Source organism: Rhea pennata, chromosome 6 (genome assembly GCF_028389875.1).
Source record: "Rhea pennata isolate bPtePen1 chromosome 6, bPtePen1.pri, whole genome shotgun sequence".
NCBI classification, from domain to species: domain Eukaryota; kingdom Metazoa; phylum Chordata; class Aves; order Rheiformes; family Rheidae; genus Rhea; species Rhea pennata.
The window spans coordinates 23,535,405-23,679,583 of record NC_084668.1 but is presented as its reverse complement, the minus strand read 5'-3'; the positions used below and the strand labels follow the sequence as shown (position 1 = coordinate 23,679,583).

At 43.3% G+C, this 144,179-nt stretch overlaps 2 protein-coding genes and 1 long non-coding RNA gene across 11 annotated transcripts; 1 reads left to right on the top strand and 2 right to left on the bottom strand.

The window, feature by feature from the left end:
- Nucleotides 1-20,776: 20,776 nt before the first annotated feature.
- LOC134142172 (uncharacterized) lies at nucleotides 20,777-33,089 on the top strand. Its single transcript, XR_009958793.1, has 6 exons — nucleotides 20,777-20,901; nucleotides 21,295-21,479; nucleotides 27,705-27,816; nucleotides 29,456-29,555; nucleotides 30,881-30,911; nucleotides 32,893-33,089. It is a non-coding gene; the product is annotated as an uncharacterized LOC134142172 (long non-coding RNA).
- Nucleotides 33,090-34,354: 1,265 nt separating this feature from the next.
- CDCA7 (cell division cycle associated 7) lies at nucleotides 34,355-44,348 on the bottom strand. 2 transcript variants are annotated; one of them, XM_062578467.1, is made up of 10 exons: nucleotides 44,275-44,348; nucleotides 42,432-42,554; nucleotides 41,942-42,052; nucleotides 40,188-40,439; nucleotides 39,707-39,784; nucleotides 38,796-38,990; nucleotides 38,206-38,346; nucleotides 37,585-37,734; nucleotides 36,872-37,008; nucleotides 34,355-36,548 (listed from the first exon to the last, which is right to left on the bottom strand). In XM_062578467.1, exons 1-10 carry the CDS (start codon nucleotides 44,293-44,295, stop codon nucleotides 36,518-36,520), a joined length of 1,239 nt encoding a protein of 412 aa, XP_062434451.1. In that variant the 5' UTR covers nucleotides 44,296-44,348; the 3' UTR covers nucleotides 34,355-36,517. The 2 variants fall into 2 exon arrangements, with proteins under 2 accessions (XP_062434451.1, XP_062434452.1); XM_062578468.1 differs by lacking the exon at nucleotides 44,275-44,348 and adding an exon at nucleotides 43,079-43,286.
- A 5,868-nt stretch (nucleotides 44,349-50,216) lies between these two features.
- On the bottom strand, nucleotides 50,217-143,182 carry MAP3K20 (mitogen-activated protein kinase kinase kinase 20). Of its 8 annotated transcripts, none has more exons than XM_062578236.1 (20): nucleotides 143,002-143,182; nucleotides 135,475-135,664; nucleotides 111,266-111,353; nucleotides 108,352-108,453; nucleotides 107,530-107,595; nucleotides 104,278-104,306; nucleotides 104,024-104,161; nucleotides 97,905-97,991; nucleotides 94,265-94,339; nucleotides 89,166-89,272; nucleotides 83,617-83,752; nucleotides 72,259-72,303; nucleotides 71,533-71,563; nucleotides 71,270-71,409; nucleotides 70,057-70,119; nucleotides 69,062-69,154; nucleotides 58,511-58,627; nucleotides 56,872-56,946; nucleotides 55,649-55,799; nucleotides 50,217-51,227 (listed from the first exon to the last, which is right to left on the bottom strand). In XM_062578236.1, exons 2-20 carry the CDS (start codon nucleotides 135,631-135,633, stop codon nucleotides 50,542-50,544), a joined length of 2,388 nt encoding a protein of 795 aa, XP_062434220.1. In that variant the 5' UTR covers nucleotides 135,634-135,664; nucleotides 143,002-143,182; the 3' UTR covers nucleotides 50,217-50,541. The 8 variants fall into 8 exon arrangements, with proteins under 8 accessions (XP_062434220.1, XP_062434224.1, XP_062434226.1 ...); XM_062578240.1 differs by lacking the exon at nucleotides 143,002-143,182 and adding an exon at nucleotides 142,361-142,394; XM_062578242.1 differs by lacking the exon at nucleotides 143,002-143,182 and adding an exon at nucleotides 142,022-142,104.
- Between the last annotated feature and the right edge of the window lie 997 nt (nucleotides 143,183-144,179).

Below are 144,179 nucleotides of genomic sequence, written 5' to 3'. Positions count from 1 at the left end.
AAACTGGAGGGATAAGCATAATGCTGGAGGAAAGGGAAAAAATTGTGTAACAATTTTAACTCTAATTTTAATGAGACTTTCCTGTATTAATTAAGTAGTTTGGAGTATTAGAATATTAAAAACATTAGCTGGACTAACAATAAGTAAATAAAACCTAGCTCCATATATAAAGCATGTTCCCTTTTGCCAATAATAAGACTTCAAGGGTAATACCAGGTCTTAACATCTCCAGTGTATTTCAGGTCTTGGAAGCCCAGTGAACACAGTAAAGAGCACCAAAACCTGTGAGCATTTTTAACTGGCTGCAGTCCACGCTGCCCTGCTCTGTTTTCTCTCGGACGAGCTGAGTAAGATCAGTCCGGTGTTACCGGCTCTCGCTCAAGGTGACTATGCGCGCAGTGGTCGCTGTGTCTGCACGCGGCGGTTTTAAGCCGGTGCTACCGTCAGGGCCGGCGTTTCGTGCACACCCGTCGCCGGCTGCTAACGCCGCAGTGCAGCCGGCCGGGCGGCGAGCCGAGCTCTCCCGCGCGAGGGCGCGGGCCGGGAGCCGGCCGGGATGGGAGCCGGGCTCTCCCGCGCGAGGGCGCGGGCCGGGAGCCGGCGGGGCGGCGAGCCGGGCTCTCCCGCGCAAGGGCGCGGGCCGGGAGCCGGCGGGGCGGCAAGCCGAGCTCTCCCGCGCGAGGGCGCGGGCCGGGAGCCGGCCGGGATGGGAGCCGAGCTCTCCCGCGCGAGGGCGCGGGCCGGGAGCCGGCCGGGATGGGAGCCGGGCTCTCCCGCGCGAGGGCGCGGGCCGGGAGCCGGCCGGGATGGGAGCCGAGCTCTCCCGCGCGAGGGCGCGGGCCGGGAGCCGGCCGGGCGGCGAGCCGGGCTCTCCCGTGCGAGGGCGCGGGCCGGGAGCCGGCCGGGATGGGAGCCGAGCTCTCCCGCGCGAGGGCGCGGGCCGGGAGCCGGCCGGGATGGGAGCCGAGCTCTCCCGCGCGAGGGCGCGGGCCGGGAGCCAGCCGGGCGGCGAGCCGGGCTCTCCCGCGCGAGGGCGCGGGCCGGGAGCCGGCCGGGCGGCGAGCCGGGCTCTCCCGCGCGAGGGCGCGGGCCGGGAGCCGGCCGGGCGGCGAGCCGGGCTCTCCCGCGCGAGGGCGCGGGCCGGGAGCCGGCCGGGATGGGAGCCGAGCTCTCCCGTGCGAGGGCGCGGGCCGGGAGCCGGCCGGGATGGGAGCCGAGCTCTCCCGCGCGAGGGCGCGGGCCGGGAGCCGGCCGGGATGGGAGCCGAGCTCTCCCGCGCGAGGGCGCGGGCCGGGAGCCGGCCGGGCGGCGAGCCGGGCTCTCCCGCGCGAGGGCGCGGGCCGGGAGCCGGCCGGGATGGGAGCCGGGCTCTCCCGCGCGAGGGCGCGGGCCGGGAGCCGGCCGGGATGGGAGCCGGGCTCTCCCGCGCGAGGGCGCGGGCCGGGAGCCGGCCGGGATGGGAGCCGAGCTCTCCCGCGCGAGGGCGCGGGCCGGGAGCCGGCCGGGCGGCGAGCCGAGCTCTCCCGCGCGAGGGCGCGGGCCGGGAGCCGGCCGGGCGGCGAGCCGGGCTCTCCCGCGCGAGAGCGCGGGCCGGGAGCCGGCCGGGATGGGAGCCGAGCTCTCCCGCGCGAGGGCGCGGGCCGGGAGCCGGCCGGGCGGCGAGCCGGGCTCTCCAGCGCAAGGGCGCGGGCCGGGAGCCGGCCGGGATGGGAGCCGGGCTCTCCCGCGCGAGGGCGCGGGCCGGGAGCCGGCCGGGATGGGAGCCGAGCTCTCCCGCGCGAGGGTGCGGGCCGGGAGCCGGCCGGGATGGGAGCCGAGCTCTCCCGCGCGAGGGCGCGGGCCGGGAGCCGGCCGGGATGGGAGCCGAGCTCTCCCGCGCGAGGGCGCGGGCCGGGAGCCGGCCGGGCGGCGAGCCGAGCTCTCCCGCGCGAGGGCGCGGGCCGGGAGCCGGCCGGGATGGGAGCCGAGCTCTCCCGCGCGAGGGCGCGGGCCGGGAGCCGGCCGGGATGGGAGCCGGGCTCTCCCGCGTGAGGGCGCGGGCCGGGAGCCGGCCGGGATGGGAGCCGAGCTCTCCCGCGCGAGGGTGCGGGCCGGGAGCCGGCCGGGATGGGAGCCGAGCTCTCCCGCGCGAGGGCGCGGGCCGGGAGCCGGCCGGGCGGCGAGCCGAGCTCTCCCGCGCGAGGGCGCGGGCCGGGAGCCGGCCGGGATGGGAGCCGAGCTCTCCCGCGCGAGGGCGCGGGCCGGGAGCCGGCCGGGCGGCGAGCCGAGCTCTCCCGCGCGAGGGCGCGGGCCGGGAGCCGGCCGGGATGGGAGCCGGGCTCTCCCGCGCGAGGGCGCGGGCCGGGAGCCGGCCGGGATGGGAGCCGAGCTCTCCCGCGCGAGGGCGCGGGCCGGGAGCCGGCCGGGCGGCGAGCCGGGCTCTCCAGCGCAAGGGCGCGGGCCGGGAGCCGGCCGGGATGGGAGCCGGGCTCTCCCGCGCGAGGGCGCGGGCCGGGAGCCGGCCGGGATGGGAGCCGAGCTCTCCCGCGCGAGGGTGCGGGCCGGGAGCCGGCCGGGATGGGAGCCGAGCTCTCCCGCGCGAGGGCGCGGGCCGGGAGCCGGCCGGGATGGGAGCCGAGCTCTCCCGCGCGAGGGTGCGGGCCGGGAGCCGGCCGGGATGGGAGCCGAGCTCTCCCGCGCGAGGGCGCGGGCCGGGAGCCGGCCGGGATGGGAGCCGGGCTCTCCCGCGTGAGGGCGCGGGCCGGGAGCCGGCCGGGATGGGAGCCGAGCTCTCCCGCGCGAGGGTGCGGGCCGGGAGCCGGCCGGGATGGGAGCCGAGCTCTCCCGCGCGAGGGCGCGGGCCGGGAGCCGGCCGGGCGGCGAGCCGAGCTCTCCCGCGCGAGGGCGCGGGCCGGGAGCCGGCCGGGATGGGAGCCGAGCTCTCCCGCGCGAGGGCGCGGGCCGGGAGCCGGCCGGGCGGCGAGCCGAGCTCTCCCGCGCGAGGGCGCGGGCCGGGAGCCGGCCGGGATGGGAGCCGGGCTCTCCCGCGCGAGGGCGCGGGCCGGGAGCCGGCCGGGATGGGAGCCGAGCTCTCCCGCGCAAGGGCGCGGGCCGGGAGCCGGCCGGGATGGGAGCCGGGCTCCCCCGCGCGAGGGCGCGGGCCGGGAGCCGGCCGGGATGGGAGCCGAGCTCTCCCGCGCGAGGGCGCGGGCCGGGAGCCGGCCGGGATGGGAGCCGAGCTCTCCCGCGCGAGGGCGCGGGCCGGGAGCCGGCCGGGCGGCGAGCCGAGCTCTCCCGCGCGAGGGCGCGGGCCGGGAGCCGGCCGGGATGGGAGCCGGGCTCTCCCGCGCGAGGGCGCGGGCCGGGAGCCGGCCGGGATGGGAGCCGAGCTCTCCCGCGCGAGGGCGCGGGCCGGGAGCCGGCCGGGATGGGAGCCGGGCTCTCCCGCGCGAGGGCGCGGGCCGGGAGCCGGCCGGGATGGGAGCCGAGCTCTCCCGCGCGAGGGCGCGGGCCGGGAGCCGGCCGGGATGGGAGCCGAGCTCTCCCGCGCGAGGGCGCGGGCCGGGAGCCGGCCGGGATGGGAGCCGGGCTCTCCCGCGCGAGGGCGCGGGCCGGGAGCCGGCCGGGATGGGAGCCGAGCTCTCCCGCGCGAGGGCGCGGGCCGGGAGCCGGCCGGGCGGCGAGCCGAGCTCTCCCGCGCGAGGGCGCGGGCCGGGAGCCGGCCGGGATGGGAGCCGGGCTCTCCCGTGCGAGGGCGCGGGCCGGGAGCCGGCCGGGATGGGAGCCAGGCTCTCCCGCGCGAGGGCGCGGGCCGGGAGCCGGCCGGGATGGGAGCCGGGCTCTCCCGCGCGAGGGCGCGGGCCTGGAGCCGGCCGGGATGGGAGCCGAGCTCTCCCGCGCGAGGGCGCGGGCCGGGAGCCGGCCGGGATGGGAGCCGGGCTCTCCCGTGCGAGGGCGCGGGCCGGGAGCCGGCCGGGATGGGAGCCAGGCTCTCCCGCGCGAGGGCGCGGGCCGGGAGCCGGCCGGGATGGGAGCCGGGCTCTCCCGCGCGAGGGCGCGGGCCGGGAGCCGGCCGGGATGGGAGCCGAGCTCTCCCGCGCGAGGGCGCGGGCCGGGAGCCGGCCGGGATGGGAGCCGAGCTCTCCCGCGCGAGGGCGCGGGCCGGGAGCCGGCCGGGATGGGAGCCGAGCTCTCCCGCGCGAGGGCGCGGGCCGGGAGCCGGCCGGGCGGCGAGCCGGGCTCTCCCGCGCGAGGGCGCGGGCCGGGAGCCGGCCGGGATGGGAGCCGAGCTCTCCCGCGCGAGGGCGCGGGCCGGGAGCCGGCCGGGCGGCGAGCCGGGCTCTCCCGCGCGAGGGCGCGGGCCGGGAGCCGGCCGGGCGGCGAGCCGGGCTCTCCCGCGCGAGGGCGCGGGCCGGGAGCCGGCCGGGCGGCGAGCCGGGCTCTTCCGCGCGAGGGCGCGGGCCGGGAGCCGGCCGGGATGGGAGCCGAGCTCTCCCGCGCGAGGGCGCGGGCCGGGAGCCGGCCGGGATGGGAGCCGGGCTCTCCCGCGCGAGGGCGCGGGCCGGGAGCCGGCCGGGCAGCACCGCAGCTCCCGTTTGCCTTTTGACGGAGACGAGCCTGCTTTCCCAGCCCAGTTAACTCTGCAGGCGGAGTACGGACCTCGCGCAAGCTCCTGCTCGGGGATGTGTGCGCGTGTACGTACGTACACGTGGCCACGCGGTCCGCGGTCCGCAGCCTTCCCTAACGGCTGTGCAGGCCTCGCTTCAGCGAGGGAGCAGAGCCGTGCCTCGCGGCCTCGCCTCCCATGGCGGCGGGGAACAGGGGCAGGTTCGTACACGTCTGTCCGGGGCTCCGTGCTGCAGCTCGAGCTGCTCGTGGGCTCTGCCGGGCCTCTGGAAACTTCCTTCCTCTTCAGGCAATGCCTGGCGGTCTGAAATGCTTCCTACACGCTGAGTTTGCTCTCAGCCACTCTGAGCTGCTTTCCTGTTTCACACACAAAAGGCTGGTTTCACAGAAGCCGCTGTCACTGGGGGCATCTCTGTAAAGACAGCTCGTTTCCTCACTCTCCACCGTCCAGCCTCACCTCAAACACTGCATCTGCTTTCACAGCAGCTCTTCACATCATCTGTGCTGCCGCTGCATGTACATATTCTTCCCAGGATGAGCTGAATGAGAAGAGTATTGTATAATGATCTCTGATGTGGCTTAAAGTGCCGTCTTTCCCTTCCCTGCCTTTTGTCTGCGAGAAGTGTGCTGCGTCTGGTGCAGCCGTGCTCGCGCTCTGCATCGGCACAGTCCTCCTGTGGGGTTTGCACCCGTACCAACAGTTCCCTTCTTCCCTCTGAAAAGAGCGATCAACAGGTACAGAGCAGAGCAGCCCAAAGCCTGCAGAAATGTGAATCAGGAATGGAGAAAAATAATAACCTGATAAAAGATGCTCCTTTGACTTCCAGTGCACGTGCTGTGAGCTGGAAAGTGAAATCGCAAGTGGAGACGGGAAAGGAAAGGCAAAGAAGTTCATGGTCAGACGTCGACCCCCCTTGCATTCACAGCAGAGTATCTCCTGTGTCAAATCCCGGATCAGCCACCCCCATGAATTCTCACCCCGTCTCCTCGAGGCCCATTGGAAATCACCTACTAGGACACGCATGATGATCTGGCTCCAGGGAGGTGCCAAACACCTTCTGCTCGTGTTAAGATTCAGATGTTCAGAATGGTCACCACAATGTATATCTATCTGGGCTCTGCCTTTATTCAGTATATTTCTAACTGAACTGTGTAAACAAAACACGGCCCTGAGTTGGAAAAAAAACATGCTGCATTTATTATCTAAAAATAAACTAGGGTTAAACCAAATTTCATTGTCAGTCATACCAACCTTTAGAACTGATCTAGCATTAAATTGTGGATGTCTATAGGGAGTTCCCTTGGATCATTTGATCAAATTATGCTCTTAAAAATATGCTTCAAAAATGTCATCCTGGTGTAGGAGGAAAAGAAAGAAAATAAGGCAATGAAATTAATGGAAATTTGGAGAAATGAAATGTTGTCTCATATATTTTGACAATGTAGACATAAGTAGGTTTGCCAGACAGATAAGCTTCACATTTCAGATACAGCTTAAGCAATGTCTGACTTGCGCAGAATAATCTAGTCTGAAGCACAACCTACTTGCTGGCCATTTTCTTGGCTTAAACCATTTTACAAGTTTATTTGTTTACAGCAGTTCTGGCTGTGCATCTCCCATGCTTCCAGGTCCTTCCTCAGTCCTTGTGAAGCAAGCAGGGATCTGACAACATGGGCAAGTTCTGGTCATATAAGAAGTGTTTTAGGTAAGAAGTTAGGCAGGCAACAGCAGAAAAGGGCAAAATGATGAGAAGATGCATGAAGAAATATGATCAGGAGTGGAGATCAAGAGGGAAGAGCACTGGTGACTGAAGGGCTGGGACAGAGAAATCCCACTGCTCCTGTTGGTTAATCACCACCTTGCTTTGCAAACATCACATTGTAGGCTCTTCTCCTTCACTGACATCTGCTACTGCAGCCAACTACTTTCAACAATAAAGTGCAAGACATGACTGAGGGATCTGCACAGTCTTCAGCACCAGCAGTGAGTCAAGAAGGAAGGAAGCTCTCATTAGTCTTTTGGATTTCAAACTGTTTGCTGCACTGGAAGGTGTCTCGGGGTTTTAGTGTTGCTGCGCTTTTTTTAACATGAAAAATAGTGAATTTGACTATGAAGCATAAAAAACATTTTTCCGTTTTTTTAAAAACAAGCTCATGCCTTAATACTGACTGCCTAGCTGCACAGCATTCACTATGCCTTGATATTGCATTGTTACAGCAGTGTATTACAGCACCAAGTAATAGAGATTGCTTACTGAATTCAGGTTAGAGTACCTATGCTTCCTCTCGTTTGATTTTCCTAAATCTTTTTCTGTCCCAAGTATGTTATATCCTTAATCTAGTCATGTTCCACACCTTGGCCATATGGTCCTCTACCAGGGAACAGAATAATTTTGGGCAATTAAAGCGCTTGTTTGTATCCATTTTATCTGTAAATCTTTGGAGGTGCAAACAAAATACATCGGATAGGGAAGACTGCAAATGCTGATAGCGCTTTAGATCACTTGATAATCTTTTTCCTGTGTTAGTTATTCCTGAATGGAAATCAAACGCATGCATGTTGGGGCTAAGAACAGATGGCACTTCTGTTCTGTGAGGAAGAAATAGGGGCAAAGGGGCAGCAAAGTTGAACCTCCCCCCTTCCCTGTCTTACCAGGATTCATTGTGTTGCCCTCCTGTTACAGTTGGCTGTGACTCTTTATTGTCATAAAGAGATGTCAGAAGTTAGAGAGAGACAGGCGATAACCTTAAATCCTTTACTGCATTTTACTGGGGTTCTTAAAAACATATATAAAAAAATAAAACCCAGCTGAGGGAGCTGGAAAATGTCAGTGAGGCATTACACAAAGACCTGATACATTTGTTGACCTTTCTTCTTCCTCCACCCTTCTCCTCTAAGGTGGAGTTAGTAGTAGTGGTCGCTTTAGTGCTATGAGTGCTTTCTTAAAAATAATTTAGATGCTATTGTCTGTCTGCCACTTGGAAAACCTAGCTGTTTCAGTGAGCCCCTGCTGAAACTGCAGAAGAGGTTTTATTGAAATGTCTCCAAAAATGCACAAAAAATTCATTCGTTTTTCTTGTCGGATGAACTGCATCTTGTTCGTGCCTTTACAATCTTTTGTTTTATTTTTTAATTGTATTTTTGTATTCAGGGCCTTTTCATTCTTATCCCCTATTTTACGAATGGCATGTGTGGCATTAAGAGCTGCAGGCAGAGATGAGAGGAGAGGTGTTTTGAACTGACTAATTTGCAGGCAAGAAATAAAGCTCTTGTAAGGTGGTCCCAGGGGTATCTTCGCCATGAACACGATTTGAAATGACATGTAATCTGGTACATTTCAAAGGCAAAACATTTCCTATTCTAAAGTATCTTCGTGAGCCAGGGTTGGTTTACCTGTTTCCAGAGAATAATAAACTCCACAAGGGAAAAGGAAACTCCTTCCCTCCCCTCTCAAAATCCCTGTTCTTTTTCAAAGGGGCAATAGCCGTCAACATTTTATTTTTGTTCTATTTTTTGCTGCTCTGGAGGCTTATAACTCAGTGGTGGCTACTAATACGTAGCTGAATGCATTTCTGGAGTAAACACCAAATAAACAAATAACAGTATACAAAATGTTCCTGTACAGCACAATAAATAATGGCGTGGGGCTCCTTTTTTTTTTTTTTTTTTTTTTGCAGCAGCAGCAGTTGCTACAGATGACCGTATGTTACTCTTTAAAAAGTAAAGATCTGACTTTTATAAACATCTAAAATTTTAAGTAATTCATCAGCTATCTATAATCTGGCAATTTCTCAGTGTGTTCTAGAGATACCTGAGTTTCACTGAGCTTGAATGTCATACTAATACTTCCTCAACGTAATGGCTATTACAATTCAGTGTGTCTAGCCATACTGAAAGGCTCACACAAACCAGGTTCACATTTCACTTGAAACCTTAGCTGTTTCAGACAGGCCCTTGGTTTAGAATTTGTCCGTATTTTGCTGAAGGTTCAGCTGATCTTGCAAACCAATGTAGTTAATCACCACTTGTGAACTGATTCAGGTACTGAGGCATGTTTCTATATGCGTATAATTTAGGCTTATGATAGCCATGCTCTGTATGTTTTAAAAAGCTTTAAAAATGTTCTGAAAGGGAAATCTGGCCATAAATAAAATTCAAAGCTGTATCAGAGATAAATAGCAACAGTCATTACAAATCTATTGTATTAATTTCATGGTAGTTTTGTCCTGAAGCTTTTAGTTATGAAAAAGAAACTGATGCTTTGTGAAGTCTGTGAGTTAATACTGACCGCTGTTGCAACAGTTACCTGATTTTATCTCTAACTCTGCTTGGAGAAATTAAGGTACAGTATGTATCTAGTCACCGAGGTATGATTATGATAAAGATTCAATACATTTTTTAAAAAAATCAAGATCTTTTTAGTTATATTGATTTTCAAAATCCAAATGCCTGTGTTCAAACATAGTGGCTCTACATGCTGTTTTCTTCAGGTGTGGACAATGATATTTATGAATAAATTCTGTGACTTGGATAGAGGCACTGAAGGCACCTCCGAAGGATGAGAAAAAGCGATGGAGTTGGACTGTCTGGAAAGGAGAAGTCTCTCAAAGTCTGAAAAGTGGAAAGCTCTCTCCTGAAGCTGATGATGATGTGAGACAGGAGAGCAGCCGGGGTGACTTGTGCTGTCAGTCTGCATTACTAGCCTCAGCCCTTGGAAGGACAGATTTTGCACTGTGAGTGACCCTAATGTGTGTTGTACTTGGATCGCTACCAAATATAAGTCACGATAAAATATTATGCCTTATAGATGGGTCTTTCACCTGAACTGCTGGTTCCGTGAGGCTCTGTCAACTGTAATTCTTAATTTACGGGAACTCTGACCAGCTGTGACTTGGAGCAAGTACGTGCGGAGGCGTAAGGCAGTGATCACAAAATCTTTCAAAGATGGTAGTCCTGTTCCCCAGTCGTGTTCATCTCCTGCACTGGATACCTTAATGATTTTGAACCGTTAGATTAGTCTACACTAGACACTATTGCTAACAATCAGAAAACCCACTGTATGTAAATAACTCCTGAACAAGAGAGAAACTCCTACCAAATTAGCTAGTCGCACCACTAGTCTTTATCCTAACTATCACAACCGGAAAAATAAATGAGGCCTTTCTAATCCTGTTGCGTCCCATATTGATGCCCAGGGAGGATTACATCTGCAGCTGGCACTACCAAGGTCACTCACAGCGCCGGGCTCAGCGAGCTGCCTGGTGAGTGCTGGCTGCTTCCTGGGGAAGTAAGAGCTAGCTGACTGCTCTGCTCCATTTTACTAGTACAAGTCAACAACCTTGCGTAAGTACACATGCATGGAAGATTTGACCCTATTACAGAGATAAGCTGAAAACTTGCTAATTCTTCTGTTACCAAACTACCTCCTAGTTTCAGTGTAAGGATTTCTGACCCCTTGTACTGCCTGCATGTACTGTTACCTTCAGTCAGGCATTAATTTCATTTTTTCTTTTTCCTTAGATGAAGTAGCTGTACGTTCCCAGCACATCCATTTTTGTGCACATCGACATATTTATATAGGCAATGGGTAGGGAGACCATTAGCAATCCCCTTCTGGGTTGCTTTCCAGACATACCAATATTTTGCTAACGTAGGAATATCCAGCCAGGAAGCAAGACAATGTACTAGTTTAGCTGGTACAGCTGGTTTATTGAAACTATTTCTGAGGGTTGTTGCCCACTTCAGTGACTCGTGCAACGTGTGGCATTTAAACACGGTGTGTCGGACACATGCTTGTTTCTACACTTCTTTATTTGGCTCCAAGTAATACTGTATATTGTTCTGTTTAGGGAACAAGTTTGGATTTACCATTGACTCAGGAGAACTTCACAATGTATCTTTGGGTCAAGGACAGGAAGCTGTAGCAGAAATAGCTATGGAAAAAGCATCAAAAGAAGGCCACTGGGTTATACTTCAAGTAAGTCAAAGCTCTTCATTACATCAGTGCTGCATTGCAGTGTTAAAAACTGAAGCTTTTCAAAGTAACGTATGCCTAGATAAAAGAGTACTAAATAGTGATTTAAAACTTCCTTTGTCTTTTCCACAAGGAAAGCATGTAACTTCCCAATGTGGTCTGTATATGCAAGTATCCCTGAACATCACGTAAAATATGAAATATCACTATCTTCTGTGGGGGGAGTTGACAAACGTGTTTTCCCATGCACATGATCTCTGATTTACTAATTTATTATCCATTAAAAAAAATCCTTTAGTAAATAAATGTGTAGCAGAAAGAATTGTTACGCTGTATAATCAGATAAATAGATACAAACAGGGAAGATTGCTGTCATTATGCAGTATATTGTGCTAAACAGATGCACATGATTTTTTTCAAATATTGTGCAGTATCAAACTGCTTCCGTAAGTCTGCATTTTGCTTGTATCAATAAAATGTTTCATATAGCAAATCAATAGCTCACTGGGAAGCCTATTTTTTCCTCCTTTCTCCCCCCTCCCCAATACCCCTCCTCCCCATGCCTGATTCTTTTTCTTTTTTTTCAGTAGCAAAGTGGCTTGACACATTAGAGAAATTACTGAAGAAACCCAGTGAACAAGTCACTCAGGCTATTGGGTTTTGAGGAGTGGGAACCTGCCCCTTCTCCTAAAGAACATCTCATTCCAGAGGGGATTTGGAAAGCTCCTATTAAAGTAACTGATAAGCCACCACCTGAAACGCTGTCTGATCTTCACGCTGCACTGGATAATTTTGACCAGGCAAGTAAAGCATCATAGAAATAAAACTTTAAAAATGTGATTATTAAACTGCTCATTTTAAAGCCACTTGAAATGCTGAAGTCACTAACAGCCTTTTCAGACAACGAAATAATAAAGCAGAATACATTTCATTTCTTAAAGATTGGTTCACATATCCTAGAGTGAAATAACTGCACATCAATCACAAAAAATCAAACAAGAAATTAGTTCTTTTCGTTCTGAAGCATCAAATTCAGCTTCTGCTTAAAAACATGCCTGTGTGCATGGGAAACAAAGAATTTGCAGTCATTACGGATAATTACTGTAGTATAGCATACGAATTTATTTTGGTTGGTTTAGCTTAGTTTGATTTTTCTTGAAATGCGAGACCATGGATTTTTTTGTGTCTCTAGCATATCTTTTACATATTCTGAATATGCTGGGCACTGGAATTAGACCTTCAGCTGAGGAAAATCTGTGAGGTTCATTATGCCAATTCGTATTGCTCAGGTTTCAGTCCAAAACGTTCGGATCACGCGTAAGAGGAAAGGCTGCTTTGGCTGCTAGGTCGTTTTATTTTTCTCTGTGCTTTGTAATCTTTGTTTTGGAAGGCTTTTAATAACAGTATTTTTTTGTTACTAATTCTTGAAAGATACATATAAACATAGGTGCATTTAAGTACTAATGATGAGCCAGGTTACACAAATATGGTCGGAGAAACGAAGCTCCTCTTTAGAATATTTATCTGTACTAAGGAAAGAGCGCTAATCTGAATTTTAAGAAATTCGCCAATAAGAAAACCTTCTTTTCGACTGGCATTTAAGCAAAACGTTCGGGAAGCCTCGGTGAGCGGTACCAAGCTTTTCCTCCCCGTTTCCAGCAATCTTCCCCGGCAACAGAAAGGCGGCGGCGCCCGGCCCCGGCCCGACACAGCCGGCGGCCACGGGCGCGCCCGCCCGCCGGGCTCCGCGCCGCCGCGGGTCCCCGCGCGGCTCCGCCGCCGCCGCCGCCGCGCTCCCCCGCGCAGCGCAGCGCAGCGCAGCGCAGCGCAGCGCAGCGGCAGTCCCGCCGGCGCGGGCCCCCGGGCCGGTGCCGCCCGCCGCCGCCGCGCCCGTCCCCCCGGGGCCGGCCGGGACCCGCGGCGGCGGGGCCGCGCCGCACCGCGCCGCTCCGCACCGCTCCGCACCGCGCCGGGGGCAGGGGCCGCGGCGGCGGCGGCGGCGCGTTCCCGGAGCCGCAGCGCCCCCTGCGGGCGGGCGCGGGCGGCGGCGGCGGCGGGCGCGGTGCCCGGGCCCTCGGCGCGGCCCGCAGCGGCACCCGGCGGGGCCGGCGCCGCCCGGCTTTAACGCGGGCGCGGGCGCTGCGGCGCCCGCTCGTCTCCTTAGGCGGTGCCGCTTTCTCTATGGCTTCGCTGCGGCTCGGCGCAGGGCGTGCGAGTGTCACCTCTCAGGTCGCCCCAGCCAGCACCGCCACAGCCCTGCACCCGGGTGCTCCGAGGGAAGCGTCAGCAACTGCCACGGTGATGGATAATCTCCCCCTTACCCAAACGCCTCCTGACCAGGCATTGGTTTAAGCCCTGGTTATTACTAATGTCTAAGGAATGAAGCTTTTTTGGTGCGATGTCAGCAAAACCAAAGAACATACTGCATCTTCTTCTATACCATTTTCATTCAAAAGCCATGAGTACGACATGAGCAGCAACCAGCCCCAGAGAGGTGACAGGTCTGCGGAGCTGGAGGAGAGAGCTTGCAGGCTGCACGATAACCCACATCTCTCCATTAACGTTAAGTTTTGTGGCTATGGAAGGTAGATGCAGACATTAAGCAGCAGACTTTCTTATTCATTTAAATGGCCTCAAGTACAGTGCTCTTTTCTAGGAATTACAGCTTAAATGGATTTAGCTATTTAATACATCAGTCCCTGATCCCCTACAGCAATGACCTCTGATCTCTCTTCAAAGCATTGAGATTTCTTGTAATGCTATGCCAGCAAGGTTGCACCCAAGCTGTGATACTTATGAAGTGTCCATGGGCAATAAAACTATTTTGGTAAGAGTGAGGTAAAAAGCCCTCTTCCTTCCTGCTGTGCAGGGCAATTCATGATTATCATTGCCACTAGAGGTGGCAGTGCCCAGGTGCCAGGAGGAACCGTCACTGAAATCAGAGCTTTGTCTGATGGAAGTGGAAGGCAGGGTCAGGTAGCTGCTACATCTCTGCTTTCCAGGCTTCAGGCAGCTCAGCTGAGAGGGTGGACCCCAGCCTCTCCTACAAGCCCCCACTCTCGCCATCAGTGGACACGTTTGCCATTTCACCTCTTTCTTTACTTTCATTCGTCCTCTCAGGCCCAAGCAAAGCAGGCACAGAAAGCTACAAGCTCCATGCACTTTGCACCCTGTCCTGTACCTGGGAAAGAGGTGATCCAAGGTGGGTGGCAGGAGGGCAGCAGGCCCCATACCTACACAGCAGCACACCAAGGCAGCAGCCTGTTGGCTCCCATCTCCTGCTTTGGGGCCACTAGTGCCCCCAGCCAACAGCAACTCACCTGCTGAGCCCCAGGGATGTGTCTTGACGGAAGTGTCTCACCGAGCCCAAGGGATGTCCTCGCCAGGTCCAGCTGCAACAGCCTCTCACTGGGAGGAGCAGAATCCTCTCAGGAGGGAAGGGGAACAAAAGAGCAAGATCAGAAAAAGGAATAAAAGAAGAAAATGCAGTGAATAATAAAAACAAGAGGAGGACTTTTTCCTGGAGGGGGGCAGGAGGAAGAAGGAAGTGATATTGTAAGAGCTTCCCCCCACCCCATTTCTGTAGAAAGTCTGACAATACACGTGCTCCTTTTCCTTCTCCCATCCCACACAAACCTGTTGTTATTTTACTTTCATTATTTCATTTTGTGGCATCAGAAATGCTGATTCATAAAACAAGGGTTAGTGAAAATGCTATTTATCTTACAGAAATGACCCCCACATTATTTTAAAGATTACCTCCACTACTGGTGTTGTTATCATCATCATCATCATCATGTATCTTGGCAGGTAGAAAGCTATCTTAGAACAGTAAGAATTCAGCAGTAATTTAACATCCCACAGCAGTACTTTAAAAGCATCAAATAACATTCTGAATTTTAAGTCAGTACAAGTGTAAATAAATGATGTACTCCCACGTCTGTTGTTTTTAAACTTGTGATGATCCTAAAATATTTGCTTAACAGCTTTGAGTTGCAACAGAATTTGAGCTCATATGTACATATACTGTATATGATACTGAATTAAACCATTTGTCATTCTTCTCCTTAAAAGACCCAATCTGGCTCTTAGCAAACCACCTAAAATAGAAGTTATGATGATACCACAGCTCCATTTTATTTTATGGTAGTGTATTGATTGTCAAATAGACAATACATTTATTTTTGTAATGGTCTAAAAGAAGATATTTTGCTTTTTTATTTTACAGTCCTTATGCCATTACTCACTTTCATTTCAATAAAGGATAGCATTTTCCAGAGATGCTGCCATAAATTGCTTCATTTAATAAATTGCTACACAGAATAATAATGTTACACCAGAGAGCAGCACTTTGCAATTTGGGAGAAATAACGTTTTTCTTTTAAAACATTTCTGTCTCTTTATTTTTAATTTAAAATTATCTCTCTCCTGTTTTCTAACTGAAGAATAACCTGATTATTAGAAAATTCTTTTTTTTTCTTGCGAGCATCCAAGCTTGGGTGTGTCATAAAGAGGCTCTAATTAAAATGGGGAACAAATTAGATTATTTTCCACTGATATAAAAAAGTGTTATAAAAGTCTTGCTCTCAACAGTGACTCCTCATCAGGACAATTTGATTTATGCCTAAGCAGGTTCCTTACTCTGTCTAGCGAGTATTGCCACGACTGTCTGGATGACAGGGGTTTTATTATTTCTTTGACAGTTTGATCAGAAGTCAGCGCTTGCTCTTGGGTTTGCAGTCTCATCAAACCGGGATTAGGAAGGTTACCCCAAAAATATGCATCAGAAGCTACCCCCAAAAGCCCCATTCGTTATGGCCTGCACCCCGAAGTGGAGATTGCCTTTGTGACAATAACTGCAGTCAACCTGCTCCCCGGGCTATCAGAACTGCAATTCGACTGCTCGGTCACCGGGGAAGGAGCCTCCCAAGCTGTGGAAGACAAGGTCAGTCAAAACAGAGCAAGCTGCACATTTGTCACAAGATGGTGTGACCCCTCTGATTTTCTGTTTTGATTTTGTTTTTTTCTTTCCTGTGGTCACCAATTTCAATAAAAATAGATGATCTCTAGTATATGTGAGATGTAAATTAGATATAAATTTATGCACTATTTTGCATTGCACAGAAAAAAAAGCCTTGGAGGTGTGTTATGATACATTAATAGGGCTGGGCCATTTAAGATCCTTCAGCAGGTTGCAAAACACCATCATTTGCAAACTACAAGGCCAAATTTGTTCTCTTCATAACAGCATGAAATGCTGTTGCTGAGCTCTTCTACTCCTTCTCCAGGTCTCAAGACAAATCCTCCAAACCCTGTGGGATCCCAGGGATCTGGGATGGATTCAGAAGAGGCCCACTGCATCGGTGCAGAGGCACCTTCTCACCCAGCTGCATGCTTCCTGCTCCTCTTGGTGGCAGCTTCCCTGGAGACACGTGTTTCAGGAGGGCACCCTTCAGCTGGCAGAGCTGTACAGAAGGAGCACCAGCGTGTCTGCCAGAGGTGCAAAGAGCACTGGCACTGCTTCCTGGCAGGGTTGGTTTGTTGTTGGTTTTTTGTTTTTTTTTTGTTTTTTTTTTTTTTTTCCTACTTGCCAGTCACTAAACAAACCAAGTGCTTTCTTAATCCTGAGACACAGAGGGAAATGGTGCTATAGGAGCAACTTCGCTTTGTCAGCCTGCATGCCAACACAGCACCGGGGCAGCCTGTGCAGTGCAGATCAGTCTGAGACTAATACAGCAGATGATTTGAGGCTGCTGTCTTTAACGTGCACTGCATTTCTGCTGCTTCCTGTTCCCTTGGTAGGCAGTACATCCATAGCTTTAGACATTGTAGTTGGACAGCTTTCCAAAAGATCAATGTGCCCATCCATTTGCATATTTAGAAATCTTACGGAGTGCTAAGAAAAAAAAATAATGTAACTTGTCAGCTATTCATGTTGCAGCTCTCCTTCCAGTGCTCTTCCAGCTGATTCAGAAAATGTAGCTGTCTATAACTAAAGCAGTGAGCTTTAAGGTGAGCTTGAATGACCTGACTATAGTAAGACATGAAGGCAGCAGAACTACTTACACTGCATAAAGCTAAGATGCACAAAGTTTATCATTTCCTTTATTACAGCACCTTGGAATCAGATACACAAGACACTTGCCTCATCTCTTGAAGATGAAAGCAGACATAGATGTCATACAGAAAAAAACTTTCAGAAGAAACATCAGCTATTGTGTAAAAGAAATAATCATGCAAGTGCTGAGGAGATAGAAATCCCCTGTTTCTCCAGAAATTAGAAAACAAAATGCAAGGCCTCTGATTATTGCTTTATTACTGTGTTTCAGAGCAGACCAGGAGGTGAGATAGGGACATTCTTCATTTCTGCCACTGCAGCCCTGTGGCTGCTCCGTTACAGCTGCTAAGAGGGATGGTTGCTGTGGTGTTTGTCCGTGCATGTTAAGCAATCCACAGGACAGAAGGAAGGCAGCTGTTCGGTACCTCCGAGACTCTGATGAAGAAAGTGAGCTCATCCAGCTCTACGTTATATAGATGCCCGCTGGAGAAGATAGATGGTTAAGAGCATCGTAAACAATCAGCATGCTCAGAGATATCAACGTGTGGCATGTGACTATCACCATGAGACAGTCAGCAACTGTGACTAAAGGTGCAGTAACAGTAGCATCCATGTCCTTATCTTCCTGTGCATGTAGAAAGTACTCCAGAAACAGTGAAACTAGGTAAAAAAGGCATGAATAACTCATCATCAATCTTTGCTCTTTTTAAAAGATAATATCTGCTCTTTGAAAGCCCACGAAGTGCTGAATAACAATATGTAATGATCTCAAACATGCAGGTCCAAATTTTGATAATATCTAGCAATCTCAAACAGCGATTTACCTGCTGCACTAAAATTCAATGTATGTTCAAATCAGGGAATTGGACAACCAAGGAGCTTCTTAGGCATCGCTAGCAATTTACACAATCATGGCATATGCATGCACAGTTGTAGTTAATGTATATGAGGCTAACTACTGAAAATCTGATTCATGGGGCTAGTTTTTAAAGGGACCGCCTCTTTTGCCACCTAGAATTACCTACCTTCGTATCTTTAATTCAGGGTAACAAAACATGAGCACTCAAATAGCCATTAGTGCAAGCAAGCCAGCAGAATGGTAGCTTGATTGCGTGTACAATTTTCTGTGGGATATCTGAAAGCAAGTTAGTAATTTGGCCCTTTATCATTTTTTCTCCCTGCACATGTGTGTAGGTGTGCACATCTGTGTATATGTATATGAATTACTTAATTATATAATTACTTAATGTAATTAGAGTGAATTTAAGAAATACCAAAAACCCAAAACCTACACTCTTGTTTTTCTGACTGTTTCCTATTTTTAAAAATAAATGACTCACCCCAGTTGCAAGAGCCAAGATATTCTTTACATTTGACAATTTAGCTACCTTATGTGTTTTTACTGGGGAAAAAAAAGCCCTCTATCATTTATCATGTCATCTTATCACAGTTGCTTTGTGAGACGCAAATAGCACACTAATGTTTTCTTTTGTTAGGGTGAGTTGGCAATCTCCTCGGAGATGGAGCAACTACAGACAGCTCTTTTTTTTTTTTTTTTTTTTTTTTTGATAATCTTCGTGACACTTGGATGAGACTGACTTATCCATCAACATACAGTTGCTCAGTGGTAAGTCGCATGCCAACAGTCAATCAGTATGGATAGCGCTTCTTGTCCATCATAAAAGATAGAATAGGAACTAAAGATTTTTTTTGGCAAATACCTTCTTGTGTAATTCAGAATAGCTTTTTAATCATAAACTGATATTACCGGTGCTATGAAAAGCAAAAAGAGCTTTGCATTTATCTTGCCAATGACTGCAGACTTTGAAGGATTTCTCTAATATTTGAATTTCCAGTTCTTGCTTGTTTGCTTGCTTGCTTGTTCTCAAGCTGTGTGTGCTGATGAAGTTGGTTTGGCAAGTGCTGTAGCACACTGTATCTCCTCCTTCAAAAGACTAAGCTCAGATTCTTGTGCTTTCGGGATCAGAATTTGTAACAATAAAAGCATACTGGTCTGAGCTCCTGTTGGGTGAAACGGTCATGAGCACGAGCAGCAAATACAAAGCATTTTGCATTACAAACTTCAAGAGAAGTTTCAGAGCAAGTAGTGGAGCCATCATGCTCTGTTTGTCTTAACTGAGCTCACTATAAGACGTGTCCATCTATCTTCCATGGGTATCCTGCAATACCAAAAGTGAAAGCCAGAACAAAACATGGAAAGCCACCCAATGCTGGCAAGTTATATATTTACTGACCTCTCTCCAGTTCACCCCAGGAGCTTCCCGAGTGAGGCAACGAACCACTGTCTGAAAGCGGTACTAAGGCCGACCAAAGGACAGGAAAGCCCTGTCTAGCAGAAGACAAAGAAAGCAAAGCATGCCTGCATGATCCTGAGAGCTCAAGAGAGGAAGAAGAAATCTTGTTCAGCAGAGACCTTGAGTGAAGCACCAGAGGTACACTGTGGTCAATCAGAGCCTTACAGAATAAGATGCTCTTTTAGCTTCTCTTGATGGAAAACTAAAGCTCCACAGAGCTTCTGTGAAGTCCGAGATAAATACATGTCCTGAAGATAGAAAGCGTTGCCTAGGGGATATAATGCAGTAATGCTAAATTACAAGCTGTTTTCATGAAGCACAACACAGCTGCTTTCTTTAAAAAAATGTATAGGGGAGTCAAGCTGGACCTTGTATTCGTGTTTGGAGAACTAACTGTAGAAAACCTATCTGGCAGCTAGAAGGATTTGAGGTGAGATACTACCTTTTGCCATCAGGTGCAAAATGCAGTGAGCCACTGGGCAGCAAAAGCATTGCCAGGAGATGCTGGCTATGCAGCTGGCCTCCAGGACAGCCTCTCTGCTGGAGCAGAGTGGGCATGGGGAGGGATGCGGAGCACACTCAGGGGAGGTCTGTGGTGAGGCTACCACCGAGGTTACCTACTGCTAGCAGACTGGCCAATTCTGCGTGGCTATCAGTCCCATGGGTCTGGGAGGTCAGAAATACAACAGAGACTGAAAACAAAACTTGGATCACGGTCACCTCTAAAAAGCCTGCAGTAATCATTGTCAGTAGCAGAGCTGTGAGCTTCCTGCAGTGAAGGATGTCCTCACTCTGTAGCTCCCTGTTACACACACTGCAAAGCAAGAGAAGGCCTCAGGCATCCGGAGAGTCTTATCCTCCCTGTTTTTGAAATCTCACTGTCTCTGTTACATCTCTACCTGACATGCCACCAGCTGAGACATCAGATAAAAACCTTTCATTTCTAAGCAGATGTCATTTCAAAGCAGGGCAAGATGGTGTGAGGAGGCAAAGGGGGGAAAAAAATCTGAATAAATGCACAGTTTAAGCATTGTGTTCAGCAGATGTGTCCCAGAAACAGCAAACGTGAGTAATTAAATGAAGGAGCTAATGATGTCAGACCACCTAATAATCAGATCTTCAGCTTGTCCTCGAGATCCTTTTCTAGGTCTCTGAAACGATCGGGAATTCTGTTAATGCTTCCCTTTACAAGCCGGCTCTATGTGCCATGCCAGTGCTTCGCATTTCTGTGTAGCAGGCTTAGATTCATTCCCTTGCCCCGGAGCCAGTGGTCTCCTGTCTCTGGGTCAGAGACAGCCAACTATCCCCAGGGCAGAAGATGTGCCTGGCATTTCTTAATAGCAGCCTGTTAGGAAGCAGCACTGAATAGCACCAGAAAAGGCAACCTCGGCAGCTGAAAAGGTGGAGACATGATGCCAGTAATGTTAAATGGGGAGAAAGGGAGGAAAAAAAAAAAAAAAAAAAAAGACACTGATGCTTTTATCCTCAGGCCACAGAAATGCAGAGGAAAATCCAACAGATACAGAAGAAGAGTGTGCATGGAAGAGAAAGAGTGGAAGCTGGTGTCCCTGGTCATACTGCTTTCTAGAAATCTTCAAGCAACTGGTGGTGGGACATGTGAACGGAGGCAAACAGGGTTGGGCCCCGGGGTGTTGCTGCATGGTCAGGCGATGCCCGGAGCAGGCGGAGGCGGCAGCCACGGTGCTGGAGATACTACGTGCCGAGGGGAGGACACGCCAGCGCTTGGAAGGAGCAGAGGGCAGAGGGGGAGGAGGCAGGAAGCCGAGAAACGTAGGAGCTGTTGAACGAGGGACGGTTGCTCACTGTTTGGAAGATATTCAAAATACACAGATACCAGCTTAGAAGCTGTTTCATGGAAGCTCAAGGTTACAGCACTGACTGCCTCGTGGGCTGGAAAAATACATGCTTGAAAGCAAAGGCCATTAGGGTAGGAGGGTTTGTTATTTGGGGTTTTTAACTGACAGAATCAGCTGCTGACTTGTAAGGTGGGGAGACGTTAACTGCCGGGAAGGAGGAACAAAAGGGAGTGGGATCGGGCTGGAGAAAGCACGGAGCATCATCGCGAGGAGGGGTGGGCTGGGCCGGAGGGGGCCAGCGGCACTCGGAGATGAAACGCGCTGTGTGGTGCCCATCAGGCAAGGGGGAGCGCAGCCTTGCAGCAACCTCTCTTCCAACAGCAGCAAAGACCGAGCTTTCTTTTCCTGTGAAGCAAGCCAAGAAGTCACTGAAATGGTTGTTTTAACATCTCAGGCTAACTGGGAGGAAACGAACTCCAGAGCATGCATGCACAAATCAATCTACTGTCGGTCCGTCTGTCCAGGTCCCCCTGCGGCCTCCGATGAGCCAACAGCTGCCTACAGCTTCTAGGACCTAAGCTGGTCAGAAACAGGGAGCTAAAGAAAACTGTACAGCTTGAAATGATCTGGGTTTCAGAGAGGAGGACAAAACTTGCATGGACGTGTCTGTGAGTACCCTGCCTGATGTATGTGGATTGGCATAAAAGAGGTGAGTTTTCTTGTGGAAGAGCCACCCTTGCTTCCTAAATGCTGGCTTGCCACCGTGCTGGTGTCCGCTCAGAGTGGGGCTCCGGGAGACAGACGGGCCCCAGCGCCCCAGGGCCGGCGCGGGGCTGCTGTACCGGGCCCACGAGCACGCCGCTTCGCTGCACTTGCTGCCGTTTGCGTATGGGACTTAACTAACAAACACAACTGCAGAGCCGCGCTGCAATCGGAAAAGATACTTTGGTGTGGAGAGAACTGATTATGAGGAAGTTGCTTGCTAAACAGAGAGGAATTTGCTGTTCAGCTGCACTCAAAACACAAGAAAAAGGGGGGGGGAGGATATAACTGTGTGCCAGGGCAAAAGTACCACTGTCTTGGCACGGAAAAGAAACATTTGTGAGCTTCTGAGCTGGTATTCGAACAACGGGGAAGAAAATGAACTATAAAAATTGCTTGATGGGCTGTTGAGGAGAAGCCTCCTTCCCCCACGTCCACACACTGGTATCTGTGTTTTCTCTTGCCCAGATAAGATGGACTGATGGTAGAACAAATAATACCTGACACAGATTACATGAAAACCATGGTATCAAGAACAGAATTCAAACGGGCTGAACTCCTTGAATTCAAAGGCAATCATATAAGTGGCAAAAATATCATCAGTTACCAGTATTCATTTTTACTACAAGGCATAAGATATTGAAGACAAAACTATATAATCTTTTTCACACCATAGGCTGATACAAGGTTCAAAAAAAAAAAAAAAAAAAAAAAAAAGTGAATCCCAGGCTGAAAATTCAGATGAGTAGGCAACCTGATGGCTGGCTGCCATACCTCTAAGGTAATTGGTTTTCCACTGCGTTCTTTGATCATCTTCTCTGCAGCTCTCATCTTCAGTAAATTACCCCTAGTTCTTAATCGGAGGTTTGGCCCTCCTTCAGTTTTATCCCAAGTTCCTAGTTAGCAGCTTCTCAAACTGCCATTACTGTTTCGGGCTTTTCTTCATATACTGTAGAAGAGGGTCGGGATTCTCCATTAGCCAAGCTGTTCATTTGTATTGCCTTTTAATCATTCTCCTATCTGAGACAAATAGTTAAAAATCACCCGTGTCAAGGTAATTATTTTAAAACATATGCATTTAACTTTGGGGGGAGTGGGGAATGGCTGCAATTGTTTTCAGCCCAGGAGTTTTATATTCCTGGATGACTTCTAGAACGGCAGGTGCCTGTTCTAGGGTAAGAGGATGTGTGCTCACGCACAGCACCCTGGGGACACGATGCACCTCGGGCCTGCCTGGGCCTGTGATTCATGACCTTCTAGTTCCAGTGTGCTTCTAAACACTTGTAAAGTCATAGCACTCGTTGAGCAAATCCTCAGGGTTCAAGTATTTGCTAAGCAGTACATCCTATTAGCGAACACTTTCACTGTAGGTTAAAATTCTAAGACACAGATCATATAATGTGCTGAGAAGTATTGGCTAGGGAAAAAAAAGGCTGTCATACATAGCAGGACTGCTGATAATGTGCAGTATATTACAGCCCAGCAAAAAAAAATGACTAATATCAAAGCTAAACATGAATGATTTGTATGGTTGAGACAAGTAGAATAAAATATGTATTTTTGACTAAATCAGTTTTTGGGAATACCAGGCACAAGTTAATCCTTTATAAATATGTTCACAGAGTACATTAGACAGCAGCCCGCCTACACAAAATGAATGCAGCACACACTCTGATGTATTACAGAGGCAGGATAAATGAGGGAACTCTTCTGTGTTTGATCTGGTTCTGCTCTGTAATTCAGAGATACTGGAGATGGGTGGTGAGCTTCTCATTGATCCCCAAAGAACCAATACTGTTGAATCCTGTGAGATGTAAGCTTTGTAGAGAATTGGAGGCTATGCACGAAGGACGTTGTAGCTTTAGGGGCATATTCTCTTCTCAGGAATGTGTGTAACCGGCATTCACAAGTCACACACATCCTGGGGAAACTAGACCCTGTAGCCTGACAATAGTAAAAATGCGTACCTAGCTCCGTAGGCAATTATAACACTCTTACTGCTACATCTGCATCCAGTTATCAAAGGATAGATTTCCAGCAGATAATAAATGAATTTGGAAATTAATGTCTTGAGAATTTTGAAACAATGCTAAATTTGGCACACATCAGCATTCAAAAATGCAGCAAAATGCAGTTAGAGCATCAAGCCGAGTCTAAGACATTTTAGATGGAAAAAGCAGGGTTAGCACATAGATGAGGGAATAATCATTTCCAGGTTTTTTTCCCCCTATTCTTTCCAGCTTTTTAAGCCACTTACACCAACCCTTGCTTCTCTGAGCTGTATTTTACATAGGGTGGAGGTGTTAATGCACAGTTACTGCACAATGGGGCTGTGAATTTTAGTTAATGAAAGCTTTTAAAGGCACAATGAAATCCTCAGATGAAAGGCAACAAAGAAGTGTAAAGTATTATTACAGCCTCGCCTAAATTTTTCTGAGAGCATTCTTATGCTCTACAGACACAGCATAAATATGTATTATGGATGACAGTCTCCCCGTAAAGGCTACGTCCCACTCCTGAGTCCACCAGAGGCAAGGGGTGGAGGTCTGAAAAGGCTTAATAAAGTTTCATAATGTTTCCATTCTCCTCCTAGCTCAAGGAGCTAGAAGAGGACCCGATACAAAATCTGAATCTTTAATGATTAGCTCGGCTGTCCGGGTATATTGTGTGCGCAGTTAGCCCACGAGCACTGCAGCCCAGGACGGTACAGTGTGCTCTTAAAGGCTGTGGCAAGTGCAAGAAGCTCTGCAAGTGCTGTGGTTACAGTCACAGTAGTGTGGCACGCCGTAAATTTACTATGTGTTTGTGTGCGATCTGTAGAATAGGAAAGCAAAGGCAAGGAAATCTGCTTGGTCTTTTTTCTTGATAATTTTCGATAAAATCCAAATAGTTGTTTGTTTCTGATAACAAAAATGAGCAATTAAGAAGGTCTCTATTTTGCAAAAATCGGGAAGGGAAAGCTGTCAATGGAGCGTGGGTGAATGCTGCAGTAACCCATCTGAAAGAGCTCTAACACCAGACAAAATGCCTGTGAGCTTACCAGGCTGTGAGAGCAATCACCAGCAAGATCTGAACCGGTCTGCACGCTGGTCTGATCTGTCGTGATGGGTGTGAAGGCTGCAGTCTGAAAAATATTAACCTGCTTCGTGGGTGCACGCTGTTCTGCGGGCGGCATCTCTCTGATCAGCTGCCCTGTTCTGCTGATCGTCGTCCGAGTGGTCTGGAGCCTCCTTTCTCTGACTCTGTTCAGAGAAATGATTGCAGCTTTGTTTCAGTTATTTACATGTTTTTCTTAACAGTTTACTATGAGCTGCTTCTGATTTAACTTTACATGCTCCGAAGTTCAGGAAAAAGCTGAAAAGATAGATAGTTTTTATATTGGCATCTAGTATTTTCCAGGCAATAGCAGGCACCTCACACATACGTCTCATGTTCCGGCCATTCGGGAAATGCATTCTGGCAGTCTTAACTTACCCGCTTTAAAAGGACTGGCATGTTGAACCACCTGGCCTTTTTCTATTGCTATAGGTTTTCATATTATATTCTGCTGCTCCAATTTCTCTATTTTCAATGCATTTTGCACCACAAAATGCAGAAGTTTAAAGGCTCATAATGTTTATGTGACAAAAATCTTACTGCTAAGTACAGTATTACTGACGGATTAGTTTAATGCAATAGTATAATGTAATTTAATTATAGTAATAATGCACAGCAACAATCTTACTACTTATGTCAGATTGTGAGACGTTCTCTCTTAAAAGCTTCATCATTATTATTTAGTATTTAGGTTTATTTCCATAGTATCCCCCCCATTAAATTAATTTCACCGATACAGAACAAGAATACTAGGTAAAGTGCTTCTATTTTGCCACTGACAGATTCTGTAAGAGTTCACAATATTACTAAAAACATACTTTGCACCGTGAGACAGTAGTCAGCCAGCCTGAGGTGAAAGCTCATAGACTTCTGGGCTAAGTCCTCAGACTTGGCTGTCACCATTTAAAGAAAAGCACACAGAGAAAAAATAGATCATTGCACCCAGTCTGCCTTTGGTGTTTACCTGAGAGGTTTGCAGGTAGAGCCGTTCGAATCCCTGTGCCACCCAGGAACTACTCCCACATTCGTGTAAACTGTTACAGTTCAGGGCTTTGTCTTTTCAGCCCACAGCTTCCACGGATTTCAGCTGTAGATGTGGCTGATGGCAGCTCTGAAAATCTAAGCCACGGTGTCTCCTATTGCTAAAGTGTTTTCTATCTGAAAAATTCAGAATTTTCTGTCGATGTTAATTTAGCCTCACAACAGCTCCAGAAAGAAATAGAAGAATGCATCTTCAGCCAGCACAGCTGTATGCAAAGTGAACATCTGTCCATTGCCAAATTCAGTTTAGCTAATAATAAAAAAACACAAATTTTAATCTTCCAGACAGGACCAGACAGCAAGGGAAAGCCTGGAGAGGATTTCCGTGCTTTAAAAAGGGAAACACGGAGAGACTGAATTCCCTGAGGTCATTGAGGCAATGTGTGGCAATGCTCGGAAAAGAACCGAGCACTTCAGCAGCCAAAATATCTCCTTCACAGCCAAAACCAGATGGTTTTCCTCTGCAGCGTGACTGCATTAGCTCTATCATGGTGACATTATAGTGCAGCCTAGACTCTGTGGTTTTTGTGGTGATGCAGTTAGATAAGGTTAATTTCTGGTTAGCAGCGAGATACTGACCTTTTGTAATTGCATCATGGCAAGAACTCTCCTTGCCTTAATTTAATATCAATATGCTAGCTAATATGAATTAATTAAATTGCTGCAAACCATTGCTTTTTCGGGGGGGGGGCATTGAAGATGTATCTGTTTTCCTGAAACTATGGAAACTGCAGAAGACTCCTGCTGTGTGTTGACCCACCTGCTATTAATTTCCCAGCTCTTCCAAAGTGTTATAAGCTCCGACTGTGTATGTTTTTCCATGCATTTACACTCAGGGCTAATGCCACAAGGGGGTCTTGGGCTCGGTACTGCAGCACCTGGCTCTCAGGGCCCTTTCAGCCCGAGGAATTCGCAGCTCCACCAAATGCAGCACACGCTGTGCAGGAGCTGGCAGCGGGTTACGACAGTGTGAGGGACCTACATTTCTGCTCTTTTCCGGGGATTTGGAACATAACAACTCTTGGTTGCACGGACATGCTTCTCTCCACCTTGGCTTCACTACATGTGTGAGCTTGTGGAGGTATCTGTGCCCAGAAGTCCCTTTTTGGACAACACACCAGCATAAGGAGGAAACAGACTGCATTAGATTTCCCTGTGCCTCTCCAAGCAGTGTATGTGTTATGAGAGATTAAAATTCACAGCCCTTCTCTACTTGGCATAGGGCAGATGTTGTACCCGGGACCAATCTTTGGAAATAGAAATTTGCTAAATGCTAGCCTGTTCACTGCTTTGCAATACAGAGGACCACTTGCCAAATCTGCAGTGCCTTTGCACGCCACAGAAAAGATAAATAATTACACACCAATTCACTTGTGCTTTAATTTTCACATACAGCAGAACCCCTTTTGCTAGCCAGGCTGTGCTGTTGCTGCAGCACCGCGGACTCAGCAGGAGCCTGGACATTTTATAGAAGTGACACCACTTTTACACCTTTATGCCTTGGTGTTATTCGAACTGTGGACCATTTGCTACCCACAAGCCTCTGCATTCCTTAAAGCTTTGTCTCAGAAGAAGAAAGAAATCTGGGTCAAACTCCCTGCATCAAAGCAAGCTGGTGGGGGATTTCAACCTTCGTCTCAGCTCCACATCTTAGGTGACTGTTCTGTAAGATTTAAGGGCACTAATAAAACATCGCCCTCCTGTCTGTATTTTGCATGAAACTTTATAACAACAAGAAAGCAAGAAGTTGTTCCTAGGCCAAGATCTGTTACTGCAAATTAGGTCACCTCAGCTGATTTTATAGACAAGATAATGTACAAGTGGCAAAGGAGTCTCTGTCTCCCATTGATAATGTTGTTCCCTTGCCTATGCCTGTTGGTTTGGAAATGAATCTAGAGTTTAATATCTCTTTAAAGCGACCCTTTGAAGCTGCTTGGTTGTGAATCTTTTTCTGCCTTTTTCTTCTTTCTTTTCTCTCTCTCCCTCTCTCTCTCTCTCTCTTTTTTTTTTTTTTTTTTTTTTTTTTACCATTCAGGTGCAGTGAACAACTTCTGCACTGCCGTGAGCTTGACTCCTGGCCTCAAGATCTTACCCTCCCTAGTGTTGTCTGGATATCAGGATTTTCATCCCCCAGTCCTTCCTCACAGGTAGGAAGCACATCACAACTCATTAGTAATTTACTGCTACAGTAATTTTTATAATTACTGCCAGGAGGCCTCATTAAATTTGATCTAATGAATAAATATTGTATTTTTCGACGTGATTACCAGAACAGCTTAAGCTGAGTGCCATAAACAATTATTTTCTTCAATACGCAGTATGTGAGTGAGTATTGATTTTTATTTTGTAAAGAATTTACTGTATTCCTATCCATGGCTAGTCAGTAATAGCCAGCCCTCTGAAGTGTCAATTGCCATGGAGCAGATGGCAAAACAGAGATTGGGTATCTGTTGCAAAACATAAAATAATGCACATTAGTGAAGATAAAGGCTTATTTGGAGGTCAAGAAAGAGTGCTCCAATGTTTGTGTCTCTCTCTCCTAGCCCTCACAAAGGCAGCCTGGTTTCAGGGGTCTTTTTGCTTTGCTTGTAAAACAGCAATACAAAAATATTTAGGCTGTACTAATAGGATGCAACAAAGCATTCTATTTCAGAAAGCTAACACATATGGGCAAACAGTGATGCAATATGTTCATATGCTTTTAGATGCAATTTATCACATGAAACAGTCTTCTAATAGGTTTAGGAAAAATGCAGAAATACATAGTGTGCCGAAATGCAAAACTGTAATACAAATCAAGGCTGAAAATTATCTTTACTCTCTAGCATCATTTATGCCAGTTTCAGCAATTCCAGTTTTTAACACATATACCTCTATGAACTGCAGAAAAGGCATGCATTGGCAATGTCTGCAGATATACATCAGAGGAGTTCTACACCAGGACAAAAAACATTGAAATTTCTATTATCTGAGAATGTTTCCTGTACCTCCAGCTATATCCAGCTATATGGCACCATGTTATATTCCATAGCTCCACCACTACTTAAATAATTTTTTTAAAAAAAAGAATTTATCTACATCAACAAATAGCACTGTGCAGTCTAAACAAGTCTTTCATACAGAAAAGGGGAGAAAAGTCTGTGGGTAAACCCAGGGTCACTTAGGGCAACTGGTATGCCTCAAAAGATTTCTTGCTCTTTTTAATGGACACTCTTGAATGAGCTGTTTATCTTCTCCCTCGGTTGTTTCACTTAAGGGGAGTCCTGAGATGGTTAGCTCATCCCTTCTACTCAGTTTCTTCACTGTGGCCATACTCTGATCTGGCGTCCACCAGATTTCACTGGAATGAGTACGGTGCAGTTACTGATTTATCACTGTCATCAGAACAGCCTCACTGACCATCATCAGCATGCAGCTTTACACGTTACCTCCAAATCAACTGCAGGCGGTTAACTCTGCGCAGGACCTTAGCATTCGATGCACCCGAGGGCTTCAGGATTCTCTACATTGCTGTAAGATACCTACGCAGCACACAGACCCTCCAGACTCCGTTCAGCTGCTGCTTCACTCCATAGTATCTACATTTCATGGCACTTACATTTACTCTCATAAGGTCCCCTCAATACCTAGGTTTCTGTTGACATGGAGCTCATGAATACCTGCCCTTCCAGACAGGCTGTCAAACAAAACACAACTTTCCAGCCTCACTAATGGGCCAAGATTGAGTGACACTCACCGACTGATCCTTGCACAAAAACAGCTTCTCTTCTTCTTTCGTATTTTTAGTGCCCCACATCCCAGGAACGTGCCAACCATAGCATTGCCAACCTCAGTGTGACTACAGGGAAAAATAGCAGCAATGGTGCCCAGTGGTCCAACACCTCAGGTACCTCTCTTCTACTCCAACAGCTTGTATTTTCTGAGGCTAAGGTTGGCCTTGTTTAGACGCCTCACAAACACCAGCCAAATATTGCTCAGAAACTGAAGCAGAAAGAGGTTTAGGTTTTTATAAATACTGGGAGAATTTGAGTGCCTTGTAGCAGTTACCTAGGACAATTATCACGGGGATCTCTGAGGCTCGCTGTAAGGAATCCCTCCTTGCGCACTGTATGGGGAGCAAGGACACGCCAGTGAGGCTGACGCATACACGGCAGGGAACCCTAAAATCTGGCAGGACCCAAATCTCCTTGGGGGTCCTTCCAAGTCAAAAGTGTGACTTGATACCTGTACAGAGAAAAACAGAGGCTAAATTTCAGTCAGGCTCCGTTAGCAAGTGAGCTAAGCCTGACATCAGGTGAATTGTGTGTCTCATCAATAACACTTCCTCCAGACTGAAAAATCAGATGGTAAACATTGCATTTCTAGAGCTTTTGGAAACTGGAAGAACACGTAGGAACAAAAAGAATGGCATCTAACAGACTGATACTCTGCAAACCACTTCCCTTCAGCTTCTAATACCAAAATTGTAATATCACAACTATTTTCCTAAGAGTTAAATGAAAACAGAAATAAAGGGGGAAGAAGAAACCCTCAGCGTTAACTTTCCACAGCAGGAGGAAGCCAGCAGGGCCTTGAGCTAGGCACACTCATCCCCTTCTCCCTGCTGAAAGGGACACAAAAAGAACTCTGGCTAAGCATTTATTTTTCTGCTAATGTGAAAGTTTTCTTTTAAAGAGGAAGCAGATTGAACAGAGCACGAGAAAAGAATTTGACTTTGGCTTATTTCCAGAAGTTTTTTTTCTTCTTGATGATTCACTGTTATCAGTCATATTCACATTATAACTAGCCTCAAAAAGAAATATCCCAAACCGAAACCAACCCCCCTCCACCCAATAACAAAAACCCACACCGTGAAAGCACTCGGAAATAGGATCTTTCCTACTGCTTAATTCTGCTAATAAGCTGCAGGAGAGGAGTAGCACGTAAGGCGACAAGAAGAGCACTTGTGTTTGTGCATATGGAGTAACTGAGCAACTGACAGTACAGGAAAACACTGGTAGCACAAGTAGGTCTCCAAACCCGGCATCTTAGGGTATGTCTGGAGATGGTAAATCCCCAAGGTACTAAACAAAATAGCTGACACTGATTTGGCTTGTGTGTGTACTTTAGCAATAAAAAAATAAAATAGAAAAACCCACCTGCATCTCTGATATATCTCTAAACTTCATTATAGTCTTTCTCGCACGGTTGCTTTGTTTTGTTTTTAAACAGGAGCTTGCTGGGACGCTCATGGAGGAGACATGTAAGCGAGCTTTCTCGGAAAGCATGAACAATATTAATTTTTGTATTGGTGGGAGGTTTCTTACCCAGATTACCTAACACTTTACAGACATACCACTTATGTGTAGGCATTCTAGTTTAAAAGAAAGTAAAGCAAGGCCAAAGCAATGGGTGCTGGTAGGATTGCTTCATTGCTGTGTACATGATCAAAAAAAAAGAGGCTGCTTACCATATGCTTCTGTTACTTGCATCTCTTCTCACCACCTAGGACACTATTTCACTCTGCCTGCAACAATATTAACACAGAGACGATGATATAAAGCTAAGTTGAGCCCAAACACAAAGGTATAAGTTTAGTAACATTTGGGTTCCATTTTCAGGAGTAGGTACAAGTACGAGCTGTATCTGCAGGCGTGCTCCAGGGGAAAGACTGTATGAGCGAGGTTCAGCACAGCAGGATCTACAGCTCAACTCATTTAAGTTTTTCTAGTTTTGAGTGATCAGCAACCAGAGAAATGCTATCAACATGCCCCTAGTAAAAGGCAGACAAATGCAATGCCTTCTTACCCTATCCCCACCCTACGCTGACTTCTGGTTTATTTTTTTAGCCTAACAGAACTGCCTGCCATCCTCACAACCAGGGCTCACATTTAATTCTAGCCAGAAGCATACCAAATAGCAGCCAGCAGATCTTGCTCAAAATGACCGTAGCTCTGTCCACTAGACATGTTTCTGTATAAAATCAATACACACATCCACTTCTAAACACCAGTCGTAACAGGATTCCCATCCTCCCCTCAGCTCCCAGGTTCAGGACTCCTACCACTAGCATCGACCATCACACTTTCGAGCTCAGACATACAAATTATCCGCCTCTTTGCCCCCACCCCCTAGTTTTTATTTTAATCCCATCTGCGAGTTCAGGCTTAGTTTATTTGCAAACAGGGTGAGAACTAAGGGTAAAGCTCTCTTCTCTCTTTACATTTGAAGCTGACCCACTCGTGTATTTCTACAGCATAGCCCAACATTACCTGCGTACTGAAGTTTAGGACTCCATAGACTAGCCAGCCTATACTTGGTAAGAGAAAGCCATGACTTTTCACTCAATTTTTTTGAGTCACAAAGCTGGGAATATGAGAAGACATCAGACAGGTTTCCAAAATCCCTCACCAGCTTCTGCCATTAGCCATGCAAGAGCTGCACTAGCAAAGAGCTAGGAGAACAAACTGGTTTATGCCAGCAGAGATCAGTGGGTGCCTCTGCCAAAGGTATCAGATGCAGAGACCTACGCCTTCACTTTGGGTATCGCAGGTAAAGTTTCCAAGTTAGCTAGATTCCCACATCCTTAGTATACTGAAAGCCATTCTTTGGCTAGACAAATGTTTTGCCTTTTTTGATCCCTTTAGCCTGCCTGAGCAGGCTACTGAGCAACTGCTACTGCTATGTTTTATGTTACTATCTTCTTGCTTTCCCCTTTAAACATTTTTTTTAATTATTTTAGGCTTTGCAGCCAAAAAAGGTGCACTATCCTGTGAGATTGTGAAGGCAGAAGTGGTTGTTTCCAAAGCTAGTGCCTATTTTTAAAATTTCCATTGCACCTCTCTGCACTAATGTAACCGGTTAAGAGGCTGAGCTTGTTGCTCTGGAATGTTTAGTCCTTGTTATTTTATCAGTATGTGAAGCAATGCTTTATTGTTATTTTTATAACCTACATAAAAAATGAAAGAACATCACGTAATAGGTAAGGAAGACGACAAGTCTGCCTCAAGGGAAGTTACCTAAAGAGACCTAACACTTCAACATATGGCTGTTTATTAAAAGGAAAGGGAAACAGGGAAAAAGCAGAGAACAAAGTAAAATACATTATATATATATATATATAAAACATATGTATGTATGTATGTATGCATGCAAGAGACTTCCAATAGTAAGGAGGAACTTGGGTCAGTTACTTCAGTAGATACTCTATTAATTTTTTTATTTTTTAACTATTTTAATTCCAGGAATGAAGAGCTGAACTGGGTTGTGTTTCTCTTGCTGAGCTGCTGAGTTCACACAGAAGCTTTAGGCTGTATTTACATACTTAACTTAGAAATGCAAGTTACCAGTCACCCTCCCAACACACAGTCACTTGTATTCTGGCTCTACAGCCAGAATTTAGCCCCCCACCACCCTACCAAGAATGAATAAAGAACTTAAGTCCAAGGAATTTAAGAGTGTAACTTTCCTATTAGTCTTTTCAGTATTTATTTCTAGCATTTATGAACGATTGCACTGCAGGATTAAAAACAAAACAAACAAAAACCCTAGAAACTGTATCAGACCTAGGCAGATCAAGTAGCACCAGAGCTGAGAATGGTGAGGGATTATCAACTCACACAGCCACTAATTAACAGTAATTCTACCTTGCACATAAGCTGCTGCCTTCTATTCTTCCTTTAAGGTTGAGCTTTTACTTCCATGCATCTTAGTTTTCAAAACTGACAGAGTTGGGATTTTTTTCCTTGTGAAGTATCTTAATACACTGCCCATTCACTGCAGAGACAAACCATGAGTTCTTTAACTATTTGTCCAGTTGATATCAACGGTACTTAAGTAGCTGTAGTACAGAGGCTTGGGGGAAAAGCTTGTAAGGAGAAATACAGAACAATAATGTACATTTTAAACTAGAGTAACTTGCAAATTAAATATGAATTTATTTTCACATCATTAGCAACATAATGAAAAGATGAATATCTGAACAAAGCTTTTAGATAAGAGCAACAAAATGCAGTTTTAGTCATTAGAGAATATTTGAGGTCAGCTCAGCCACTCTGCTTGGTTTCTTTCCCAGTTGCTCCACCTGAATACAGGATGGCTTTATGGATTCTTCAGCTACTATCTCATACAACTTTTCTGTCTAGACTGAACTACACTAACTCGAAAACAAGAAGCACAACTGTTAGAATGGTCTTCTGCACTCAGCCTGCAGTCAAGGCCCCCAGGTTAACTCTCTACTCCAGCAGAGCTCCTCAGAGAAGTTAGCTAGAGTTTGCTTGGGTGGGAGAATAGTGGCAGGCACCTGCCTTGCATCCAAAAATGTCACTATCCTCTTCCTCATCCTTTGCAGCTCAGGATGGAGGCATCTAATCCCTCCCCCCCCCCAGCCCCCAAAGGAATAGAGGTAAGCACTTCCCCGATGTGCCAAAGTCTGTATATGGCATGAACACAGCGCCTGTATATTTAACTTTCACAGTTACAAATTAGTCATCTTTGGGCCTAAGTTACCAAGCACTGAATCCAAACAGCATGACTATCAGAGAAAGTCTGGTCAAGGTACTTGGGCCTCGAGAGAGAGATCCTAATTCCACTGCTCCGCCAAGTACTACCAACTCTACTTTATAGCAGTACATTAACTGTTTATCTGAAAGGCAGCACAAATCCAAGTACAGCCCCCCCCCTTTATCTTTTAATAATGGGCAAAAATTCTAACAAAAAAAACTTTTATTATCAAAATAAAAACATTTGTACAGAACTTCATAGATTTGAAGGAATCCCAATACAGCAGTCTCCATGGCATGATGCAAGAGTTTACTTTTAACACAGTCCTTTCACACTCTAGCAATCAGAAGTCAAGCCCAACAATTAGAAAAAAAAAATCACAGCTGTCAGAACATGTATTTCTAGAGCTCCTTTTTCATGAAATGTACCTACAGGGTAAAGCACTCTCCACCTTAGATTGCACAGCTATTCATTGTATAAAAATAGAGACAAAGAAGGGACTGGAGATTCTCAGCAATGCAGATGATTTATGAAACAGAGCTGCACATCTGACACATGAAGATCTTTTGTTTCAAGATTTCTCTCTCCTCCTCCTTCCCCAAATGCTGATGTACTTCTCAGACAGGTATAAAGTGTAGATTATTATGTATATACCCACGCAGTACAAATACTGTGCAAGTGGAGAGGTCTGAAGCCATGTCTTGTTCTAGTGCTCAATAAACACAAGATGATTCTGCATACTATTCAACTGTACATTATTTATAACATTGCATTCTAAATCTTACACAAAGCTTACGCAGCAGTTTCCATTACCAGACTAAGAGCATTTATACATCTTGTGGTTCTCCAGATGTAATTTTCATGGCACTTTTTCTAAAGCACCAAGTACACAAGACCCATCCACGCAGCATACTAGAATTCTTCAGCTCAATTTTTGCTGTACTCATGGTTCATTAACAAAGTCATGCAAAATGTGTTTCTACAATCATGTTGAGCCAGAGAAATAGAAATATGGCTGGACCATTGAGAGGACCACAGCACTAACCACATTTGTAAGTGCTCACAAACTGTATGCAATCCATTACATCTCCCTTTTCATTCATCTTTTAAATACCTTTAGGTAAGGCAACTGCTTTTCCTCACCTGCTACTGTAGCAAGGGTGTGTGTCTCTTAAGAATATTATCTATTAATGCTTATGCTGCTCTATGCAACTGGAAGAATATTTCACTTAAGCTGGACTGTAGTTTACAAAGTTCTTACTTTTTATTTTGTTCAGAGGTAAAAGAAAACTCAGGCTCTTGTTCCCAGTGCTTTGTCACTAGCTTTCTTCCTGATAGCGGAGTTTGACAAGTTGCATCTTTAATCCACTTTGCAGCTGGCCAAAAGCCACATGAATCACTCCTCCTGTACTTATCCAAGCCCTGGTCTTGAAGGCTCCCCTCCCCAGGACCAGGGCTACTTCTACACAGAAGTAATTCTGCAGTTGGCAGCAACAGCATGAAAAGGCAAACTCCCAGAACATAACATTAATTTAACATAGGGTATACTCTATTTTAGACAGAGTGGTCACTCCACAATGTATACCAGCACTTTCATATCTGTCACTGTCATTGCTAGGCAATCCTAGTGCTGGTGCTGTGGAAGCTTTTGGCAGTGGCTTTCTGTCATGTGACAAAATGTATTACAAAGTCCCCACCCCCAATTCCTTCTGCTGCATTTTTAAAGTCACTCAATAGAGAACTTCCCTCAAAAGAGTCTGCACTTCGAGTACTCTTATATAAAACCGTTAAAATGATGCCTGGAGACTGCTCTGCTGCAACCTTCAGGGCTTCCTTTTTAAACTTAAGAACAAGCAGCTGTTTTACAGAATTTCTAACTTCTATCACGTTTTTTCAGGAAGGATCTGTATTGCAGCTAAAGTTGGTCATGAGTTAAGCACATACCTTCCCCACTTGGCTCAGTGAGAACACTGCCATGAACATTCAGAACAGCTTTATCTTTTTGTGATTAACTTTCAAGCATAAATAAAACTGCAGCACAGATCATCGTATGAATAAAACTAATGGCTTAAAGCCCCATCTCCTTTCAGGAAAAAAAAAAAAAGTTGCCATTAAAGCGGAGACTGACGCTCTCTAGTTTGCAAAGTTGTTTAACGGGTAACAATGGCCTGTAGGAAAAGGCCTTCATTAAACAGTTTTTCTAAGTACGATTTGCACTGAGATATGTGATAGTTCTTTATCCTTTTTTAACCCAAAAGGTGACAGAAGGAATCCACTAGGTTTGTAATGTCACTTAATTAAACAATTCACTGTAAGCAATAATGCAGTATTGGTCAAAGAGTATGTAATTTGAAGGCAGTCACAGCTTCAGTCTTCCATTCCAAGTTCTTGTTTCAGACTGGAAGACAAGCAGAGACATGAATCAGTTTATAGCAAAGGATTGTTTGGAAATTCTTTAGACAATTAGCAGAGGCCATAACAATAAACACCAGCTCGAGCTCAGAACTCAAAAGACAGTGAATGTACCACTTGTTTTTTAATGAGAACTAGCAGGAACAGAAAAATGTTACGGCAAATCTGATTCTAGAGGCAACAAGGACTGATTTTAAGATAGTTCCCGATGTAAATTAGTGAGAGTGGGAGAGAGCTCCTCTTCCATCTTTCACTTGCTTAACCTGCTTACAGAGCTGAGCCATGCTACTGAGACAATGGCACACGTACCTTTTCAAGTAGGCATGGACATTGTCATAGCCATGGTACTTGGCTAGGTAAACCAGGACACCTGTAGCACATCGGCCATCTCGCTGTCTGCAGAAGCTACAGTTGCAGATTCCACGACATGGTGGGCACTTCCAGGTCTAGAGAAAACACAGGCAAGCCTTTTTAACTGAACTGGATTCCCAGACACTATTTACACCTGCAGCTTTCAAGAAGGTCCTGCTTCCCACTTAGTTCTACAGCAAAAATCAGCCCTGCAGAAGTTGTCTGAACAAGTACAGAAGAAAATCAAAATTTTTCAGTCTAAGTGATTTGTCTTCCTTGCACTTAACCACAGGAAGCCTTCTACTCTGCTCAACTCCTACACCCTTTCAGCAGCCCACAACAGCAGCATTTTATTTGTTCTTTGTATACAGTTTCTCTCCACAGACTACTAAACACTAATGCAAGGCAGAAAAGAGAACATCGTATTAATGCTCACATGCAAGCATGCTTTGGCTCTTGTAGTTTACTTCTGCAAATAAAACTATGGAAACAATGACTACATAGAGTTCTATAGACCACAAGGTTCTGTGACTCAGTTTGAACTGATCTAGGAATACATATGCACCACAGCACTGCAAGGAGTTTCCCTGTTAGAGCTTGTAACTGTGAGTAACTATGCTCAACTCCAAGAGAGAGTGATATTATAAAACCAATAATCAAAGCTGTCTTACCGGATCCAGCAATGCTGTTCTGACATCTTCCCCATACCTATTGCGGAGACATGGCCCACAGAACTGGCCCCGTACACCTATGCAATCAGGGTTACGACAATTTGTCTTGGTATCTATGGTTTTTTGGCGACACTGATGACAAGTGGAGCCCTACAAAGGAAAAATAGTTCAGGAAACAAGACAATGAAGATGGCTCTTTAGTTAGTCGAATAGACTACTTAAGAAGTAATGTCTTTGTCAACTGGCAGTACATATCCTGAAACTTAAAGTAAATTTGGATCAAGGCTATTTTAACATTGTATCTACAGTATTCATTAAAAACGCTTTCATGCGTAGGTATCTCCTAGGTATGACTGCAGTTCCAGGGCAGCAGCAAGCTAACTGGCTTGGTAAAGGCCATTCTATCGATTCAAGAAAAGATAACAGATGACTGTTCAAGATCTCAGGTATACTTCCTCTCTCTTACCATGTCCTCCCCCCCCCCCCCCAAAAAAAATAATAATCATATCCTTCTTAGTAGAGGGAGACCTTCCCTTTGAAATTTGACACTAAGACACAAGCAGGGAATAAAAAGCAATGACTTCAGAGAGTCTTCATTTCACAGAGTTGGACTATACTTACCATGGCCCTGTTATACACTTTATCTCTTGCAGATCCACAAATATTATTCAGTTCTTCCTCTGTTATCTCCTCAACTGGACGCACAATGTGTGGAAGAGCCATGGCACCACGGTGACCTCTCCTGGGAGTCTGGGCTTCATGCTGAATAGTGAATATAGTTAAGACTAGTCTCAGCAAAAATTCTACACAAAACAAGAATGGAGATCCTCAAAGCAGTGCTAACAGTTCAAATACGCATCTTCTACTTAAACAGGAGATGGTCTATTCAAACAGGAGATAAAAGTTTTTGCAAAGACATACTACGTGGATGCAGCTTCAGCATTTCACCAATTAAGTGAAATGCGCCTGGCTGAGATTCTTAGGTCCTGCTGGAGTGCAGGAGGGAATCATTCTTCCAGCATGGAGGGCAGGGGTGGGAAGGAGGAGAATATCCAAAACAGGCTATTCTCTGTACTTCTTTCCAGCCCATGGCATATTCATAATCCTAATTAGCTCTGTAAAAACTTCCCCTCCCTTTTTTTTTTCCAAGGAGGAAAAAAAAAACACCTTCATCAGCAACCTGCAGTTGAAGAACTAGAACCTCCACATACCTCCAGGTACTCATCAGACATCTTTCTTCTTCTCACTAAGATGTACTGGTCATCATCATCATCATCATCTTCTGGTAAAGGAGTAGGTGGACCTTCAATCAAGGACCTGGATCTTGTGTGAGGCCGAGAACTCCTGTCTGGGTTCCTCCTCAAAGCACTTCTGGGAAATGAACGTCTTGGAAGTCGCTTTGGTCCCTGGAAAAACATGACTCCCTTATAGAACTGGTCAAAACCAAAACAAACCCCGTATCATCCTCCAACCCCACTACACGTTCCCTCCTCCAAAACTCATGCCTTCCTCCTTTTTCTCCCAAGGAATCCCTCTCTCCTTCCCTTCTTCCTCCTCAACTCCAATCAGAAAAAACAAGGTAAAACATGTTTGTATTTTATTTCCACATGGACAAAGTAGTTCCCTCACACAGCAGCAGCAGAATTCAGTCTATGAAGAGCTGTCACTTTTATTGTTGCTCCCATCTTCACAAGGCTCTCCAGTAAATTAGCGGAGTAATAGATTTCACTTCTAATTCTCAGTCCTGTTACTTTAAGGACCTAGTTGGGCCTAATACCATTTTTTTCAAGACTCTAAATTGAAGGGATATTGAGGTTTGAGCTTCAAAGCTTGAGCTGTCCTCCTTATCTCCAATGTTTGTCCAAATACAGATTTACACATCACCCGTTGAGATTTTATTGCCCTGTGGAGATACCTAGGCCTTTATGCGTTCAATCTGTTCAGCTTTATACAGTGGCAAATCGGAAGAGAACTGCACAATGAGGATGTGTTTTAGTAAGCAATAAAATTCTGAACTGTACTTTGATTTACTTTTTTTTTTTTTTTAATCCAAGAGTCCTGTTTTGTAATGTCAGAATTTGGCTCTCAAGTCTGAAGGCAAATGCAGTAAGTTTATACTTACATGACTGGCAGTTGACAATGATCTTCTCCCATCAAAGATACCAGAAACATTTTGTAATTCGGCCATTAGTTTTGCAAGCTAATGAAAGAAAGAAAAAGGAAGTAGAGTCTTAAGAGGGAGTTTATATGCTATTACAGCTGATTAGATTAGGGCAATTGGCTAGAAGTACAACTACCTTATAAAAAATGCAGTCATTCTTCAATTTTTTTTTTACATTTACGTCTTACTTTATGTTCTAGTGACTACAAGTAATTTGAAAATGCTCAATCTTAAAAGGCTGCGAGCCTAAATAAAAAATAGGGCTTCAATGCTTTTTTTTTCCCCTCTTAAAGGACTTAGCCTATGGTTTTTTACATGCCAGTGAACATAAAGTATCAGAATGAAATATTAGGAATGTAGTATCAATTACAGTTAATCTGAACAATGAAAGAGGACTGGCTAAGAAAAAGGGAAAGAAAAAAGACAGACGCTGTATACTTGCCATTGCTTTGTTTTCCTTTATGTTTAATGCTCTTTTTTCTAAAAAAGTGGACCCCTTTTCTTCAGAATCAGAGTCTGAATCTGGAGCAGGCATCAGCTTCTCAGGCAGCAAATCCATCTCATCCTTCCTCCTTTTTGACCTCCGAGTTGGGAACTTAATAGCTACTTTTAGAGGAACAGAACATTTACGTCTTCGCTGAGTTACCTCGTTTTCAGCATTTACATCATTCTCCTCTGAATCTGATTCCAGCTTCTGTTAACAAATCAGAATGGAAGCACATAAAACCAAGTTGCTGTGCAATTAAATACAGTATGACAACTTTTGTGTGTTGGAGGAGGCAGCTTAAAGAGGATATCTGGTTGAAATCTAAACCTTCATTTCTAAAGGTGTGCTTGTGGATGTGGTAAAAAGCTGTCAGAAAGAGCTACACTGTAAAATTGAAACACACCAGAAGAGCTTGGTTTCAGCTGCAACAATCTTAGCTGCCACCTTCCACTTGCCTGCTTAGTGGTAAAGACTTTTTGTGTACAAGTTCAACGTGTTTGTCAGAAGGAATCACTTCTTAAGAGCTTTTTACAACATACTGTACTTGGCCTGGGGAAAAACATATATATTACACAGCTCTCCACACAGTCCAAGCTTATAACCCATAAAGAACACCCATCAAGGGTGAGGCTGATAGCAAGTAGAAACTTCCAGTGCCAGTCAATGAAACAATTATCCAGAGCCCAATATTTCCTCATCTTTGAATTCTGATGTCCTGTTTTGCTGAGACTTTTACAATAAAAAAAGAATGCTATAGTGAAGACTAATTAATTTCTTTAGCTGCAATGAACTGTTGTCCAGTTTGGGATAGCCTTTTATTTTGTTTTAGTTCTGGACTCAGTAAGACTTGGTCTTATATGGGTCACAGGTAAGAACAGTTTCTGCTTCATGTGTATAGTTCTTCATTAGTTTCATATGGCCATCCCTATTTGCACAGTTTTATTAGAACAGGTATGTGGATCTGGCTTGCCCACTTACATGTAGTTACTGATTCCTTTCTCTTACATACCTATTCCAGCTTTGCCTCCTGCTTGTTATCTTTACCACTGTGATTAATTAACTCAGGTACACATCCTCTTCCAATCAGACACTATTCTCATCTAGCTATTCCTCAGCATGTTCTAAAGTTACAATAGAAACTCATCTTGTGCCAAACATGGTAATACTGTTCTCTCCTCTATTCAGCATCAACTCTTGGTCTTTTTAACAGTAAAACTGCTCTTGCGCTGAAGTCAAGGAAAAGCAGCAAGGAGGATTCCACCCCCTACTGCTATAAGGGTAAAGCATTTCCTGTGTCATTTCCTGTTGCACTGTAAAAGCACAGCGGTGACTGCAAGTCAATATACAAAGAGATTTCCCTCAGGTTTGCTGGAGTCGGTGAGCTAGCATAGCATTTGGCATTGTGTAAACCAGAAGTAAAAGAGTCTATATTTAAAGAGTAAAATCCAGTAAGGATAGCTTTAGGATGTATTATATTTCAGAATCTGTATGGCACTTTCTGTTTTGGCCTTGCAAAGTTCAGGGGTTTGGGGGCTGTTCAGGGAGACAAAAAGAAACTATGGCTACTTGGACTGACACACTGAAATAAAAACGATGTTTCTTTCTGACAACATTAGAGTTGAATCTGCCATTATTACTTTTACTACTTTTCAATTAAAAATATGCAAAAATTTGTATTTGAAATCACAAATTAAAATCAACCATCTTACCAATGCACCTTGAATCTCATTTTCTGAAAAGCCACAGAAGGATTCATCATCCGAGGCTTCATAAAAAACTTTTGCCAATTCTTCTGTAATATCCGACCTAAATTTGGGTTTCTATAAAGAATAAAATATATTTTACCTGAAGTTGCACACAAAATGATTCACACTTAAAAACACACTATACGCAAATAGCTTTTGTAATAAAGAAAAAAAAAACAGTTCAGGGATTTACAAGTGGTTTCAGAACTCTAGTGGCATATTATCAGGCATGTTAGGTAAGCTGACATTTCAAAGGTTAGAATAAATAAGTAATCTGCTTCCAACAATTACTACCTAGAAGTACAAGCAAAGTGAAATAAAATTACAGTGCATAGCATAGACTTGTAACTATTATACAAAAATGTAAGCGGAGCAAGCAGTTTTAATCATGCACAGTGCATGTGGGACACTACCAACATTGCACATTCAATCTTATTTCTTGTACTGTACTTACTGTGTTTGCAAAATTATCAGAACCAAAACTGTCACAACTGTCATCAGAGGATGAGGACGTTTCCATGGGAATCAGTTTCGTATTTCGGAATGCTGTGAAGCTTTTCCTTCCCAAACCTCGTCTCTGCAAAAGAAAGATGGCAACACCACTGAAGTGGGAAGACATCTACCGTAGCATGCTATCATTTTAAAACAACTTTAACTTGGAAGTTTAGGACATTTGAACATTTTAGGACGTTCAACATGCTTGACCATAATTGAAGCATCTCAAAACAGTAGAATTATCATCACCATTGGAAGAGGTATTTTGGAAGTTAGAAACGGGAGCAAAGCCTCTGCTCCAATGAGTTTCTGATCGCTCACAGATGAGTTTTGCTCAGTATTTAGAAATACTTCTTTTATGTTGATACCAGAACTGAAAGGCACAGAAAGCACATCCTTCTCGACTCATTACAGAGAACATTGGAAAAAATACACGTACACAAGTAGCATCTAGAAATCCCCTTTAGTTTATTAATTACTTTTCATTTGAAGCCAAATACTGATTACAGCTGTTGAACAAAGGGCTAAGAAGCATATCCACGCAAAAAATTAACTTTGAAATAATAGCTTGTTATTTTTTTAATTTCTATTATGAAGAGGAACTACCTCATTTAACGGGCTTCAGCGCTGCATTTCCCAGGGAACCGTTCCGTTTGCGGTTTCCCCTTCGCTGGAAGTCTGCTCCCTCACTTACAAGCTACTCCAGCTGAGCACCGTAACTATCAGTTCTCAGGCCCACCTTATCAGGGCCAAATATTTTACAAACATAGTTTAAATTTTAACTAGCAGCAAGTTGCTTTATCCTAGAGCTCAAGTAACAAACTCCAACAACGCCACCGGAACTGGAGGAACCGGGGCACATCTGAGGCCCGGCCCACATGCCGAAGTTTGACTGGTGTTTATTAGACGCATAAAAACTTCCAAAGCGTAACTCTGCGACGCGATGCAGCTACGCCAGCCAGAGACCTGGCACAGATGCAGCTCCGGATACAAAAGGGAGTATTTCTGGCACCGGTTCTCGCGGCTGGGGGAGCGCCCGGCAGAGCAGCCGTGCCAGCGCGGCCCGGGCTGTGCTGGGTGGGCTCCAGCAACGGGGTCGGCCACACTGTTAAGCCCCTTGAAGCACGGATAACCCCGAGATTTAGGGCTCCCACCAACACATAAGCAAGCCGTTCATTTTCCTCACAAGAGGCCACAACCGCTCGCCCCCGCTGGGAACACAGCACGGCCGGCCCCGCACGCCGCCCCCGCGCCCGCCCCGCGCCGTAACGGCCGCGCCGGGGGCATAACGGCCGCCCCGCGCCGTAACGGCCGCCCCGCGCCGTAACGGCCGCGCCGCCCGCGCCCCGCCGCGGCCCCCCGCGCAGCGCCTCCCCGGCCGAAAGGGGCGTGGGGGGGGGGGGGAAGCGCGGCGCCGAGCTGGCGGCCTCCCCCGGCCGCCGCTTCCCGCCCCGCCGCTCCTCGCCGGACCGCGGCGCCCGGCTGAGCCCCCTCCCGCAGCCAGGCTGCCGCTCCCGACGGCTCCCATCCCCAGCGCGGCGCGGAGGCCCCGGGCTGCCGCCGCGCGTGGGGAGCGGCGGAGGCTGCCTCGGCCGCCCCGCTAACCGCTCCGCCCCACGCGAGCCCCGTGGCCGCTGGCCTCGCCCCCCGCGGGACCTCGCCGCGTCCCGGCCCCACCGGCCGCCCCCACGCCGCGGAGCCACGCGCAGGCGGCAGCGCGCCCCGGGGGCCAGCGGCCAGCCCCCACGCCACGCCACGCCACGCCACGCCGCGCCGCGCCGCGCCGCGGGCCGGACCCTCACCTGCGGGCGCCGGGGAGCCATGGCGGCGGGAGCGGCAGCAGCGCGCGGGAGCGGCACGAGGCGACTGGCGGTTCGCGCCAAGCCGGCGGGGCGCGCGCGGCGGGGCGGGGCCTGGGGGCACTTTCCCGCGCTGGCGCCCGCGTCCTGGCAGATGCAGCGCAGAGCGCGGCCGCCCGCGCCGCTGGCCCGCCCCGGCGGAGGCTGCGCGGGGCCCGGCGCGGGGCGCCGCGAGCGCCCGCGGGGCCTTCTGCTTTTTCCTTTTCTCTTTCTTTTCTCTTTTTTTTTTTTTTTTTTTTTTTTTTTTTTTTTTTTTTTTTGAGCGGTGGGTGAGGCGTTTGTGGTGCTGCAAGGGCCCGGCCCCGTGGCGCGAAACGCTCCCGGCCGCCGCGCGGCCGCGTCTGCCTGCGCGGGGGAGGGGCGCGCGCGGCGCGTTTTCTAACTGCTTCACAAAGCCGCAACGTGCCGAACGGCGCATTTTTTCCACCGTTCTGAAAAACAACAACAACAAAAGAAAAAATAAATAAAAAGGAAAAGGAACCCCCCAAGCGGCCAACTTCCAGGGCAGCTGGGTTTTCCTTCTTTCTTGCTGCTCCTCTCCGGGGGGAGGCGGCTGTGCGGCCCGCGCTGTGACACCGAAACCGCTTAAAAAAAAAAAAAGAAACAGAAAAGGAAAAATTAAAATGCGCGGCGCGGCGCGGCGCTTGGCCCGGGCCGGCTCGGCCGGGCGGCGGCTCCGCGGGCGGCCGCCGCGCCGCACCCCGCCCCGCCCCGCCGCGTGCCGCCCCGCGCCGCGCGGGAGCCGGGCCGCGCTAAGCCCTTAATGACAGCCCTGCGGGCCGGGGCGGGGCGCGGAGCGCGTACCTGGGGCTCAGGGCAGCAGCACGGCTCTCAGCTCCTCGGAAAAGAGTAAGACTGCGGCCGCTAATGACAGTAATTAAAAATTACTGCAAGAGCTGTCCAATCACCTCTTCATCTGAGCAAATTATAGTGTTTTACTGCAGCCGCCGGTGCAATAACTTGAAGCTAAACGCATTTTGCATTAAAATAATCAGACGTTGATTTACGATGTAAGTTGTGAATCGGTAACCTATAACACGCTAATTGTTTTTCTTTCTCTTGAAAGGTGTGTTTCCGTAATAAATCTGATCAAGCATATGCATTCGTTCACGTCACCCTCCAGTGAGTGGTGGCTAGCACTGCTACACGAGATACAATAAGGTGTATACGAGGTAACCTGCAACTGGTTGCAACCTGAAAAGGACATCTGTTCTTATACAGGAGGAGGAGCATGGCTATTTTTGCAGCTTTACTTTAATTACAGTTAGACCACTACAGTTTTGCTGGACATTATGTTTACAAAGTGCTTTTTGTTAATTGTAAATATTTTGACTTCACTATGTACAATCAGAGTTTTTAAAATAAAAACAAATATAAATATTTAGCATGATAGTCCATTTATAGCCAAGACCAGCTATACCAAGCCTGCAAAATACCTCCACAATGCAATTAATATCTTTCCCCTCTTTTCTATCTCCAAGAAAAAAAATATTTTCTCTTTTAATTTAAAATGTATGCATGTCTTTGAGCTTTGCTGTGAGTTACTTATTAATGAAGGCAGAGTAACGTCCTGCACTTTGAATCAAAGGTGGTCACATCTAATCCTCTGTGATACTGTGTTTTTTGTACGCAAACCGGAAAGGCCATAGAAATGGACAGAATAAGAGATGGAAAACCAACAGCATAAACACAGCCCAGAGAGAGGAAAAGTAATAGCCGATAATGGACCCAATGGGAAGCTGTATGAATCAGTGTAAGAGCGCAGCTAAAGTGTGGTCCGTTTTGATACGAATCTTAATGATTCTTCAAAGTTGTAACAGATCATTCAGCGCACCGAGCGTTGTGATGCAGATTACGGCTGTGTAAATATAATATTCATTTAAGTATCCTGAAGCCATAACACAAAATGCATAGCAAAAGGTGCTGATCAAAAGTAGCTGTTGTTAATGCCCAGCAGGCGCTTGCAAAACCTCAAGCTCTCAGCCCTTTTCATTCTTGGGCCTTGATATGTATTTTCTTTTGCAAGCACAAAATACATTAAGTCACGCCATAAAGAAAGCCCTTGCAAAACGTTCTGCAAACATATAGCTGTGGGATACAAGGGGATATCGGGAATCAATCTGCCGTGCCTCCCGCGGGCTGCTTGCTTTGCCCTTTGCCTCGGCTCGGCCACGGCGTCGCTGTAGGTGCTGGCGTGCACGGCCGCAGGCTGCGTCGACTCCCGCGCTCACGCTGCTGCTCTGCGGCCGGCCGCGTCTGCGCATCCCCAGGCAAGGTCTTGGCAGACCCTTGTTAGTGTTACTGCCATAATAGACTCTCCTCCATGACCTCTTAACTCGCTGCGACAAACTGACTTGAACTGTTAAGCTTTGGCACTTCATTAGGTAAGAAAATTATGTATAAACACTTCTGTGGTAGACACACACACAGAGAATAAGTGTGTCAGATGCAATTTTCAGAGGTGGCGCAGCTATTTGCTTCCATTTTAGTGATGGGAAAAGTCAGGAGGTCTCTGCGTCTGGAGGTCTCCACAATTATGGAAGAACTGCCTGTCTTTCCTCATCTAAATAATAACAATAACAATAATAGTAATATTAATATATCAAAGTGCATTCACTAGCACAATCAAAAAATTCAAGTGTGTGTCCTTGAAACGTGTCCCAGTATTCTTGGAAGCAAGTTTACAGAAAGCCTTAAAATACTTGGGGATTGCTCCTGGGCCGCGGCAGCTGGCTCGAAGTGGGGCCGCACGCTGAGGGACTCCGCGAAGCAGGAGCTGGTCTCGCTGCCTGTCGTTGCCGCAGCATTTCATAAGGACAAGCGAGCAGCGTGGGTACGGCGGTGTCTTGCCCCTCGCCGTGCCATCGCTGAGATTCGGTTATAGGCGGCGAGATGCAGAGGGCCACGAGGATCCCACCCACCGTAGGCTGGTCCTTGCAGCCGGTCCAGAATAAGCATTCTCTCCACTGGATGCAAATACTCCCTTACTTCGGACGTCCAGTTCTGAGCTTTCCTTCGTGACTCTCCACTATTTTTCTTCATCCAGTCTAGCAGCCATCACTGAACAGGCATGTTACAGTTCAGAGCATACTGAATTGTGGAAGAGGAAACGCAGGTGGTGTTTAGCACCTCTGGGGACGAAGAAAACAGCAACGTCAGTGCATGGAGATCTGAAGACCAAAAGAAATGAGAGACAGGAAAACAAGGTGTGAATTTCTAGTAATGGTATGTTGTGCCACTGGCACAGCCAGCCACGGAGGGAGTGTGTATCACTCCTGAGGACCTGCCCATGGACTGAGGGCAGTACGTCTCAGTTCTTAGGGTGCAAATCTAAATATACTGGTACTTAAATATATGTGTTTTTCATGGATTTGTGAGAAAAGTCTAACAAAATCCAGCATAGGTCCTTTCCAAAGAGTAATGATTTGTGGACATGCATTTGCCCAAGACTTTCCAATTTTCCGTATTGCTGTGCCTAGTCTTCTAGCCAGAGGTGGCTGCACATTGGTGAAACCATGGCAATAAATCACTGCTTAGTAAAGTATTGGGCAATGAAAGAGGCTCTACAGCACATTTTGCTTTTTGTAAGTAATTATTACCAAGATAGAGACTAGACATGCTGAGAGTAATGGAAATGAGATGGAAAAGCACATCTTGCCGAGAGTTTTTCGCTTATGCAAAGTTAAGGGAGAGTACATAAAATATATTTCGTAATTTAAAAAAAAAATCACACTTGAAATGGGAAATGTACGCAAATATATTCCAATATGAATTTCGTTCTGGCATTGAAAATGGTTAGTCATTGAGTATTTTATCTCTTGCTATTTTAATACAAGAGCAGCTTTGGTGCCACAGTTGGGGCATGCATTGGGTATGAAGATTTTTTTTTCTGACAGGTTCACTTACTGTTGCTTTACACAGCAATCCTGGTGCAGCAAGAGGATTTGTAATCAGTGACTATTGCTTCATTGTTTAATTTTAATAGGCGTGATCAATACCATCCACTTCTCCTTTAAATGCTAATGAACACTTTAATACAACAGATGTGGACAGACAGTACACTGCAGATTAAAATTAGGCACAGCACTGAATTGCTTACAAACAGCAGAGGAATCCTTTTGGACATCTTGATAATCAGCCACAAGCAGCTGATAAATCTCGGATGGCCACCACCAGCCCACAGCCTCCACGTGTCCCCTGGGCAGGGCCTTTTTTCGGGCTTGTGTGACGATGCTGTCATCCTGACCGCCCCGTAAGAAAGGCGTACCTTTCCCAAGTTTCACAATTTCTTTCCAGAATTTGTGCAGGCCCAAATCATGCAGCAAGATCTCCCTTCCTGAGATGCATCTCCAAGTTTAACAATACCAGCACCAGCCTTCTGCTGAGTTGTGGAAAAGAAATGTCCCGTGTTGGATGGTCCCTGTTCCCCAGATAAGTTGTCAGGTTTTCTCCACATGAGTAAATCAGGGTCAGAAGTGGGGTTACTAACCACACCGGTTTGAAGCCATAACAGCTTTGTTATCACACAGTTCTACACAGAGCCCCCATTCATTTCCAGATAAAGCCTGCTGGTGTTTTCTACTCTTAACTGTTGTCCCAAGGAAAGGTACTCAACTGACGGCACCGCAGTTTCTGACTTCAGTGACCTGGTATCCAGCAGTGATGGATACCTGGTGGTATCTGCTGGTTTTGGTGAGCCCCGTTCTGAGCTCAAGAAACACACTTCTCCAGTCACTCTGTAAGTACTGGCTCTCCCCAGCACAGGCCAGAAGACATTTGGGCCTGCTTGTGTGCATTTCTGGAAAGCTCTGGTTTTTGTACGAGTTGCATGGGAAAATAATCAGGTCTCCATCGCCCACCCCTGCGATGCCTCTGCCGCAGGGCAGCGGCTGGTGCGGACATGGCCGCAGCGACGGGGGGCTGCCGGCGCGCGCAGAGACACCGCGTCCCTTGCTGTGGGCACCTGCCCCCAGGGACGGCGGGTGGGTGCCCGGGCCAGGCCTGGGTAACATTTCCTGACCTTGCCCAAGGTGTCCCTTGGCTTGCAGAGGGTACCGAGCATTGCTTGGGGTTCAGCTGCCTTTCTCTGCTTCTCCTTTTTTTTTTTTTTTCCTCTTGCATGTTGGGAAACCCTTTTTTCTTCTTTATTTTTTTCCTTTTTAATTGCGTGAAATCAGCCTGGAGTGAAAAGGCCAACAAAAACTTTCTGCAGACAAGTGCGTCTGCACCCATGTCTTTGTTCCCCACGGAGCTAAGGACCGCATTAATCACCAGCTTCGCTGACCTCCTCTTTCCTACCTGAAGACTGAAAGACAAAAGCGGCACAGTCTGGCCACATTTAAAAATTCAATTAAAAAACGCCTGCTGCCCAGGGATAAACATTATCACAGACCTCAATAGGTTTAGATGTAACTGCTATAAAGGCAATGTCTTTCTCTCCCTCTTTTTCCAAGAGCAAAAAGTCTATCTTTTTTTTCTTTCTGACTATGACAACCACGGATGTCACAGAGTCTGCTCCGCGGTATCAGGTACCTGGTAGCTGGGCTTTCCATAAAGAGAAAGCCGAGAAATTCCTGAAAGGGAACAGCAAGCTGGAAGTGGAGAAGTGAAGTCACTGGCATGGACCTGGGGAAAGGTCTCTATGCATTCCTGTTTTCTTTTCTAACTCCACTGATCTGTTAAAAGTATCACCTCTTGCTAAAGCCTTGGCAGAAGCAGATTCAACGGACTGTGGGGAAACCGCCCTAGCAGCCGGACTCGGCGTCTGGAGAAAGAGCTGCGGTGAGGGGAGGTGTAACAGCAGAACTGGGTCTGCAAGGATGAAATGAAGAACTCTGTGATCCGGCACGCTGTTGTGTGGTATTGGTTTTATTATCAACATATTAAGCAAATTAATGAATATCCAGTCAGCTAGGAACACGAGTAGCCAAAGGGAGGAGAGCAGATGGAATCAGCTCCGTCAGGTCTGGGAAGGAAAGCAAGCCCCCGTGACAAAAGCGGACACGGAGTCGTTCTCTTCCACGGGCAGCACCCACGTCTGCGCTGTTTGGCTGGTAAACTCTGAGAGGTAGTATCGAGACTTCAGTGCTGTACACCAGCAGCAGGAAAACATTAAATAAAAGCACACGTATTTTTTTTACTGTTTCATCTAAACATTCTGTTAAATAAAAGGGAAAATAACGCCGTCAAAACCACCCGCAGGGTCCTGCCTCAGAACAGTCTCCGGCCTCGCCAGCCCCCTCTGGCTCTCTCCTTGCCCGGCTTGCCGGCCGCCTGCCTGTGGGACTTCTTGGCGTGCTGCACCTTTATCCATCCTCCTTCGCTGGCTCTGCCCTCTCCCTCGCTCCTCCGGGGCTCGCTTTCGCTCTGCAGAGGCATACCTGGGATGGCCTGGGGCTGAGGGGCAGCGTGCGGGTACCTTCGGTGGTCGGAGGCCCGCGACGTGCCGGGCGTTGAGACGGAAGTCCGGTACGCCTTCCCGGAGTGCCGGGGGGCCGCGGGGGAGCTCGTCCCGCTGCGCCTCCCGTCGGAGGAGCTGCGGGAGTTCCCGCTGTGCGAGGCATTTTGGGCTTTGCCCGCGGACCTGTCCCTTTCTGATGCGGTATCAGAAGCGGTGCTAGAGTTACTGCTGCTCTTTGAGTTAAGATGTAGATTTGATAAATTTCTCATCAAACCATGCGAAAGAGGAGACGAATTTCTGGAATGGCTGATAGAGGTGAACTGGTAGGTGACGGCACCACGCGTTCTCCTTACAGCTGCCGCGTAGGAGTCCTGGCTCCGAAGGTAGGGGAGATAATGCGTTACGGTGGTGGGGCTGTGGGGATGCGCATGCTGAAGGGAAGTGGCTTTTGCTATTTGGTGCATTCTCAGGGTCTTCATCCACTCACTGTCGATACCTGGGAGAGAGATGGAAACAGGATCAGCTTTGTGTGAATTGCTGAAAAACTACGTTCTGGTTTACCAAAGGCATGAGGCTTCATCCATCTGAAGAATCATTGTGTATCTGAAATCGCCCTTTGCCTCCCAGCCTTGCAGGAAATAATCCTTGGTTTGAGGATGTTCAGCATTATGTACTTCAAAATAGCAACTGATGCAAATGTTTGCTATGCCAGTGCAGATTATGGATCTTAGGCTAGAAAATATTTATTGAACCATCTAGTGAAATTGTGCACTAAAGTGAGTCTCCACTCCCAAACATGTCCCAGTGTTTTTAACTCAAGTGAGTTTTAAACATTTCCTAGATGCTCCTGGCAGCCTGGGCAGATTTCTTCACGGCTTTCATTGCAAAAGGGCCTAGAGACCTTCGGAATAAGCTTGGAACAGGAAACTACCGAGTGAATACCTCAACACGCTGGCCACCGCTGCAGCATCCCCTCCACTTGTGTTTCTCTCAGCTGCTGTGGTCCCGCCATTCGCAGATGAGCACGTCCACAGAGGTGGAGCAAACCCCTGCCTGAGTCTATCCACTTGCAGAACGAAAACTTCCAGCGCAAAGGTATCACTGCAGCAGCCAAACTCACCACCTCTCTCTTCTTTTTCTCTTCAAACTGGTATAAACCACAACTAGTTGACCTATTTCAGTGATTATTACTACTATGAACTTAGAAGTGAATCTGCTTTGCACACTCCAAACACTGGGTCTAAGCCACAATTAAGGTCCATAACCTTCATCTAGCTTTCACAGAGAAAATAACTCTGTATGAGAAAAAGACGGTGAGGTAGTACACTTGAACTAGGATAGCACGGATAGATAGCACTTAACTATGAGCTACCCATGGTAGTATGGTGCCCTCACACCTACTGTTACAGTCCCAGGATATTAACAAAAGTTCTAGCGCCCAGAGATCAGACTGAAGCACTGTTGAAAGTCAGCCCTGTGGTTGGCATGAAAGTATACAGCAAATACAATAGTTCTAAATTTTTCATTTGGACTGCGGAAGCTGCCTGATTTTTTACTTTATGGGTACAGCTGAGACCAGGAATTCCTTTTATCAGAGGCCACAGCACTGGCCAAAAACCCACAGGGAGCAACTTAAGTGATTTTGCTCTAGAGAGATTTGAATGATTTGTCCTTAAAGATTGCTAATATCTCTCCAAGAGAAAACCATAACCCTGGCAGCTTGCAGCAGGATCAATGCGACTGAAATGTTACTATACACAGCAGAGGACTCCAGATCCTCTGTCATCTTATTGCTGGTTTCCTGAGTGCTGGCATTCCTCCAGTGCGAGTCCTCTGGCTCTTATTAGCAACACTACCACTGCATCTCCTGTGGGGAGTTTTCAGAAAGCTGGTTGGTAGCTCCGTCCTTGTTAAGATTGCTCCTGTTAAGATGTAATGGATAGTCTCTTCCATTCCTCCTTTCTTCAGACTTTGCTTGAATCCCAAGAGATTTAAATCACTTCAGCTTAATGTCAAATATGTCAAAAGAAAACTGTCTTTCCTGTCAAAGTGTGACTGTGACATCTCCAAAGCAGATAGCTCTGTCTGCACTGAGAGATGAACCTCCTTTCACAAAAAGACAGATGGGAATTGCCTCCTCTGTTTCTTAACCTCCTTCAAAGTCACAGTTTTAAAAGAAACATGCATGGTGAAAGGTACTTTATAAATACTGTCTCCTCTGTCATTCCCCTGTGTTCTTCTGCCTAGACTGTGGATGTAAAACACAGACTTCATAAATCTGAAAACAGCAGGCTGAGGACTCGAATTTGTGTCTTCATCTGCTATCAGCTGCCTCAGAAGGAGCACCCGTACTCCCGTTCAGGCAGCCACCACACAGCCTACCAGGAGCCACCACTGATGGCTCTCCTGAATGAGGTCTCCTGAATGAGGCTCTCCCTTTGGGGCCTTCAGGCCATTCAATCTCTGTTCCTCATGGCAGCCCCTGGTCCAGCTCCTGAGCGGGAGCCTCCCCTGCACGCTCCAGTGGAGCCACCTCTGTAACTCTGAACACCTCACTGGGCCTGGTGGTATCTTCTCCCTTGTTTGGACTCTGAATCAGGAATTATGAATACTGAATTAAATGTTCAGACCAAAACCACCAGAGATAATCTGCAATGAAGACGTATCTTCTAGAACGTGCTCCGGGTCTCACCTGCATTACAAAGCACAGCTGTGTTGCAACTGGATCAAGATACTACTACAGAGGAGTAAGACTGTCCATATCAGACATGTCTGTAGTCTAAAACAGCCTTCTTAATTCCTGAGGCCACTGTTATATATTTGGCTGAAGTGGTACATAATCTAAGACGTTCACTCTCCACTGACCACTGTATCTTGTTCCAGCTCTTGTGCTGCCCCCTCAGTTGTCCCAATCCAAACATTTTTGCAGCCATAAGTGAACTGAAAAAATGCTTTGGCTAACAAATAACTTGACAAAAAAAATTAATGTCTTAGAGGCAAAACTGTGCTAGAGTCAACTGAGCTGAGTTTGACCGTCTATGTCAATAGCATGCTTAAGAAATGAAGACTGCAGTTTAGAGCCCATTGTATTACTAAATGCATCTTACTTTATAAGCCAAGACCCAGAGGCCATAACAAACACTCTGCCAGAAGAAGCCAGAACTGGATAATTATGAATCCAGGCTGGCTCAAGAGGGCAAGTGAGATGTGCTAGAAAAACTCCCCTGCAAATTTCCATTCTTCCTTACAGCACAGCTGGCAGTCAGGAACATTTATGGGTTTGCCAGGCTGGCAGCATTTGCCTGTCAAAACAGTGCAGCATTCGCCCAGGATTCTTTGCCACGCCATATGCAGCTTCTGAGGTGGCAGCCTAGACATGCCCTTCTCTGCCTCTGCCGAACAAGAGGAATCTGTGTCCACACAACTGTCCCATGAGGAGCCTTGTATCCAAACATCTCTGCAAAGCTGCTTGTGAGCTAGATGGACATGAGCAGCAGGAAAGAGCCGACTGAAGTACTCCTGCAGAGCTTGAGTTGCAGGCAGAGAAAGCCAGGATAAGAGCTGCTAAAAGCACTGGCTCCCAGGATCCCTCTAAGGGCTGTGGAAATCTCCTTTTTCTCAAAGAAAGAGGAAGAGATGTGAGAGATTTTCTCCTTTCTCCTATCTCTAGAGATTATCTCCTATCTCCAGATGTCCATGTTACATCATAGTCGAGAAATAAATCTTCACCCAAGGCTCAACTATACAGGTAATTACAGTGTCCCTACCTGTGCTCTCAGACCAGTCCCAAAGCTGATTAGATGCATTGCCATGCAAATGCGTCCTTGCTAACAAGTCCTGCCTTGCTGATATACTCAGACAGGTGGTCGCAGCCCTACACCAGTACAGCTCATGCTAGATTGCACCGTGGCAGCTCAGAGCACAGAGCACAGAGGAACTAGCATGCAAGACAGCGGGAGCGATGCGACAGGTACTGTGGACTCTCCCTACAGCCATGCAGCTGCAAAGGAACCATTCATATGTGGAGGCTCATGCAGAGAGGGAGGTTTCTCTTGGGGGCAAACACTTTGTCCAGCATTCAGATTTACCATTTGGACTTCAAACTGAAGAGATTCAGGTTACCATGGTTTACTGATTATCCACAATGTTAAACTGTGACAGGAATAGACTGGGGGACCTTTGCAGTCAGGAATCCTCTAGTCTTACACTTCCACACTTTTGCTAGGCTGAGCTCTGCCAAGGCCTGTGCACTCTGTGTGGGCTTTAGATTTCAGCCAAAATCCTTCTGCTGCGCCAACACACTTGACACAGTGCTGAGCGCCCTCTTGTTTTGGAGAAGAATGGCAGATTTGCATACTGATCCCCCGATCCAGCCTCCACAAGCATTCTTGGAGAGAGGAACACGCCTGCCATCCTGGAAAGGCTGCCGTGGATATGTACACACGTGAGAACAGAGAGTGGAAGAAGCCTGGGCTACAGGTAGAAACATCCTTCCCAAGGACCAAGTCTTCTACACTGGAGGGCTAAGCGTTTGGGGTTTTGGAGCCCAAGGATCTGAGCTCTATCTCTGCTGATGATGTGCAACTGCAAGAGACCACAGTAGACGAAAGAGCTGTAGCTAATCGTCATAGACTACTTCCACCATACAGGACACCCCCTTTAAATTGCACTGAGATATAGAACACATCACTGCCTAATGGGTGGGTCATACATGCCAGGGTGCTCCTGCATGCATCCACCCCGGGCATTTCAGCGGCCTCAGTGCAGGCTGAAGCAGCAAGACGGAGCTCTACTGTCAGAACAGAATAACAGTGTTTGCTTTCTCCTGTTCTCCCTGCATACACCTTGCCCATGTCAGCAATAAAGGCAGCAGTGGCAGTAGCAGCAGTAATAAGCAGTCTGAGTATAGTGACTTACTTGAATTGGACCTGCTCCGTGGGTCACCCTCCGAGTTCGGGAGGGAGGTCTGGATCACGAGCTGAACTGCCTGGACTTCATCCTGCGCTTTCACTTTGCTCCAGTGGATACCTTGGATGTGCCGGGTGGTTTTGGGAGTTCTGACATCGCTCTGCTCAGGAAACAGCACCGCATTAGGATATAACACACGACGGGCTAAGCTGTCCTACCAGGGAACTTCCACTAGCGCCTGGGCAGCAGCAGCGTTTTGAAAAAAGAATTTGTTTTGCAAAAGCACTTATGCAGTTCTCAAGTATTTTTAGACTCCAGATAATTTTGGCTGGTATTTTATGATTATGCTAAAAATGCGGTAGTGAATAACTGTTTCAATTAATATTCCATGTGGAAGAAAGATCTGAGGGCCTTTCTCAACAAATACAAAAAGTATTCTGCTAGTTGTATTAATGTTTGCGTCAAACAGACAGTGCTTTCTGCTAAAAGAGCTAGGACAAAGCAGGTATTTTTGCAGGGGTTCCCTCCACGATAACCTTCCTGGAGCAGCATGTGCCCCAATTCTGCCGTAAGTCCCTGTGATTCCTGGGAGGAACTTCAGACTAAAAGAAACCTAGGGTTATTCTTCTTGCAACAGAAAACTACCATTCTTCACTTCTAAGACTAGCAAACAAGGTCCAGAATTTTCCTGTCTCTCCATCACCGCTTGAATCCTTGCCTTAGGACGGAGCTGGAATTTCAATTATTAGCCTCAGTGTGAAGCATGTCATTGGTCTTTATAAAAACACTTTTGTAAGTAACCACAATCTCTTTTTACAAAGGCTAATTTCTATCACATTAAATGTTGTTAAATTGTCTCCAGATTTCATTTTATTTCACTCTCTACTTCTCATTCTCTTTCTCCTCCTCCTGCCTCTCAGCTCTGCTAATTAGTTCTTTGTTGAAAAAGTAAAAATCTCTATCTCTTCAGGTAGTGCCAGCAACACTGACCATTACCTCAGGTAAAAGGAGTTTTCTTACTTGAGAAAAAGAGCTGTCCTGGCTAGGAGTCTGAGCACGCGGTCTCTGTAGACCTCATTCAGCTTTTGCTCTGAACCTGAGCTTTTACAATCGTTACGGGGTGCTAAGCCTTGATTATAGGACATAGCAGAGACAGATGAGACTATTTCAGTATCTCCCACGAAGGCTTTATCTTGGATAAATAATTTTTTTATTTGTTTCCTGGAACTTACCTCATATGTAACAATACATTCTACAGACTGGTGTTCTTCGATTCCCAAAATCCATTTTTCCATTACAAATGGTGGCTGAAAAAAAATATGGGTGGATTTTTATGAGGTGTTCTTCCTGATCTCCTGACTTGTCTCTAAAACACTCCAAAGCTATTTTTAACTTTTCCCTTGTTGCATCCTTTTCCATATTGTTTGCATCAATATTTTTCTTAAAAAGTTATGAGAAAGGCAATATACTTTTGAAATTATTTACTTCCCTTTTTTATAAAAGGAAAGCTGAGAAGAGAGTTTTAGAAATAACTGACTGTAATTTAAACAACATGGAATATCCTCATTGGGGCATCACCCTTTTTAGTTTTTGTGCATATGCAAATTTTTGGCGAGAGAATTTCAGAAACAAGCAAGAAGAAATAGGTAAAGATTCATGGAGATGTTCTCTGCCATACATACAAACGCAGACGTATGCTAAAGGTAATCTTACTGTATCTGGTGATTTTTTTAACTTTAATCTTTCTATTTTTAAGGGAAAAAATGAAAAAACCCAACATGGAAGTTCTAAAAAATTAAACAGGAAGCTATCTTGCAATAAAAAATTCAAATAATAATAATAATAAATCACAGATATAATAGAAAAGCTCTACAAATCGCTACCTATGACAATAGTATTAGCATAATCAAAAAGGAAAATCCTTTTTATCAGAATTATGTTTTGTCAACGTATGTTTATATTTTCCCTATTATTCTGCCCATGAGTATCTGATTCTCAATAGCTTTAAGTTCTCAAGAGTTTTTCCTTTAGAAGAAATAACCAAAGATGCCCCCCAAATGTTGCATAAGGCATACAGAGCTAAAAGCTTCAGGATTTCTATTTTTATCAGCTCACATTCGAGCAGCATTCTAATTGGTAATCAAGTTGTGTATTTTTTTTCCCTTAGAAATGTATTTTGTTAGCTATTACCAAGTGGAGCATATTAATAAAAACAATCAATTAAAATAACAGCAAATAGAATGTCCTGTGCATTAGCAAAGCTTCTTTTGCTTACGTTAAAATCAGTGTAAATGCTGGATGGTAAATTATTTACAAGCAGATTCTGAAAAAGGTAAATATCCAGTGACGCTGAATTGAAAATGTTCAGTACCATACTGCCCCTGCTCTACACGCTGATGGGCTTTAGTCTCTGGCACCATCACAGCGTGAAGGAGGGAGTCTTAGAACTGTGTAGAAGTTCTCAAACCATGTAAAAAAAAAATAGAAAAAGAAAAAAACCACCCACACAAATCACATGAAGTTTCAAACTGGGACATTTAAATCTCTCTCTTCTCTTAAAAAAGAAAGTAATTTTGTGGACATTCTTTTCTTTAAAAGAGGTAATAAATTCAGAAGATATAACATAGAATTAAAGGAAGAAAATAGAAATTAGTTCCTTCTCTTATTTTTCTATTGTTAACATTATTGTCAGCTTAAAAGAAAACCAAAATACCTAACTCCTATTACGATACAAATCTGTTTAAAATGTGCATTTTATTTAAAAGCTGTCAAGAGACTGAGCTTCCGCAAGCACAAAAGTCGACTGCTGTGGTATTTTAATGTCTTTGTTTGAGATCTGTGAATTCGTGAAAGCTTTAAGGCTGTAAATACCTTTGTCATCTTTAAAATCTCTACATCAGGTAGGTTAGTGTTGAATGTCACATCTTTTATGTAGGTTATTGCAATTTCATCCCCATCCATCTCCATGTACATTTTCCATTTACAGTCCTATGAATAATAAAAAAAGAATGCTAGATTGTTAGAATACAAATAAAAAAACCCAAAATGAAACAAAACTGAAAACCGAAACAAACCAAAACCAGCCTAATCCTCAGTATGTTAAAAAAAACCAACAAAAATATTTGGAACATACACTTATTTTAAGACACGCGTATTTTACTATTAAAGTATCGGTAATGAGAAACCTTCAGCTTCTGCTGCTGGCCCTCCTCCCCGTCGCGGCCGGGAAAGGGCTGCCCCGCGGAGGCCTCTCGGCGTCCCGACGGCGCGCCGGCCCGGCGGGCTGGCCGAAGCGGCCCGGAGAGGCCCGCGCCGCGGCGGGCGGCCCGGCGGGCGCGAGCCGCGGCGGGGAGCGGGGCCGCCCCGCGAGCACCAACCCGGCAAGGCCGAGAGAGGCGACCAGCGGGTCTAGGAAATGCCGGCAGGGCGGTCGCTCAGGTCGCGGGTAAGAGAACGAGCTGGTTGCTGCAGCGCAGCTATTTCAGACGCGGAACAAAGCAATTCAACGTATCCTTAGAGCATCCTACGAGTTTATCTGGGGCCAGGCGTCCAGCACCGTCCCCGGGTGCGAGCCGACAAGACGCCACGCTGCTGGCCGCATCCCGCAGGTGCCTCCGTGAGGGCCGGCAGCAGGGTCCCCAGGGGAGCCGGGGAGCGTGACCGGCTGGCGATGGGCGGCGGGACGCCCGAGACGGAGCAAAGCAGCCAACGCTTCGCGCCGTGCCCGGCAGGCGCTCTGGGGATGAGCCGCTGTTGGGTGCACTGAGTTCCTCCAGACGCGCGTCCCTGGGTGACTCCCTGCGGCCCGCAGTAAATTGCTGTGCCTTGATCCGCGGACGCGCGGAGGAGCCTGCCCGTCCCCGAGGCACCTTGCAGACGTCCTGGAGGACCCAGAGGGGTGTCGGGGCAGAGCTCCGTGCCGCCTGCCAGGCAGGTGCTCTCTGACTTAACACTTGCGTGAGGGAGCTATCTCCTCAGCTCCCTCACAAAATGCAAAAACTTTCAATGGGGACGCAGATGGCCGTTGAGGGCCAAAGGCTTGCATAAGCACTTATTTGCACACACAAATGTACAGCAGCCTAAAAAGTATCCATTTGTACATGCAATTATCTGCTAGTGTTTGCACGTGCATCTCTCACAAATGTAACTTAGGAGCTCAGCCCCCAGAAGTCTCAAAGCTTTTAATCAGACATTGAATTGGCAATTCTAAGATAAAAGAAAACTGGAGCATAATCATTTCAGAACCACAACAACAAATTATGCTTATGAAAGCATTTGGCCCTGCATGTCCATCTGTCCCCATTGAAAGCTTCTGCGTTTCACAAACGGAGTGGACGTGAGCGTTAATTTAAGCAACGCCACGACGACAGTTTCCGCGGGAAGGAATCACAGCCCGGTGGCCAGGGGGCCAGGCTGCGGCTCCGACCAGCTGAGCTCAGCCTCCGGCACTGCCCCCAGCTTCCTGTGCCACCTAAGAGCGGCTGAAGCGTCTCCTCCGCCTCCCTGTCCTGATCAGGGACCGTGGCTCTTTGCACGTCCTTTTTCTGCCTCGCTTTTTCAGGCCGTCATCGGGGGTTACCCCGTCTCTTCCAAGGCCCCGCGCTCGGCCGAGGACTTGACGCGCTGCGCAGCCGAGGAGCAGCGACGGATCCCTTGCGTTTCAAACTCCCCTTCTCGAGCTGCCCGTGGCTTTCTTGTTACCAGGCTTCTTGCAGAATTTCCTCAGCTGATGCTGTGTGGGTTCCCCACGGCACGTCTAAGCTGAGGTTCAATGACAAAGTGGGGCAGCGCCTCGCTTGCTGACATTTATTACTTTTTACAAAAACACCTAAGCCAAACAGAGAACAAAACATTGACATAAAATAATACCATCAACCTAATTCTGCGCGTGTCCTGTCGGGAGACCACTGCAGAGCACCCAAGGGTCGCAGCCCTTTTCCACCCGAGGGCACCAGCCGCCTCTGGCTTCACAGATCAGGATTTTGCGCTGGTGCTATGAAGTCTCCCTACAGACCAAATCTGACAAGCCCGAGTTTATTTTATAAGCAATGTAAATCGAGCTACCCTCTGTGGAGCGAAAGCAGCACCGCGTGACTGCGGGGCCGAGGGGCGCTGGGCACCCGCAGGGGCTCGCGGGGCCGCCGGCGCAGCGGCGCCCGCAGGAGCCCGCTCAGCGCCGCGCAGCGCCAGGCTGCCTGCGGCAGCTGGGGACGCGCGAGCTGTGCACGAACACCGCCGACTCGTGTTTACTGACTGCAGCTTTGCAGAAAGGAACGTGCTCTCTCATCTGTAAGACCCAGCCCCCAGCCTTCGGTCCTCCTTGGCCTCCTCTCCAGCCGCACAGCGCGGGCGCAGCACTGACTGCGTCCTCAGCAGTCCCGCTAGAACACCCATCTCATTTTATTTGGAAAGGTTTTTATTTAGCGTTATTGTAAAATAGTCAGAGGAAAGGGAGAAAGGGAGCGAGAGAGACAGAAGAAAAAGGAGAAAGGGAGAGAGAGAGACGAGAAAGAAGCACAGAAAGAGAGAAAAGAGAGCAAAAAGCAAAGAAGAAGAAAGGAAGGGAAGGAAGGAAGAAAACAAGGAGGAAAGAGAGAGAGAGAAGGAGGGGACAAGGGGAAAGGGGACAAGGGGAAAGGGAAGAAAGACAGACAGAAAGGAGAAGAATGCAAAAGGAAGAATCCAGGTGACTTTAGAGTCAAGACACTTAGGAACTATGTAAGATAAGTTGGTTTCTTTGCTTAAAAACTTGGCAACCATTTTGCTCACCCACACAGTAAATAATGCTAGGTTTGTGTGCTGCAAAAAGGGATAATATTCCTGTGTTTTCCAATTAATTTGTAAGTTCATATTTAGCAATGAATAGGAAAGATATGTTTAACTACTTCAGTAAAAATTTGGTTAGAGTAATAGTATGTATTTGATTTCTTTGATGCATTAGAGCCATAACATTTCTTGGAGCAAGACTATATTTAGTGCAAGATATACATGAGAAAATAATTTGGAAATGGTTTGTTCACAATGTCTAGTTGAGAAATATACTTGCATGAGGTCCTTCAAAAAAGATTTCCCTGGGCATCTTGCAATCATCAGACATTAAAATACCTTCGAATACTTACCTGTTTGAGTTTGATTTAAATGAATAATTTCAGCTTTTTGATTAAAAAGAATGCAGTTTCATAACCGAGAGGCACAATCACTAAAACTTTGTGTGAAAAGCATATCTGAGTAGCATTTCGACAAAGCTAATAAATCAGTAATCCCTGCAAACGACTGCAGAAACACAGAAGCAAATCACAAACGTATTTCGAGCCACTTGTCCTCAGCTTCGACACAGAAAACACAAACACATTAAAAATTAGGTCTCCTGCTTACTGTGCTGAAAATACTCCTTTAACCCTGTACGTACTATGTCTGTAACAGAAACTGAAAGGAAAATGAAAAAGATCCGGCATAGGCTTTAAACCACAAACACGTCTCCTGCAACACCAGCCTGGAACTCTTGCTGGGGAGACACCTCATTTTTCAAGGAGGCCCAAATCATTTTAAATCATCATCACTCATTTTAAAATCAGTGGTTGCAATAAACCTTTTTTTTTTATGTGATTCAAGAAAAAACGGGAACGGCATTGTAGCAGGCAACGGGATATTAGAAGAAAAATAAGATGTAACGCCAGATGAAACAAATAAGAAAAAAAATGTTGGTCATGCTGGCGCTAAAAGTAGTAGCATGTTGGTGATTTAGGTCCCCAGAAGCTCCTTTACATTCTTAGCTATTATCTATCTCAGCTGCTGAAACCTGCTGTTTTAAAGGCATTATAGTTGAACATCTAGTGACAGCACTTGGGTTATTTATCATTATGTATCACCCAGCTACACTGTATTTTATTATTCCGGATTTAAAGGCAGATAACACAATTATGGTTAATTTGCTTCTCTTCTTTACATATATAGTGTCATGACCCACCACTGCTTTGTCCCATGAGATATTTTTAACCAAAAAGAAATCCACAAGAAACTCTCCCTAAAAATTCCATTAATAACCTCTTGTAGCGTGTATAGGTTGCAGGGTCTGGAACTAAGAATGTTTTAATCTCTTCAGCAAAACAATGTCTCATAATGATGTACAGGACTATTGCTGCACTGATGAAGAATCATACATAATTCAGCACCTTTCACTTGGCACCACTGTGATATCCTCATTAGCAGTGGCTCACAGTGGCTGTCAGATGGTGTCCATGCGAATGCAGGCATTATATTGTCTTTGAGATGTGCAGCTGCTTCCATGACACTGCCAGTATATAAAAACATGACGCCAGTTTGTTTTATTTAGTGCTAAACCTTCCAGTTTGTAAAAACAAGGCTGACACAGAGCCTGACATGAGGCAGTGAAAATAATTAGCTCTCATTTTCTCAGCCTCCTATTTCCTTCTCCCCGCTGTGTTCTCTTTCCACTAAACCACCACATGTCAGTCGAAATGGGAGGCAATTAGTGGGCTCATTTCAGTCCCCACAACTGTGCTGAAAAGAAAGTATTTATGATGGCACAATGAACAGCTGAAAGATTAAATAACATTTGCCTTTTGAAAAGAAAATGACTTCTAGCTAAATGGGCAATTTTTGATTATTCTCAAACAAGCTTAGAGTAGTTGGTTTTTAAAATACAAGAAAGGAAAATGAGTCATTTTTAGGTGAAAGAATCAAATAAAACTTGACACAGTAATGCAAATAACTGATGTTTTATTGCAAAATATGTAAATGTGTTATACCCTTAACAATGGCTCGTGCCTCAGGTCGGGGCAGGCTGTTGCCAGCTAGGCTCCAGCAAGACAAGGTGGCTCCTCCGCCGGTTTTGTTTCAGTTGCGGATGAAGAAAAAAAAAACAGGGGCGGAGGGGGAGGCCTTCCGAGAGAGATGTGCTTAAAACATAAAGAAACAAAGCAAGTGAAAGATATATTTATGTTATCAATTGCTTGCGTGCCTCCTCCGAAAGCCAGAGCCCTTACTCCTCCACGAGGCAACGGGCGCTCATGGCCGCAGCTCAGCCCGGAGGAGCGCGAGGCCTCTCTCCGCTGACACCCACCACCTAGCAGTGCCAAAAATACCTGTCCCTCGATCGTGTCCTTCTTTAACATCTAGTGCTGTACGATACTGTGCCGTCATGGGGTGGGACGTACCGACAAACGCCGGACGTGCTGCCGCCGCAGCCCCAGCGCGGGTGCCCTGCGGACAGCAGGCTGTCGCAGCTGAGGTGGAGAGCTCAGCGATAAACCTGGTGCTGAGATGTGCCGTGGTGTTTGCCAAACGCTGCCCCTGCCACGTGATGAGACGCAAACCAGGACCGCTGTGGTCTCGGTCCACGTCAAAAAGATGAAGGGTGGGCTTGCGGGTGGAAGGCGGAAGCGTGGGAAGCACCGGCCCCTTCTCCGGCTGCGCCGTGGACACCCTCCCGCGCCGTTTTAACCAGCCTCGCGCTCCGGGAGACGACTCCCGCTTGCCGCTCGCGGGGAAACCGCCCAGTGCCAGCACAGCCTCCTCCCCGCCTGCGTGGCCGCGGGCGGGCGCGAGCAGCGCGGCTGGACCCGTGCTACGCACGCGCAGCGGCAGAGGTCCTCCCCGCGGCTGTCGCCTGGCGAGGACACGCCACAAGCCCACAGACTACTGGGAACCGCTTGTGCTTCTGCGGAGGAGCCGGCTACTGAGGCTACACCTGCGAGGCAATTTAATTCAGAGTGGCCAAGGTATAAAGATCAAGATTAAAAATGCTGTCTAGAAAGTCAAGTGAGCGAGTCGCCTAACTGAGGAGTCTGCACCTCTTCGGGATTAAGGAGAAATAGCTCATTTCCAATGGGAATTCCGGGCTCAGCACTGCATACGCGAGAATTTAAAACGGCGTTGGCTTCAGTTTGACCTCAGGTACACGGATGCTGTGGCTAGCGGAGCAGCTAGCTGGTGGTAATCCCAGCGCAGATGGTGGCGTCACCCTCGCTCCGCCTGCGCGAAAACAGCGCGCGGAAAGAAAGCACAAGGAGTTCAAATCACCTGCGCTGGAGAGCTACAGCCAGCGCCACTCTGCCACCCAGACCCCTCCCTGGCGGGCTAAGTCAACCAGTGCTGAAGGTAGCTGGTTTCATTTCAATATAGCTGCGGTTTTATTTTGCAGCTTAGGTGGTTTTTCTTCTCTTCACAAAGTAGTTACCTCTTTAATGACTACTTACTCGAATGTGAGCAAGCCCATGAAAATGCCACACAAACACCACTACTCTGATTCTTGCATTCTTAAGGATTAGTTTTTAGTATTGAAAGCATTATGCTTTGAGAGAAGATTAAAGAGCTAGGGTTTGAGACGGTGAGGTTTTGAGGTACGATTAACTAACTGCATGTTAGAGAGTCAAGGTACTTGCAAGTATCTTTCAAGGCAGATAACAAGAAATGCTCTGCTAGCTTTACTTATTAAATACTGACAGTGTGTGGTGAGCATGATATGTACAAAACTGGAATTCTAAATTTTGGACCTTTTTGCCCTGTTTTTTGCTGTGTTTGTAAAATAACGTGAGGAGTCTTGCACAGCAAATTAAACTGATGATGTCACATCACATCTGTCCAACTTCACTAGGAGTTAGCTTTAAGACAGTAAAGAAAGGTTTCATCAATGTTGATGTACTAGAAAGCCAGAGAGGAAGAAGCAGTAAAAATGGTCTCAAGCACCTGCTAAATTGCCTTCTGGTTACAGCACCTCTTTTAGCGCTGTTTTGTCTGCTTGCATTGTGCCAGCCCATGTTTCTCCGCATGCAGCGCTGGTCGCAATGTCTCTTTGAAGTAGCCCTACTACTACACACACTTTTGCATTGCACATTTAAATAATAGCATTAAAATATACCCCAGGCTGGATATTCAGGGCTAAAATACAGTTCACACAGTTAGCAGACGGTTTTGAAGAGGCTCTGCTCCTTACCTTGTCAAATGGAGCGAGAGGGAGCTGGGGGAGAAAAAGGCAAAATGGTGAGCTAACTTCAAAGCTTTGTGTTTGGATATAGGTCAGGCTGTGCCACATTCGGTAAAAATGAAAACATTCAAAGGTATGGTGAAACTCTGCCCTTTTGAGGACCAAAACTAAAGAATGCATCAACAGGAGACAAAAAGACTGTGAGCAATCCTTCTTAAGGGGTTGGATGATTCATCACTGCGGAGCCGACACAGCTCAGACACCTTTCCCTGATTGGGAAATTTTAATGAGCCACCTAGGATGAGAAAGCCATTGAAAATTCACTCTGCGGTTCTGCAAACCAGCTCAAGCCACAATTGTGAGGGTTTGTTTTTTACCCCCTTTGGTATCTTGGAGTTAATTGGGCCCCCTGTTTTTTATTTGTGTAAAAATTCATATAAAACGTCTAAATCTATCGCCTTTCAGCTCAGTGGGAATTGCGTACAGGAAGGTCATTAAAAGGAAGTAAATGGAAGTAACCACATAACTTGAACTACGAGAGTTGGAAAAGAAACCTCTAAAAACCAGGTTAGCTTTGCAGCGCTCACTCCTGATGCATTCTGAGAGCACAAAGGTCACCCGAGCTTTCATCACCTCCAAAGATGCAGCTAAAAAGGGAAGAAAACTGTAATGAAATGACTGCATTTATCAGCTGATGGAAACCAACATAATCCCACTAGCAGAGGCAGTTTAAATTAGATAACGAATCCGGGGATGGTAAAGCTGTGTACTGGGAAGTCAATGTTTCATTTAGCGTACAGACAAGGCTGCATATTCAAATGGCATCCTGAAGTATATTCACCAGGACCCTTGATAAAAAAGCACCGGCATTATTAAGGTCCTTAATTTTCTGCTGTGCTGCTGGCGGCTTCTGAAGAAGGTGCGCTGGTGGTGCCTACCGGCACAGGCAATGCCACGGAGAGGACACCCGTGCTCCAAGCAAATGCTTTTAATACCTGAGGCTGCGTAAGCACGCTAGGGCTTTGCTGGGTCTGGCCAACACATCTGAATTCACCACGCAGACCCCTCTGACGGCTGCCAGGCCCTGGACCAGCTCGTCCCGCTGGGTTACGCACTCATGGCCTTGCGGCCAGCTTTCTAGCTATAGAGATGGTGGTAAGTGTGATCCCAAGGGGTTTTGCTGCTTAGTTTTAAAGAAACATCCAGCGCCCTTTTACAAAAATAAGTAAGTAAAAGAAGTTTAATCCCTTCCATCCTGGTCTACCCAGCATCTCCAATTCATTTCAGTACAAACCTGGGTGATGGTAGCAGTAGCTGGCTTAGAGCAGCCTCTAGGGTAGCTAGAAGATTGTATCCAGGGTTTTTCAAAGAATCAAGCTAGCCCAGTTTTGTACATCTTATGTGCCACACCATTTTTATCAATGCTGTGTTTAATGCAGTTCTCACTCAAATAAATTAGCTTGCCTGCACTGACCACAGTGTACCGCTTTGAAGTTCAACCTGTCTAGTCATTCCCCTCCACTTTCTAAAACTGGTTTAACAACAGCATTTTAAAAGTCGCGTACGAACTATCAAACAGATCTCTGGAGGAAGTTTCAATTCCAGAGAAACTTAGGTGACATACTGCACTCCCTGGGGATCCACGTCAGGGGCACATTCATTAAACAGAGGTGAATCCCAGGAAAGGCAGATTTAGCATGCAGCACACAGCTATGGTAAGAAATACTTCCTTGAGAAGGAGTGTAACACCACACAGAGCAAAGAGGACCAATTAGGAGGTCACGGGGAAGGGAGGATCAAAAAAAACCTCCAAAACCAAAAATACTGAAAAAAAGAACGCCCTCTTTTAGTTTTCCAGTTATTATGTCAGAAAACTGCAAAAGTTGTATCTGCATTACACTCCCACTCAGCTAGCCCCATCCTCTAGTAATGATTTAGCCCCTGTCCCACAGGATTTGGCACATGGTTCCTTTGCAAATTTTTCTGTCATGGCCAAAACATCTTGTACACTTATCTTCAAACTTAGTAGGCATTAATGCAATCTATATTTCCCTCCAGCACTCAAAGCTCTGTTCCCTCCTTGTCTTGCTCCGGCCTGGGGGAGACCGCTCACCTTCCCGCTCCATAGTCCACAACCCATACTGGAAACACAAGGGATACGTGTGGTATGGCATTGCCTTCTAGTTCCTTGTACAGGTGTAAATGGGAGGGAAAGATGCACGCCTAGAAAAAAGCAGCTATATATCATTGTAAGTTACATGCTTTCAAGAACACTGAAAAAGTCCAAGTAATTCACATAGTGATGAAGAAGATTTTCATACGGAAAAAAGTGCTTAGGATAAAAGCAAAGAAAGGCCATCTCCAGACAACAAAGCAGAGAGCTTTTTCAAATTGATGAAATGATTTCAATACAAGTCCAAGTTCCTACCAAGTACAAACCTAAATGCCTTCTCTGCAAGCATCACCAAGTACAGAAATCAAGAGACTTCTACAAACAATATGTCCTAAAAGCAAAGCACTCAGATAACACAAGATCAAAGTCAGTCTCCCACAAGTTTAGGGTGGACACACAACGCAGATCTGTCAAATACAAAAGGAACAAATCCTGCTGTCACAACCCCTGACTAACTCAGAAATGCTTTGCACACCATTTCCACTTAGTTGATTAACTCTAAAACCCTTGAACTCAGGATCCATGGCAAGCTGAATAAAGAAAACAAAAAGCGTGGGACAAACCTCGTTCCTGAGAAAAGACAATGCGGTGGGAATGCTTTCCTGCAACATCTGGAGTAAATAGTCAACACACCAGTTACCTGAGGCATACGTAGAGACCCTGGAACTGCTGTGCTTGGAGCTAAGGTTTGATCAGGATGCAGCATCCCTGGTAATTGCCGTTTACAGTCTCCTACATAGCAGTTTTGCTGTCTGCAATGTGCTGCACCTATCCCTGCCTGCTTCTTTCAGTCCTGGGAGTGAACATGGTCACCACCATAACACACCCCATCACCAGCCAGCAGCCAAGCACAATACATATTTTCCAAACTCCTCCTCACTGCATAACAAGACAACACCTTTCTGCATGTCCACTAACATCAGGCATATGTCACTGTTCAACTTTCCCTCCTAACCAAAGACATCTGTTTGAATGGGTTTTTCCGCATAAACGGATTGTTCTTTCACACCCATTAGGATGAAGGAAACCAAGCAAAAAGCTGAATTACAAAAATTACGGTTAGAATTATGGTTCATGAGGAAACAAAAGCTTTCATTCAAGCTCTCTGTGCCACTGTTTTCCTTGTAGCCTGCTCCTGGGTGCATTTCCCCACCACTGATTCAGCCCTATTTGGCGCCTTGGTATTTGCTTTGCAATTTCCAAAACAAAAGGATTTTGACAGCAAAGTATTTCTAAAGACACTAGACCTCCAGGCAGTGCCTGAAAAGCAAACGAAGCAAACCGACCCAGGCTCCCACCTTACCTGCGGCCCGCTTCCTGGCTTTAAGTGGTAACCAAACACGAGTTCAAGATTCACGACCTTCTCTACGTTTTCTTCGGTCCCACCTGCAGAATCCTGCCAAAGAAGCGTAGCGTAAGAGCCCACACCTACCGCGAGGGCGGCGGATGCCAGGCCTTTCCTGGGAGCAAGGATCTGCCTTTCACACGCTGCAAGTGCCAAAAGTCCCGGGGCGCAGCCCGCGGGAGGCAGCGTCGGTCTGCCCCGCTCCGAGCAGCCCCGCTGCAGCCGCGGGAACGGGAACTACAGCTTGCGCGGGCCAGGGGCAAAGCCCCGACTTCCCTTTGCCCGTCCAGGGGAACGCAGGTTCACTGTACGTAAATTCAATTTAAGTGGATTTCACTGCACAGTCCCGCAATAAGTTAGGACTAGGAAAGCTACTCCAGGCTTTGGGGTCCAGGGCTCTCGACTAGCTCACAAAACTAGCAGAGGCCAATAGCGGCTCGAGGAACCTGGAGGCTCCTGAACGCTGTCCCCGTTTTTCACGGCTCTCGTGACTGATGTCAGAAAACCAACAGGTTAACACGAAGGTGGCCAGACATCACAAACGACTCTTCTGTCCCCTAACGTCAGCAAGGTGAGGAACGACAGGCTCACGCGGGGCCGGGGGGCCTCTCCTATGGCCCCACGGTGCAGCGGAACGGCTCTTAAGAGTAATTTCTGGTTAGTGAGAAAAACGGCATCACAGCCAGTAGGTTGACATTATCACAGTGTTTGAATTTAAAAGCACCAGCTCCGTGATAAAATCTTAGAACCTCGTTGAAAACAACTTCCACTGCCCTGGGATTTGCTCTGCTGTGACCTGCTCCTGTTGCAGATCCCCCCCATTTGCCAAAACCCTCGGTGTGACCTGCTCGCTCGCTCGCCCTCCAGTCAATGGCATAAAAATTGAGATGTGAGAACAGTAAAATATTTGTACCAACATGAGGAGCACTTCTTATATAAACAAGGAGACTTGCCTTAATTAATGGTGGAAAATGAAAGAGATTTAGGTAGTCGTGGGTTAACTTCTCAATAGCAGTCTATAAAAAAAATGAAGATCAGATGAGAGTAATTCAGTATCTAACACAGTAAATACCGGTTTAAAAAACAGCGCTGTACAATGTGCATTGTATTTTTCATGGTGGAGATATAGGGCATGCAAGAACAGCTTAAAATATAGTTCTGTTTTGGAAAGTGCCCTGGTAGCCCTACCCCATCTAGCATTCAGAATCGGGTCTGCTTAATCAGAAAAAGAAATGTTTAGAGGGCTGTTTTTGTTGTTTTTACTGATGTTCAGCCAACTGAGGGAGCTGAAATCTTTCATTTTGGGCATTATTGACTTTATTAAATTTCAGTAATTTTCCCTGTAGGAAACATAAATTAAATATATCAGTAATGGTGTGTGCTATGGAAACAATGGCTGATGAGCAAGCGGGGAATAAATCTGTGCGACTTACGGAGCTGAGGCTATATTTGCAGGATTAGCAGCCAGGATAAAAGTATCTCTTCAGTAAACTGTTGTATAAAATCATTGAGACCCAACAGAATCTCAAACGCTGCTTTTAGAGAAACCATTTTTCAAAGCTGACTGCCAGGAAATGGAAGTATCTCCTGTGGCTACAGTATTAATACTATTACTGCTGTTATGATCACATTTTCCAGACCATGATTTTCTGAATTCATTGCAAATATTAAATATTTAAAATACCAAAAGCAAAGCTCTAAATTGGACAAAGCAATTGTCTAGGGGAATTTTGTTAGTCAAAGCAATTTTCAGTTAGAGGTGAGATGTAAACTTGAAAAGTTCAGAGATGTTACTTAAAAAAATATTTTTCCTTTTTTGATCCTGTCTTAGCTAAAGAGAAATCTTATGGGAACACACTCTCAAAAGATACCCAAAGCTTTCTGCTGGGGAATGGCCCTCTTAGACGAATCCTTACCAGTCTGATCAGTCCCTGCTCTCAACAAAACACAGAGTATGAGAAGACCATAGCATATTTTCATGCCTCAGAAAATGCTCAGGTTTGTTTTAGGTTCTGAAGCCATACACGTTCATAACTTTGATTTTTTGGGTACCAAACGTTCTCTATATAGCTTTACATTTTTTTTAATACTGTTGAAAAATCTGTAGAGTCCTTCTCAATTCTCACATATATCCTACAGCAGTTTTCAACTTATGCTATTAGATACCTTTAAATGAATGATATGTCCTCTGGAAAAAATTCCCATGTCCTTTAAATCCTCTTCTTCTAGAAGAAGCAATCGTTTCCCAGTGATATGATGTTCCTTAAACAAGCTAGCATATACACTCATTTCACCAGAAGAATCACCTTAAGATAAGAGAGGTTATTCAGAAATCCACAGGGCTTTTCACTGAAGGAGAAAAAAAAGATGAAAAAAATTTATATATATACATGAATATGAGCATAAATGCACATATGAACGCCTTTTACCTTTTCTAGTAAGCTGTTGCATCCACAAATACTGCAAAAAAGAGGAATAAATCTTGAAATTCATATAATGAAAAATTTATATTACAGTAATTTGGAGTCCCCAAGGATAACTATTCTTTGTTTAAAACAGAATTCTAAAATATTTCTAACTGAGTAAAGGACTCAAGATTCTCCAGTGTGAAGGAGTACACTTATTTATCATATTAAAATTGCCTTCTATTTTGTGGCCATCTTCCTTAGTTTATCATTATTAGGAAGAAGATCATTCTAAAAGGGACATTAAAATCACTATGACACAGTAACACATTAGAGAAAATCCTTGATGTTTCTTGCTTAGCATTTTAACTGAAAAAAGGGTGTAAAAAGAAGACGCAATGCCATGTTATATACAAAAGACATTCCACACCTCTTAAAAATACCTTAACTTTCAGTTAAATTGCCATATGGTGGCATGCAACAGGATAAAACATGCAAATCCATTCTGTCCTCTGCAGGGCCCCCAGCACACGTTACTCTGTGGGCACCGGAGAACGTGACTATTCTGTCAAGGCCACTTGAGTGCTTACTTTATCCGTGGTTGTTTCAAAGGCTTTCTAGGACTCAAGTTTCAGCAAAGAACTAGCAGGAAAATCTCACTGAGCTGTTCTGACCTAGGTGTTGTTCCCTCAGCGCTGACGGTACCTTGCAGGCCTAGAGCAGCAGAGCACCGGTCCCGTTAATACTCACCACATCTTCTTCGCTCCACGCACAAATATCAAAGGAGGGCAGCAACTGCGTGAGAGATACGAATTGAAAAGAAAACCATCTGACAGTTTTTCTCCCCTCCACCCCAAATTATATTCTGGAAGCCAGTTTTAGCTGGTTGCTTTTCTCTTGCAAAGGGGAGGACTTTAGGCCAAGAATCTCATACTGAGGGCACCGGAGAGCACTTCATGTAAGAGCGACGTCCTAAGCCCCCAGACTCAAACTGATCACCAGCTGGCTCCAAAAGCATGATAGCAGTAATTAATTGATCCCATCACTTTCAGGAGATAAAATCACCAGCAGATCTCTGATAAAAACAATTTAGGAAGCAAAACAAAACAGTCCGGTATGAGGGACTCTCTAGGGGTCTCTCCTCTTTTTTTCTGACGCTACGAGGAGGATTTTGCTTTTGTCATGGATTTGGTACCACTTGATTTCTGCAATGCATGGAGTGCTGTGATCACCACGCTCTCCAGAACAAGAGATATTTCCTGCAAAAGGAAGGAAGCTGTCACAAAATAGTGCTGAAAGCAGAATTTGGAGTTGGGCCACTGCAGCTCATCCCCCTGTGCAGACAACTTTCGTTTCTGCCAAAGCTTCATAACTGTTCCCCTGAGGCTCTGCAAGCGCAGCACTTCCCAACCTCTGCCAGCGTTGTCACGCACATAGGGCACACTTTCTTGTATGTAAGATGGTGTTAGCTTTTGTAGCATGAGGATGCAAAAGAGGATGGATGTGTTAGGTGAAATTCTGGGATGATTTGCAACCTGACACAATAGAGGATCTCATTGTGATACTGGTTTCTGTTTCACTTGCTCAAGCATGTTATTCCAAATTTCACCTTTGCATTTTTATCCAGCTAAGGAGGCGACATTATTTTGTATGTATGTATTTGGACTGTCAGTGCCTCCCAACAACTCATCATCACGATCTATTTGCAAATTTTTTCAATATATATAGCACACACTTGAGAAAGAATCAGCTCAGTTATCTACACACCCAAAAGTTTTGTTACCACCTACTGCAAGCCCTGCAGGCAGGCCTTCAAGCAATCCAGTCTCTTGAATGGCAGGCCAAGCAAGCCTCTGCCAGGCAGCAGTTTGCCCATGCCTTTGTATGGCCCAACACCAATTCCCATGGGTATTCGCCCACTTCGTGCCAGACCAAACATTTCCCAGGCTCTCCAAGCACTGATACTGTGGTCTAGTGTAACCTGCCCACAACTTTCCACCATTGCTTCTGCAGCACCTGTGAGACGTACCCATCAAAGGGCTACGACTGCCCTTGTATCCTGTGAGCTCTCTGCGACTATGAGCTTTTGCTGTCCCTCTCCACTCCGAGTTTGAAGGACTTCTCTTCTGAGCCCCCTCCTCCTCCCTTCAATGGCTCAGACAAACCTTGCTGGGTACAAACCACCCAGGAGACCAGTTCAGTGAGGAGGGCCGTGGGGGCCATCAAACCCATCCCTTTGCCTCCCCAAAGTGGACACAGCCAAAGGCATGCCAGTGAAGTGGCAGATGGGAGAAAGTGTTTGCCAGAGAAGAAAAGAGGCCTCCCAGTCTTTTTTTTGTCCTCTACACCATATTTCCAGCCAATCTTCTCAACCCATCTGCTGTTACTCAGGCATATCCTATGCTAACAGTTACCTGCAGCCTGGCCCAGAAGCTGTGGGGCAAAAATAGTGCTGAGGGCAGCCACTAACCCTAGGGAGGGCAAGAGGCAACAACACAGATCTTCGGGGAGGCAGTGGGTCACGAGTTTTGTAGGTATTTATAACCAAACATGCTGGTCTTGGAGGAGGAGCCTGGCAGAGTAATTTGTATGGTCAAATGGCTTACTGTAGAAGTCCAATATTGTGTTTTTGGTTGCACAACGGATTCTTTTTCAGCTTTTCCCATTTTAAAATATAAACAGTGGCATAAAATGTTACCTATTTCAAAGTTAAATAGAAAAAAGGGGGAAAAAACAGAGAAATGTCACACTGAGTAACATGAAAACGACTAAGCCAGCAGACAGTAAGGAACCTCTTGAAACACTACGTTTTTACATAGGAACACAGATGCGTAAAATTTACTGTCAAAATGTTTATTGCAAAATAGAAGTTTAAAACAAAGAGAAGCAAAGGAAAAAGTTCACATCAAAAGAAAGTTTATGACACCAACTGAGGAACTGAATACATTGCATGGTTTCTTTTCATCTGTTTGCTCTGTTTTTACACTGGAAAATCAAATCCACAGTGTGAATAAAACAAGACATCATATGTCAAGTGCAATAAAGAAAATAACTGACGCTGCAAGGTTTTAACCACACAGAAATGTAACATTGCACGTTCCACACAAATTATATATTCAGTTTACAGCACAGGAGTTTTGGCACAGGTGTTGCTCCGCATTGTTTCTTCAGAGGGAGAATGAAGTTTTCTAACACTGAAAATATTTTCTATTCAAATTTCATCTGATCACACTTGAAGTGTAAGTAGCATCGACTCCTATTATTCAATACAAAATTTTTTCAGTAGTGCAAAAGCAAGAAATGCAGTGGACTATATCTGATTTTAAGAGGCATATGAATATTTAGCACACAATATAAAATGTTTAAAGTTTGTTGGTTCTACAGTTTTAAAATTAAATCTTCACACATCAGAAATCTCTGTGCAGACTTTACAGTGTACTCTAAGTTGAAGTCTGGGGGGAAAAGAAAAACCATTCTCCTCCAGATTCCTACCAGGACATTTTAAGGGCTGTGAAAATTATTAAATGAACTTATTTTTCTACCTGAACGTTGGATTCTACATAGGACTGTAGTTAAAACCTCTGTCAAGTTAGAGGTCTTATTAAAAACCTGTAAAAGCTGCCTGATTACAGAAAAAGGAACTACAGTACTAAAGACACACAATAACTCTGCTAGATACTTAACAGCTATATGAACACTATGGATTTACTGCTGCTGATAGCAATATAAATCATTACTGCATCAAATATTTAACCCAGAATAATTGCTTTAAAATCTAGATGGAAAGGAAATCAACATTAACACACCTCCTGAAATGATAAACGAATGACAAGTCAAGAACGAGACTGTGTGACAAGGAGCCACCGCACATCTCACCTCTCAGAAGTCCTTCTTTCCATCTAGAGGAGACAAATTCCCAGTCAAGCTCTAACTGAATCTGGCCTGGTGACGCAGCACACCTACCCACTATATGGCAGGACACTTGCTACTCCAAGGAAGTAGTGTTGTGATAGTCACAAAAACAGCTAAATGAGAAGTTTTACTCAGCAGATTCCTCCCCTTCATTTTCTCCCAGTTCTGAAGGATCAGTCAGGAGTTAGGACATCCTGTCTCAGTCCCAACTCAACTCGCACCTTTACGCAAACCAAAAGATCGTCCTCACTATTCTTCCCACAGGCATTTGTCCATTTATTTAAGTCAACATTGGTAGCACAACAGCCTGGTAAAAATGAAAAATTCCAGCCTGGCTCTTAATTTCTCTTCAGTAATATGCAGCAATACTATTTTACTGAAGATACTTCCAGAGCTCTACAGAAGGCAGAGAAAATTTGAATCTCAAAAGAGCTGGTAGGGACTAGCACGCCGAGAGGTGTACGAGGCGTGGGAAAGCTTTCGGTGCCCTCGCTCACAGCCCAGAGCAGCCAGAGGAACACCTACGGCATTTGGGTAACACTTTCACAACCTGAAACGCTATGCCGCTGTTGACTATTACCGATATGGATATTATGGTGATGATACAGGCAGAAGTGCTGTAGAGCAAAATCAAGTGTGAAAAATGAAATTCTCTGATCTCCTCCACACTAACACACCTGCACACCAGAGAGCCGTTTGCAAAATCTTTATCTAGTTAGAAGCATGTCAGAAGCAGAAACAATACATCTTTATTCTCATATATGATTTTTGGCTAGTAAACTGGAGACATCTGGTACGAAAGTCATCACAGGAAAATAAAAATGGAATCAATAGCATCTTTTTTTTTAATAAGCACAGCCTAAGTATAACATTATATCCTATATATATATTATATATATTCTAAGTATAACACTATCTTAAGAGAACTGCATCAGAAGAGTTTCTCGTGTTATCACCTTAAGGTTTTCTACAATTCTGAGACCTTTACTACTTTGAATATAGAAGGCAAATTTTTTGAGTTTTAATTTTTCTTTAACACAGCTTAATTAGGTTTGACAAAAAGAGTTACAGGGGAAAAAAAGGAAAGGGAGAAATTCTACTTTTGTTTCACTAAAAAAAGGAAAAATCAAAACTTTTAAGTTTTTTCTAACCAGCAGAAATTCTTGAGCATGCTACCACCTTTTGATGATATTTTGCTGAAATAAATCACATGTGTATTTTTGTAGCTAAGAAACCCTGTGTCATATACTAGTTAAGGACTATTTTTCATTCTGTAAAGATTAAGGAGCAGATTTAAAAATTCAATTAAAACCTACACAAATATAAATGTGCATAAAGTGCTTTGAAAGTGTCAGATGCTAAAATAGTGCAAAACATCTGTGCTGGGACAAAATTTTTTTTTAACATTAAATATTTTGAACCAAATGTATTCTCAGTTAAAGCTGTACAACACTAAACTGGATATGTAGTACAATAATTTATGCACAATAACAGCATCTTAAGTGCACATATTAGATCACACAAATCCATCAAGTTTTCCTGGGTATAACATGGCAGATACAAAAATAACATTATTGCTGTGGGTGTTAGAAGACATACACTTACAAAAATAATAGAAATCTGTACTGTAAATAGCCTATTTGCTCTAACTTCCATTTAATTCTTTGCTCTTCAATATCCTCCTTCTCCCTAAAATCAGGGTATTTTGGAGGACCTACAGTGCCATCACTATCTATACTGAAGGAGTAAGTTTCCCCTTGGGATATACAATAAACCTATTATATCATTTAAATTACAATTGCAACTGTTAGGCAGGAGGTGGAATGTGGATATCCTACAGAAATTAAGCATTTAGAGGGCCGAATCCTGTGAAAATTGAACAGTGTAAGCTAGCCCTAACAGGAGTAGTGATGGCCTTGTAGGTTATCAGACCAGTGCTGGGCTGTACGAATAAAACCATTCCTTCTCACATCCCAAAGAGGCATCCGTCTACTCCTCACTCAAGGGAAACTCCATCAAAGAACTTTCTCTTCTGTTGCCTGAACACATAATGATTTCAGGCCTGCTGTCATCTAAGGTATCCATTGCTCCTTAAGCTCTCTATAAAAACACGCACCACGATATGTAGGTTAGATGTGTAACAGACAGGCCTATAATTAAAGCAGCCACTCAAAAACACAAGTTTTCATAAAAGAAACCCCTCCAGTAATTGAGAACAGAATTTGGATTACTTATTCCCACTATAACTAAACTAGACAGTAACATTTTTCTTTTGAAACGCTGCCCTTCTTCACTGGGCAAATATTTTACAACATCTTCCTTTCTAACTTGCATTTGTGTTTGCACTAGTTTCCCTCCCTCCTTCTGCATCACCACTAAAGAGGTCATCAGGAGAACTGTACTCACTGCTCTCAATACAAGTGTCTGGCAGGCAATTATTGCAGCAGGTTGTTACACATTGAGTTTTATGATCAGTCATAACAGCAGCGGCAATACAATAAAAGTGATTTAGCTGCACAAACAGATAATAAGAGCCTAGCAAATATTCCTCACATTACCACCATCACTGAGAATTTCATATCAGTCACAGTAGTCGAGCCCGAGCAGAAATGTCTTTGTGACTTCTCTTCCCCTTTTCACAAGGATGGCACACGTGGTTTAAGAGACACAACAGAAGCAAAATCTGCTGTAAATAACGCGACACTGATTTTTACTCTCAGGTACAAGAGTAAGTCCATCAAAGTTAATGAGGCTTCCTGGATTTACATCAACCTGAAAATCAGCTTCTAGATCACAATAACTGATAATAGATGCAGAGGTCTGATTGCAGTTGGCTATACTAGAGTGAATTGTATACACACACGCACACACACACACACACAAGAGAAAAGAGAACATCTATACAAATCAGCTACTAATAGGGATTATCTATACTATTCTGCTATTCAGTTTTTAAATTGTATATTTAACTAACCCCTCTATTTCTCTCAACCAAGCTTCATTTTTTCCTAGAAACAAATTTGTGATATTCCACAAAGCTGCCTTAAAAAGGACCTTAAATTACAAGCACAGCAAACCCCTTCACTGCAATAGTAAGAAAGGATTTGAGAGGAAAAGCAAATCTGGAAGTACAAGTATATTCATATGATTGACCATAAAAGAGGTAAGGAAAATGACATAAACAAAGAAAAAAATTGATGTACAATAAGCATTAAAATTTTCCCCAATGTTTTCATATCTTAAATTCATCAAACCATAGTTTCTGTAATCAGGCATCAAGAATTATAGTTGTAATAATGCTTCTCAAAATAATAATAATCTCTATTAGTTTTGAAAGTTTAGTTCCAAATTTCATCAAAGTAGAAATAAGTCAACACAATATAAACAAAAACAATATGTCTTTCTACACACAAACATGCTCAGCCTAGAAAACTCACTTTTTTTCTTTTACAGGATTTAAACAGACCAAACTGACAGGATTCTTTTCTAAAGCTTTATTGTTTTGCTTTGCAAAAAACGATTTCAGATTTAATTCTGTAACTGATTTCATTCGCTGCTATCATCTGTGTCATCAAAATAATCATCATCATCATCATCATCGTCATCTGACCAGTCGAATTCACTGAAACCCAAAGCCATGTTGATTTTCTTTCCTTTTCTCATAGAGGTGGTTTTAGAAGAATTCTTTTTGGCTTGCATGTTTATCTGCATTCCAGAATGCAGGACAGATCCTGCTTTGTTCAGAGAGAAGATATCCCCAAAGCCCGTCATCATCAAGGCCTTCAGACTTTGGTTCATGCCAGCTACCTCCCCGTTACTTGTGGCTGTGATCTGACATGACATCTCTGCACTGTTTGACTCCTCTGTTTTAGATTCAAAGTAAGACTCCTCAGACATTCTTGCAGCAAGAGGTAAGAAAAACTATTTAAAGGAGGAAAGGACAGAGCAAAAGTGAAAGTTAGAATCAATTTAAAAATCAAGGAAAGAGACATCACCAGATTAGTTGGCAAAAACCAGAAAGCATAACGATTAGTGAATCTAAACTTTAAGCTCAGGTAAGAATGCATTAAATCAGACTTAGCTTAATTCTGTGGTCATTGTTTTTAAATGAAAGTGCAAAATCACTGAATCACAGGGCAAGAACCACAGGTAGCAGAGCTTTCATGATAAAAGAAAGTTCAAACTCTTCAGTCTTTCATCTTGTACAGCATAAAACAGATTATGACATTTCCCAGCCAGATAGACTGGCTCCCAGAGCAATGCAGGTACAACAGAAGTCTGAGCGAGTTGCTTAATTGAACCCTTCAGGGCTGAAGAATAAATCAGGTTATGACTATAAAGAACCCCCAAAAGCTCCCAAAGTTTGGTGCAGAGTAACAGCCTTCTGAATACCAGAAAGAGCAGCAGCAATATTTTTGGCACAGAGACTGTTTTTGAGGGTATGCTTAAAAGCAAAAGAAGGGGTCACAACTGCTACTGTCGCAATCGGAAACAAGCCTCTCACCAATTCAAAGGCAACAGGAATCAGTCGCCAGCCTGCACCAGCGCACCACATCTGGAAGCTGTCCCAGGGAGGAGTTTGCTCAGCTGGTCAGCTTCTTCAGGTTAGTTAGCCTCCCCCCTCCTGTCACATCATACTAAATCTCTACTGATTCAATCTTATAATGGCATTTTCCTGATCCAGTTTGTTATTACAGCTTTTTCGACAAATGAAACGTGCCCTCTCCAGTCAAATAATGATTAATGCATCTTCTCTGACATACTTGCCTCTTCTCCACACACAGTAAAAACTCAAGTGTTTGATCCCAAATTAAGCCACCTACTAAAGCAACGGCAAAGGAGCTGTCTCTGAACAGCCAAAATGGTCTTTCTTTCCAAAGCTGTTTGAAAAACTGTCTGCTCAGAATTCCTAGTTTCCCGCATCTTTCTTAACCTAATCAGAAATCTGACTGAGCAGTTGACAGTTGGTCATAACAGGTTACTGGGGTGATTATGGTAATGCAGTGGTCTGCAACACAAGGAGACTACATGGCCAGGCTGCTCGAAGAACACCCATTTTTTGTCAAAACCACTTTGTTGACAAATTGTCTATCATTAAAAAATGAGACTGTCTTTCATTCTCTTGAATTTCCTCTACGCACATACACTTTCTATTTGTGGTTATCAAGTAGGAAATAAAGATAAATTTTATAAAGTTGGAGAGATGGGGAGCACTAACCATTTTTATTGTGTCCTATAGTTGTCTAAGTGACTAAAGAGCCTCCAGCTAAAGTCCTATACACCTCTCTGTACAGAAGAAAAATGGTAACAGTCACCAAAGCACCATTCAGATCGAGAAAACCAGAATCTCCTACAATGAAGTAATACTTTAAAAACAAGATCTAACCACAGAAACATGATGCCCAGCACACACAACAATTCACTGGCAGGTAGTTCTTCTATCATAATTTTACTTACTTTGGATCCTTAGAAATGCATCCCCTTACATAGGGGAAGAACTCCCCATAAAAATCAACAAAGCTGCAACATAGCTTTCTGCTAAAACATAACTGACTCAATGCTTTGCAGTATTTGGCAATGCATGTGGTAAACTCTATGTGGCTCATTTGGTGAATTATATTCACTCCTCACTTCCTCCATATTTTGTTATCTCTTGTTACATAGAGAGATTAAGAGCTCTTTGGGCAGGACCTGCCTTTATGTCATATTACATATAACAACTATCATGAAGAGGCTTTGACAGATGGCTGTGATGTCCCATCTCCAACCTATATAACAAGTCACAGTTCTTCCTACACGATCCATTGCAAGTGCATGGCACTATAGGTGAATATTGGACTTCAAGTCTTGCTGTTTCCTCTCAATATGACACTCAGCTGAGCTACACACTTTCCCTTCTTAAAGTCAGGTCCTCTTTCAAAAAATGGTTCATATTTCACTACAGCAGTGTGTATTGGACATATTTAGTTCCCTCAAAAGGCTCCAGATTCCCTTGTGCTGTAAAAGGCTCTTCAACATCTGCACAAAGGAAATCTGCAGTAATCAGATCCAAAGGTGCCTGCTGTATAAGACACAGCTGAAACAAGGTCAAAACAAGAGCAGGGAGAAACACGACTATCACAGAAGTATTGCTAAGGATTGCCCTCACCCATCTGTCATGCTGACATATGTAAAGCTATACTTTATTCTTTGGAGTAGGAGCAGTCTCTACCCAGAGCTACCTACCAAGTAGGATGGCAGGATGGAGCTTGTATCAACTCTAAAAGATTGGAGAATCAAGTGGCAGAGAGCGCTTCCCTGTTCTCCTTTCACTTGGTTTGAGTTTCTCCTGCACACCATTTTAATAGTATCTGCTGGCCTCTGGTCTTTGCTGCAGAGCAAAATGAAGAAATGATGGCAGAGTGTACAGCAGGGATGACAGTACCAGCTAAGAGACAATAGCAGGGCTTAGTGTCAGCTAAACCAGGTATAAGCCTGGTGGGCACCCTAAGCTGTGTTATTAGCCCCAGTTGCCAAATCTTTACTACTGTTGTCACAGTTAAAGTAGCTTAAATTTAAGCAATGCACCTCCTTGTTGCAATCATATAGTTTCACACTGCTGTGCAGGCATACTCTGAACCTGAAGGAAGGCACAGAGACACTTGACTCCAAGGACTACAGCTTGCAAAGAGAATGCCCGGGCATGTTTTCCAACATGAAAATTTAAGAAAGAGTTGTATTTGTAACCAGTGCCTTATAGAACTTCACTTGCCAGGAAGAGACCAACCCTGCTAAGACCAACCCAGTTTCTGTCAGTATGTCAAATTTTTGCAACAAAAGGGCTTTTTTCCAATCTGTTCCATGTAACAGTTCATTAAAGATCCAAGGAGAAAAACAAATCTATATTTCTCTTATTATAAGAAATTGTATTTAAAAACAATACTAAAGTTGGATTAATTGTATGCAGAAAGATAGTTCATGCTTAGCACAATGGGCCTTAGCACAATGCTTTATTCTTTCAGCAATGCTAGCTATAAGTGAAAAGTAGAAGTGATAAGCAACTACAAAAAACCCTAGGGCTTTGCTCACAAAAAGATTGGCTCATTAAGGCTGTGTGTCATGCTGTGCACTGGGTAGATGATGGCCCACAGCTCAGTTGCTGAAAGTTTGCAAGCATTAAAGCAGGCATGCAGATATTCACTGAGAACATACAGTATCTGGTCACAGGAAAACATTCATACTTTGTCATTTCATTACTACACGTTCACACTTGAAATACAGATGCAACTTCATTCAAACAATGGTAATAAGCTAATAAGCTTGGCAATGGTAATAAGGTAATAAGCTTAAAAACCAGTTTGTGCAAATAGCACTGGCTGGAATCAATTTTATAACATAAATGTGATAAAATTGTGCATAAGGAAATCATATGCAATCTCAATTTGCTAATTGTTTTGGCTAGTACTTTAAAAACAAGTGGGTAGTGCTGTATTTTTCTTAACAACAAGGCTGTTCCAGTATGTTGGGTCAGGCGCTAACCTTGTGCTCCCTTCTCTGGCAATCGGTAGCCAATAGCATGACACTTCCGTAAGAAATTCAAGATAATCCAAAAAAGGCTTTTTGTTCCTTTTATTAATAGAAATGTGACAATTCTAACAGCTAATAACTGTCCAGTACAAGTATGCTAACTATAATTATTCACGAAGCTCCAAATTAACTCCTCAAATTTTGACCTAATTTTCCATGCAATAGAAATTTGCTTCTCTAGCAAAAGAAGATGCAAAAAATCTAAATAACTTTCTCCAGCCTTCTTCTGCCAGAAACTAATGATTCTGGCTTTTTAGACCCAATCTTGTGTCTATTAAAGTCAATAACATTCCAGTTGAAAAGTGACTTTATTGAATACAATGGTTATCGGATTTCAGACAATCAGCTTTCAAAGCTGAGAACTGCAATTAAATCAATGGGAAACTACTTAAATGCCTTTGGTACAATATGATCCACAGTTAGTATCTGATATCCAATGTATCAGGTGAAATTAAAAAAAAAAACAGTATTGTTATTTGCAGTGATTTAATAAAACAGGTTTTAATTGGCCCAAAGGAACAAATAAGGGACCCAGGGGCACTACCTCCTTGGTGTGTCCTTAGATTTATACAGACAAAGCTCCAAATGCTTTTTGAAGTAAGATGAAAGGTTGAATTATTGTCTACTTACAGGAGTGTTGGACTGTTCGGTTAACTTCTGCTCCCACATCCTCAAACGTCGCTCTCGTTCCTTTAGTTCCTGCTCTTTAAAGCTCAGATCACGCTCCAGTTTCTTTAGTCTCTCTAAGGTTGCCTCAATTTCACATCTGCACAGAGACAATTTGTTACATCTTGTCTTTTTCTGACAGATATAAATTGTTCATAATTTCTCCTTGAATGTTAATTAAATGTGAAAGGCTGAAAAGTACAATACTAACTCAAGCAGTTCATTTAATTACCAAATGCAAAGCTTTTCAGAGCTTTAAGAACAACTGGCAATGTTTATACTTGAGAATAACCATAATGCCTTCAGTTGAAGAATAATAAAATTTTAAAAACTAAAATGCCACCTTTTCTGTGAACATCATGAAATATGATACTATCCATAAAGAAATCGTGTTAAGAAGTGATAATGGGACAATTATTAGCATGGTAATATGGGCCCATTTTCTGAGTTTATAAATTGGCCATAGATGTTGTTTGGACTCATCACACACCGAATCAGTACTGCAGTATTTTCCCTCTAACCTTCCTGTTTCTCTGTGTGAAGATAGAAGAGAACATACACGACAGCAAGAATACAGAGCAAGGTATGTTCCAGTCCTGCAACTGATTGCAAGCCTCTGCAATGGTTTACTTGGTTGGTTTAATTTTCTCTGCTTCTCATCACACATGCAAAGGTGTGACAAATATGAAAGACAGGAAGGGAAGCAACACTATAAGAAGGTTTAGAGCTGCTCTTTATAGGGTTGAATTGCATATGATTCTTCCATTAACAAAGTGGTTTCCTTTGACATGCTTTCTGACTGACAGCATCTTCTAAAAGTGTCTATGAGCTAAAGTGCTCTTGAAAGAGTTCAACAGCTTTGCACTACAAATGCATGGGTGTACACTTGCACATACTGAAAAATAATTCAGTCAAATTCAGATTTTTTTTTTGCTTGTAGGTTAATTAAGAACCACCTCTGACTTGTATCGAGATATTCATTACCGGAAGTTATTTAACAAATAGTTTTTGTAACTGCACAGCAGACTGTGTACCACCTGCAACCTGTATCCTGACTGTTACTTCAGGTATTTCCTATTCACATTGTGGGAACGGTCAACACCAGTGTTTTGATTTTGCACTCTGGAATCATAAAGGCAGCTTCAGAGACAGCCACTGAAATTCAGCAATTCCAAATACTACTACCCAAATACTGGCAACACTTTCCTTTCATAAACATTACTGCAAATAAAATCTCCTTCTGATGTTTGCAAAAAGGAAATAAAAAGACTAACAGCAAAGTAGTTGTCATTTCTAATTGAAAAAACATGAGTATTTTGCACTGTAGATCTCCTGCCCTAGCATTGAATGATTTAGTTCTTCTCCAATATCAACTTAAAGGAGCTGAGGCTCTTAATGTGGGAAAGCACACATGCAAATGGCCTATTTTTAAGTAAATGAAAGAATTTAAATATTCCAAATCTTATACATATTCTATTTTAATAAGACCTCTCTGCTGGAGTGTAATGCTTACAAAAGCAGAGTGCAAAATTCAGATCTTGAATAACTAGTAAACGCTACTGCAAACTCTACCACCACACTTAATCTACTGCAAAAATCAGCCACCTAGGGGAAGGGCATTTCTCATACTTAAATCATACTGAGGGAGCTGCTAGATGTGGTGGTCAGTACAAATGCCCCTCACAATTATTATGCATCAAATCTCAAGCAAAATTCTCATATATAGGCATGCAAAGGCCAAGGCTGACCTTTGTGCTGGCTGGGAAGTAGTCACCTACCCTAATAAAGAGCAGATTTAACATTTGTTTTAAAACACAGACATCTACAAAGCACTGTAGATAACGCTCCAGCCAGATCTGTAGATGCATGTGTTTGGCAGAACTTTGACTAAATCTTCTGATTCTTTACAGGAACAAAACAACTTGCTGTTTGATAAAAGGCCAGAATGTGACTCCTCTCCAAACATCTACGTCCCTTTCATAACCCATTCCTGCCAGGTGCAACATATCCTATGCAATCTACTGCATGAACTAAAGAGCCATTTGAGGATAGTTGCAAGCAGCGCTTTTCTTAGTTTGTGTCTCAACATCACAGCTGCAAATATGCAGCTCTATAATGTATATATAAATATGTAAATGAAGGCTCTCTCCTAAATAACATTCTGCAATAGGAAAGTATGGGTAACAATAGCTCTCTATGTGCCAAAAGTCAACTTTATGCGGTAATTACCTCTCTTCATTAGACAGAAACTTCTCTTATAATAAAAGGTCAGCCTGCAAAAACAGTTGCATTCTGAAAAATAATTCCACTGTGTAATAAAACTGTGTAATTAAAGAGAAAGCTACCCTACATTGGCCAGTTAATGAGTCTTACTTCATAAGGGAAGTGGCTTGAAACATTATACATTGCAGGGCATGTGTGTTTGTTTGCTTCTGTAGTTCTGCAATTTGAGCTTGCTCGCTTTTCTAGAATAATCTTTCTGTGATATTGAACAATGTATACTGTGTTATTTATTATAAATGATAAACAGTTACAGATTTTTAAAAAATGGCATTTGTTTATATGTCTTAAATTGCTACTGATACATCAACATAAGTATTGCTAATAGACTATTTTAATCATTAAAATGGTTGCTCGTGGGGACAGCGTGGAAAGAGAAATGCAGTTCATATATATGACAAAATGCAGACAAATGTTATTTCCAACTGAACTGGAATATCATTAATTCAATGGTATTTTTTTGCTACCATGACAAAACTGACTTGAGAAAGAGCTTCAAAAAGAGCACAGAATATGAACTTGAAGATAAGGCAGATCTGTGCAACTTAGTCATAAGACAGTGCTCCTGTTTAAAATAACAACAGACATGAAGGGGAGAACATTTAGAAAATGTTGTAAACGTTAAGATATTGAACTGTTTTCAAGAAATGATAGAACAGGCAGATTAAAATATATCATTAATACAAATATCACTACCACTGAACGTCTGCAGACGAGAACACATTAAAGATGGGTCAGAATGTCATTCATCTTACTACTTTTGTCAGTTACTTATAGATTCAACTCTCTTACTCTCCGTTTACACATATTCCAGTCAGAGAAACTTGGAGAGCCTCTTTATGCAGCATTACAGATACATTTCTACACATCCCTTTGCAAGAACCACCTCGCCTTTTCAAGAGTGGAAGAAAAATGCAACCCAACTCTCCTTAGCTTTGATTTGCTTTGTGTAGTATCCATATGAAAGTGCAGTATCTGGATCACTAATCTGGAGTTTCCTCCAACGAGCCATAACCTGCATTTATCCCAATTTCACCTTTCTCTGAGACTGACATCCAGGCCTCATCTAAATACCGTATTTCTTGACAGCACATCTCACTCTTTCCCTATTGCAAATCACTACAGAAATAAAAGAAAAGAAATGAAAATAAAGCAATGAGTGAAAGTTAAGATTTTTTTCAATGCAAGAGCCAAAGCACTCACGTAGCTGTTCTCAGAAACGGTCTTTGTTTTAGCTTACCCTTTGGGATCACCTGATGCATACAAGTCCTTAATCTGCTTTAACTAGCGTATTTTACATCCATACTTTGTTAATTTAGCTTAAGCTTCCTAAGCGTCTCCATACAGACATGACTTTCGCATCAGGGAAGCTGGCCATAACTGGTATTCCTATAAGAGATAAATCTCTCTTACTGCTGTTTCTGGGCAAGTTCAGACCCTACCTGCGCTCTTCTTTCACTGGTTTTTCATTTCATTTCGACTTAATTCAGAAGTTATCTTTGCTTTCAGGCAAATCATGCCTGATCATGAATTTGTATTTTCTCTCTCTTATCTCCTTGTGTCCAAGTTATTCATTCTTCTGAAAAAAATGCCAAATTTACCTTTAACACAACTCTTCATTATAATAAGTTTTTCCACGACTTGACCGTGCAAAAGAACTTTTTGTTTCTATGTTATTTTTCATTAACACATTGTTAGTCATTCCTCACATGAACAATTTAGGTGCAACAGAATAAATATTTCATAAAATATTTAGGTTATCTGGGTCACACTCCATAAAAGAAACTATCTTAGTAAAAGAATAAAAGTAAAAGAATAAAAATGTCAACCAGCACAGCTTTTATTCTGGTTTATGGGCTAGATTTAAGAAGATATTTGTTTTCCCTAAGGGAATGGGAGTACTTGGTTATCTCCAAAATAAATACTTCTTTGCACAAACCCACTTCGGCAAATTTGATTTTGCTGGCCGCTTCGGCAGAGCTTTTTGCGCGGCGGCGGCAGCGGCGGCAGTGGCGGCGCGGCGGCAGCAGGTGGCGCCCCGCGGCAGCGCAGGCGGCGGCGGCGGCGCAGGCGGCGCTGCGCTGCGCGGCGCTGCGCGGCGCTGCGCGGCGCTGCGCGCCCCCGGGGCGCCGTGCTGAGTCAGTGCGGCAGCAATGTCAGCGCCGCGCGCGCTATTTATACTGCCGCCATGTGACCCGGGCGCTGCCTCCCACCCTGAGCTCACTTTTTCCACTCACACAATTAAAATTATATTTATCGATTTCAGATGCAAGATCGGGAAGAAAACCGGGGCTGTTGTTTTGTTAAAAAAATTCAGTTTCATACTGCTCTCCCCATCCTTTACCCTGCTCCAGTTCTCCTAAATTCTTCCACAGCCTGCAGGCAGGGAGTCTTTTAATATTTATGCTCCTCGCTTGCCTGGAGAGGGGCCAGAGCTTCTTAATATAGACTGAAGCACGATCGTCTGCTAAAAATCTTCTGCCTATGCAGATCTGTTTTCAATTTTCTTTTCCAAACACAAAGATGTACTGTGAAGCAGCGAGCTTTCTAACCAATCAATAAACTTTGGGGACATTCTATTTTTTATATAGGGTCAAACCTCTACTGCAAAATTGTGTCATGGAAATGAGTTCTCAGTCTCATCTCCACTTGTAATCACACTATAGGTAAAATCACATGCTCAAGCAACTCTGGTGTACTATGCAAAAAGAGAACTGGCCCGAGCTCCTGTTGAAAGCATGGATAAGTAATAAATACCACGGAGAAAATGCACAAAAAAAAAAGCAAAACACCTAAAAGTAAAGACAAACGGAGGCTTGATTTGAAAATTTGGCCTTTATGTCTTTTATCTATTTTTTAAATATAAACATAGGCTCTTAAATTTTCTAAGAAAATTAGATCATTCTATGCATATACCTGAGTTGTTTTCTCCTCAACACTATTGACTGAAAATGCATAATTAAGACAGGAATCACAAAACCACAAATATCATGACACCTAAGCCAGCGTAACAATAAATACAGTGTACTGCTATGTGCATTGGCTCCTCACACAAGTTTCACAACATTCTGAGCACTCCTGAAAAACAAGGTAAATTACATTCTAAAAATATCTAAAGCATAATACATGTCTGCTGTCTTTCCTCTTGAATACAAAGTCTTCTGAAAATAGTAAGGATTCACACCATCTCAAAGAACACCGCATCATTTCATCTTGGAAGCAAGAAAACTTACCTCCACTCTGCCTTGTTATGCAGGAATGAGTTACATTGGTCTGGAAGATTCCTGTCATTTGACATCGATTCCAGAATTGAAATGATCTGCTTGAAAGACGGCCTTTTCTGAAGACAAAAAAAACGAGCATTTGCATTCATACTTGACTCTTACTATGTATAATCATTCACAGGATTTTTCCAAATGAAAGACTGAAAGCAACACAGAAATTGGGGTTTTGCTTCCTGACCTACAGGAGGAGTCACAGATTTTTTACTCTTTCCACTGAAAAAAATGTCAGTTTGGAAAGAGTAACATAATCTAACAGGACTCAAGCCTTAGCTTAGTACCTTTTATCTACCAATAAAACCTTTTGGTACTCCCTTTTGATACCAAGAAAAACACCAAACAACATTTGTAGTATCAATAGCCATAAGGATTCTTAATTCTAAAGAAGGCGCTTTTCTCAAGCTAAGAAGGAAAATATTGCCTAAAAGAGAAGGCTGGATCCATTAGCTACTGGTTATTAGACAGGCTGCCTTTTACAGGTACCTAAATTCTTTAATACCTGAACAACCAAGTTAACTGCCCATCAAAAACAGGTTTCTGGCCGCTGAGAAGGACAGACTCTCCAGAAAATCCTTCCACTTTTAAAACTGGTGCTCTGGTTAGCTACCTCATGAGTACCCAGAAAAGAAGTGAAGATCCAGGCTCCACCAGGATGCCCAGCAGCAAAGCTCAGGTGAACGGTGTCTGTGCTGGTCCCTGTGCTATTCACAGGACATGATGTTCCAGGGCTCTCAATCTAGCACCCACTATGGCAGCCACATACACTAATCACAGAGAACAGTTAAAACTTCTGTATATTTCCTACCCTCCCCTTAGTCCCACAGGAAGCTACAAAGTACAATAACAACTGAAAAAGCCACAGCTAAATGCATTTCTTGAAAGAGCACCGACTTTGTTAGTCTGTTTGACAGACCCCAGACAAGGTTGAGACAAAAGGTTGAAACAAAATGTAGATACATAATAAGGGGATGATGCACATTCTCTCTTTATCTTGCCTGTAATTATACCATTTCTGCTAAAATTACAGATGCTGCAATTAAAACGTGCATTTTAATTTGGGAGCATGAAAACAATTAGGAACAATGCTGAGGTGTCTCTCCCAGGAAGATCCAAGTGATTTCCGCATTATAAAAGAAAGACTATTTCTTTATTTTAAATGTCAAACAGCCTGAAAAAGTGTCAAATGTGTAACAAAAAAGACAAGCTCTCTTATACAGTAATGCTGCACTATTCGGCTCTAACTGGAGGCTTTCTTTGTCTGTCGTTTTTTGGTCTATCCCCATGATTTCAGGCAAAGGGGCAGCTGGTGGAGCTATGCCAGTTTTCTTTGCAACGCTTGGTGCGTGCCCCAGTCGCTCAGGTGCACATGCTGCTTGGCCCCGAGCCCCTCAGGTCTCAAGCAGCCACCTGTGGAGCAGCACTTTCCGAGGGCTGGGGGAGACAGTGGCTCCCCCGGAGGTGCACGGTGGTGCTTGTGCAGCCATGGTTGAGCAGAGCCATGAGCCCCGCGAGAGCACTAACCCTGCTCCCAGCCAGTGAGCCTGCTGCTCCAGGAGTAAGGAGCACAGCAGCCTGCACTGAGGCCCCCAGGGCAGCTTTGGGAAGGAGAACCACCCTCAGACAAGCAGACAGCCCTCACACCCCTTCGGCTGCTACAGCTCTATCTCTTGCAACTGCCAACGGGTGTGAAGCAGTTAGAGTATCCAGGAACTTCCCAAGTGAGGAGCAAGTTGCTAGACAAAGTTTATGGCACCTGGTTTGATGAATGAGCTGTTGCTATTTCAGTAGCTATTCCCCCAGCATTTCCTTCTAGGAGATGCAGTGGAGGTAGCTCCCAAACCGCAATGCAACTCTCAGTCCCCATGAGTACATGTGGACATGTACTGCTGCTGTTAGGCACTGCCCAATTGACTGGCACGTGTGCAATGTACCCGTACCTAACTCTATTTTCAGGAGCAGACAAAGAGCAAACATCCCTTTGTTGCCTTAATTACAATATTTTGTGGTTTAAGATTCTTTTACAGAATGTTTCTGCGACTTTTGCTTGCTCCTTCTGTCTCAGGGGGTATGCTAGGAAGTATTGGGCAGAGCTAATGTCAAGTGAACATAGTCAACACTACTATCAGGCCTGCCTGGAATAATCTGAGTTAAGATAACAGTGATGGAAAGCAGAGCTTTCACTAAGGGCGAGTGAAAGCTCTGACTGACTGACCTGGAAGGAGCAACAACACACACTTTGGTTTCTACGCAAAGCAGAAACAACCTGGTATGCAGCAAACCTTTACAGGCAAGGGAGCTGTTGAGTCTTGCAACAACAGCTGGAATAAACATACAGTCACATAGCACTGACAAAGCCTGTACATCTATGGCTGTGCATTTTCAGGGAAGTGCCACCAACTACCCTGCCAGCTATACAGTTGCCAGAGTGACAGGTACCAGCTTTTCCCTTAAGGTGCAGCTGACAGGAAGATACGCGCCCAGACCGCTCTTTGGTTTTTGTTGGTTTCTTCTCCCAAGGCAAGGGTAAGTTTAAATTCAGTAAATGCATTCTAGGTGCAGATGCCGTGGTTAAAAAAAAAAAATGCAAAAAGTGATTATTGAAATTGGGAGCCCAAACCGAGAGGCCTTTTTTTAAAAAAAGTCTTATTTGCAGTGGATGCCTGTTTAGCACTTTCTGGAAAATCAGGCTTCATAAGTGATTCCTTATAAGAGATTACTAAAATATCAAGGTATCAATCACCTCTGAAAATTGTTGTCCTTTATCTCTGTGATGTCTCATACAAAACTCTTTAGAATATATGTCCTTCCAGAAATAACTCAGGCTAACATATTCGCCGTTTCCTTCCACTCTATTTCTTACTAAACGCGTCTGCGTAAAACTAGCCTATTTCATCCATACATCTTTCCTTCCTTGCTGTTTCTCCATCCCCAGGTTTCTGACTGCTGTATGTCCAATAATTTATAATCATCTTTGATGTTACAGTGGGGGACAAGTGGAAGGAACAGATGAAATTAGAAAGAACCACTCACATGCATTTCAAAAGCAAACATCCCTAGTAAACAAAGCCATTATTGATGAGCAACCTTGTTTGTACAACTATCTAATACCCGAGCAACAGTAGCTTGTTTGGTAGGATTTTAACATTTGGAAGTAGTTATTTAAAATACCTAATTGCCCCTGAGATTGTTCTTTAATAATTACTGACTTCAAGTAATTTTAGTAAAATGCTTTGAACCCACAAGGGACTGTTTATTTTAACTAGAACAGTTTAAACTGTTCAAAGAATACCAGTGCGTACATCACCTGGAGCAATGCACTCAGGACATTTTTGAGTATGAAGAAATTCTTGAGAATTCAAAGCAAAGCTAATAATTGTGGTCAGTCCCATGAGGAAGTCGTGGCGTGAGCAATGTCTGGCACTCCAGCTGCTTTGTAGCAGTTCTCCATGCGTATTCCTTGGCCTCCCAGAAAATGCACAGAATCCCATCTCTCTTTTTCTAAGGGGAACGCCACCTAAAGATACTGCACATTCTCTGTGGGCTAAAAGTACGTACGTGAGCAACTGCTTTTGAGCAGCTGACATTCCTGAGCTCACCTCCTCTGCTTCACCTCCAGTAACTTGTCCAAGTACCTACCATCTGATTTTCTATAGTTAATCCAGGCAAAAAGGGAAAGTTACACAGCGCAGTATTTTAGAGGAGTGTGCTCCATCTTTTGGCTCATGCAGGCCACACAGCCTTTTATAAAGGCACTTGAGAACTTCAAGCAATGACTCTTTCCCAGCATATGATCTTGAATATTATGTCAGTCACATGCCCGAAACGTGACCAGAAATTACTGTATTTCAGTCAGGCGAATGAAGCATTTATAATTGCTTAACAGAAGAGGAGCTGCACAAAGAAGTGGCAAAGAACAGCCTGTTAGGAAAATTAACCTAACCTAAGGTTCACTCTACACGCATCAGGACCACTGCTATCAGGGACTAGGCTAAACCTAGGCTGATGGCTCTGGCCGACTGAATCCAGCCTGTTTTGCAACAGCTAGATTCCTCCCCCTCCATGACAGACAGCAACAGCCTTCTGGACACTTACTTATCTTGATGCAGCAAGCTGAAAAGTGAGCTGAACTAGCACATGCAGCAACTAAAGAAAAGATGCTCCAGTAAATTTTCTTCTGTGGCATTTGCTAGGGATGCTGACTCTTGGAAGTCATTATTAAAAGACAAGTAATTACTGTTGGAAAATGCTCTTCCATGATTGCTGGCTTAGTCCCTTGCAGGTTCAAAGATTCAAACCACGTTTTTCCCCATATTCTCTCCCACAGGGAGGGCAGAAAGAGGGCCATATTAACAGAATGGCATTTAAATGGATGTTCATGCAGAAACCACTTGTTGCTGACAGATCTCAGCCTTCCAAATACTCCAGACCTATTCTGTAGGAAAGCAACCCCTTCCTCCTAAAAGGAGAAACTTGAGAAAGCAAATTTCCTTCCTCATACTGGTTTTCTATGGCTACTCCCTGGTGATAAGTTCTGGTATTAGATCACCTAAGCACTTTAATTCATTCCGGGATTAATCTTGGTCTCTCTGAAGTAGTAGCTAACCTCCCTCTGAGTTTAAAGGAGCCAAGATTTCTTCCTGGCCCCTCGACTTGAGAAAAAGAGCATAATTTCCTTTTCTAAAATATCCTTCCCTCTTTTAACTACCTTCACAGGCAAAGGAAATGGCTGCTCATATTTGGTAACAAAGCTAATATACCCACAGTTTCTTTCCAACCAGTTTTCTGTAAAACAAGACAGCAGCAGAGCCAATTTAAAGATTATTCCCATGATTTACAAATGCTTTTTCTGAGTAAATACTTTAATTTCTCCTTTAGTTTATTCTCAAGGGCAGATAAATAGAGGCAAAGGTTTGGCTCTTCTTTGACTTGCATTTTTACTCTACTTTCAGAGTTAAACAGTATATTACTGTACCTCAATTATAGTATTATTGCAGTATAACCACTTAATATATAATATAAATATAATAAAATAATAAATATAATAACAGTACCTTTGAATCAGCTTCCCAACATTGGTGCATCAGTTCTGCAAAACTTCTGGGACAACTGCTTGGAATGGTTAATCTCTAATGGAGATAGAATGTATCAGTTACTGGAAACACTTCCCTTTAAGCTGCTAATAATAGATTTCCTATAAAATCAAAGCCATTACCAGAAGTAAAACACTCTCTTCTTTCATTTCAACACAGTATAAAACCTGAGGATTAACATATAAAAATCAAAAATACATTACTGCTAAGAAGCACAGCTAATTAATAGACCTACAAGGAAGGAATGGAACAATACACTACTGGAGTTGCTTAAGAAAGCTAGAAGATAAGGAAGTAAAAATGAGGCAAACAAATTTTAATAATAAAACATAATATTTTGTGGAGATAGCTATTGCACTGCATAGTGTTCCAAGATGCTTGTCAGGGCAGGTGTAACGCAGAAGTTGTCTTGATTCCTTTCCCCCACACAGATGATCCCACACAGACGTTTTAACTCTTGTTATAGCAAATGGCTGGAATGTACATTACAGAAAGTGAGCTAAAAAGAGTTAAGTGAAGCTCTGCACCGCACAAGAGGTTTCATGAGCTTCTGGTCAGACCGATTGCTGAGGACATGCAGACCTCAGAGAGCACTCACAGGGCACAGTGAACTCGTAACTATTTCCTGATGCCTGAAGACAAGAAGTTGCTGGTTACAGCCAGTACTGCTTACTACAGAGAATTAGTTTGAACCTACTTTGCCTTTCTTTGCTGAGAGTTTTAAACCATTAAGAAGATTCTCTCAGGCAGTCTTAGAGCACTTTCAAAGGCTCTCCTTCCAGACTGGAAAGCCTAAAAGCAAATCTACTGTCATGTCTATACACAGCCTCTCCAGCTGATTGTGTATCCCAACATTACACATATAAGGAGATCCCTCTGCTCTTTCTAAGGCAGTTAAATGACTTCAGATGTTTCATACTAAATCAAGAAAATATGTAAATAAAAAATAGTTCCTCAGTGGAGAGTGGGAATGAGTCCAAATATAAGAGGCGCCAAGGTGGAAAAAGGGTTCCCAGTCCTATAAACAGATGAGAACCAGATATTACATCCTGTTCAGACCAACTTGCCATGAGAACCTTTCGATCTGCTCTTGGCATTTCAGAAGCAAAGCAGAGAAAGTTGTACCGTTATATTACTTTAATATGCCCTGCAAAACCTTACAAGCCACACAAGCCACAGCAGCCAAAACAAGAGCTAATAAAATCTGCCACACAAGCATTTGAACATGATGAAAACTGGAAATGTGAGATACAATTAGGCACTGCGAGAGTATGAGTATTAAAATAATGTATTACGTTAAAGTGAAAAGCTTCCTGTACAAGAAACACACAAATTTGTACAATGCATAAGCAAATTGTACTGATGCTTGGTATTTGGTTGAGCCATTAACCTAAAAATACACTAGCTAGTCTTACTACAGCAGTATTCTTCTGTAACCCTCACTATTCCAAGAGGTGGAATGCAAGGTGCATTTACATGTTCCTTACTCGTGCAGAATGTTATTTGTCACGTAATATACTGGTAGCAGGTTCAAAAGTGTCATACTACAAAAAAGACATTTCTCAGTAGTAATTTGTTAGGAGCTCATGCCAAGTATAATCTCAACTCTCATGGTTTTCTTTTCTGGATTAAAAACTATCTAATCATACAGAAATTCTACCAGAATGAAAATCACCCTGTGAAATTATGCAAAGGATCAAAAAAGACCCATATAGAATCATTAAATTCCACTTCAGCTGTTGGGCTCAAGCTCTACAAAAGGGGATTTTTCACCCACAGCAATTACCCTTTGGTCCCAATCCCACACTGATTTTAACAAGAAACTTACAGTGTAAAGACTGAAGGACCAACTCAACAGTGGCTTCAATTCTGTTGTAGAACTGGACATATGCAACCCCATTAATGTCAACAAACTGAACTGAGAAGAGAACCTGACCCTTATGCTTGCTGCAGGACATACAAAATTACTCAATTGTGAAGAAAAGCAGCGCAAGCAGGCTTTTACAAGACTTACACTGGGCATGCTCTCCAAGTCATGGCCAGAAAAAATAAAAACTGTGTGAACAACTGTTAATGTCCTCTAAGCTTCCTGGCAACCTTCCAAAGAAGCTGGTAGCAACAAGCTAGTGGTACCTGCTAAACAGCTGGCTTTGAAAGTGTCACCCCTTAGGTTTCTTCTGCCACTAGTAAAATAGCTGTCATGACCATATTTTGTTAATACTGTATTTTATACAGTTCCTTGTTCTAGAAAACTGTGAAGAAATGTGTGTGTATCCTCTGACATCTTTCAGCATATGAATAAATCACTTTGCAGCAGTCCCAATGCCACTCTGTACCCCTTACGTAAAAATGCAATTGGTATGCACAGGAAAGAAAGACTGTTAGTGGAAGGCTTTATGGTTCCTCTTTCATCAAACTGATATAGGAGGCTTCTCCTAAATCAGGAGGAAGCATCTCATTATGCCTTCTGTTCTGATAAACATTGTAGAAGACCACAGTCATAATCTTCACTCCATTAATGTAGCATTTCCAACTGATCAGTATATCACAGTAACACTCACTGGAACTAATCGAGCCCCCAAATAGAAGGAAAAAAGTGAGGGAAAAAAACAACAGAAAATATTAAACTAAGAGGTAGAATCCTAACTCTGCTATTTAACTCTGAAGCATTTTGAGAAACAGTTTATGTAGAATAATAGAAATCTGTATTGTACAGTCACTGTCTCGCCATTGTAACGTTTCCCAAGCCTCTGCTGTTTCTAGATAGTGGAGGTTTCATCTTTGTGGAGGATTTCCATGCCTGTCTGTGTGTGGTACAGTCACAACTTTAAATGTTTTTTAAATGTAGTTACTGTCTTTGATATCAAGGGACTATGTGTTCAGATGTAGGCTCACATGTCCAACTAACTGAAAGCCTCAATTTGTGAGAAGAAGAAAAGCGAGGCTGGAGACACTGTACAAACGGTGTTTACACCACTGAAGTGCTTTTGAAATGGAAAGACTCTGCATGAGGAGGCTTGCAGCTATGCCACAGCCTTGCCAATACCAGTGAGGAGCTCATCTTCAATGTAGTGTTGAACGTAGGTGGCAAAACTGTAATTTCTCTCTTTTTTTAAAACTATTTTTTCTTCTTTTATTTTTGAAATTTTCATCTAAGCGGCAGTTTCTTGTACTATAGTGACTCCTGCTGGGAGAGTTAAGTTGAAGTAGCTGAAGGTCTCTTACAGATATATCAACTCCCGGCCAGTAAAAAGATGTCCTAAACGCAGGAGATGGAGTTAAACTGTTCCCCTACCTTGGACGCAATGGCTTCTTTCATCACTAAGAACAAACCCCTAGGTTTTACAATTGAGACTGAGAAACTAGTACAGTACTTGTACAATTTTTGATCTACAGCATCACGACGTGAAGCTGCAACAATTAGATGTAAAGGGTCCATTCATGAGGAATAACATCACTTTGACCCTTTGTGTTAGCTCCTACTGCTAATCTTTCCATACGCGTGAACTTACTTTCAATTTGAAGAAGATGAAAAAGTCTTTTGCAAAACCCCAATACTGTTTTCTGATCTATGTACCTGAATGTAGAAACGTAGTCTTACCTCGTTTTTTTCCACTACAAGCCAAGCTACTTGTAATCCTTCCAAGCCTTTAAAGGGGACCTCCCTTGTTAGCATCTCCCAGAGAACCTGAAACAGAAAAAAAGAAAAGAATTTTTATTTCTGTACTTTGTATTTTAAATACATTATTAAACCTTGATACAGCACTATCCTGTATCCAATTATGAGGCAACCAGTTTCCATTTGCAGGAACTTGGACCTGTGTTTATGTGTAAGATCCTCTCACTAAATTAATTTGAATGTTTCTGCTTTTTCCTCTATAGAAAAGGCCAGATGAAAAACTGTTTTGTGGGGTCTAATGCCTGCAATTTTGTGAGAGCTATGGGAAATGCTTTCTACTTTCTTTGTGCACTACAGAGTTCAAATTTGGCAGTTGAGACTTGGCAAGACAATAAACTCCTCCTCTCCTTCTCAGCCCCAACTGGACACATCTTTCATTTTGCATTTTAAAATATTTCTACATGACAGCAACTAGAGCTTCACAGTAATTTTGCATCAGAATCTGATCCAAAAGGTATTTTGCTCCTATAATATGCCCACAAAAAAACCCTATAAAAACTATATTTTGTAAGCAAAACCATAACCGTTTGTCTCCAAGTATGTGATACTAAACTAAATAATACTAAATAGTATACAGCATATAAAAAAAGTATTTTTTACTCTTCAATCTCTTTATAGACATACTATCTTTAGATATAGAAAGAGGTCCTCCAATTTCACATGCTTTAGTATTTTGGTAACGTGGTACCTGAGAATCTAAGCTATCTTGTTCAAAAAGTCTGGCATCACCAAAAGGCTGCAAGTCAATGAACCCAACTTGTTTTTCAGGGATAGAAAACACATATTAGAATTCAATCAGATTAAAAGATCAGAAGACACTTTGTGTCTTCACTGGTGTATGTCTCTATCTATTTATCAAAATATCCACATACATATCTTGTTACAAATATCTACATATAAACTTATTCTTCAGTTCACATACCAAGCCAGAAAAAATATCATTTATTTAGTATTTGACCAAATGCATTAAGATCCTTAAGTAAGTCTCTGTATCTCCACTGTTTGGGTTAGTACTAGGGCTTATTCTAGCTACATCATTTTGAACGGATTCTGGCCAAATATGAAGGTAATTGTAAGGAAAATGCAAGAATATTGGCAGATGCTGCTCAAGCAGAAAAAAAAAATGCACTGAAGCCTGGTTGGGCTTTTAATGAAGTGAACAGGGTGCTCCATCAATAGACCTATTTGAATAATACTGCTTGAGCTAAAGACTGATTAGCAAAGGTCAGGAAATCTTGGAAAAAGAAATTTAAGAACACTTTTCCAGGGAATAAAGAATATAGAAGAAAAGATACCCATACAGGTATTCAATTCTCCTGTTTGCCTCAATACATTCCCTTTAGAAGAAGAAAAATAAAATCAATTTGTAATTCCAATTACCACCTCTTTACTGGTGAAGAAGGAATTTTAACTGAGACAGTGAAATAATTTAGCATTCCCATGTAGCTCAAACAAAAAAAGCAATGTACAACACTTTCAGTTTAAAACAAAAGCTCCTGGACCAAATAAAACATTCAGTTGAGCAGCCCTGCAGAACCACTTAATCTCTATGGCTGTAGCAGGAAACCACAAAGAAAAAACTCACTCAAGTTTGCACATCAGATAAAATAGTATCTAAATACATTTTCCAAGTTAAGAACATAATGAAATACATTTTAAATGTCTCTAAGAGCCTGGAGCTGGAAAACTTAACTGTTCTGCTTTTTTTTTTTTTCCAGAAGACTGAATTGTGAGGGCTGCCTAGTTTCATTCATACACATAAGCCTGTGCAGAACAGTTTGCACTGAATTCCTTTATCATGACACCTTCAGTATTTATTTCCACTGCCTGTATGGATCACTGCTTTCCTAAACCAATAGTACTAGCTCCAAGCACTCCAGATTACATGCTGTTTGAGAGAAAAAGAGCAGTATGACAAGATAAAAAAATTTTTCTTAATGCCTGATTTTCATTAACAGTATGATAAAAGTAGCAGACAGCAAACTGGGAGGTCAGAAACCTTTGTATTTATTTGCAGAAGTTTACAACAATGTGAATTGCACGTTCAGGTCAATGGCCTAGATAAAGACTTTCCTTCCAATGGTGACATTTCTGTATCTTCATTTTTTTCAAAGCTTCAACGCCATCTTATGAATTAGCTACTCTGAATCATCAGCTAAGGTGAATGATTATATTGTCAGTTTTACAAAAAGCAGCAAAAGGGTATCTTCTGTATTCGTGTTTGCCTCTTCCCATACCCACAGTCATTTGGCAGCAGAAAAAGCACCTGCAGCTGGCCTTCCCTTGGCTGCTTTATTGCAGGATACATTCTGTTCCCTTCCAGAACTGGCTCCCAGCTCACCTTATATGGAAATCAATGTCTCCCGTTTCTAGTGTATTTTAATTGAGACACTGACATGGTTCACTTCCCCTCCCACCTTTGATGGTGAGGATCACCTGCTTTCCTGACCACCTAACATCCCTGTGCTGACAGACAGCAGGCGTTCACAGAGAAATACCCAGTCTACACACAGTGGTGGGAAAAAAAAAAAAGCAAGATTATTTAATACAGTGGTTTGGAAACTGTGGCCTCTGAAGATGTCAGGCTCTTCTTTGCATACAGTGAAACAGAAAGGAGAAGCAATGTATCAACCAATACATGAAATCAAGAATGACCAATACATGAAATCAAGAATGAGAGTGATAGGGTCTTCAAAAAAGCCTCCCGCACTTGCCTCTGTGAGTTCAGCTGTGCTTTTCAATTCTTACCCTGTCAATGGTGTAACAACAATCAAAGAAAAAAAAAAAATCCAGTGCAAAGCCAACAAAAATTCAAAGTGCCATATAGGATGGGGAATATCCGAACGAATAATTCGAGAAAAACCAAACACTCTGAAAATACTCAGTTAAAAAAAGAAATGTTTTCTTTGGGTAGAAAAGCATACACAGATGGATCCTAGGAGCCACAATTAGCAGACTACAGCATGAGCAGAGAGTGTAGTGCTCCCACAGGTACTACCCTTACTATTAGCCTTGAAAATTAGGTCAGTCTTCTCCACATTGATCCAAGTGGAAGTTAAAGATCTCATAATTCTTTTCAGAAAGAGTAAGGGATAACCCCTGGTGCTGGCCAACATTCCCTCTATAAATAACATATGTCCTCACAGCCAAAGTAATGCATGAACTATTGCTAGGAGCAAAACAGCTGCTACATTTAACTTCAGTCTCTATGTTACCAATAACCAATTAATGGCTTTACTTTTTTGTTCTTGTAAGCATTAAAATATTTCAGCTGCACTGCATAAGCTTTCTCAGATTAAATACATTTATACAGATACATACATTCACTGCAGCGCACTACAAACAATTTTGTTAGGGTAACATTCTTCAAAACAGCTTTTTAGATTGAACATCATAATTCCACATACAATTTTGTACCTGGAAGAAAAGCAAGGAATCATTTTCTGGGCAACACAATGACATCAGAAAAAGCGTGACTGATATCTGGGTTGATCGCTTTTAACACTTGGGGTCTGTTGCTTTTGGATTTGGAAATGGATTAGAAAACAGAAATGCTCATGGCTGAAGGGAAGTTCAAGATCTGTATTTTTCTCACAATAAGTCTTGCAAAACACTTAACTTCAGCATTTCTTAGGCTGTATTACAAATTATTTACTATAAATCTCAAAAAGAATATATAGACCTGTTTAGCCATTCATGAAGAGGAGGACAAACTAACATAAACATTAGCTATTAAATATATATGGGCTGTTTGCAAAGAGAGAAGTTCATTTCAGCTGAGAAGCAAGCTCATCTTCAGCTGATCTCTATATGGTGACAGAAACACTTTGACACTCATGGGAAAAGGCTCCCTTATACCTTAAGGACCAAAGAAAGGTATATAGAAAGCAAAGCCAAGTAGGAAAAAAAATAGTAGAAAAGAAATTAACTGACAATAGGGAGAAGGCCACAGATACTGCAAACAGAATGTCTATTCCAAGCATCTCGCTAGTTTACATTTGAAAGGATTCTGCTCTTTGTTATCAGCACTTTAACTGAAGAAAAGCAGATCTGTCTCTCCAGCACAAAGGCTGCTGGCAAGTGTTAAACTTTGAAAGGGGATTCTTCAAAATCTGTTCCTATAGATGACAATCATCTGAAGAGACAAAAATATCCTTTCTAAGACTTTTTGTTTTCAATCTCCTAGTTAATTCTGATAGTCTAACACTTATTTGAGGGAGATTACAAACTTCAAAGTTATACTTGGACAATTTCTTGCTGGCACAATCCCATTATGGCAGTAATTTCATCACCAACATAATCAGGCCACTGTCACTCTTCAGTACAACCCTGTATCTGTCTCCTCTGAAAGCAATGCTGTTCCAAGGCATAACATTGGAGCTATGAAAAGATCAATTCATTCCTTACTGCTTATGAACTCATGAACTTATAACCACAGTACAGTATACTAACTCAGAAACTATATATAAAAAAGTGGGTCAAATATTATGTAGTGAAGTAGCACTATACACATGTAACCACATTAAAATATTCTAGTAACACTGAACTGCTTTCATACTGGTTTACGTATTACAGGTTAGCGGAGTTTTACTTCCAACAGCAGAACTGTCAAAGGAGCTTTACCTTTTAAAGAGGAAAACAAACTTTAGTGAACATATTGTTCCTCAGACTTTGGTAACATTTGGCAAGATAATATATTAAACAGTTTCTTATCTTCACTTATAGTCAATTCATATCAAGACTGTGAGCAACTTAGAGCTATAAGACCATTTTTGGAATTTCTCCTCTAGGATTTTTTTTTGTTTGTTTTGGAACTGGAATGTTTCCCTTCAGTGAATAATATATGATTGCTTCTAATAACAGTTTACATTAACATTTACATTTGTCAGCTTATGTTCTATTACTGTTTGTGACCTAGCTCAGTTAAGCAAGCAAGGATTTTGAACAAGACAATACAGGTTTTTTCCTTTCCTTACAAATCTTCAACCTTTTCTTTGTAAGACACTCCATATCATCTCTCATAATTTTTTCACTATAAATTACTCTTTGACAAAAAGTTTGTCATCTTCCATTGGGTCACCAGCTTAGCTATTCATGGCTGTTGGTGATAGCTTAAAACTGCAGTGCCTCCTTCACATCTACCTCTTCCCACCCATCAAAAAGGCAAAGAGGCAATATTTGACAGGTACTGAAAGGGTTCCTCGTTGTGTCACCCACCACTGAATCCAAAAACAAACTGCATATGTACGTAGCATATGCATGCAAACTGTGCCCCCGCTTCCTTTCCATTTTTCTTCAAGTATCTGCTACTGCTCCCTGTCACAGAAAGGCTATGGGGCAACACACACAATTAATCCGAGCAGCATAACTATCTCTAGTCCGTTTCACGTTGCAGAGCAAAAACAACTTAGAGTTTGACTGTGGATAATTCACATTACTGTACCTGAAAACTGACATTCTGGCGCAATGTCAATCATTATTCCCCCTTCAAATAAATGGCAGAACGCTGCTGGCCTTTTCTATGCTTTTATATGAGGCCTCTACACCTCCACAAGAGCACAGTGTCTATTCTCACAGCTGCCAGATAATGACGGCAGCTCTTTCAACGATTAGGCATGAAAAAGTGGCTTATTTTTTAATATAAACTCAATGACAGCATTTTATGGAAATATCCTAAAAAAATTCATCCTATTAAACACTTACACAACACAAACCTTTTTCATCTGTTTCACTAAAATATAAGCAGAGATTCATGATAAGATACTGTTCTGTAGCTTCCACAAGCCTTCCGACAGGCTGAATTCTTCCACTAAGCTGCATTTCCCACTCTGGCATGCTGCTCATCTAATCAGACAAGGATCCTACTAAAGGATCTTACTAAACATGCATGAAATTGTTCTTCTCATCATTCTCAGGCATGTCAAAATCATAAAAATATTTTCAGTCTTGAAAAAAAATGATTTTTTTTGTTGTTCTTATGCAGAAGGACAACTCTGCCCTGGAGTTCTGCTACTACATGTGGATAAATGACATGCACTCACCACTCCATATGAATATGTGTCACATGTTTCAGACACTGGAAGACTCTGGATAACTTCAGGGGCCATCCATGGGAAGGTACCAACTAATGACATGTGTGTTGTATGGGAGTGGAACCTTGAGGCACCAAAATCACAGATCTGGCAAAAACAAACCAAAATAAATGGATATTAGAGCACCAGCTCTCATTTATTGGGCATCAAAATATCAAGTCAAGTAGCAACATCTCTCTACAAATAATTAAGAGTATTCATACCTTTAAAACGCCATCAGCAGCTATAACAACTGAAAAACAAAAAGCAGTATGTTACAGGAACTCTATTAAAAATAAATACAATACATTTTCATGGCAAAACAGTTTGTACTGTATCAAGAAAAATTACCCTATTCTGATTCAGCACTAAAATACTTCCAATTCTGGTTTCTTTGAGAAGTTTTGGAGAACTTCTGCTGAACACTTGTAAGCCTCTGAACAAACTCAAAACCTTTCACATGTTGCTTTTTTTTTTTTTTTTTTTAACAGTTCAAAGGGGGCAATACAACTATTACTTTCAGACTAAAACGTAGATTAAATCCATTTTCCCCAATGTAGCAATTAGGTCTAACAACGAACGTCCAAGAGATTAATTAAAAAAAGAGAAAACTTACAACTGAAACTAGATTAGTCTTTTCTTTACTATTATCTCCCCATGCAGAACTATCTAACTATTAGTAGTCAATGTTTCCACTAACGTCAATGTTCAGCAAATTTCATAACTGGTCTTCAGCTGCCAAGTACAGTCTAACCAATGCAGCTGCACACTAAGTTTGTATTACTCAAAAACATGAATATCTGTTGAACCTCAAAATAGGCCACAATGATAACAACACTTTCAGATAAGAAATAATAGACCTTATTCAGTCTATTGTGTCTAGTTTGTGCTAGTCTTTCTTGGCTCTCAGTGTTTCCAAAAAGGAAAAGTGAGCAGCATCCAGGCAATCTCTGACATGATAAGATTGATACAAGCACAGACGGCAAGACATAGCTTGAAAGAGCCCTCCACAATGCTCTAAATGATGCTAGATACCTTAGGACTGGGAGGAGGAAGCAGGAGGCGCAGTGAGAACACCTGCAGGAGACCTGTCGAGGAGACCACGACTGGCAGGGTATGTGGTAGCAGGCCCAGCGCGTGAACCTGCGCACTGACCACCTCCCCGCCAGCGCCAGGCACACACGCTCCGTTTGGTCAACCACGACTAGCTACTTCCCGGGCAGTAGCTGCTCGAGGGTAGCACAGCTGAGATGAGGTAATAGCTCTAGTAGCTTTAAGGGCCTTAATGAACGAGTCAAGTCCTGCCTGGGCGTCCCCATGCATTTGATCCGTGCCTCCAGCAGCCTCCCATCCGTGACCCCTCTGCACGGCTCCTGGGGCTCCTTGTGCAGCTTGTAGTGCAAGTGCTTTATTAAACCCATCCTGTTTAACCCCTTACAAACCTTTAGTGTCTCTCTCCACCCGTATCCAGCCCTCTGTTGCCCACCTCGCAGTCACATTTGGCACAGCCGGCAGGATATCAGGGTGGAGATGCCTCTTTGGGGGCAAAAGGACAAGCAGGAGAGAGTGAGCTGTATTCCTGCGTGGCCTGCTACGAGCCGGTGGGCACCCACAACTTGCATGCTGGTGGGGTAGGTTGCCCCCACAGCATGGCTGGGGCCAGAGATTGGGCCGAGGGTTTCCCCAGAGCTGGGAGCAGGGCTGCAGTGCGACAGGCAGCAGGGCATCTGGGGTGGATCTTCCTGACTGAGCTCCACACCCTGGATAAAGTGCTGTTGACACAGCGCCAGCAAATTAGGCAGTTGGAAATTAATCTCAAAGCCAGTAGGGAGGCTTGACAAATGACCCACGAGGCTGTGACTGCAACAGCGAACGAGCCAAGAAGCTGGAGCACCAGTGTGCTGTGTTGGCCGCCCACATTGCAAACTGCCGGCAGCGACGGCGAGGGGGGGCAGCGTGAGGTCTGTCCCCTGGCTGTGCAGGCACTGGTGTGAAAAGCGGATTGGGATCCAGAAACCAGGGATGGAAATGTCTGGGACTCCCATAAGCCTCCCAGCTTGGAGTCAGACACAGGGTATGAGGAGGAGGCAGCTGCCTGGCCAGTGTCAGAGCAGTGCCCTTCTGGACCCAATGCAGCCAGTTTGCAAGGGATGACAACTACTCGTGATTTTAAAGCATCAGAGCTGCAGGATAAGCAGGGCTGTTTCAGGCAGCAGCCCCACGAGGGATTATTGGAGTGGCTGTTAAGGCAGTGAGATGATGGGGCAGAAGCAGTTTATTTTACCAGAGAGGAGCTTGGTAGGATGGGGGCTCTGCCCCAGGATCCCAGGTTCCATAATACCCTATGCAGCCCGCAGCTGCAAAGCCCAAAGGTTTCCCTCTCCCTAGGGGAGCGGGTGCTGGGTGCAGCACAGGTAACCTGGTGACTGCCGCAGACGTCGATGACCAGCTAACCAGGTGGACTACTATCGCAGCAGGGATAAACCAGTTGCGGCAACTGGCAATGTTGTCCGGAATTTATTCTCCTGACTTTACCAGACCGGATCAGATCACTGTGAGTGAATCCACTCAGATTAAGATGCTGCAAACTGTCCCCCAACCTTAAAGCAATGGTGCTAGTGGTGATCAGCGGGGGCAGGTACAGTGGGGGAAGCGCTGCTACCTCAGTTAGCAGAGGTGTCCTCTGTTAGCACAGAAGGGAAGTTGGGAAACAGGAGGGCAAACACAAAAAAGCGAGTGAGTCGTGGCTGTGCTCTGAGACCTGCCGCGAGCCGGCATGCCATGGTGGGAGGTGGAGAGTGAATCCAGCACAGAGCTGCTCGAGCAGTGGTGGGGGAGTGCGGCGAGCAGCCTCGAGGGTGCAGGGTGGGGTGGCAACCCCCACTGCCCCGCGGGCAGCAGGCACTGAGGGGCAGCTGCCAGCAGCTCAGAACCATGCCAGGGAGCGCTGCCCCCGCTCTACCCACTTAGCCCCACAGCAGCTGTGCACCCACAAGCATTATATCAACAGAGAGCAGAAGCCTGGGGAGGTGGGGCACACTGATTATACCGGACCCCTACGGGAAAGCCAGTGGCACGGACATGTCCTGATGACTGCAGATATCTGCTGTGGTCTATTGGACACCCAACTCCTGCACCGCAGCTAGCCAGGCTCACATCATTAAGGCCATTAAAAAACTTGGCTGAGTTATATGGTTCTCCGGTGGAAGTCCTGAATGATCAGGGCATTCATTTTACAAGCAAAGACAGTCAAAATTGGGCCGGAGAGCAAGGAATAGCCTGGATATATCACATACCCTGCCATCTGCAAAGGGTAGGACAGATAGAGCAGTCACAGGAGGGAACACCTCAACAACACGTTATCTAGCTTGGTAACAGCCAAGGAGTTCTACATGTTCATAAAATTCAGGTAGATTTAAGTGTTACATTAACAAATGACAGCAAATGCTGAGCATTTCAGTGTTCTGGTACTTTACCATTCCTGGACTTCAGGTCTCTGTGGATTACTTTAACTGGAGCTTCCATATGTAAGTAGTGCATTCCTACACAAAACAAGGGTACAGTCAAGTTAGGCAGGCTGAGCATGGCCAGATACTTACCAGCAATCATGTTTTCCAGATCCCATTACTTGTCCTTATTGCAGGTTGGTATATGCATATGTCACACAGATAGGCTGCAGAAGGAAAGGCTCCTATAATCTATTTTGAGTAAAAAGGACTAAGCAAAGCTCATGTATTTCTCAGAGCTTCTATATGGGCATATTAATGTTTTTTAAAGTCATATCTAGTTATATTCTCTAAGGTGTTTGTCTACACAGGGAAGCTGAGATGTGAATTTACTGTTCAATCACTAATTTACATTAATTCTTGTGTAGTCACAGAGAATACAGAGGACAAAATAGTTTGTTCTATGTTATTATATGAAAAATGTCACTATGTGTACTGAGAACAAGCTCTTTGTTTCCTTAAATGTCTCAATTCAAATGAAATATAAGGACAATTATGCACTTTACCTAACATATATTCTACAGCAAAAAAATTATTCTCTTGGGACTTGGGAGCAAATGAGAAGTAACACTGCCTCATAGAAGCCATTTTTACTCCAGAAATTATTTTGGATATGGAAACAGATTCAGAAAGACAATAACCAAGGAACATAAAAATCACAAAGAATGTTTTCTTCAGACAAGCTGAATAAGGGAAGTACAGGAAAGTTTTCCTGACTTCATAGGGAAAAAGTCTCCAGTTGTATGCTTTGCAGATTTTGTAAGATGGTAATGAGCCATTTTCCTTGCTTACCTTTAGCTATATCTGTTGCCCACGTCATGATATGATCCATATCCATCTCTTCACTTTTGTTACTATTAATGTAATCAAACAGTGAGCCAGCAGAAGCATATTCTATAAAAAAAAAAATCCACGTCATTTTAAAAAACCACACCTAAATTGGAAGAGCTAATGAAAATTCTGCCAATGCCAGAAAAAAAACATCTAACTCAAGCTTGAAATTTGGGTTCAGTAACAAATACTGTATTAGTATTAGTAGTTTGTTCTGATTGTCCCAACACAGACATAATCTATCATTAAGGAAAGAATTAAATAAAATCATATACAACAACAGACTTCAAATTTAAAAGATAGCATAAAGAGCTGGCATAAAGTAAGCTCAGGCAATGCAGTAACTATATTAAGCATATATATTATTGTTAATAACAAAAATAATCAAGGGATCATACATCATAGTCTAAATGACCAGTAAGCAGTAGATGCATAAAAAGTAAATATTGTTCTTTGTCAACAAGCCTTTAGGAGATTACTGTGTGGGGAAGGAAACTGTGGTACAAGATTGACTCTGCAGCCTAGAGCCTAGAAGTTTTGGATCATTATCATGAGATCCTCTTGCTGAAAGCGGCCTCTGTAGAAGACCGAAATGTAGTTTCTAATATCATGGAAAGAGGACTGAGCTGCTGACCTGCACGCTTCCTTAATTAAAACATAAGCCTTTTTTTACCCATGATGTCATTATGCATCTTATAAATGGATTCCTCAGGAATAGGTTGGCTGCACATTTCACATGCTTTTACAATGCATAATTTGATCCACCAGAGTCAGTGATAACTCAGGTCCCTGACCCTTTCTCCACCCTGAGTGAATGGAGGCAAACAAACCCCCATCAACAAAGCTCAAGCCTCTACTATTTTTCCTATAAATCTATTGTGCTAGGTTTTTACTAGGACGTTATGGACTTGGAAATCATAACAGGATAGTAATTTTCTGTCACAAATGGAAAGAGCAATTCACACTAAAATAAAAGTTGTGAACTCTTGGACTCAGCCTATAACTGTGGAATATACCCCATTGCTTCCATGCAGATGGGACACACAAGCTCCAAGACTCTTTTGAGAGGAGGCAGTTGTGATCAAAAAGCAGATTCAAAAGCTAGACATCAACACTGTTGTTGACAGAGACTGTCAGTGACATCCAGAATGACATGATTCATGTTAGTAGTTCAAGGGATGGCTGAGCAGTTCTGCACTAATATATACCCCAGTAAGAAAACCATGTCCTGACTGCAGATGCAGCTTTGCTCATTCCTATAGGACCCTCTCAGAGAATTCTCTGAGAAGCCTACAAATAAGATGTTATGTACAGCCAATATTTGGTATGTCCCAATGCTTGACTGAATGCCCTTATCCTCATCATTCTGAAGAGATCATTAGGTTCTCAGGATTTCTTCTTGTTTTGGCCTTTCCCTCACAAGAAATGGATTTATGATTAAATTAAGTTTGCAGCACCAAAGACTATCCAGATGAAAATGGACTGAAAATCTCCCTCGAAATATTTCAAGTGTAATTAACACTTCTTGCATTTGAAAACGGTCTGTGGAAATACAGCCCTAGTACCATTCCAATCCAAGAGCCTTCTGTCTCCCTAGAAAATACAGGAAAATCCAATGCGAGTTAATTTTTTTTTTTTTGAGTAGGATGGAGTTAGAGTTCCCTAAGTAACTAAAGGGTTGGACTACATAGAAGAGACTATTCCCACAGATGGCTAAAGACATCCCTGTTCCCAATGACATAATGAACTACTTTGGCTCCTTTCTGTCCTGTGACTGGCAAATAGGTCAAATGATCTCTGAATATACCTTCTGTGAGCTCAAACCAAGGACTTTCTGATCCAGACATCATTCTCAGCTGTTGATTACATATTTGCTTTGGTAATCTGGTTTCTGGTTTACATTTATTACCCTTACGTTTCAATTTATTAGAATATAATTATATCACTTGATTTATTAATTTTCTGTTATTTTCATTGCCTCAAGAAGATATTCAAGTTCCTGTCTGGCATGCTACCACCAGTGTAGCCTCCTAGTGTCTAGACTGAGGTCACCCTTCATGCACCTCCGGAATCTATGAAGTGGCTTCAACACTATGACCACTGTTATGCTGATATTCTCATTCCTGTAAATCGAGCTCCAGTTGCTCTGGACAGATCAGTACCTCAGATGTGCTCATGCCCCTCTACACTGCCATCTACTTTGATTATCTGAGGTCTAGAAGACAGGAAAAAATAATTGAATATTCCGCAGGTTCTGTCCACTGTCTGAGGGATTTCCATAGCTGATCAGAAGCTGTGCTTTTTCCAGCACATGATCCAGGAAGGTTCCCCTTCAGCAGAAGCTCCTGGAGACACTGTATGCTGATAGGGATGATACTAATACAGAAGTCTGGCCAGTGCAGCAATGCTTCCTACAGTTGGGAAGTTCATAATGTGGATTCTCAGATTTCCAAGACATGCAGAACTCATGGGGTAACTTTGCTTCAAGCAAACCCTCAACCTTTTATTTTCATAAAACTTGGCAGAACTTCATATCTTGAAAATCTTGACTTCTCTGTCATATATCAATTAAAATAGAAAAACAATAAAACAATTTACAAAACATCTTAAGCGAAGGATTCTATTTAAAGGAATGCTGAATTTGTGCTTTAGGAATGCCACAGGCTGCAGTTGCCTCTGTATAGACACAAACTATGTTACCAGTATGAATCCCACTTCCAACATTCCCATTCACATTGAGGTAGGTGGTGCTGAGGACTGTAACATTCAAAAGCAACCACAGCAATTAGTAAAACACTGAAATTGGGTGAAGCCAATACTTCATAGCATCAGAGTTTTTACAGAATCAAAAGGAGGGTCAGATAAGAATCCTTACCTGTAACAATGCCATAATTTGGAGGTTCAATGACAGCTCCATAGAACTGAATGATGTTTTTGTGACTGAGCACACTGAGTATTTCTGCCTGTTCAAAAACAAATTAAAAAAAAGTTAGACAGTAAAGAATGGAACACTTACTATACCAGTGTAGTTTAGACCCAAGCAGACATATGTATGTGTGTATATGTACATATACATCTAGAAAAGCAAGCACACAGATGCTTGGCATTTGGAAGTCTCATGAGAGAGTTTTGCAGATGATGAATACTTAGCGTGTTTGAAAAAAGAAATTAAACTATTCTTTCATGATCAAGGCATAGATATGTGAGCTTATGTCTTTGAAAAAAAACTAAAGGCCTTGGAAAATTTTGTTCAAAAGAAGACCTGGGATTTTTGGCAGAGTTGCTGTAGTTCTCTCGAGAATTTCCCAGAGAAGAGTATGTGTTTGTGCAGAGTATTACGGGGTTCAGAGAGTCCAGTGCTTCAGGCTGCTAGAGCATACTGTGCACACACAGCTCAACTGTACTGTACACATGCAGAGGATTTGTTGTTTACTGGAAGTGGGGAGTTTTCTAGGCACACACTGTAGAGTCTAACTGAATATGCACAGCAAGCATGCTTGAGATTGCCAAATAGCCAGCAGTGCAGTTGAAACTGCTTCTCAGAGCAGGCTGCAGATGCTCAGAAACTCTGGACAAACATATAAAACCTTCAGATTCCACTTGGACAATGGTTCTAGCCTTGAGAGAGAGAGAGAGAGAGAGAGAGAGAAAGAGATTGAGAGAGGAAAAGAATGTAGCCACAGAAATTCAGATATACAGTCATCCTGTTTTTTTGAGGGAAAAAAAAGGATAGATATTCTTTTGAAGTCTCTGAATAGTTTCACCCCTGTATAGTGTATTAAGATAAATAATCAAGAGATTTCTGAAACATGTCTTACAGAAATAAGGACGAAAAACATATGTTCATGTTATGCAAATACAAATATATACCATTATATATTTTTCTTTATAGCAACCTGTTACCTGAAGACTAAGGCTTAATACAAGATTATGTTAACTCTACACCAGTCATAAGCATCTAACAGGAGCAAAATCACTATTAATTTCTCTCAGCTTATCAAAAGTGTATTCGGGAAGACCGTAACAGCTCTGATGCAGTAAACCATGTTATATCAGCTAATGCTACTGTAATAAAAGCACAGCCACAGAAAACAGCATTAACTTTTGCCTGTATTTTAAAGTTGGTACCATGACACATGTGCCACCTCCATGAGCTAACAAACCCAAAACCTCTATAGTTCAAAAATTTGTAATATTTTTTTATTCTCTCTAGGGAATACTAAATAGGGGAATGTCCTCTAATTACTACCAGTATTACTCCTTGATAACCAGGAGACTTAATACTCCCTGGCTGTCTAGAAATGAGACAGGAATACTGGGCCACAACCATCAGTAGACAAACACTACCTAAACAGTTTAATTTTGTTCTACACTCTAGTCAAGATGAACAGAATAAACTATCTTCTTGTATAGTACTTAAAAATCCATATCTTCCAAACACAAGGCACTCTACCTGCTGGTGTTGGCAGTGTATTTACCTAAACTAGTCATTAGAATTAAATTGACTGGTCTCACATTTAACTCTCCTGCGGCACTATGTATGTAGCTCCTGGCTACACAAGTCAGGAGTTAAATGCATCCATTTAGAGAATGATTAAAACTGTCACGTGAACACAACTCTGTTTCACCGCAGAAATGCTCAGACTGCATTTAACCTCACACGGGACGGCCACTGGGTCCACGGAGAGCCCCACTGGGGTGGCCGTATGACAGCGGTGGCCGTGCAGCTGCAACACCAGCTGCAAAACTGAGGCCTGACGATCCATCCAATACCACCAGGAAATGGACAAGAAGCAAAACAAGACCATCAGGCCAACATGACTAGTCATATGCTGCAGCAGGCATCCTGCCACACAGTGCTTTTATTATCTGGGGAACCAAAAATAATTATTTTCTAATATTATTCACAGTATATGACACACTAAGATCACATTCCAGGAGTCTGAAGAGATGCTGACTGCAGCTAATGTTTCCTTCTAAATATTGATGTTCATATTCTAACCTGATATTTAACAGACGCCAAAGCAAGCTTTCGTCTAAAAATAGGAAAGGCACCTACAAATTGCTCAAATTAAAACTGAAAGGGAAATTCTAAGGACTATTCCTTCTAAAAGATATCCTTTCTAAACCGCTTTAATCACTCTGCTGTTTTCCAAACCAGCGACTCGACTTTCTTTCACGCTTTGCACTTTTCAGTTGCTGTAGACCAGCTGTGAACTGTATTCGGCAATTTAAAGACACTCATTTCTTCCAGTGAGAACCAGATGCCAGTTATCTGCACCTTTCTAATTTTTGTATGTTTTAAACAAGAAGGTGCCCTATTTCAGTGAAAGACTAACTTTTGGATAGCAAGTTACAAAGTGGTGAGTAAAGACCAGAATATCAAGTGTTTCCTAGACACTTACAAGGATATTTAGAATCACCTGTAAGCCTCAAACTCATACCTAAATCCCAGATGCCTGAACGCTTGGAAGAAAACCCTGCCATGCATCTGCCTGCAGGCTATTAAAGACCTAGGACTGAGTGGCTTAGGAATAACACATTCACTTCTCAGGTAAAGCTTAACTGAGCATTGATTTTCTTCCCAAAGCCATGATGATGGCAAGCAACAAGTCTTCCATATCTTCACTATATTACTTACTTTGTGTGAAAGGCTGGGTTTTTTTTTCTATGTTGGACAAAAATGGAACTGGAAGCACCTCAACTGAAGAGGCACAGCCCAAGAATGTAAATACAAATATCTTAGATGCAACAGAGACACAGAGAGACACACAAGTTGACTACAATGGAGTTTAATATTGTGCTCAGTCCCCTAATAAGCTTAGTCACAGTGTGGTACTGATCATCAAAACATGCTAAAATCATTCACCTTTGAATTTGCACAAGCGCAGGTGAAATTGTGTCCTTCTCTTGTGTGCTACCAAAAGGAATTACAGACTAGATGCCACTTCTTGAACACAAAAGGATTCAGAAGACTAAACAAAACTAGTTCATTGTTCATAAAATTCAACCACTATCCAGAAACTAGAGGTCAGAGCAAGTACATTAAAACATGTTTTAATTAAATTCCCACTTACTGGTTCTTGTGGCAATACTGCAAATCAGGCACTCCTAGTTATTCATTAGACAACTGCAGCATAAGAAGTAGGAACTCAGGCAATCCCTCAGTATACACTGTTATTGTGCCCTAGGAACAATGGTCTAACCACTAAATGGATAATTTACTTTTTATGCCTGCTTAATCTCTGCTTATTGACATATGTGAAAACATCAATAAGCATCACTTCTGACTGACATTACACTACAGCTTCCTCTAGATCTTTCACAAGGTATCTGCTAAAATTAGGATACTCCTCTAGGCCCTGTCTGTATTCAGTAATTGCTGGCCAGAAACAATGAACGTGGATTTTGAATGTGGCCAGCAGCAAATTAGGGGACAAAGTGAACTATCCAGACAGCATTCCAGTTACATGGAGCACAAACTTCACTTCACTCAAATGATACAAATTGAAGCTTGCTTTTATTCTGTGTAGGCCTAGTCTGCACTATGGATCCACCAATTCAGCTACATTGCCTCTAGATGTGAAAGAACTGCCCTGCCAGCAAAACACGGGCAATGGACACAACCTTGCCAACAGAAAGCAGCTCACCCTGGGGTAGCCTCCTGTGCAGGGAGATGTTGTACCAATGTCAACACACAAAACTCCCACCAATACACACAGCATCCATACCTGGTTGTTCTGCTGACACAAGTGCTGGTACAGCAAGAGCAGCAAACAGTCCAGCTCTGACAAAATCTTCAAGGTCAGTGCTGGCTGCAGATGTAGGCAATGGCCATCTGATGCTGACTTGGCGTTACTCAGGAATGCAGGAAAGGCCTGATTGTCAGATCTTTAATTGCAGCCACAGATGCTGTAAGGACATGGTCAGAGGCACTTTGCATACAGCTGTGTTGTTGCCGGCTCCTCATAGCAGCTGCAGCTGCTCTTCTTAGAGCTCCCTACTCCAATTCAGTTAAAGTTAGCAAAGACCAAACTATTCAGTCTATTTGAGTTACTCTGGTTCTCTTTGACCAAAAATAGGTTATAAAGTTCGTACACACTCTTCTAATCATGAGAAGTGATCAAGAGTTTGGGCTTTCAACCTATTTCACCAGCACAGCTGGATATGAAAAAAAACATCTCTCACAAGTTTCTCAATCTCAAAAAAGCTTTTTCACTTGGGCCTAGACAAACTGGGTCCAGAGTAACTTAATCACTGGTTCCTCTAAGTAGCTTTGGAGTGGCTGGCTGGAGAACACATAAAATACCTTCCTTTCACCTTGGTTTGAACATGCTATCTGAACATTAACATAGGAAATAAATGCAATCCTTTGTGAGACCATCAGGTCAGCCAGCAGCCAACCAACTCTACTGTTAATAAATCAGTTAATTGCACAGCAAGAGGCACCTTTGCTCTCTGCAAAATTACAGTGTTAGAAATGTTTAACTACTCAAGAAATCTAATTAATAGAATATCCCTAAGTGCCCTCTAATATTTATTAAACATTGTGCAATAGGGTTTGGTTATTTACTTTTCCAAAGAAATGTTTGCCTGCTTATTAAAAAGATCTTCAAAATAACTTAGATGCACTTCACACAGCTTTGAAAAGGTATTTTTTCTTAAGTCTTGTAGCATTTTTAAGACTTTGATCATTGTCATGATCTTGGAAGTGTTGTGACTAAGCTACTCTATGGGGTTTTATAGTCTAATAAACAGTAGCTGGAAGACACCTGCTGATGTTTTATTAAAATCACGCTACTGACAGCCACATATATTAAAAAAAAAAAAAAAAAAAAACATACAATGCTAACACATGTTAATCCTGAAGCTTTATTTATAGAGTGCTCCTCAAAAATACAAGTCATTCTGTGCCCATTAGAATTACAACTTTCCAACGATTTTTCCCATCTCAGCAATGTTTTTCTATGAATTCACCGAGGTCTACTAAGGAGTGATCTACTAACATAGTTTGCCTCTTGTGAGGATACCTCTCCCCTGTGAAGGCTCTTACTTTTAAGAACAAGATGAGAATTTAGTATTGTTCAAGTCCTTTGCCAAACACAGCCAATATCAACAGATCAAATACGCTCAAAAGTTACTGGAATGAGAAGACACAGAATGACTATATAAGACTGGTTTCCTCTATGTAAATTAACCAAAAACATTATTTTTGCAGATATAGTCTTGAGACAAACACTATCTAAAGCTACAAATCAGCTATAAAAACACTGAGAAAACATGCATCTTACAGGGTTATCACTTCTTTAATGTAACACTTTGACAAATCATTAAGTCAAGAAGAATATTTACTTTTCCACAAAATATTTACATATGTTTTACATGCTTTAACATAAATATTACGTAATTGCATGGCGACTCTTTTTACATCATGTTAAGGTTTTGAGAAAAGACAGAATTTACCCACAGTAGATAATTATTTTTACTACTTTGTTGTTCCTGTTCTTTCAAAAGCTAAACTGAATACAATTCTTAATGAGCAGGATATAAAAACAGTTTACTCTAAAACCTAATTTAGTTCTTTTTGGATTATCATCATGTCATAATCTTAGACAACAGACATTTTATTACTGGTAACAAATATTCCTCTCAATATGCCATAAATAGAGGGATTTAAAAAAAAAATAATATAAAACTCCTAAAAAGAATTACACAGTGGGAATGTTATGCAATCTCTATAGTTTTGCACATTAAAAAGAAAATCAAGTAGATACAAAATAAAAAATTAGGAACTTGCTTACAGTTTTGCCTGTTCTCACATAAAGCTTCGTGTGTAAAAATCAAGAGGTTTTGTGCTTGGAGGTTCCCAGAAAGCAGGCTATTAATAAGCAAAATACACTGATCATCCAGTTAAGGGCATGTTTGTTAAACTTACTAGATTTTCTTTGCTATTAACAAAGCAAGAGGAAAACCACATAAGTATAGCAAAGTCAAACGATTTTGCAGCTCTAAGAATCCTCAGTGAGATCTTTCAACTGCAAGTAAGCAGTGTTATTAGGTGCTTTGATGAGTGCTGTGGGCACTCGCCCAGCACAAATGTATTATGATCTATTTCAAAAGGGAATCTTGTTTCTTAAAATTATGGTTACATATTACCTAAAGTTGTGTGAATTCAGGATTCTTTAACATTCATCTAAAGGATCACTTGTCCCAATTAAAGGCTATTTTCTATAGTCCATTAAGAAGTTAAAACCATGTCAGCATTTTCTGTCTTAAAAGACAGTCATACATTTAGTGTTATCAGGATACTGTTTCATAAACCACGCAGAAAATGAGAGTTAAATTACATTCTCAATTGATACCACCAGGACTTTTGTAAAAAAAAAAAATGGAATTAAATTTTCATAAGTACATCTACAGTGACACACAAAACACATATTTAAAAGCATTTTGATTGAGCAAGTGTTTCAAAGCATCAAATTTGCATCCAAAATTATGTCCTACACTGTTACAAGTCCCAGAGATTTAAAGTGTAAATATAAAGGAATCTAATAAATTCCCACTGCTGTATAATCATCCAACAGTCATTTTAAATGCACTATTTTATATCACCACACAATTTTTATTCTCGTTTTTGGAAATACAGTGTTAGAAATACATGCTTAATTAAAACGCCTTAATTTTTTAGTGGTAACACTGGGAGGCGGGGGGAGCACATTACCAAGATATCTCAATACTCTTAAACTGGCACAGTGTACTGTGCTGGAGGAATAAGGACATAGATTTATTATGTGCTGTTAAAGGTTCATGCAATTTTATATAACTTACTTTAAAATAATATTTCCTTTGTACCATGCAGCAGCAAAAGTATATAAGCATTTTTTGGAGGCAAGGTACACAGTAGGACATGTTAGTAGTAAAATATATTGGATATTGACCATTTAGAAAGAAAAACAAGTTTTATAAGCTCCTAAAAATGTCCTATTTTTATGTCAACCTTTGTGTATAACCTTTGCAGTTCTAAGGATAATTTGAAGGCTATTGATTTAGAAGTAGTGTCTACTGAATTCTGAACATCCCTGTCAAAATACTGTGATGCAAAGGCTTGCTCAATTCACAGAAAGCAGGCTGGTCTCTCAAAAAATCACAGGGAGACTTTCCCTTGTGATGGGGCAGCAGAGCCTCTGCCTCACCCAGAAAGAGGGAGCTGAGAGCTAACTGGAACGATCTGGGGACTGACACATTTAGCCAAGTACAGCAATGGCTCGGGGCTCGCTCGGGAAAACCAAGGAACCACCTGCAACCACTGCAGGATCACGGCCCCGGTCTTCCTCTTAGCAGGGTGGGAAACTTCCCAGCAATGCGGGAAGCAGCTGTTAACAGAAGCTGCAACATTTATGATAAAACTATGCAAGGTTACTTTCTGCATTACAAAAGGTTTTAAAAGTTTGCAAACTACGTTTTGAGCTACGAATACACTGCCATTTGCTAGAACAGGGCACAGAGAAGGTAGACAAATAACTGATTTTCACACAGATTTCAACTAGAAATCTATGATGTCCAAACATATCCCACGGGAGCATTGCGCTTTGCAGCATACAGCTTGAAGTTGTATCAACATTTAATATTAAGCTACCTGATAAAGCAAGATCTGCCAAGAATGAGAAGAGTAATTTGGATTATATTACACTTTTATTAAAAAAAGTGTAAGAGTTTAGAAACGAGCAATGTCCAATGAACAAATATTTCATTCAGGCAGATTTACAGTAAAAAGCTGTCTCCAGCTGCAAAGCAATATGAGTAATTGAATAGGAACAGTAGATTAGTAGACTAAACATCAGGTTTCAAATACCTGAACTCCCACAGAGCAGTTTATTTTCAGTAATCATTATTACTTTTCCTCAGTGTAGGGAAATTTTCCGATTTACTCTCAAGCATTCAGAAAACAAACCCACTTTGAAGACAGAAAACAACAACAAAAAACTACGACATCTCTGAAAAACTAGGGAATAATGAAATATTAAGCTTTTTGATTCCCTGTTCACTCTATCTACTCCCATTCCTCAGCCAACAAACAAACAAACAAACAGAATCACATATGTCATGGCTAATATTCAATAACTGATTCTTTTCAGACGCCACAAATGGAAAAATATCTAGGGAAATTATTTCTGAGATCGAAGTCACTATAATCTCACGTAAGCCTTGTTGGAAAGACATGTTGGTATGACAGTGATGGGCAAAACCAATACCCCCTTAATGGGTCTCTTCAGACTTCCCAGTGCTTAAAAGCAACAGAAGATAAAATAATGTCAAAGTGGTATCTCTAGAAAAGTCATGCCCATACTCAGGCAACCAAAACTGTGATTTTTAGCCTGAGGCCCACTAGATATTACACTGAGGGATCTGGATAACTTAGAAGAACCAGTCTAATCACATTATACAGTACCTTTTGCTAACAACGAACACTGAGACTTTCAACAGCAAGAGCAGCAGCTATAATCATGGATTCTGCCCCATTGTAAAGCAGTCACCTTTCCACTTAAGTATTTTCTCAAACTTTATCATGAAAATTGTCATTTGACCACAGAAAAAAACTTAACAAGCTCTTGATGAGTACTCACTTTAAGCCCATCTTAAGCATTATAAACCCAACATATTGCAACTAATGATACGGATAGCACTTGATGTTGAATCCACTATTTGGATCCCAAAGGTTCTTATAATTCCAGAAAATTTTCCTCAATGGGATAAGGCTGAGTCCACTGTCACTAAAATAGCACATCACAAGATGCATTATTTCTCTGTTACATTTTAATTGTAACTACTGAAGAACCATGCGGGTTTTTGATTCCCAAATCGGCCATCTGACTCAGACACTCATTCATAAATTATTTGTCCCTGTGGACTACAGGAAAACAGAGAATAACACCCTTCCCAAAGAACAGTTACTTCAAAGAAACCCAAAACTTTCAGCACTGAAATTAAGGCTGTGAGCAGTCAATACACAAAATAAAACGAGAAAACAGGTGACAACTGCTGACATTCTTCTGCTTAAGCCCAGTCAGCATGTGAGACTCCTCCACTGACAAGAAGTCTTTTTCATGCCATACTTACTTATGTCATGGCACAAGTTTACAAAATCCAGAGTTTAAGAAAATCAGTCAGTATCATAACTTCAATCTCTGACTGCTATGCATTAGTTTTCTTTGAATATTAGCAACTGTCTGTTTCCAGTTTTAGTTTTACCATGTACCAGGGACAAACACAGATTCACCCTTTTCCCTCTCCTTCAGTCAGAATAAATCACCTTTCTCCTTGAACCCAGAGGAACAAGCTGTCTCCATGCCTTACCAAGTCTTCTTGCTCTCTGTCATGGTTTAAACAGTAAGGATTCTTCAACTTACAGACAGATCTCCTATTCACTTTCCTTAGATCAGCAAAAACATAAGCAAGAACAGCCTCCTGGATCACAGGATCCTAAACTACATCGAAATCCGACTTGTGCATTCTGCCGTCAAGTACCACTGCCCTTTGGCCAGTAACATCCCAGCCAAGCAATAACTAGAACGGCAGTGACTTTATTGTGACGACTCCCTAGCTACACCTAGACTACAGTCTAGACCTCTGTGATTAGAGATCCCACCTCCAAAATACAACAGTGTCAAGGTTTCAGGACATAAATTCCTTATCTGCTTCTCAAAGTTTACTCTTCTTTGTCTAAGACTGAAAACTATATTTTTTCTAAAAACTTGGCTCAAATGCTACCCCTACTGAGTAGAGATGGTCAAAAATGAAACTAGGCAAAACTCCAAAAATTTCAAGCTTTTACCTTTAGGCAAAATAGATTGATTTCTTTATTATTCTTGAGTTTTTTCAGGCTGCCTTCATGGGAACTCAAAACCTTTTTCTATGAAGACTAAAAATTTCAAATAAAACAATGATCTGTCTTATAAATTCCTAAGATAAAAACTTCAGTGGAAATCTAACAATATTTTAAAATGATTTTAATGTTAAAAAAAAAATTAGTCCTTCTGTACTATACAGGTTCTACACCATACCATATAGGTTCAGCTCTCCCCTTAATTTTCTTTGACAAATTCACTATACAGAACTCCCCAGTTTATTTAGACCTCTTTCTAGCATCTGCTCACATAGACATGTCAGTAAAACTATTTGTTTCCAATTCTTGTTATACAAGATCTGTTTTCAGAAATCTTTTTTTTTTTTTTTTTTTTTTTTTGAAATTATAAAAGAATACAAGTCAGCTGCCTCAAATAAATTGTTAAAAAAGGCGGTAACCAGACTGTTGGTATCCCTCAACTCTGCAGAAACTGGAAATCTTAAAGAACCTATCTTGAAGAGTGATAGTTACTAATTATAGAGTGATCCTATATCCTGTGAAAGCAGTGACTTTGATCTTTGTGAGCAGCAGACCTATAAGAAGTGGACCTCTGCAACTTTTGTACCACCACAGGATTCCAAACTCAGCCAAAAGCCTGTCTTTCTCAGTGCTCTTCTGCAAACACTAATGTCTCAGGCCAGTTCCCTTCCCAAAGTCACAACACAACCAGCTTCACCCCAATCTCTATCCTTGTCTGTGCTGCAACTTTGATCTCTGTGGTTAGAACCCATCTAAAAGAATAAAAGTGATTGATGAACTAAACTCTTAATGTGAAGCCTGAAACTTGTTCTAACTTGTTTGTGATGTTTTGGTAGAACCAAGCACAAACAAACCTAGAGCACTTTCTCTTAAGAGAGTTGCACAAAAGGATCACAGCATCACATATGCTATTAATTCCCACTCTCCAATACTAGGGATGTACAAAACATTTCTGAGAACTGCTCTAACTTATATACACAAACATATCTTCTGAGAAATTAAGTGTTTAAAAGGTTTGTTAGAAGATTGAGATTATCTGTTATGTGATTACAAAATAATTCACTTGCACTACTTCCTCTATCCCTTTGCACTGTGCTTTCAGAGAACCTGTAATAAATGAAACAGTAGAAGAGGAAGCTGGAACACTGTATTACTATACGAGGCCAAAGAAACTTCAGGACCTGGGTCCCACTGCACAGTGTGTATCCATGCAATCTCTCTCCCACAAGCTCTACCTGAAAAGCCGGAGAGAATGCAAGATGCTATAGCTGATGAAAATTCCAGTCTGAATGTGAGCATAGCAAAAAGAATTTGCAACTCCATATAATTAATTAGTTGTCTCTCCTCTGATTCAACCAGTTAGTTCACACTGTGAGGCATTTCCTCCAACTGTGTCATGAGGAAAAGAGCTTTAATCAGAATGTAAACGACAGGAGAATGTACTAAGGAGAAGGATAACCACTATCTCACAGTTTTACCTTCTTTTGCTTGGTGAGCATCTCTTCCAGTTTCCTGACGGAGCTCTATGGATCTCTAATCTGAGATTACATCTCTAGAGACTGAAGAGATGTTAGGGAAAACTTAGATACAGCACTAATTACACAAGGATACAACACTGATTACAGTGATGAAGGATACCTGATTTGACAATGAACTGAACTCAGAAACTGGATCCTGGTCCAGGATCTCTGTGCTATTTCAGTGGCATAAAGCATATGCAAACCCTGAACATCTCCTTTGGTGTTAAAGAGTAACAGAATATCACAGTTTCCCATTCTCTGATACCAGAGCTCTGCAAAAACTCTTCTGAGGACTGTTCTAAGTTACATATGGAGAGAAATCAACTCCTGTCAAGGATCAGATGTGAGCAAATCAAATTTTCTATGCCACCTTCAAGTCAAGCACGGCATGCCCAGTCTTAAAGGCTCTCTTTCATCCAAGCAGAATCATGCTCCAGCAGTGCTGATCACAAAGCTTCACTGCCAGAAATGTCTCTCCCTAGAAGGCACAGCCAGAACTCACGCTTTTCCACCAAGCTGATACCCTGCCAGAGTGCTGTATGGCTATATGACATTTATCCTCCCTTTTGAGGCACACTGTTACTGTGCAGTGCACTTTACTTACAACAGCATCAGTCTGCTAATGGTCTTCCCTTCTAGGATGCAATTCCTTGAATTCAGAAAAAGACTTACTTTCTGCTTGGAAAAAATGGAGCTTAGAAAGGTTAATTCTTACAAGAAAGATATACTATTGTAAGATTAAGAGGAAAAAAGCATCCAAATAAACATTTATTTCTTTCTTCAAATGAAGAGCTGGTGATATCTTTTTATTAGGACACAATGTTGCTACAAAGAGGGTTTTGGCAAATTCTATATATCTAGAAGACAGTCATAAAAGTTCTGCCCTTTTCCCTTCTTGTCTCTGAATTGTTGCAATTTAAAAGGCTGTGAGATTTCTCTTCAAAGCCTATTTTATCAATTATCTGTGTTTTTATCAAATGTGGATAAAATAACTGTGGTTGTGAAGAATATAAGATCATTTGGAAATTACCGCTGTACAGAGCAAGTGTGATGGTCTTGCATATTATTTCAATATTTATTGAAATATTGCAAATATTATTCATTAATATTTCACTCAATAGTTTTGTACTGTGTCTTCAGAAACAGTATTTTGTTGTAAGTTTCAGAGATGGTTTGGAAAGGAAATATCATTTTTAGGCTTAGCTAGGAAAAGATTAGATACCTACCTTCAACAATTAAAGACTATTTTGTGATGGATACTAAAATCTAACTGTTTTTCTAAGCTAACAAAACTGAGAAATAGATTTTTAATGAGAAAAAAGTTATATTCTACTTTGTCAAAATTTGAAATTTTGTTAGAACTGAGCTTTTTGTTTGGGTCAGTTATGCATCTAACTTTAGGTACCCACATTTGTCAAATTCTCAGTTAGAGAGACAGCTTGCTCCCTCTACTCCCAAGCTATCAAAAAAAAAAAAAAAAAAAAGTTTGCTTTTTTTTTGTTTGATAGGAATTCTTGAGGAACAGAGCTCTTAAGCCTTTAGAAACCTCCTGCACTTTTTTGTATGTACTCACTGCTCAGTTTACAGTAATGCACCTTATTATACACTGAAGTTGTAGAGTTCAGATCCTAATTCTTCAAAATAAATATTTTAAGATACACAGTTTCTCTAAAATGAGATGAAGTATCATTCCTCATGCTTTTGAAAGCTGTATACAGGGACGGATTTTCACAATAATGGGCAGTCTAATTAAGGTAAGAATCCTCAACCGAAAGCTCACAAGGGGATCCTTCTATCCCTTCTCCATTTTTTTCCATTCCCACTTTTCTCTTGAAAGGGGTTTCTCACCAGAGAAACTGAAGAGTAAAAGATTTTAAACTACAGGACTGAAACCCATCAAAATCAGAACTGTAGCCCAAACCCAACCAGCTGTCACACCTAGAGATATGAATGTATGCTCACTTCTGCCTAATAAAATTTGAATCAAACACTTTGCATCTGATTCTCCATGTGAGCTTTTATGCAAACTTCTAAAGTGCAAGGAATCCTGGGGTGGAAGAGCTATTCTGAGAGCTTTCACATAGTTCATGTAATTAGGGAAACCACTTCCTTTGATTGTAAGTGTTCAAAACAGCTGAATTTCTTCTTTCAAAGGAACTCTGTGATTTGGGTCATCTCTTTTACTTGCTCTTTTATGTTTCTCAAGATGAGAGGTGAGACTGTAGAGCACATTATTTAGAAGAAAAAGATTCCACTTTTTGTTTTAGGGCTTGAACTTGGGCTATTCAAAAGGTTGTCATTTGGAAATCTATCTTTCTTTCCCTCCCTCTGTTTCCTTCCTTTTCTGATAAGCTCTTCAGCAGCTCCAGTGAACATAGCCCAAAATGCCAATTTAAACCTAAGGGAAAACTGAAATATGGTACATAAAGAAAAGAGACTCATTTTTCTTTGTACTGTTGTGGTCGAATATGTAATTATAAAGCAGCTCTAGCTGCAGGATCTCTGCCCCCCCATCATGTTTACTGTTTTTAATGGATCTAAACACTGACCAAGCAAAAAGGCAGAGACACAGATTTTAAGACAACAAAGCAACTGTCCTAGTCTTTGAAAGGGTCTGCAGGCTTTTTCTCTCCCAAAAAGGGAACTCAGGTCACAGCTTCAAGGCAAAGAATACACAACTATTGCTAACAGCTGATGCCAATGTTGTTACAGAATCAAGTGTCACTTACTCCGAAAGAATTTCTCGAGCCAAGCACGCTGTTAGTGCTATTACTGAATGTTCATCTCAGTAATGGCCTGGAAAGAACGAGGAATCTCTCCCTTTCCACAGCATACCGCAGAACACAATAATAAAAAAGGCAGGCGGTTGAAATAAAAATTTCAAATTTATTAAGTAACAACAGCATGCCTGTCTACCCCTGGCAGGACTGAGCCTGATTCCCAGTTAGTGAAAAATCACAGTACTCTATCTAGAATTACAGCACTAACAGGGAAGCAGCTTGCAATGGAAATAGAGTAAACCTGGGATTTAGTGCCAGTAACCAATTTATAGCCAACTTCTTCACAAGGTGGAGGTTAGAATAGCTTAGAGAGAAAACTTACAATAAAGACTTTGGTACAAATAAGTGAAAAACTGAGAAATCAAAACCTAAGAGCTGAAGTCCAAAGTCTGTAGGCATAATATGTGGAGTTCTGGATCCAGTACTTCTCTTTTGGGCCCTCACAAACTCTTGAACAGGGTCTTTACAAGAAAGCATCCAAAACAAAGAGCAGTTTGACAGCTCTGAATTTTATCCAACTTTTGCTAAGTCCTCATCGAACTCAACACCTCAGCATACACAGACACATACATCTCAGCAAATAAAGTCACATCACAGTAAAGGGCCCCTTCCTTCGTTTAGAAGATTTAAAAGGACACAGTCTACTGCAAGAAAAAACAGGAATCAGTATTTATAAGCTCTAAATATTTTTATCTTTGCTAGGATTACCTCTAACATTACTAAAATGAAGGTTATTATATGATTAGACAAATAACTTATGCTTTATTTTCCTCTAACTGTGTGCAGCCAGTATTACATTTTATTTGTTTCTGTGATTCTTCCAAGGAAGAAGAAAACATATTCTATTGGAAAAATGACAAACACTCACTAACGGGCGCAGCAACTAGATAGTTTGAACAAATTTCCAGATCAACAACCTACTTGTCTCTCACATTCTGTTCTGCCAGATAACAATTTGTATAAAACTTCATCTTTCATTAAAAGCAGATATGCACCTCATCTGTACGCTTCCTTTTTAAAACCTTCCAAAAAGAAAATACGAATCAATGTAATGTCATCTTCCTGTGCCTACCAATAGCTTCCTTGCTTCTCCCACAGCAACTTTAGAGCTTTTAGAAAACATGTTTCTTTTTGATGCAGCTACTAGAAGCTCATGTACCTAATACCAACTCATACACAAAACACACAACTATTTGTTCGGGTGTATATCATAACAAAGTTTTTTTTCTCTCCCTTGCTTGCAACACAGGGCCACAATGATCTTCAATTGTTGAAAGTTTTTAAAGTTTTAGAGCCAAATCAATCAAAAGCAAAATATAAAAGAATTTTCTTTATGGAAAAAGAACTCACTATTTGCACCTTTGTCATTTTAGATGACTGACTAAGCAGGACAGAAGAAAAAAAGTGGAAGGCCCGTGGCATCTTCTCCTTCCAATGCCACCCAAGGGCCAGGTTTGAACGGGGTGCTCCTGTACCGCAGGGCTGCCCAGTGCCTCGGCACCGCTCAGCAGCAGCGGTCACAGACAGCGCGTGCTGAACATGTGCTGATGATGATGCCACCAGCTCCCCAGTGGCGGCTGCTCCTTTAAATAGCAAATTATACAGCAGGATTTACTCAGTCTCCATCTAGTGAATGAACATGTTTTCGCAAATCAGATTCCTCCCCGATACTTTAACGGTTAAGGATGAAATACGCTTATTAATAAAGACAACCAAGGCAGCTTACAGGCAGCTGGATCAGAAGAGTAGCTCCTTATTTGCCTTTGTTGGCCTAATCATCCCAGTGTATTAACAAAACAGAGTACAAGTGAAAGAGTTAACTGAGACGTTGTTCTCCAGGCTGCACCGCAGCCTCCAGCTAACATAAACAGGTCGGAATGTTTCTTTATAACTGTTTATATAGACCTCTTAAAAAGGAAACTTTCTCTATCAACACCTTAAAAAGTGGCAATAGGTAAAGGTGAAATAACCTTCATAGTTGAGTCACACCACTAACAATCAAAAACAATTTGATTTTGGAGCATCTCTCAAGGCTGGAACATATGTTCTCTCTTCATTTTTGCTTTCAGTCTTGTGCCCCAGATTTTTGTACTGCTCACAAGCAAAAACTCAAAAGAAAAGCAAGAAAAGGAGGGCAGTTTTTACTGCTCTAGTAAGAGGACAAAAACTGCTATTCAAAATCCCATAGCTGTGATGTATGTGGCAGGTAGCTCTGGAGACCCCAACCAAAGATTGTGGCCTCTTGTGCCCAGGCTCTGAATACAGAGTAGAAAACAGCCTGTGCTCCCAAGAGAGGCATGGCCCAAGACTCAGACTACACAGACAACATCACGTGCACTTAACTTTGCTTGAACAGTCACACACATGCCTCCAACAAACAACTGCTATTAGATGCAAACAATATATCCATGCACCTGAATAACAATGTTATTATCAAAAACAGTAATTTGTCATTCCACATGCTATAGTGTGTATAAATTATTCTAAAACTCCCATTGACCATAACAGCAACTGATTTTGGTGCAGTCATAGGCATTTAGACCGTCATCTCTGTCCCTCAAAGTATGCGAGGACACGAGGTGGACACCATCACTTGCTGGGCTCTGCAGTACGTCCCGCCTGCAGCATGGTACCCAGCCAGCTCCCTGCCTTTGCCTGTGTGCTCTCAGCTCTTAACAAAAGCAAAATGTGAATTGCACTCATTTACACTGCAGTGAATGAAATTTTAACCTAACAGATGCTATGCTGTGCTGGCTACAGGCTAAAACCCTGGGAACAGACAGTTAGTAGATGACGTCTAGTACCTTGTTAAGTCACAGGCACTGAGTTATATGTCTGAGTTTTGAGCTTTTTCTCCAAAGCTGGTAAACTGATGCCTAGTGTAAACTAATGGCTTGGGTAATACAGAAAAAGGGGAAGTAAGCCTTCATACCACACAGTGTTTTCAAGCTTTCCTGAACCCTTTCTTTATCAGTTCTTTGAACAAGTAACTATGAATCCAAATCTTATAGTTATGTTGCAAAGTCTGCAAAGAGCCCAAGATATCACTTAGAGAAAAGGATCTCATTCATATTGACAGGACTTCTACAGTGAAGCCTGAGGACGGCTTAAATACCCCAAAATACAGTTTTGCTGTTGATCACTTAAACAGAAGCTCAGGGTCAGTGAATGTCGTGGGAGGGGAAACAAAAGCGCTGCAAGTTGATGTCAAGGGTTTTTGGCATGGAGACACAAGCATTGCAACCTTGCCTCCAAACCACAAATAATATCTGAATCCACACAAAAAAGAAAAAGGAGAAATATATCATTTTTTATATTCAGAGCAAAGCACACAAACCAACAACACCCCCCCCCAAGTTGTGGCTAAGCATGAACTCCAACAACCCACTGTCAACCAAAACCTTGCAGCAGAACGACAGAATAAGTTTAAGACAATATGCAACACCATTAAATTATTTATGAAATGGAAGAATATATACAAATATCCTAATAACTAGGTTGGGTCCTCTGGGTAGCAAAAGAATAAGAAAGAGTACTTTTCAAGTAATAAATGTAGACAGATTTTCTCCCTCTTCTAAAGAAGATTTATGCATAATTTGTAGAAAACTGGTGTTTAGGCTTGTTAGCCTACAGATATTTCACCTTCTGAAAAAGCAAATGTAAAGATAATTGAGTCTAAATGGTTCCAAGCCTCACAGAGGTACTCCTAAATGAGTGATCAAACACACAGTAAAGTCTCTGTGCACCAGCCAAGCTATGGGTAACTGTCACTCCTGACTGGCAGCACACAAGGTAACTATGCTTCACTCTGACAAAGTTAGGTAATTTATATCTGAAAAGGAAGAAAAAAAAACAAAACCCAGAAAACACTACGCTTGTGCCCACAGTTACTATGAGTCAGCCACAGCTAAGACTGAAGTGAAGAGAAACAACAGACAAAATCTGGTGCATCTTACTTTACTAATTTACTTGTTTATTAAGTTTGTTTATGAAGTTAGTGCTCACAGCTGTCCACCAGTCAGAAGGAAATGTGCACTTAACCCTTCGCAATTTCAGTGCAAAATCTGGCGTCTTAACTCATAAAAAAGGGTATGAAAGATGACTACAGCAATATTCACTAGTGCTTGTGAAATTACTTGGCATTTATTACAAGCTAAGATGACAACACTGACAGTCACTATGTCTCAACCAATTCAAAATAACTTTTGAAGCCACAAACGGCCAGGCTGAGCCCTGACATGTCAGCTTCATTAAAGTCAACTCCTCTACTAAATTAAGCCAAAATCAGCTTGATTTAAAAGAATTAGAAGTGTATATACAAACCAGTGAGGATTTTTAGACCAAATTCAGTTGGTCTAAAAAAGAAAAAAATATCAGTAAGCTACACAATTTGCATTACAAATACTCATTATTTACAGGAAGCAACTTTAGGAGTTGTTACTCATCTAATGAAAGACTTGGTATAAATATGTTCAAGTACACAACTAAATAATCGACCACAATAAAATGCAGCAAAATACAGACTAATGTGTTTCTGTGTCTGGATGGCTATGTTTCTGAGACGGTAGTGAGGAGCACTAAGACACAGAAGAATGAAGTCTCTTTTTAATGCAGACAAAATGAAAACAAAGTGTTTACTTCCCAAAAATAAATTTATTCTGGCAGTCATATCATCTTCCATTAGACTTGTATCACCTAAATACCAGTGTGCTTTCGATACCATTTTGGTTGCAACACGTATTCCATTTGAGACTTACCATATAGTCATACCCAATGCATCTGCTAAGAAAATCTCCTAACACAGAGACTTTCAAGACATCTGAAAACATAACACCCATTTTCAAAATAACATTCTCCAAAAAAACATCCCCTGAACAAAGCGGGATTACCCAAGAGAAGGGTAACTTCAAAAGCAGAAACACTCACAGATTTGTTGTAGAAGTCCCTGTCTTACCCACAACAACTTACTCTGTGAGATACAGCACATACAGCAGTCAGAGCATCCAGCTCCATTTTTACAACCACCACAGATCAAAAACTGTACCAAGTTTCCCCGGTCAGCACCAAAAGAAGTGCTCTAAGTCTTTCTTAAAAAAAAAAAAAAAAATACAAAAAGCAAACAAAAGCCTGAAATTTCCACACTGGAAAACAGAAATAAAGATACTAAGACACGCCTTTGGCATACTACTGTGTTTTCTCCTTACAGCTGTTAACAGGACGCAGCAGTATTTCTTGCAATAAACATGGGTCTGGAAGGGTTCTCATGAGATCACTTAGTCTATGTATACTGAACATGAAAAATGTGAACTCTTTATAATTTTCATATATAAGTGCAGGTCTCTTTGGAAAGTTCACATATTTAGATCTGTACACCTTATAAATCATTATACACCACATCCTCAAAGCTGTCTTTCACAAGCCATTAGCAAAACTACATGTACCAAAGGATGACAAGTTGGGAAACACTGGGTTTGTCCCTCCCTCTGCTCTGTGTCAGAATCAAGTATACATAGACACTGCCTGACAGATGTTATCTAGGACCACTTTAAATACTTGCTGATTCAGAAATGAAAGGGAGAAGGGAGTGGAAGCTCCTAGAAAGACCTAATAAAACAGCATCAAAATTGCCCTTCATCATGGCCAGTTCCCAGAACAGAGAGTCATCCAAGGCTGGCACCCAAGCACCCTTAATAGCTATAAACTGCAAGCAAAAAGAACATCATCTATTTTTAGCCCTATGTAGGCTAGGTATCAATTTCGTTGTGGTTTGTTTTGCTTTGCTTTATTCTACTGTGTTGTTTTTCTCTCATTACTCTTGAAAGTCGTTTGCAGTCCTCACTCCTGTGACCCACATTAAAATTACCGCATACTGCCTACAAGGCCACAAGCACGAGTGAGGTAAGTCTGGTCACATGCATGTGACTGAATTAACTCACCTAGTTTGGAAGTTATGGACACGATCAACTTTTCCTGAAAACTTCTTTCCAAGAGCAGATCATAAAAGAAAAACATGAACAAGCTATACTATTTTCCATATGAAAAGTTTTATAAAGTAGTTTAACAATCCCCTAAAGCTTACTGCATATATAGTACATACAAGAAAATCTGACAATACAAAATTAATTTCATGATAGCCAGACCTCCACCAATACAGCATCAAAACTAGTAAAAACATGTTTTATTCTTGTCTCATAAACATTCAAACATGTCTACAGACATGACTGAACAAAGCATATACAGTTAACAATATTCCATTTAAAATTTTTATTCGTAAGTGGCTATAGGTTTATCAAAAGCACTTTCCAATAAGATTACGCTTACATTTCCCCAGCTTTTCTCCACCACTGCACTACAGCTTGTGCAGACCACCAGCATTTGAAAGGAATCTGAAGACAAGTGTACTGCATAAAACCAAATGATCCTACACATAAGCACGATGGTTATCAGAGCTGACATAAGCAAATTAGATCTATTACTGCTGTCTATCAAGAGCACAGAAACAGTCTGTGTATCGCAGAACTACTACTAAAGAGCAGTAACACTAAAATTAAATTCAAATTTCAGGCAAAGTCCCATCAGCAATTAGTCTCACAAAGAATCACACTCCTGATCAGACACCAGTTGCTGAGAAACAGCTACCAAAAGCACAGCCGTCAAGAGCGAGCAGGGACAAATACCATGGACTTCAGAGTTGTACCAACAGCTGTGGGAGATGGACGCTACTCAGGGAAAAGGTAACACGGCAAGGCGTAAACCAAGGGCTGGAACATTTCATTCATCGGGCATCTGCTGAAGTTAGTGGAGTCAGAAGAACTACCAGTAATTTCCAAAGTAAGGCCTTTGGGCCCAGACTCTCCCATCTGCTTCAGGGGAAGCCAAATTATGGGCCTATTCAATAATTCATACAAATCATGCACAAAAATACCAAATAACTTCCTGAGTATTAGGTGTGCAATTTTCTTTGATGAATGCACAAAATTAGCACTTAGGGCAAAAGAAACAAGCAGACATCCTACTACAGGAGGCATTTCTACTTCTCCCATATCCAGCACAGACATCATTCTGATAATTTGATTTTCCATACAACAATACACAAAGAACTGTTGTTCTGTACCTAAACCTCAAAACTACCAAAGCGCTTGGATTGGATAACAAAGCTGCAATTTAATTCTGCCCTTCCTTAATCATTCAAGGCACACTCATACGATTTGCTTAATCAGTAAAAATTTTGTCCGGAGCTTCAGATCTAATGTTTTAATCAAGGCCTTGCAGAATATTTCTTCTCAATAAAACCATTTTAGCTGTACTCATTGACATAAACACGTACCCTCTCCTGTACAGTCAGATTTTACTGCCTGTCAATAAAAAGTTAATGCCTTGCAAAGGTCTTTATTTCTCACATTTCAAAAACTTCTGGAATAAAACTACCTGAGCTATACCCTTTCAAACATTTAAGTTTTTTGAGCATATCTTTCAGTACAATATGCTGCTATTTGCCGGAACAAGAATTTTTCTGTTTTACATGTCAGAACATACTCACTTGGCTAGAATAAGTTTTCAAGATACCTGTTTGTTTAATAAAATGAATCCCAGACACAATGTATTTGCAGAATGATGCTGCAGCATCATTGACTTGGTGTGTGCCTTTGGAAGCAGTTAGCATGAGATTCTTATGAGCAAGCTTCTCCCAGCTCTCTTGTTTTCTCTTTAATCTATTGTTTTGGGTTACTGCAGCAGTTAACAGAAACAAAAGATTATCAGTCATAGAGCAAAAAAGGATACTTCCTTCCAAAGAGACCAGAATTATTATTTTTCTGGACTAAATGCAAACTGTTCAAATATCTACTAAAAATAAACATATATAGTTACAGCAAGTTCTTTTTCTATTGCTATCAGAAGTCACTGACTCACCATGACTGTACATACATCTGTACACAGATGTTCGTTATTGTCATCATTATAGATAAACCACATGAATGCTGCATACTACATATGTAAACACACTTACAGTCATTAAGGTCAGAAAAGACCTTCGGACCATTTCGGTTGACCTCCAATAAATCACAAGCCATTATATTTCAGCAAGCTACTCTTGCGTTGAGCTCAACAACTTAACAAAAGCAATGATCCAAAAAGGCATCTCATCTCAGTGCGAAGATATGAAGAGATGGAACAGATTCTCCATCTTCACTCCCCCCCTTTGTAGTTTGTTCCAAGTGTTACTCATTCTCACTCCTTATGATTTGTGCTTTATTTCCCATTCTAATTTGTCTGGCTTCAGATCCCAACCATTAATTCTTGTAATAGCCGTCTACATTTAATTAAGCAAGGCCAGCATTTTCCCCATATGAAAATGCAATGTTTGTAAACAACCTTATATTATTTTTCAATTCATTAAGGTTTTTGACAGACAAGTTCTGGCAAATCTTGCTAGATTTACTGAAGGTGTTTCTATGTGCCTCTATACTGCCTCCCCAGAAAATTCAGGAGAAGGTGCCTACACCAAGTTACTCCCTGCTATAACCCATCCATTTTCTGAAGTTTAAAATGCAAATGAACAATTCTGTACAGGAAGGAACATGTTCCCTTCTGTCAGTCGTCTCACCCATCATCCTACCCCCAGAAGCATCATGCTGTCCTCCCCCTGAGCATGTCCTGCAATTCCTAGGCACTGCCCCTCCAGTTTGTCAACATTCTTTCAAAAACAACACAACTAGGTCTGCACCAGCTGCCCAACACTGATTTCCCCAATGCTCAAACTGACATTGGACTGAGTGTGCACATCTTACATCACCCTCAATAGGAAATGTAAGAACCTTTTACATTATTTTAGACAGCAGCTTGCTCAATCATAATAAAAACACCTACCCTATTACATCACTAAGCCCCATGTAATCAATCATGCTCCCTCAGATGCTGCAACAGTAAAAGAATCTTGGTGTCTGATTACTTACTAGGCATATTATCTTTAGAATTGCTTTGCTGCCCTTCAGCTTATTCAGTCCTTCAGTCTTCCTAAGCTGTTTTGAGGATATTGTACAAAAATAAGATGTACTTCTGCTGCAGCAGTGGTGCAGAAATTGTGCCACCCATTGCTACATTAGTGAGTCCTCGTTGCTGAGTTAGCCATGGTGATTAGCACACAGACTTGAGTCCTGTGAGGACATTCTATCTCTGCTGAGACTGTACAAAGCTGAGGGTCAAGAATTTTTTTAGATAAACCTCTTATGGTTCTGTAAGCTACAGTAAATGGTCATTCTGCCTTTTCCCACAAAATTTCTGAAGGACCCAACTATCTTTCCAGGCATGCAGGAAGCCACTAGACAAGACGACTGGTTGAATGGTTGGCTGAAACCTCATTGCAAGATGAGACCACACAAAAGTGTAACTATGACTGACTCAGAGCTACTGGAACCCCAGATCAAAAATTCCTGCAGCAGGTAGGGATGAAAAACCACCTAGCAATATATGCTGATCCCATAATGAACATAAAAACATGAACCACAAGACTTGAGAAACTAGATGGAACAATGACAAAATGGAAGTGGCCAAAGAGAGTGAAAACTTCATATTCCTATTTAGCAACATGTATCAAAGGGAAATTCCTAGCTCCACGGCTCCTTCTCAGGATCATCATGGAGAGGAGCTCCTACACAAAAAGGAAAGGGGAGGACAGTAAAGAAAGAGGAAAACAATAACCTTTTAAATTAAGAGACACACTAACCTGGAGCCACTTAGTATGTCTTCATTATAACAACAGCCAGTTACAGGTTTTCATAATTAAACAAACAAACAAAAAAAAAACCCAAGGTAGTCTGTCTCAATGAACTAGAGAATAGAAGACATTAGAAAAGAACTCATGTCCTTGCTTTTACAGAACACAAATTATTAGCAAGCTTACCTCTTTTTCTATTTTGAGCAGCTTTTTTACAGCCACCTCCTTGTCCTGAGAAATCCATCGGGCTCGATAGACACTTCCAAAACTCCCTCCGCCGCAGTTTTCAAAAAACTGCAAGTCATCAAATCTAATCTGCACAAATGAAGCACTGGTAGACGACATCTCATAATGACAAAATATACCACAGTAAAATCTGTAAAGAGAAAAGTTTTAATTAATACATGCATTCCACACACTTCTCAAACATTTTATCTCTATTTAGACACCCCAAAGCAAGAACCTGTTCTAATAAAAATACTACAGTATAAAACATACTACATCTCACTGAGCATAAGAGGAAAAAGAAAGTCTAAGAAGTCACACTCCTGTGGGCTACGCAGACACTGACACAATTTGCACAAGTTATTAGGAACAGCTGGGAGACAGAGCAACAGCTAAACGCGTTATTCAGAGTTACACTGACATTTCCTGAGCACCTTGGAAGTAGTTCTGCAAAACGCTAGCGTGTCACCAAGCTCGCTAACGCGAAGCACACTGGCGGACGGGAAACGCGCTTCCAGCCCTGCGCTTGCACGGGAGCTCGGGAATCTCAGGCACGCGCTCTCTCCTGCTGCGACCGCCGTACCCGACACGGGCGCAGGCAGAGCCAGCGAGCTTTCTGGCAGCCGCTCAGCGGCGCGCACCGAGCCCGCTCCCGGCGCTCACAGCGGGGCAGAAGTGCTTTTCACAAGGATGTGGAAAAACCTGGGCACAGCAAGAGTCTTTTTCCGAATGACTCAGTTCTGTTTGCATGTTATAACAAAGTGTAAGTACAGAGCAATTTATCTTGGTAACAATATGTGAAATTTTGCAGCGTGTGCCAAGACTGGATTCGGCAGTTTTAAGAGATCATTCCATATTCGCTGCCAGAGGAACATAACGTCCTTCTCATAGATTTCAAAGTGATAAAGCTTATGCCTGTAGCAAATTTTCAGAAACACTATCACCTAAATGAGCGCACAATGACTAATTTTGGATCTCTGCATAAGATCAAAAAGCTTTAAGTTCTTAGTGGGACTGCAGAACATGTGGGATCCTGCAGAACTTTCCACAAGTTTTCTGCAGGATTGTTTGAGGCTTGTAGGTACAAACTGGCACCAGTTTAGACAAACTAGCTTTACTTACTACCAAAAATCACCATGCATGCAATTAATGCAAGTAAGTTCATCTGCATAAACTGAAACAGGGACTGGTTTAAATAAATAAATTTAAAAAAAAAAAAGCACAGATTTTGGTGTGCTGGTAAAAATTACACCTCCAACTACACTGCTCAAGCTATAGTATCAACTGTGTATTTGGGGAGACTTTTTAAGATGGTATCCATGCATTATGCATTGTCTGGGGCTAGGAGCTGTATCTGCAATATGCCTAGCATCAGCTACTGCAAAAAACCTTTCTTCGAGTCCCTGATGGGGACTATATAAATAAAAACCCATTTTCCCCCCAGCTTTGCTGAATGTGTATTATTTCATTTAATTAAAATTGAGATATCACTTGACTAGAAACTTCTATCACTACTTGGCTGCAGCTGTTCTCCAAATGTGAGACAAAGATATAGAAGTATGTTTTTAGATATTGTATAAAACATAGAATCTTTTTCTAAAAATTGCCTGCTTAATTCTCTTCAGTTCTTATGAGGCACAGACAACAGCTGACAAGACCATGACACACTTACATGTTCATTGAAGGCATCACTTTTTTAAGAGAGGAGGTTAAGCTACATCTCACTAACAGTCGACAAGGCTATTTCTGAGGAAACACATATTCTCCTTTCCCAGCTTTGTAAGTTGGGATGAGATTTATCCATGTGGCATGAAATAAGGTCTATTCTTCCAATAGTTTCTGCCAACTTCTTTGGTGATACAAGTGCCTAACCTCTTCTTTTGACCTTTTGTTCTTGTTTTAACCTTGTTATTAGGCTTCCCTTCATCTTTTGCATATCTATTTAAGATCAGAGTCATCATCTGTACCGCACTGCACACGTTTTTCTTTAAAGCGTGCTCAAGAGAAAGGTAACTGCTCACTCCTGCAGATCAGGAGCATAATATGAAGGCAGTTTTAACGTTCTGCTTCTTTGCCAATGCTGCCCAATTACCTGGTCTTCAGAAAGAAAAAGCACATTTGTCTCTTCCATTTGAGCAGTTCCTCCCAGTTAACGCTGTGTACACAGCATCTCAAACATACGCGACACTTAATCGAAAAATGAAACAGATAAGCTTCCAAATCCACAGACTTTAAAACTTAGGGCCGTAGCCCTGCAAGCACTTGTGCACCTGGATAGCTAGTTATGCTCCACTGAGTAATCTCTTACTGACAACAGAATTACTCACAAGAGTAATGTTACTCATAGGCAAAAGTATATGCACCACGACTCGACCATAAATTAGACAGGGAAGTGTGAACAGCTGATAACATGTGGTTGCATTTGAGATGGCAGAAAGGACAGAACACCAAGGGGAAAGAAAAATACATCGGAAACAAAATATTCCTGGCCTGAATCCTGGGATTCAAAAGTTCTGAAGTGCTGTCAAATTATTTTAAGTTATCGTTCACCAAAAAGAACGAAATTATCCATATAAACAAATTATTTGGCTTCTGGAAGTTATACTAGCATAGAACAAGATGTTATACTAACATTTCACAGAAAAAAACAGCCTTAACATTTACCAGTATGGTACAACATACACACACGAGGCTTATTAAACAAAAGTGAGCACTTTTCTGATGTGTCCTCCTTGCTATTTGAAAACTCACTGTTTCCTGAACATTTATGTAATCTCAGTGGAGTGCACAGTACACAAACACTTGCAGAAGCTATTACTGATTCTTCTAATACCTTTCCAACTCACCCACAAGAATCAATCACCTGGAGACACTATGGTCACTGGCATACAATAAAGTAATACATTTTAAAGGATGATTCATTGGTTTATCTGAGATTCTTCAAGACTCCCCTTTTCCAGAGAAGGTTGAGATTTAAACAGCATACACTTTATACAGATAGCTGTAATTAGTGACAGCCTAAATTAGGTATACAGTCTTCCTCTTCTAGATGAGAGAACAGACCTGTTTAAATATTACTCCTTGTTTTTGGATGCAAGGTAGTTAGTCCTCAATTATACTGATCAATCCCTCTGCTATGCTTGAAAAAACAACTGTTTAGTCTAACCACTGCATGTGACAACTACATACATACTTATTAACTTGTCACTGCATTTTTAAAGATACTTAACAATCTGAGTTTACACCACTAGTTAAGAAAAAAAATCTTGCATTTCATTGAACTTCATATTCTTATACTTCTGTCCTAAACAAGTGCATCATTCCACCTGCCTGCCCAAGACTTTTTCAGATCTTATCTTTGTGCAGTCAGGAGAAAAGTCCCTTGTTATAGGGTTTGAGTGGAGCTGTTATGGTAATTCCCTTTGATAGAAGAAATACAGCATCCTGAAAGTTTACAATCAGTAAAGGAAATGGAGTAAGAGAAAAGGAATGATTTACAATTTTGAGTTTAACTGCTATTGTAGGTTAGCATTAAGAACACTGTGTCAACTGTCTTTGCTGCTTATTTCCTAAGAAATGAAAATGTGACAGTTCAGTAACTGTGAATGATGCTTATTTGAAAGAATGATTCACTTGCTGATTATTTCAATTATTTGTCTCTAACTATTTGATCTCAAGAAAATAAAGAAATTTTTCATTCTTCCATTTTATTTCAAATGGTTAACATGAGCTCGTAATCATGTAAGAACTTCCGTATCCTCTCTGTGGATTTTTCTCCTCCTAACTTATTTCTACAGGATGTTAGAAGCTATTCATTTCACACCAGAAGGAAAAGGACCCACGATGCATTTGGTAGTATTTACCTTGTTGAGTACTAACAGCACTCTGCTGTCCCATATCACTTTGTTATTAAGCCACAACAAGCTCATTCAATACAGTAATAAAAGCTCAGTGTACAAAGCCATCTGATAACTTGCTGTTACTGGCAATTTGGTGGGCAAAATCAACCAAAGCAGGGGTAAGGAAGCTTGCAAACCCCCTTCATTCCTCCCCACAGCGAGGAGGCGAGGCCGGACCCGCTCCCTGCTGCCATCCCTGCGACTTACAGCCAGCCCCACTCCTTGTCCTCCTCCTGCCACCTCCAGCTCTCTGCAGAGCTGCTCCCAGGGCCCTCTCTCAAGCTCCTCTACACTGAGGGAATCCCAAAGCACCAGGACAGACACCTTGTGCATCAGTCCCACTCCAGGTTGTACCGTGCAACATCTTGGGATACTGAAAAAAAAATGCAGCATGTTCATTTGGAGAGCTCAGCAGTACAAAAAGGTTTGGGTGGCAGGAAAAACACCAAAGAAGCAAAATTGTCTGCCTTATCCCATGGATGAAAGATAAGGCTCTACTATTTATCATTCAATTCCCAGAGTATTGAGTTTTCACTGAGAGATTTATAAGTTAGAGACAGATGGAAGGAAAGAATTTCACACAGATTGTAAAGCAGCTTCAACTCATGTTTTCCTTAGTGCCTATCTGTAAAACTAAAAACTACATTCCTCTCCTTGTGCACATCCCTCATGTGCACCTGAGGTGTTTTTAATACTTGTTTCCTTTAATATATTAGAAAAATATATATTGTAAATATAAAAATAAAGTATGTAACTCACTCCTTTCACCTCATGCTTATTCACTCTGATTCAGTGCTTCTTTCAGGAAGGCATTCTGCCAACATATTGCCAATAAAGTAGTAGCACACTACACTTGTGCTATCTTAAAATACACAGTAGAATGTGCCAAGTTTCCTTATTTGGCAAAACAGTTCATTTGCTTTCAAGATCTTTGACCAACCATTTTTAGATCCAAATCATCCTTTGTATTCCAATATGGTCTACAGTCCTTGAAGCTTTCAACCTAGATTCTTGCAGCAGCATATACATTTTTTTTAAATACAGTTAACTATTGCCTTTTGCTACCAGAAAACAGACAAGGGTATCAAGCTATGAGAGATACTGCAGACAGAGAAGTTTTTATAAGTAAAAGATCCTTTGATCATATCACAAAGTGTACATGGAAAAGACACAAATTCCATGTATACCTCCAAACTAAACATCCTCTAATCTCTGCTAACCTCTCAGGAAGTTAAAATCGCTTGCTAAACTTTCTTAATCAGATTTAAGAATGGCACTGGAGACAGTAAGACTCAAAGCTATGTTCCGCCTGCCTTGGTTACACACAAGCAGCAACGCTCCACTCCAGCCTCTGTCTGAACTAAGACTTTTGGAGAACTTCTCTTAATATTTCCACTTTTATTTGAATGTACATAGCCATCAGTGCTACAGCATGACAGCTCAACTCAGCCTAAGTAATCTGAGTACTTCAGGAAAGAAACCGCTCTATTTTCAAACTGAGTTGTACCAATGGTAGAGATCAAAGGGTTTAAACACTTCACTTTAAATAGAAAACATTTTATCTCAGCAAAATATTGAACTGCTCCCCTCATTTACATCACGTGTTATCAGTAACATCTGCAAGGAATATATATGCAACACTGTGCAAGACAGACAACGCAACCAGTTCTGTGTTCAGGCCTGCAGCGCCAGTAAGTCTTTCTGCAGACAGTGCTGTGTCCAGCCGTAGGATCTGGGCCTTCACTTTGTCAGGGTTTCGGAGTTCTGCCACTTCAGGTAAGCGGTCTCCCCAGGCTCACCACGGCTCGCGCCACGCCGCAGGCATGCAAAGCACCCTGCCGACCCACAAGACAAGCAAGCTGCTGAGGACTTACAATTTCAGGCCGGAGTTCTGAAAACATTTAACCACGTGCCTCCAACAAAATGCTAAGAAGCTTTCAAGCGATGGCCCAGTTACCCAACGCTTTTTAACTGCTTCTGGGGTTTAAGAAACGCGATGATCCACGGCTCTGCTGACTGCTCTACCACCAAACTCCGAGAAACGCACGCGGGACAGAGGGACGGCGGGCGGCTCACAGAAGCAACAGAAAGGGCACGGCGAGGGGCAGGACGAGACCTCGGAAACGCGGCAAGTGCCGAGAGGAGGACGGCCCGGCGGGGAGGGGGGGCGCGCACCTCGGGGCGCCGCCCGGGCCGCCCGATGCCCACGGCGGTAAAGGAGGGCAGCGAGCGCACGCCAGGCGAAGGCACCCGCACCGCCTCCGCAGGAGCGGCGGAGGGCGACGCCGTCGGCAGCCAGCTGCCGGCCGCCCCGGGCCCGCGGCGAGACGCTCGGGCGCCACATCCGACGGCGAGCGGCGAGCGCCTCCGCGGGAGCCGCTCCCGCGGCGGGAGCCCGGTGCGCCCCGCGCCCGCCCGGGCCCGGCCCGCGCGGGGCTCCTCGCCAAGGCGGGCGAGGGAGGGACGGAGGGAAGGTCAGGGCGGGAGCGGCAGCGCCGCGGGGCTCCCGGCGCCGGGCAGACGCCTCCGCGGGCAGGGCCGCCGCCCCCCGCTCCGCCAGCGCTGCCGGCCGCGCCGCGCCGCGCCGCCCCCCGCGGCCCCGCACTCACCGTCCCCGCGGCGCCGCGGGCTGGCGGGACCCGCGCCGCGCCGACCCCGCGCCGCCCAGGGAGGCTCCGACCGCCGCGAGCGCGTCCCCCGCTCCGTGCCCCGCGCTTCCGGTTCGCGCCCGCCCGCCCCCCGGCCCGGCGCGGCGCGGCGCGGCGCGGCCCTGCCCGCCCGCCGCCTCCCCCGCGCCGCGCGGCCCGGCCCGGCGCGGCCCGCCCGCCTCCCCCGCGCCGCGCGAGGCCTCTCCCCGCTCGAGTAACCGCCGCGGGGCGGGCGGAGCCGAGCGCGGCCGCGGCCCGCCGGCAGCCCCGGAGCCCGAGCCGCGCGGGCCCCCGCCGTACCGCGGCGCTCCGCCGGGCCGGGAAACTTCCCGTGCCCTGGCAGCGAGTTGTCGCGCTTACGGGAGCGAGCGCGCAGGCCGCGGGCAGCGAGCGCCCTTCTCGCCGCCTCTCCCCTTCTCTCTTTTTACATCCGTATCCTGCAGGGTTCAACTCCCTGCTCTGCACTGGGCTCCTCGCCTTGTCCCCTGCCACCTGCACCACGGCTCTGCATTCATCGGAGAAGCTCATCTCCCCACTAGCTCACATGCACGACTCCTTTATGCATGTATACATATATATATATATGTATGTATGTATAAACACCATACAGAGATGGGTTGTGGAGCACAATGAATCATGGAGAGGTGTGCAGCATCACCCTTAATCACATGCGTTAATGGCACATCGCAAAGATGTATGGTATCGAGATGAATCACTGCAAAGAACACTTTCCTGGTGGATCAGACAAACATTTCACAAAAATGAGGGGCTTTTACTCAAGATGTGTTATTTTGGTATGGAGGGGGCTAGCCAAGAGTTAAAACAGTGAAGCACAAGCACGCATATCTGGGCATAAAACAGAGCGTGTTATTCCAGTGTGCCATACTAATTAACGAGAGCAAGAGTTCAGCGAGATCTTAAGCACCGAGTTTGACACATACCTGAAGATGCTAAGTCAAAAAACAGGCACTGGCGGCTTCTCTTCTGCCCTCCTGGCAAATTCAGCACTGCCAGGACGAGAGCGGACTGAGGTCTGGACGAGGCCAGCTTGCTCTAGCTTCGCCTGGCTGTGGCAATTTCAGACAATTTTTGTCTGAGCTAAGGGTGTTTGTACTTTGTTATGAGCTGATACACTGCAAAGCCTGGAGAAGTCTCTCTAGACAAACAGCCTAGTGGCCCACTTTTAACAGAAAGGGCTAATAGCAAATGCAGATCACATGAAACTCATGCTCTGGAGGAGGAGAGGTGCCACATACTTAATCTCTTAAATGCTGTGACTAACATGTTTATCCTTCCTGTCTGAGGCAATTGCCACCCAGATTTTAAAATCTATTTAAATATTAAATCACTTGATTCATAGGTATTTGCCATAGCAAATTTGCTATTTGAACTTGCATTCAGAGGTCTCTTGCCGAGAGCATTTTGTCCACAGTTGTGTATACCCAGAATTACAATTTATCATTTCTAACTCTAGGCCCCACTTATAGAAAGAAGTAGATTGTCCCAATAGTGCTTGAAATAAAACATAAATTGAGGGAGTGTTTAATATTTCTTACTCTAAGACCAGGAGTACAGTGTTCTTCATAGAGAAGTGTATTAACATACCCAAGTTGAAGATACATAATTGCACTTGCTGTAAGCAAAGGAGAAGGCGACTGTAGGTACGCTGTGCAAGTGTCGTCAAACCCCTGTGCTAAACTATCCTGAAACTGGAGTTATTATAACAAGGTTTAGGGCATACATTTTTAGTTTTGTATTTTGCTGCTCTCTAGTTATTGAGTCTTTGTGTCTTTTCAATCTTTTTTTCTCATTATCATGAGAACTAACAAATTAGCTAGGAAAAAAAGAAGAAGAGAAACTGGAGTTTCTAATGTGGTCATAATAGCATATAAACAATGAACCGGCACGTGACACTATTTTCTTTTTTCTCCTTTTTGAGGTAGCAAATTCAATTTTGCCTGCACAACTGAGAAAATTCGCGTTAGCTCTGGAGAACTTGATCCTAATCTCTGGCCTGATACTGAGGTTTCTTCAATTTACGTGGAACAGGGAGAGAACGGGAACATTTAAAAGCTAACAAAAGTTATTGTAAAGCCGCAACAATCGGTCAGGGATGAAG

Excerpts from the sequence above, each read along its gene's own strand:
- CDCA7 (XM_062578467.1), bottom strand. The coding sequence starts at position 44,295 with ATGGCTCCCCGGCGCCCGCAG. Across the intron at positions 39,785-40,187 it reads TAAAGGAAAACAAAGCAATG|CTTGCAAAACTAATGGCCGA; the intron begins GCAAGTATACAG and ends TTCTTTCATTAG. Across the intron at positions 36,549-36,871 it reads GTCCATGCCTACTTGAAAAG|TCTGAAACAAGAACTTGGAA; the intron begins GTACGTGTGCCA and ends CTTGTCTTCCAG.
- MAP3K20 (XM_062578236.1), bottom strand. The coding sequence starts at position 135,633 with ATGTCGTCTACCAGTGCTTCATTTGTGCAGATTAGATTTGATGACTTG. Across the intron at positions 83,753-89,165 it reads CATAACAAGGCAGAGTGGAG|ATGTGAAATTGAGGCAACCT; the intron begins GTAAGTTTTCTT and ends GTCTCTGTGCAG. Across the intron at positions 56,947-58,510 it reads AGATTTTAAAGATGACAAAG|CCACCATTTGTAATGGAAAA; the intron begins GTATTTACAGCC and ends ATTTTTTTTCAG.